Below are 110,356 nucleotides of genomic sequence, written 5' to 3'. Positions count from 1 at the left end.
CTGTCCACCCATTATTTTCCCCACAGTTGAGATTTGAATGTTTGTGTGCCCGAATCAACGTGAAGACTGTTATGTTTTATTTTGAAAACGATTTTTTTTTTGTCTAGAGGGAGTGTTAAGGGATAGTTGAGGTTAGATATCTCACTAAAACAACTTTGAAAGTCTATCGCTCTCACTCACCCACCCATACACACACACAAACAGACACACACACACAAACTCACACGTTTGTACACTGTGTTCCAAGACATGTCTAGCTCTTTAGAATGTTCTGTCCTGCCTCAGCACTATTTATCAACTCCCCACACTGTGTGACACACGTAACATGAAATCTTATACATCTCAGAAAGATCAGTTACATATGCTGCAGCTGCTGCAATGTACACACCAATACAAATACACAATGTATTTGCAGGTGGATAATAATAGATATAACACTAACACATGTTGGGTTTCCATGTTTTATGGGGACATTCCCCATAGACATAATGACTTTTATAGGTACTATATAATATATGTACTAACTATATATCCTATCCCCTATATAACACAACCCACAAAAAAAAAAAAAGTTTTCATTTTTACATTTTCAAAAAATAAATAAAGATAAGCTGTTTTCATCATGGGGACCAAGATGTCCCCAAAACATAGGAAATACCAGAACCACACACACACACACACGTTTGTTTCACTCTATTTGTGAGGACATTGCGCAGACTTCCATCGATTTTATATCAGGTTAATGATATTTTCGCCTAACCCAACCCCCAGACCTAACCATTACAGAAACATATGCAAACCACTACATTTAAATGAATATTGGCCATTAAAACTGTTTAACTAGTGAGAACTTAAAAGTATACTTAGGTGTTCTACATACTTTATATTGACTGATTCCGGAGAGACGATTGCTTGTCCTACCCTAAACACTGTTTATTCTGTTTGTTTTGAACTGGAATTTCATATAGGAATTTACTTCAAATCTACTAAAAATAAAGCATTATGTATATTTCAGGTATAACAATTAATTCCTAAATAGGAACATAGTAGTGTACAGTGCAAAATAATATATAAATACTAAAATATAAGTTTAGAATAAAAAAATAATAATTACAAGTACACTTGCAGTATAAAACTGCTAAATTGTTCAAAAACTACAAAATGTGCTGCAACTGCAAGAATCAGTATACCTATAAGTTCCCTTGTATTATAATTGCAGTACAAACTGAAAAGTTTACTACTACTGTTACACTTAAAGTATACTTAAAAGTATACTATTATACACTAAAAAGAGGGCCAATTTAGTCCCAAGTATAGTACACTTACAGGTATACTACAAGTACATTGATCATTACTACATCATGGCTGCATCTGAAAACGTAGGCAGCTGACTTGTTGCCTCACTGCCCTATCAGGCAATGACTTTGTAGGCAGCATTAGCGCGCGAAAGTTCCTCACGAAACTGATTTCAGACAGACTTCTGAGGCAGTGTAACGGTTTAATGACAGCAAAACAGAGCGAGCTTTGGTGAAAACTAAGTGAATATTTAATGACTACAGTAGTGATTTCTCGCTAGAAATGACATCATAAGTGGAAAACATTGATCTTTTTTTTTACATTTACAGACAAACTGACCACCAGCCGCAAATTTCAGACGGCATCTTTATTTTTCTAGCTCATCTGTCACAGAATGAAAAGCACAGGATTGTGGGATTTCAAAGGCATAAGGATATATGCTGCCTTCAAAAAATCGATCAGATGAAGGTATCTCAGGAGACAGGAAGTGAAACTAGCATTGCATTCAGACGTGATGCCTTCCGACCTTGGATTGTGTCTTCCAAAGGCAGCATTTATCAGTTTTCGGATGCAGCCAAAGTATAATAAATACTGCATATACTTGAACTTTACTTAAGTATACTTAAAATGAAGTATACTTGAAGTAGGCCTATACTTGAAGTAGGCGATACTTATTTTTTTGTATGTCTTCTATCAACCCGATCTCATGAAATGCGTCTCTGCATTGTATTTATATTGCAATTTATATGCGAAGTTGAGTTTTTACATGCATATGAAGTTGCTCATTGTGTGCGTGCAGCTTGTGAACGAGCAACACACTCTGTACTGCAGCCAGGAAAAGACAATTTATAACCATCTATCCAAAACATTATTAAAAAAAAAGCAGTATCAAAATACAGGGAAACGTTTTTGTTGGGGGATGGGGGTCTGAAAGGCTACAACAGAACTTTATTGACTCATAGTGTTTCAGTATTATTAATAAGAGTTGTTTATCTGACCATCTGAACTACCTTTCAGTTTTCTCATGAAAGTGAGCAAGATAATGTTTGGAAATTGTATATATTGTCATTTAAATAAGGCTAAAAAATGCCTGCATTTGACCATAGAGAGGCGCTATTGCAGTCCATACTCAAAGGTCTGTTGTAAAAATCCCAGCTATAGTCTTAATTAACATATAGGTTTGAAGCATTCTTTAAAAAATGAATGTTTTGAAAGTCAGATAGGTCTTACATAAGTTTGAGTTTTTGACGTGTGCTCATCGACTGATGTGGCATGCAGGATGTGTCAAGAGTTGGTCTGCACACCAGGCCAAAGGATCAGGCACAGCAAGAGCTGCTGGAGAACAAGGAAATAACAGGCGATAACCTTCTATCCTGTTCTTACGTGAATGACGTGAGAGAGCTCATGCAAAGGCACACTCATTTACTTGCCCGATAACCTCTGAGTGAGCTGTGAGGAAAAGACGGGAAATCCTCCGTGTGAACTTACCAGCTGAAGAGTTTCTGGAAAAGGAGTGTGACGTCTGTTTGTCACAGATATAACCAAATCAGACATCTAGGTAACACAATCTATAAACAAAGTTTCTGCCAAATTAGGTCTTTACTCAATCTCTGGGTACAATTTGACATTTGCCTTCAGTTAAAATACTGCATAAGCCTAATAGTTACTTTTTGGTGGATTTTTAAGAAGTGATTTTCTTGATTGTTGCTTTTCAGCAAGTGCATTGCATTTATTGTTTTTCAATTTAATATAAATAGCATTATTGTATATTGCTTGGAGAAAAATCCTAAACGTGCATACGTTGGACCTGTCATAATTTTATGGTTTAATGAATGATTTAAATAATATTAATAATAATAATCAATCCATCCAATTTATCAATCCAAACCATTTTGGGATGCTGGAGCCCATCTCAGCATCTCTGGCAGAACATAAATAAATAATAATAAACAATTATAATAATATTACTTAATAATAATAATAATTAATAATGTCACACACAAATTATGCACAATTTCTAAATACAAATAAATAAAATATTCATCATGATATTTAGCATAACAAGACAAATATATATTTCATATTATTTCCATAAGCATAATAAAAAATATACTGTGGAGGAGTATCTCAATGGTCTAAAAAAATTATAATAGCCTAGGCTATATTAAATATTCTTAGCTAGTAGCTACAGTTCATGATAAATTATGTTTGTCCTATGATAAATATAATTACTTGGCTTAGATTAAACGTCTAAAATAACAGCCAGAATTCCAACAAAGCCTGCCATAAATCCTCATTGTAAAACTTGATGGATAATATGTCACCAGCAAAAAAAAAAATTTTGTCTTGGAGACCGTAATACATTCCTGAGCTGATTATTACTTTTTTTTATGGCATCTTTTTCAGCCGTGTTGTGAAATGACTTGCAGGTGCAAGAGAAAGTGCGTTGTGTTTTACGGTCCTGTCAGAAAAACACTGATGGTGTTCTTGTGTTTCTCAGTACTCTATTCTTAAAAGCCCGGTTTAGCCAGATGGCAGGCAGGGTGGTGCAGTGTCTCCCTTTCATGAGCCAAGTCAAACACTGGCCTCGGCCGTATAGCTCTCCATTTCTGCGGGCCTTGCGCCCCGAGCACGAGAACAATGTGGGTTTGAAGCCTCCTGAGTTTTCCTCTGCCAGACACCAACAGGAATGAGAAGAATTCCAAGTTATTAGAGAGAGAAAGATCATGTTCTGTGGATTAGCAGAACGGCTAAAAATACTTTGATCTCCTAACAGACTCCACGTAGTCTTGTATCTTGGAGGAAACACAGTATGCCGCACATTTTTAAGCCCATAAACTTTAGTGGAGGTGGAAGAATTTTGGAGAGCGATCAGTCTGGAGCTGGGTGGTCATAAGCAGATAGAAATCTCTTTGTGTGTCAGCACACACTGATATGGGATTTTATGATGCAGCACAGTTAGCGTTACTCACTTACTTACGTCCAAGTCCTCCTGACTTCAAATGTCTAATTAAAGCTTGAACAAAGAGATTATATTAGGCCCTTAAAGATTAGTTTCTTGATTAAAGGCAGTGGTGCATGTTTGCATTACCTTTTGATTGTAGGCACTCCCGAATCTTTACAGCTAATCAACTTTATGCTTGAGTTTAGTGGTGGATAATCAAATGGTGCGTTCAAATCACTTTGGTCAGAGCAAGATGGAGATGTACCTTTTCTACAAAAAAAATACAGCAAATTTTTTTTTAACTCTACTTCTACAAAATTATGGATTAAGAATGCACTTGAGGTGTGCTTTTGCTTAATGTTTCTATTTAATTTATGAGACACTGTAAACTGAATTATTGTATAATTGTACAATACTATTATATTTTGTACATGCAACGTGGCTCATTTTATTGTAGATAAAAATGAATCATTTCATTAATTTCAACAAATTTACCATGAATACAGATGCATCGTCCATCATATTTTCTCATAGCCTGGCAAGCCAGACGTACATCAAGATGTTTAGTCTGGCAACTCACCATAGACACGGTCAATCTGATGGGCGGGATAAACGGCTGACTTTCAAATTCCCTCTGCACGCAATAGGACAGCGCTTCAACCAACCAGAGCGTTTTCCCAACAGCGGAGCTTAGTTGATAGATTCAACTTTTAAATCTGGCCGACAAAACTACGAACACATCTTCCTTTTTTTTAAGAATGACTTAAGTGCCGTTCTTTGTTCTTTTCTCAAAGAAAAACTTAACTCCAAGTCCTCCAGAGTTGCAGCCAAAGCCGATTCGAAAGACCACTGTTCTCCATCCGCAGCAGCCATTCTTTGTTTTCAAGTGGCAGGAACCGTCGCAACTCTGTCGTCATATGTTAAGCCCGCCCCCGCCTACTCTATACACGACGTGATTGGCCTGACCCAATTTAGGTTTTTGCAGCAAAATGGTCTATTGAGAGTTGCTAGACCCACCCTGGCTGCAAAATAATTTTGCTGCCGCTAGGGTGCGTCTAGATTTCTAGGCTAATTTTCTCACTGACATGCCTTCAATTTGGAAACTCTGGGCGAAAAGTACTAATGGTGTATTCAAGTCATGTCCGAAAGATTGTATTTTTGAGCTGAATGCACAGGAACACCGCATAATTTAAAATACACAAATTTTATGTAATTACAAGTGGAACTTTCTTTAACCCCAGAGTTTCTGAGTTGGGGGCGTGTCAGTGAGAAAATATGGCGGACGCAACAGGAGATGCAAAGTGTATTGATGGTAAATTAGATATTTTTTCATTTATAAGTCACTTATTCAAAATACGATAGTATTCTATAATTATGATATCCATAAATAACGATTAAATACAGTGATGAAATTGTAAACATAATGATGTGCATTCCTGACTCATCATTTTGAAAGAAGTAGAGTTAAAAAAAAAAATCTTGCTGAATTTTTATGTTTTTTAGAATTGGTACATCGCCATCTTGCGCCAACCAAAGTGTGTCAATTATGACTTCCCAACTCATAAATACGAACTTCCCAGAAGGACTTGAATACACCAAAAAAAGAGTTTCCCCATGTACTTATAGTGACTGTATATGGCATTCAGGTGTGATCAACTCAACGTAAATATTATCTTTCCTACATGATTTGGACACACCAAAAGTTTTTAAAAGTATTGATAGCACATTGAAATGATTGTTTGAAAAGCTTCAACTGAAATGTCATTAAATCCATAGAAGAACACTTCACCAGCACACCAATATTTGGCTTAAGGCTAGCCTTAGTAACAGCTGTTGCAAGTAATGCATAGCAACACATTGCTGTGTTTCATTCCATAAAATGTGCATGGAGCATACCTCAATGTTTTGTAGATGCTGACACATATCCCTGTGGGTCACCGATCACCCCAAATAACTTGAATAGCTCTGGTAATACACTGCCCTTTGTGGCTTACCCGTCAACGTACTTGAGAAAGAAGCAGAACAAGAGTAGAAGTAGAAATGTTTTCTTGTCAGCCCCTTGCATGGCTAATGTGTAATTTGTGTTTATAGGGGAGGTTAAGACTGTGGCTCTCCTCTGTGGTAACACTGAAAGTCACTCACTTAAGATTTTCTCTGATTCCCGTGGAGGGGAAAAAGAGAAACAGGGTCCACAAAACATCTATCCTCCATTTGTCAAAGTAACCAGTGGAATTTTTACATAACATGGCTTCCCAATGTAGGAAATGAGTGTGTTTATGTGGTTAAACTATTTTCATTGGAGATTTTCAGTGGGAAATTTCAGTTCGGAGAACCTTCAATGACTTTTTATGTTAGGGATGAGTGAAACCACATTTTATTTTCAACCCAATACCAAGGCCAATTGTTTATTTTATTGATACCTCTATTCAATCATTTTTTCCCCTGTAATATCCAAGGATAAAATGGATAAAGCCATTATTATAGCATTTAAAAGCCATTTTAACATAGGCCTAGACTCTGTGTGTGTGTGTGTGTGTGTGTGTGTGTGTGTGTGTGTGTGTGTGTGTGTGTGTGTGTGTGTGTGTGTGTGTGTGTTCCATTTATTAACCCTTTAAAGCCTGACATATGAAATGATAGTCAGAAAAGTCAATTTTTCTTTTTAAATGGAACAGTGTATTGAGCCTTTAGACCAGGGGTGTCCAATCCTGCCAATGGCACCTGTAAATGTGTGGGATATATTTTTGAATGTCATGTGTGGAAAGCAGGAAAAATGGGGAAGCAAAAAGATCTGAGTGACTTTGTCAAGGACCAAATAATGACAGCTATATGACTGGGTCAGAGCATCTTCAAAACGTTAAGTGTTGTGGGGTTGTTCCCATTATGCAGTGGTTAGTAGCCTACCGAACAAAAGTGGCTCAAGGAAGGACAACCGAACAGGCATCAGGGTCATGGATGACTCTGGATGCACATGGGGAGCGAATGCTAGAATGTCAAATCCCACAGAAGAGCTATTATAGCTCAAAGGGCTGAAAAAAGTAATGCTGCCCATGATAGAAAGGTGTGAGAACACACAGTGCTTCGTATGGGGCTGCATAGCTGAGAGTCAGATCTGGACCATGAAGCAGTGAAAGGTTTTTAGATCAGGTGCGCGTCGTTTATTAGTCAGGCCAGCAGAGGCAGTGTTATGCTCTGGGAAATCCTGGGTCCTAGAATTCATGTGGATATTACTTTGACACACACCACCTACCTAAAGATTGCTGCAGACCACATACACCCCTTCATGGCAATGATGACAGTGGCCTCTTTCAGCAGGATAATGCACCCTGCCACTCTGCAAAAATTGATCGGAATGGTTTTATGAAAATTTTAGCTCAAGGAGTTGCCTTGGCCTCTAAATTTTCAAGATCTCAATGCGATTGAGCAGCACCAACAAATTCAATCCATGGAGGCCCCACCTCGCAACTTGCAAGACTTAAAGGATCTGCTGCTAATGTCTTGGTGCTAGATACCACAGGACGCCTTCGGAGGTCTTGTGGAATCCATGCCTTGACGCATCAGAGCAGCTTTGGCACGATGGCACCATGGGGACATCCACAATAATAGGCAGGTGGTTTTAATGTTGTGGCTGATCAGTTTATACTTCAGGATTTTATGGCCCCTATAGTGAGAATATAGAACACATGCTTGAGGAAGAAAAAAAAACTATTTTTTATTCAGAGGCCATGTGCAATTGGTTATTTATATGTTCAAAAAGTAATATGAAATTCTGATAGCTTGCAATGTAAATCAGTGAGATTTATATAATAGTATAACAGACTATTTACATTAATTTACATTAAAATGTACATACAGTAAATATCAGTTGTCACTCTGTATCTCTTATTAAGATGATATTTAAATACTTAGTTTCATATTCAAAGCTCTGTATTTTATATTGTGGGGGGCAAGCATATACTGAATATACATCTATATATTATGAAGTGTATTACTGAATATAAAATTACATACATTATGATATATTAGTAAATATATTGTCACATATTTTTCAGTATATGAAAAGTGTTCGATGTTCGACGTGTTGTGCGTTCAGAGATACTCTTCTGTATGCCTCAGTTGTAATGAGTGTTATTTGAGTTACTGTTGCCTTTCTATCAGCTGGAACCAGTCTGGAGATTCTCTTCTGACCTCTAGCATCAACAAGGCATTTTCGCCCACAGGACTGTCGCTCTCTGGATATTTTCTCTTTTTCGGACCTTTCTCTGTAAACCCTAGAGATGGTTGTGTGTAAAAATCCGGCACTACACTAACAACCATGCCACATTTCTTCCCCATTATGATGCTCAGTCTGAACTTCAGCAGATTGTCTTGACCACCTACATGCCTAAATGCATTGAGTTGCTGCCATGTGATTGGATTAGATATTTGCGTTAAAGGCACACTATGCAGTTTCCATTTTTCTCAAACAGCGACCCCTAGAGTCGCTGTGGAGTACTTGTATTTAACGTTACTGTCGTAAATACCACTTACGCAGAGCCGTCTCTGCACTCTTCCGACCGCGTTTTCTTCGTTTTCTTCGTTGACTCTGCCATGATTCACGTCTGAAATGCATGCTAGTGTCTTCCATAGAGGCTGCTTCATATGTTGTTGATGTATGTGACGTCGTGCCGTAAAGCAAGTCGTAATTCTCGCGAGATTTGTTGGGGCGCCACCCCCCTCTTTGCTATCGGGATGATTCGCCCTACTACGAGTTTGTTTTCCATCGAAATGATTTAGAAGCTGTTATATTAAGGTACAAATCTTGCATAGTGTGCCTTTAAAGGGCAGTTGAACAGGTGTACTTAATAAAGGGGCCAGTGAGTGTATATTTCAAGCCACCCATCTTGACTCTGTCACTCAAGAAGATTGTAAGACTGATGTCACTGCACCCCCAGAAAACATCTTTAAATGCCTTGCCTATAAATTAGGCTTCAACAGGGCAGGCAGATGAGATGCTGTCTCCATCTGAATTGTGTAATCCCAGTGTTGAGTATCAGTCCCATAGGAGCATCTTATAACCACTTCTCCAGGAATTCCAGAGGCGTGTCCCTCCAGGTTTGGCTGAAGGCCACATTTCATGAGATGGCTGTGTAATCCAAGCAAACCCTCCCGCCCTGATCCTGTCAACACCCAGAGTCCAATGCTCCTGGAACTACTGTCTCAGTCTCCAGTGTGTGACGTGTCAGCTTCTGGAAGCGATGCACACCTCAGATGGATTGCTGTATTGTGTAGCAGATTCAGAGATAGATGGTAGATGCTTAAGATGTAACCTGATTACCAAGTGTAGATCTTGTGTGCCGTAATGGACAGAAGGTACTGGTGGTGGTGATGGGAATGTGATGGGAATTTCAGGTCAAAGAGAGGAGAATATGAGACCATATCACTTACACACTGCATGTGTTCTGTGTACAGTGTTGTGGTTCACCCACAAGATCATTGGCTGGGAAGAAGGTTGTCCTAAATAAATGTTAACAAACAGAAAATGTGGTAACATATTTCATTCCTTTATTTATGTAAGAGTCATTTATTTATGAGAATCAGACTATTCTGGTCGTGTTATGTGTTTTTTTATTTGTTAGAACTCATAAGAGTTTGAGAATCAGACTAGATTGGTTATGCTGTAAATTTAGTAGTGGTAGTGCGCCGCCACTGTGTTAAAATGCCACAGTCTTTCAGAGTATTTTAGTATGCTGAAGAATGCATGGAACTGAACATCACTGAAACATTTATGAGTAAAGGCCTGTACACACCAAGGACTATAACTATAGCTATACAGTTTTAATAATCGTTTTAATCCTTTAGGGAAGTCCACACCACTATAGCCAAATGAAAGCACACAAAGGAACAATATACACTGCGTCAATATACACTTCCCTACTATGTAGTACACCAAAAACAGTACACCAAAAAAGTAGTATGTCTGAATGCTGAATTCGGAACCGCATACTAGCATATACTCGTACTATTTCTGCCATAAAAAGATATGGTAAAAGTAGTAAGAGTAGTACGCTAGTATGTGCTTCTGAATTCAGCAGCTGTATTCGAAAAACAGTAGATGAAAAGTCCGTGGATGACCTACTACTTCCGCCGAGATTCTGGCTGCGTCCGAAACCGCATACTCACTGAGTACTAGGTACTTAATTTCATAAGTACTTACTTAACGAGCGCTAAAAGAGTAGGTACTTTATAGCCTGATCTCGTTAAGTATGAATGCGAGCCGTACATCATCCGCCATGTTGACGTTATCATGTGACCTACGACGTTATCACAAGCACAACAACTTAAAAGATATGAGCGACAGGTTTAACTCATGTAAATATCTTGTAATGCCTGTACAAAGGAGACGGGCAGCTGTGCGAAGATCTCGCCTTTGCAGAAAAGTTGATTTCATTCTGGGAAAATGTAAGCATCACTCCTTAAAAATTAAGATTACCTTAAAATGAATTCCATTGCTAGCCCACCCCAACACTTCTGCACAATAATAATGATAAATGCTGTTATCATTAGGCTACTCTTCTTCTTTTTTTTTTTTTTACTTAAAATTATATCTTTTAGTAAAACAAGCTAAATGTAATTTGTTTTGTCATATGCGTTGCCATGACTACACTAGATAATTGCAGTGAACACATCTCAATTTTCAGTGAAGCTATGAATTAATGCATTATTTAATTTAATTAATTAAATTTTATTTACAGACAACAATAGGAAAACAAGAATAAATGAGTGAAAGATTTAAAAAAGTAACCATCACAATAAATAAATAAATATATATATACAAGTCAACAGCACATGAAACAGCTTTATTCATACTTATTGTTCTAACAATCACATATTTACAGGCGGTGACACCTACATCCTACTGCCATCTCAACACAGCGGTTCTCATTTTGCGGCTTTATTCTGATTAATCAGCTGACCACCATTCCCACCTTCACCTGTCTCTGCTGTCCATCATGTCCCTCATTGCTGCAGTCATACCGGAATCTGATCATGGAAAGGGACATCGAGGCTTTGCCTGAGTGCACCATCTCCCTCATCACCTCATACAGAACCCTGTGAGACTCGTCTCCACAGCAAACACTCCCGTGAGAGGAGCATAGTAGAGCGAGCCTTTAACATGCTGAAAACAAGCTGGTGCTCTATTTTCTTCATGGCCAGGGGTGAGCCATGCCTTTGTGCCTGAGGTTGTTGCTTGCTGCACTGCATGTGCTTCACAATCTGAGGCAAAAAGGGCCGGTGGAGTGATGGAGGGTCTCATAAGGGCCGGTGGAGTGATGGAGGATCTCATCCATGGCACCATTTCCAGGATTCAACTCTGGTCTCCTCATCCTCAGTGATGACCAGTCTGCAGAAATTTCAGAATCCTACAAAAATTCACAAAACATAATACAAAACAGACATGTTAACAGCACAATGTCATTTATTTCTGTATAACAAAATGATCTTTTTTATTTTTATTTCAGGTTTTCCTTTTTTCCCCCCATAAATGCCGCCTTCAAGAATCAGAAAAGTGCTGTAATAACTCTGTGTGAAATTACAATAATTAAAATAAACTTCAAACTTTTCATTCATTTCTGTAGTATAGCCTACTCACTCAAAGCCTTCATGAGCCACTCTCCACCAGACAAACACACACGTGTTCATCTGTCCCTGTAACATCCAGACAAGATTCACCTTACCTCTGTGATTCATGAGCTCAATAAACACACATGTTCATCTGTCCCTGTAACATCCAGATAAGATTCACATTACCTCTGTGATTTATGAGCTCAATTAACATTTACATGTTGAGGTTGATGCTGATGTGTTAACTCACTTTTTATGCAACATAAATGTTCCTCAATTTATAAACAATACCAATGGACAAATAAAATAGATAACGTAGGCTATGTTTAGTTACTTTATGTGGATTTGTTTATCATGTAATATAAGCAATGTTGACAACAGTAAATTCTCCTTCACAATAGGACACATATATCACTCAGATGTCTATTTCATGTTGTGATATGCTCATCTGCGATTATCGACGATTTTCCTGTCAGATGTTTATAGACATTTAAAATAAGCGTCTTTAAGATGTGGTTTATGTAAATCCAATTAAGAGACGTAAGTGTGCTTAGTGGAGCTCCCCTGTTAGCTATACATAATAAAACGTGTTTTTACAGCAAAATCACAAGTATACTATACTGTCTAACGTCTTTACACCTTCAACAGTTCAACTGTTTACAGTAGTTCAACACATGCCGTGGCCTTCTGGGATAGAAAAGTATCGATCTACAAGCTCTTCAGAATCTGGGCTGAGGCAGTAGGCCATCCGGGAACTTCTCGCCTACTCTTTTATAAGTAGGCTACTGTAGTTTCGGACATACTACTCCTTTCACGTGTACTGTTTTCTCCTATATAGTAGGAAAGTAGGAATATTTGGAAGCTCTATTAGTATACGCACATCCGAATCTCGCGAGGATTAGTAGGCTACGTCACCCAGGTAATTCTCGCCTAGTCTTTTATGGATACTAAGGATTCGGACATACTTATTCGCTCGCCTACTGCTTTTCCCCTACTATATAGTAGGGAAGTATGCGGTTTCGGACGCAGTCTCTGAAGTGCGCATTCGATGGACATAGTGCACACATGGGAGGGGATTTATGAATGGAAGTGAAGCGATGGAACTGACACTGATAAGTCATGTGACTGTAACATCAACTTTTATTCATACTACCCATATTCATAGAGCGTACTTTTTTTAATGGTAAATTCAAATAGTAACTGTCAGTACTCGATTTTGGATGCAGGGATGATCCATGTTGCTCAACGATATGAACATTGACAGCCAATCAGAATGCATACGACTTTAAAGAGCTCAAGCATTTAAAGCAGCATGGGATGCAGTGCACGCTTAGAATAAACATAATGTTATCTTTTAGTTATATCTTTATCATATACCACTCTTGGTGTGAACCTTAAAGTCAGCATGAAATGGAAGTTGCAATATTTTCTTCCCAATTGTGACGTATATAGTGAATTGAGGTTAATTGGGACACCCCAGTCATCCCAATGTCAAAAAGTTTCCCAATTAACCTATTCGAAAACGGCTTATCTACAAAAAAAAAACTAATTTAGGGTGGGACTTGATTGTGATTGGATCCTTGTCATTTGCTATATTGTGATCTCATGTGAGTGACAGGTTGTCCCGCCCTCGTGCTGGTAAACACGTCATTAGAAAAGAGATGTCATTGCAAGAGGGAGGGGAAGCTATTTTAATTCAAAATTCTGAGGGTACATGAATTTTACAAAAATAATAATGTGCACTCATAAATGATTTTTAATAAACACAATATTCCATAAAATATAAGAATTGCCAATTTTGATTTCATGGTGACTAAGTCTAATGTAAGATGTGCTACATGTTTTTACACTGTACTGGAAGGTTGAAATTCTTCCTGATAGTAAGCTCCTTTTCTTATTTAGAAGATGTGCTATTCCTCATGATGTGCTGCTCATCCTAGCACAGATTAAACAACCAGTCATAGATAATCCTAAAGGTCTACCCCTGAATTTTAGAACAATGGGTTAAAGCAGGCGGGTTGTAACATAGGAGGCGTGTCTTGTGCTAAGAGGGGGCGGGGCTGGAAGAGTTCGTCACCCTCGTGTGTTTGAAGCAGTCAGCTGAGCACAACTTGTGCGGACGCGGCTCTCACCTCGTACAACATGCGGGATCACAAGGTTTACGTTTAACTCTGTGCACAGTTTGTCATTCCAACGTGTACAGAAAACAATCCAGTTAAACACCCTCCCTTTAATTCAACTTCTCCGTTCTTTTCCCGTGAAGATTGCCAGTTTGGAGGTGAGTATACCAGACTGTTTGGATGGATGTGTTGAGAACATATGGTTTCGTGCTCATGCTATATCTAGAGATATCATATGGGGATATAATTTAGGAACATGAATTTATAGTGTTTTGTATGGAATTTACATTAAAACATACCCGTCAACAAATGAGTAGCTTACATTTGCAATTGGGTCGACTTGACGTAAACTTGTACAGATATAGGTTTTGTGAGTGAAACGGTCTCGAATAGAGTCGGGTCTAATAAACCGGTAAACTTTGCGCAGGCGTGTTTACAAACAACTTCAAGAGTCGATGTATTTTTAGATCGTATTTATAGATTGTATTTATAGATGCACTTTTAGGTCTTGCTGTGAAGTTATCTTTTTTTTAGGGTTGGGATTTGAGACCCGGATATATTTTAAAACAAATTACTGGTACCGAATGATTGTCATGATGTGTGATTTTCATGTTTGGTTAACGGTTATCGGACGTGCATTCTTCCGCCGATGCGGATATTGACCGTTTTAACGCGCAATTTAGCACCGCTACTGCGAAAAAATCGCGAAACACAAGGGTAGTCCGTGCGAATGGCTTTCTTTGTAGTGAGATAAAAACATAGAGAGCAACCAATGTAGTCCAGCTCGCCAAATGAATGACTCCTGTGAGCTGGGTCTTTTAGTCAATCAGAAACATTCAAGCACGACTGGATAACTTCAGTCCTGGAGGGCCACTTTAGCGCCAACACTGATGAAAACTCACCTGTTGGCTAACTTTCAATCCTGAAGACATTGACTAGCTTGTTCATGTGTGTTTGATTAGAGTTGGAGCTAAACTCTGCAGGAGAGTGGCCCTCCAGGACCTTATTGCCCATCTCTCATATTCACGAACCAATGACTCTCATGAGCCTCTTTCTTTCTTTCTTTCTTTCTTTCTTTCTTTCTTTCTTTCTTTCTTTCTTTCTTTCTTTCTTTCTTTCTTTCTTTATTTCTTTCTTTCTTTCTTTCTTTCGCGAATCAGGATCATAGGGGCGCCATTGGTGTAGTCAGATTCCAGAGCGAATGACTCCTTATGACCCGGTTTTTGTACTGATTCAAAAGTGGGTATGAATCGTTTGGTTATTGAATTAATCTGAATATTACTTGCTGAACAGTTGTTACTTTCGTCGGTCTCGTAAAGAAGCGAGAAAAGTTACTGTGTTATTGCGGGGACGTGCGAGAGTGTTAATCACTGACTAGTTGTTATGACCACTTGTAGTTAAAGGTAGGCTATATAGGCCTACATTGATTTTTATTGTAGGCTAATCAGTGCTAGTTTATAATGAATGAATGTAACGTTTCCACGTTTGTTTATTTTTTGTTTAATGTATTGGGACAATTATTGGATTGCATTTATGCCATCTTTGAATCATTGCATCCCTTTTATTTTGTTTTTGATTTATGTTGAAATCTTACATGATTTTTTGGAAAGTCCTATGATTCCCATTCTAAATTTTTATGCAGAAATTGCACATTTGGTCCATTTTTTAACCTTAAAAAAAGAAAAGAAAAAAGTTTAACTTGTGTTTCTGACTTTTAGATTTGGTTTTAAGAGAACAGTTCTAATAATCTCATATGAGAGGAGTCTCAGGCTTATTTCCGCCACATAAAACATATTAAAAGATAATTGTGACTTTTTATCTCACAATTGCGAGTTTACATTTTGCAATTCGGACTTTTTTTCTCATAATTGAAAGATATAAACTAGTTCTATAAGCTATTGCATGTTTTAAAGTCAGAATTGCGAGATTTAAACTCTATTGCATGTTATAAAGTCAGAATTGCAAGATATAAACTCACAATTCAGATTTTTTTTCTCCCAATTGCGAGTTTATATCTTGCAGTTCTGACTTTTCTCCGAATTGCGACTGGAGTTATAAAATCAAATTCTGAGGATGATAAGGATTCGCAGTTGCGACTTTATATCATGCAATTCTGAGATAATCAGAATTGCAAGATTTCTCTCGCAATTACCTTTATGTTTTATTCTTTGGCGGAAACAAGCTTCCATACATGCTTGACATTGTTCTACAGTCAAAGTCCCTATAAGAAGTCTGTATATAAAAGTCTTTGCTACAGTGTGCTATTAGACCATCAACTACAACGTTATCTTACATTATGGGATTGTGCAAATGTTTGATTTGCGTGTGTCACAAATGCAAATGAGCTGTTTTTCATTTCAAACAATTGCTTAAAGATATTGTCCAGAAAAGTTATGTAATATTCTTGTGCGAGAACTCTCTCTTTCTCTCTCACACGCGCTAACACAAAGGAGGTGTATCTTTTTTCTTTTGTCAAGGAAGGAAGGGAAGTTGTTCGGTGGTTCTCTAACAATAGACTGGCCGAGTGCAGGGGTTGGATTTTTAAAAGGCATGTTCAGGCACACATATATGAGTTTGTCATTCTCTCTCTCTCCTTTCACCTCTTTCTCTCACTCACTCTCTCTCTCTCACACACACACACATACACACACACACACACACTCACCTCAACTAGAAATGTGTGGGTTTTATTTGGCAGAGATTCTGCAGAATGAAATGAAGCAAGACGACAACTCCAAATTGCTGCCTCCAGGGCCTAGAGAGTTCAATTTAATGTCATTTTAGTTCACAAATTCATATACCTAGTGCTCACTAAGGAGAATCTTGATAACATCAAGCAAGTCAACATATTCTTGTTCAGATGGCACAGATTCCCGTACTTCACTTATCCCCATATTTTTGGAAACTTGTTTTGTCTTTAAGCCAAGGTGACATGTTAGCATAGTATATAGTCATACAATTAGTTATATAGTTAGGTGTTTGAGATATACAGTATCTTAATGTGAAGGTTATTTACACTGACAGTGATTTGTGGCATCAAAACAAGACGTTTTCATCTTTATTGAAAATGTTTGTGGATGAAAGGATAGCAGTTTCCTCCTTTTTCTTCTTTATATCTCTCTTTATCCTAGTCTCTCTGATGTTGTCTCCAACCTTCCTACTTTATTTGGCTACGTTCCCTCAATCTTTAGCACCAAATGTAAGTGTTCAATTTCATCCTAAAAATAAAACAAATCAGAATGTACTCTGCAGTCCTGTGAAACAGCAGTTAGCTTGCTAAGAAAAAAACCCGATAGATGGAGAGAGAAAAAGTAGTTTATGCACTATTATTAGCATTGGCCACAAAGAGTCTTGAGGGGGAAAGAGAGAATAAGCAAAAGTGCAAAGGTTTAGAAAGGGAGAGTAGTTTTACATGTGCTCTTAATTTAACCGTTGGTGACTGATCCAGACCCATTGTGTTTGTTTTGGTCAGAGTTGCTGAAGTCTATACAAAAGTGGTTTCGGTCAATCCAAAGCCGGTTTATTTAGAGCAAGAGTGCACTAAAACTACACATGGACTGTCATCCAACCCATCAAACTCCACTGGCTCGCATGGACAGTTAGTGGGAACTCGTGTCGGTTTGCATTGCGCTTCAGTCTATCTCCAGTCTGATTTTTCTTTTTCTCGCTAGCTCTTTTGTTTGTGTGTGGTCACACGGGTGGTCCATGTTAGAAAGATTCTGACCTGATTTTGGAGTCTTGGAACACACACATACCCAGCTGCCTCCGATGGGCCGCCACTCCGTCACAGGGCAGTAGCTCTTTTGATCCCCCCACCGTACCATTTCTGGCTTCCTAAGCCTAAAGATCTTCCACGCAAGCCAATATGACACAATGCACTGCTCTAACTTTTTCCCATTTACAGCCAAAGCTTAACCTTTTTTGTTTAACTTTAATTTTTTTTATCAATTCATGTTGACCTTTAACCCAAATCACCTTATTAGGCAGGATTACTATTATAAATGTAGAAAACAATTAAATATCCAGTTTACAACAATATATATTTAGTATTGGTCAATAACAGATAAAGAAAATGCCATATATCGGCCAATAACAAACCTAGCTTGATGTGTAGGGCTGCAACAAATGATTATTAGAACGATTAATCGACTAATCATCGATTATTCGTCTTCAGAAACCTACGGGTGACGTCACGGACACTACGTCCATATTTTTTTACAGTCTATGTTTGCACTCCGTCATAATTCGCGCTGTGTTTTCTTCTACCGCAATAGCATTTGTAACGGCTGCATTACACTCTAGCGCTACAGCGCCGTAGCGGTCAAATCGCGATATTACAGGCCCTTTCATTAGGTCACGTGAGATCAAACGACTACTCGACAACAAGATATTTTGTCGACAATTTTTTGATGTCGACAATGTCGACTAATCGTTTCAGCCCTATTGATGTGTTAGAAAATGTGTCTTGTCTTCAGGCAACATTCCTTCAAGGTTTTGGGTGGAGTGAGAGACACTTCGAAGTCTTGGAAGGTTCAAGACATTTCTGTCTGTCAGACTAAACTATAAGAAGTTATATTGGTATTTTACTTGGATATGGTTTAAGGACTTCAGAGAGTGGCCGTATTCTCTAAATGAATATGTATCAAAATGAATTTCTTTACGAAACACTAAAGTGGATATTAACTTATTTAGTCAAGAAATTATAATAAACTATCTGTTAATAAATTCTTATAATTGAACTCGATATTACAAATTTTACATGGTTCTACTCTATAGCATAATTTTTGGTCACAGTGAAGTGTGTCTACACTGCTGATATGTATGTTGTACCTTATCCTCGTTTTGTAGGCTACATGAAATAGCTGCTGATATGGTCAAAATGCATCATCAGAGAAGTGCTAATTAAATACTTTTTTTTCAGTCAACATATTTGGCTCTCCAAAACTATTTCGGACAAAAATTATGTTTTTATTGCTGTTTTTGGCCAAAAATGTTCAGTTGCTGAAGTTTATTTGATCTGTTAGTAGCAACTAGTACAGTTTTATTACAATCTTGGCTAAGAATGTACGATAGATTACCCTTATGGCTGGGCGATATGACAATATATAGTGTGGCGATGATAATAAGTGTCTATCGTCATTAGAGATTTTACTATATTTAAATATATCCTTGTATCACAGTACCACTTATAGTTATTAACTCTTTGGAGTGATGAAACACATATGAAGAGCAAAATAAAGAGCAGGACATGCATGATGTTAAAAAGAGTTAATTGCAATAAGCCATGAAAAAACAACTCATATTGACTGACACACACACCCAGTGTGTTTCGTGTGTGCAGAATACAGCCTCTCTCAGACGGCATGTGATACTGAATTCAGTTCTTTTTCGCATGTAAAATAAAAAAAAATCCACATTTTTATGGAGTTTTCATGTAAACATACTGATTTCTTAAGTTAAAGTAAACCGTAAAAACCTGGTGTGTGTCAGTATATTAGATCTGTGCATTCTGTTTTAATGTGCATGGAAATAGCCTAATATACTTACTGCTGTCTGTCATCAATGTTAATTAAACAACAAAAGACAAAGAGAAAACCACTCAGTGCTCTTGACGGAATAACTTTTGTAGGCCTATGTTTAATAAGAATAACATTTACATTTAATTCATACAGTGGAATCTTATTTTGCATTTGATAATTCAGATTTTTACATTGCTTATACATTTGATAAACTTTAATTTTCAAAAGTTTGACGGTTTTAGTTGAAAACGGTGTTGTGTAAACAGACCCTTAGTTCCTATTTTTAATGACAAAAAATAACTATATTATCGTGAAATAAATGATCTTCTATTGTGAAATAAAATTTTGGTCATATCGCCCACACCTAATTTCCTTTAAAAAACAAGAATAATTTTAAACACTTTTAAATATAATATATTTAGCGAATATCCATTTTGTCTTACTACTAATATCTTTATGCTTTGAAATTCACCTCTAGCAATTAACCTGTACCTGTAGTATATTTTAGTCTTAGGGCCCTATCTTGCACCCAGCGCAATTGACTTTGTACACCGACGCATGTATCACTCCTATTTTGCACCTGCGCACAGCGGACTTTTCCCTCCACAGACGCACGTCGGTGAGTTAGGAAATGAACTTGCGCTCCCGGGGGTGGTTCAGTGTTAAGAGGAGGCGTGTTCCGGCGTAAACGTTCCCTGGTGCTATTTTGCAGGTTTAGATTACAATTCCGCCACTGACCAGGAAAATCCTAGTCTAAAGTCAGTGGCGTGTTGCGCATGTTATTCATATGCTATTTTAAGGGCGCATGCTTGGCCATAATCAATGTAGCGTGTGCACAACGCGCATACACTTTGCTAATCTTATCTTCACACAGATGCAGCAGTTCTCATTTTTATAAAACCATACAAGGAAAAATATTAACACACGAGGGGTTGTTGTGTCCATGAAGATGTGAAAAAATAGGTGTAAAAAACACATTTACCCAAATTATTATACAGTACGCCTGTTTAACCGAAGCTAATTTGGGTGGGTTTCTCCCATCCCCAATGTAACTTCTCTGTCTTTTACGGCCGTGACGAGAACGTTGGTCTCCTCGGCTGTGAACCGCTCCTGGCGCGCGCCTGGCAAATCCGCCGTTACAATAGCAATCCGCCATGGAAAAAGCGCCTGCTCTTAAAGGGAATGTGAGATGTCGCTCTGATTGGTTTATTTCACGTTACGCCCAAACCACACCTATAAATAATGAAGCTACTTCAGACCAACCCATTGTAGATTTGCGTCGGGCGCAAGAGTCATTTATCCCGCCGGTATAATAGCAACAGCGCCCAAGACCCGCCCACAAAGTTACTTGCGTTTCGCGCTTGATACTTGCGTTTCAGATCGTTAAAATAGGGCCCTTAGTGTTTTATTTTTAATTTATTTAGACATAATATTGGCCATTTATCAGTTACTGGCTAAGAGTCCAACTGGTCTATCACTCATTGGACTTTACATAACAGACAGATACACTACTATGACTAGAGCTAAAAGTCTTGCATGTTTCTTTCTGAGGCATTATCAACCACATGGATATTGAAGACACCGAATTCTACACATATGTACCATTTTTCACGCCATCCTATTGATTAGCCCAGCTGTAACCCTGTACAACTACGATGTAAGGAGAAGATGGATGATGCGTCCTGGCATTTCCCAGCATACGTTACAGCACTTGTTTGCATTTAGAATAGCCAAAGTTGCTGTAGACATGAAGCTCAAGGTATCTTTATCTTGTTTTTTTTGGATCCATTTGACCTGGTTGACATTGTGAAGGGCAATATTCATAATGCCTGTCCTTTCTCTACAGGATTTCCCAACCAATGATGGTGGTGGGTGACTCTTGATGTAAGAAAAGAAAGTAGGTTTCAGACTGACAGGTTTTCTTGTTCTCCTAATTGAGCAGTCCAGAAAGAATGGTGCAACTCTTCTCTATTATAAAGGAAAGAGGGCCACTTGACCTGTGTTTATGTGCATACTCTAGGGAGGCAGAGGACGGGATACTCTAGGCCTTGAAATTCCTCAGAAAACATGAGAGGCGATGGTGGGATACATTCACCCGGCCTCTTAATTTGCCTCTCTGATAAGACCGTGGCACATCAAGCATTTCACCCATCTCTAAACAATGAAATTCCCCCGTAACAGCTTTGTGTATATTTCTCATTATCGAGTCTGGTTGTGCTTTGCTCTAAACACAGCGGTTCTTGTTGGTTCTTGTGCAGAGCTGTACCCAAAACACTGGTGGACCATATCGGTATGTGGCAGCTTTATATAGTGTCTGATATCTTGACAATAACAGGTTGGGTTACGTAACTGAAACAATAGAGCCTCTGTCAATCAGCACTCAGAACTATGGGAGGTGAAGATAAATGAACTGGAGCCATTTGAACTTGGAAAGTCATTTTTTATTTTTTGCAATGGATTTCAACATCAAGTTTAGGCCTCTGTCTCTTTTCATTCTTCCAATCACCATGCAGATGATGCAGAGAATGAACCTTTGTGAACTTAAAAAGCACAGAGGCAGTTATGTAAAGTCAATTTGTCATGCATCTGGATTTCACACAAGCTTTAAAACCTCAACCATGGCGATTTCACAAGTTTCATCAGTATTTGCTGTTAAAAATGACTTCATTATTGTTGTGGTTTTCAGATTATGACATGTCCAGAAGTTTTAAACGCATGCAAGTCTTCTTTTCAAGTAGCAATGGTTGACAGTGTGCATTGGAAAACCTTTGTGTCTTTAAATTCATCCCCTATAATGAGGGGGGGCCACTACTACAGCCAAACACATTCAAATTATCTTTGAATTGTGTCTACCGATGTTTTTTGCATCCCACCATAAGTGTTATAATAAGATGTTTAATAGTCTGCTTTTGAACTGCGTAATTTGCCTAATAAGCCCAATTTTATGGGCTTCCTCAAGATTAGCCAACTAGTCTTTTCAGGGAAACCTACTAGTCATTTTTTATTTTTTTATTTACTTGATTTTCATGTACCTGATTGAACTTTGCTGGCCTAATAGAGACAACCTAAGAGTGTGGTCTCAATCATCAGCCAGCGTCTCTGTGTGAATGTGCGTGGTGAATGTTTGTCGCTTTTCTTCTCTGTCAGTATAATGAGCTTGGCCATTGATGCGTAGCGGGCCTGAACGGTCTTTCAATGCTGTTAATTTGAGGTTTCGGTGCCGTGATCATGCTGTTCAGCTGCTCCAGAGTTGAGCCTTGAGTACAGCTTTCAGCACCACATGTTTGGGCTTACTGCTCCTCAGTTTGGACTTTCATTCAATGCTAAAGTGCTTCTGTGCTTCCAAGCATGTTGGATCAATATATCCGGGATTGAAATCCAAACACCATTTCACTCTTTCTCTTTCTCCAGATCTTTCTTTCATTTTTTTTCCAATCCATTTTCTTCCTGCTTCACTTTAAGCTGTACTACTACAGCACAGTTCCCATCTCTCAGTCTCTCTCCAGATAAGATTGAAATGGTGAAGTGCTATTTTAAGTAGTAGATTCTGTCATGTAGTATGCTGTGTCAAACAAGCTGGCTGTCAAAGTGCTACAGCAGACAAAGTATTACAGTCTCTCACAAACTGCCCATATCCTTATCAGCAGCAGCATATTAAGTTTTACCACATACCACATGATTAGATCTATAGTAATATAAAGTGGTCAACCGTTATATCGCCATGGCCGAAATACAGCATTTTTTTAACTATCCGCATCGGCCGATACATTTTTCTGTTTGGCTGATGTGTCGGAAGGGGGTCTTTTATTTTGACAGCGCTGAGAACGCTTGCACCATTCTCTGTCTTCATTAGTTTACTGTCTTTATTTAACAGTTCTGTCTAATACTTCATTAGATAGAACTGTTAAACAAAAAAGTATTATAGCCTTTGGTTTTGTTATTAGTAACAGAATGTTTAAGTAACCTTAAAGTCGTTTGCAAATGCGTATTTATATAATTTAAACAAGTCTTTGAATATCTAATAAACAATTAATTTCGCAAACCTTTCCGGCTTTGTCGAATCCAGCTATGAGATCTTCTGAAGTGTGCATTTGTAGCCTGCATGAATGTGTGTACTCTGTGCGTAACGGTCGGTCTGTGCCAATTGAGGTGTTAGTGAGGCCAGCAGGGGTTGCTCACTCTGTGGTCTGTGTGGGTCCTAACGCCCCACTATAGTGATGGGGACACTATACTGTCAAAAAGCACCGTCCTTCGGATGAGACGTTAAACCGAGGTCTTGACATAAAAAAAAATCCCAGGATGTTCTTTAAAAAGAGTAAGGGTTTAACCCCAGCATCCTGGCCAAATTTGCCCATCGGCTTCTATCCATCATCGTGGCCTCCTAATCATCCCCTTTGTTCTGATTGGCTTCATCACACTGTCTCCTCTCCACGGTGCGCGTTCTGGCGCAATGTGGCTGCCGTCGCATCATCCATGCGGATGCTGCACATTAATGGTGGTTGAGGAGATTCAATTCACATTTATGTATAGCTCTGCTCTTTTCACAACACACATCATTTCAAAGCAGCTTTACAGAAAATGCATGTGTCTACATTACAATTTAGTGTGATCTGTTTTCAGTGGTGGTGACTGTGTCCAAGTAATGTATTTCAGCAATGCACATATACAAATCACGCAGTTAGCCAACAATGTATAATTTAAGGCAGAAAAAAATGAGCTCATTAAAGTAATTACTATGAGTTGTCAACATAATGATTACAATATATAGAAATCTAGCATTGGAACATGTTGATTCAGAGTTTGTGTCATGTGAAGTCCTTGCAGGAGTTGGAAACATCTCTTTACAGGTGTTGGGTCATCTGAAGTCTTCGTAAGAGTCTGGATCCAAATCGTAACTGACATACTGTAGTTATCTCGGGAAGGGCAATTTGAAAATAATTAGCGTAGCTGCTGTTCATAACATTAGGCAAAGATAATAATGTGCATTTGATCTGATATAACTGGAGTACAAGCTTATGAGATGCATTAAATGCTTGGCTAAAGAGATGCGTCTTTAATTTAAACTGGGAGAGTGAGTCTGAGCCCCGAACATTATTAGGAAGGCTATTCCAGACTATAGTGGATTCTTTAGTGGACTTCGATATCCTAGGTACTGCCAGACGCCCAGAGTTTTGTGATCTTAAAGAGCATGATGGATTATAGGGTTATAGAAGGTCCAGTACTTTGTAATCGATATGGAACGTAATAGGTAACCAGTGTAGAGATGATAACATTGGTGTTATATGGTTGTATTTACTTGACCTGGTAAGAACTCTAGGAGCTGCATTTTGGACTAATAGTAGCATGCTCATTGAGGATGCAGGACAACCAGCTAGTAATGCATTACAGTAATCCAGTCTAGAGGTCATGAATGCATGAACTAACTTTTTTGCATCCGAGACCAATTCCCCCCTTCCATATGTAAAGTGCTTTGAGTACCCAGAAAAGCGCTATATAAATGTAACAAATTATTGAATACGGACAGGATAGTACAGCTGTCACAGATGCATGATTGACAAACTTTAAACCCTTGATTTCAAACTATGCTGTGCTATATCCATTTGGCCACTGTCATATTCATGTCATTTTCATTGTGTGCTGTATGTAAAATTAGTATTACCTTGTATTTATAAAAAAAAAAGTGCAGGCGCTAATGGAACCTAGGCTGCATCTCGTAAATTACCCCACTAATAATGCCCGGAATGGTACCAAACTTCTACAGAAGTACAAATAGGTTCTGTACTCATAAAACGAGGCATTGGAAAGTTTGTAAGTACATCAGGAGTTTATTTAAATAACACTTGCCTGATGGCCAATGCTACCACTAACCCGCACATCGAGGTCACTTCAGTGATTTGGGAAAAGTCCTGGCAGAAAGCGATGCATAACGATGTAGTGTAACGACGCCCAGTTCCAGGAATGCACTAATATTTTGTTGGTAGTACCAGTTTGCAACAATTATTAGTTAACACTAATTTGTCAACACTTCGGAAAAAAATTTATAAAAAATGTTGGATATACTGGCTTTCTGCCAGGACTTTTACGTGCTTTTCCCTAATCACTGAAGTGACCTCGACGTACGGGTTAGCAGTAGCAAAGGGGGGTGCAAAGGACCCTAGGTTGATTTTACTCCGAACCATCCCTTTAATTAATTTCTTTTAATTATTTATTTGTAATTTAGTGAATATTAAAGGTGCTCTAAGCAATGTTGGGTGACGTCACTTCTTGGTGACGTTCGAAGTATTGTCAAACAAAACGGAGGCTAGCTCGACCCTCCCTCCTCCTCATCCCGTCCCCTCCCCCTCCCTTCCGTGCTTCCTGAAACAGCCATGAACCATTTAGAAAAAACAAACTGGATTTACCCACCTGTCCAGCAAAAACAGAGCCACCTGAATGTCGGATTGGTCGGAATGTCGGAATTCAAGAGAATACAATTTTAACGTCGTTGTCTACGACATCTCTCCTCTAGCTAACTTCTCTCTTTATGCTTCTCTCTCCTCCACTCCCCACACACCCCCCTTCATGTGCACGCGCACTAACCCCCCAAATCATTCTTGTCGGTTATTGGCTGGAACACTGTTTGTTATGTTTCGTGGTCCAGGCTGGGCCAGTTTGTTTTTCTTGCCGTTTGTGGAGCCTGGGCTGTCTACAGAGACTAGCGGATGGTGAGGAGATGTTTGCTGTATGTGACAAAAACATTTTTGGCCTAAAAAACCGCGTGACATCACTTAGAGCACCTTTAAGTAAAATAAATATGAACTTAATTTCATCAGTTGTAATGCATGTGTTTTTAAATCTTTCAATTTGTGATTTAGATGCATATATTGGCCACCCTTCTCTCTAAGGTATCGGTATTGGCCATAAAAAAAAAACAATATTGGTCGACCACTACTATTAGGTGCCTTGCGGGAGCATAGGAACGAGTTGAAAAGCAAATTTTGTGCAGTTTTATTGCTTCCATTAGAGCACAAAAAATATCTTTGGATCATGCTGAATAACATGATCATCTGGTTTTACAGAAACTTGTGGAGATCTGTTTGAGATTTGCTATCATTAACATTAAAGAAGACATACCAAATACTAAGAATTAATGAGGTTTATATAATTTTACTCATGTATATTTATTGAAAGAGGAATATTTGCCTTTATGCAATTTTTGGTCTAAGACTATAAAGCTTATTTTATTGGAATGTCCTGCTTTAAATTATATTAGGCAACATTCTTATTCAGAAAGTACACTAACAGACATTTTTATGAAGGTTTCTCCTGACATCAAATCATTCACTCAACTGAGTTGTTCATTAATGGCTCACTGATTCAGTTTCCAGTAAAGTACATTTTTCTTTACAACTTGAATGTTCTTAACTTGTGCTAAAAAAACACTGATTTGTGAATGAACACAACACCATTTTTAACATAAATGTTGCAAAGTGGTTGTCACTGTTTTTATTTTTAGTGCTGATCCCAACTGAGATTCAAGATATTTTCGATATGAACCAATTCTCTCTCTGTCTTTCTCTCAGGCTGTTGCGCAGGGATTTGAGGTGCATGTGACGGCTCACATCACTTGCGGCGATTGTGATCATGGCCTTAGCTGGATGCCCAGACTACTTCCTCCACCATCCAAACTACCAGGTATACTCTAGTGTAGTTGTAGTGCTCTGGAGTCTACAGAGCTTTCAAGTTCAGCAGGGCACTGTGTCAGTGTTTCTTGACCGTGCTGTAATATCTCTTCAAGCAGAATATGCATGTGAAACCCGAATGCTCACACGCACATGCACAAATCCTCCTGAACCAGCATAGAGGGACTCATCTATTCAGCGCAGCGGTTCCCAAGGGTTCTGTGGCATGTCCGCATGCCTTTCGTCGCCATGGCGTTGCCATGGTGCCACACAGCTGACATGCTGACATGCAAAGTGTTGCTATTTATACCAGGGCTGCACAGTCAGGCCTCTCTCTATATTTGACTCTCCTTATCTTCTCTCTCTTTCTAATATCATTCTTTTCGTTTTACCTTATAAACTACCCATCCCTTCCACAAACTATTTCTTTCTCAGACCCTCCCCCCTTTTTCCTGCCCCACCCCCACCCAGGTCTCCTATAAAGTGGCTGGTGTTTGTGAACCTGGCAGAGCATCAGTGTATACAGTGAAGGCAGGGGTGCGGGCTGCCCTCACTGCAGGGGGTTTCTCAGAGCCACAGGCACCTGGGCCGAATCTTCCCTAGCACGGGGACAACACATCCCAAATATTCACTTTAAGCAAACACAACCCAGGCACCCTGGCTTGCACTGTGCTCCTGCTTTTTGACTTTTAAATGAAAGCATTAAAGCATTCTGCTTTAGCTTTTATTTCCACTCACTCAGTCACTCTATCCCTATGACTTTTTCTTTTCTTCCTTCCCTGTCTTTCTCAATATTTATTCTTATCTGAAGTGTACCTCTTAGTTTTACTCTTTAATCTTGAGTATTTTTGCTGCAAATTGTGTTCAGTAAGTATGTCTCATCTGTTATGTCTGTGTCATCTGTTATTCCTCTTCTTTAGTTAAGGTTAGGGAAGTTATGTGGAGAGTTGCAAGTCTTAAGTTGCTTGTAGTTAATGAGGATGAAGATTAGGGTCAGAGGTCATAGGTCAAATGGAGACTTGGTATTGTGTTTCAGGTTTATAGCAGGGTGTCTGCTCACCAAGAGCCAAATGGGAAAGTTGAGTAGTTGTTTATGTTTGTCAATGCGTTTGTATATCACAGCAGCGCCTAGAATGGCCAAGTTGTAGCTTTCGAGGTCAGAGGTCAACTCCTAAATGCTTTGGGTTTCTAACCACTCTTTGTTAATAGCCTAGGCTCTGCAAGGGTCACATGACCTGCCTTTCTAGGAAATTCACTGCCTTTGTTGCCCTGTGGAATCAGCTGGGGGGTTAAGGTTTACATAACGGACACAAGGCCTGGAGCCTGTCCAAGTACAACACACACATATACACACACACCCTCTTGCATTCCTCTGTCATCCCCTGCTACAGATCCTGGTACGTTCCACTTTTGTGCGTCCTTGAAGAGAGTAAAAAGTATTTAAAAAGCTTTAAAGTTTGAATTTGAAGTAATATGGCCAAGATTAAACCCCACTTAAATGAGAGGATATAAACTGGACACTTTCTGTTGGTGTCGGTGAGCAGCATTTAATGACTTTTTTTGGTCTTTTAACACTGTGCAAGATTAACAGTATGCTGGCTAAAGCATTAGAGAAGCTTTCTCAGAGCAGTAAATTTCCTTTCCTGTTTTTATAGATGTTTTTCTCTTTTCTGAGAGCTGGCTGGCTTGGTGCAGCGTGAAGAGAGAGCAGAAGAGAGAAATAGAAAGAAGGCAGGGAGAGAAGAGAGCATGGGGACCTCTGGCAGAGGCTAGTTCCTGGAAACTCGGCTTCCATGTTCTTAGGTTTCCTAGAAAACTGGAAATTGAAAATGTGGCTTTATTTTTTTTTTCTTGGACTACTGCTTCTAGCTTTGTGCATTATGCTTTGAATTATATGGTGTGAGATTGTGTGTGGTTTGAGAGCACTAGAGCCATTGCTGTGTGCATAGTTTGCCTTTTTTGCTCTTAGTTTTATGTTGATGCATTGGGAATGATGATTGGGACTCCACACACACACACACACATATGTGCATGTAATTACTACTGCCAAAGACATATGTATATTTTTTCCCACATTGTTTCTGTTTTGGCATTCAGTACCCATCTCCACATGCAGTATAAGATATACTGTATTTGTCCATTGGCATCAGTTTGTTTAAGGTTATACACATATACATTAACATGTTATTTGACTTTTTCCAAAAAATAACCTATTTGATGTATTATTTCAGATCAGGTTTACATTGCAGTATTTGACTTATTTCCAAGTTATAACTGGGATGTAAACCAGAACATTAAAGGAATAGATCACCCAATAGTCCATCCATCCGTCCGTCCGTAAAACTATGCACTTTCTGTAAAGCTGCCTTGAAACAATACTTATTATGAAAAGCTCTATACTAATAAACATGAATTGAATTGAAAATGTAAAATAAACAGATTTCATAAATCACAGTATTCAGGTATGAAATACTATAGTGTATAAATTAAATATAGATGAATTATATTAAAGCTAAAGATGTTATTTAGTCAAGAGCAGATTTCAGCAGTTTTATTTATTGTTTTGTACTTTTAGTTAACATGAATGACACAAGATAGGTACAGCATATTAAAGGATTAGTTCACCCAAAAATGGAAATGATCCCATAATTTACTCGCCCTCAAGCCATCCTAGGTGTATATGACTTTCTTCTTTCAGCCAAACACAGAGTTGTATTAAATAATATCCTGGCTCTTCCCAGCATTGAAATGGCATTGAATTGAGAATTGAGGCATTGAGTTTTTGAAGCTCCAAAAAGAGCATCCATCCATCATAAAAGTAATCTATAACTCCAGTGGTTTAATAAATGCCTTCTGAGGAGAAGCGACGGGTTTTTGTAAGAAAAATATCCATATTTAAAACTTTATATACTATAATCACTGCCTCCGGCAATGGCCGTACACACGTTCACGAGAGAGTCGAGTTCCCGCAGAAGGGTGACCTCTGATCCCGATGTGTGTAGGACGTAACTCTCTCGTGTACACGCTTATGACCGTTGAACTATCTGACCTCCTCCTCCCTTTCTTTTTCTTCAGGACAATGTTGACCGGACCCCGTCTCACAGACCGTCCAATCTCATTGGTTCAAGCTTCCAGCAGTCCTCCAATCGGAACTCTCCTAATCACCCAGGTCGGTTATTAAAGGGTCCTTCGGTACAGAAAAGTTTTTTCTGTACATTAATTTACTTTTAATATGAATTTTAATATTATGAATGACAACATGTAATTGCAATGCACAAGCAGCATTGTCCTCAGTGGCATTGTGCAGGTCACAGGGTTCTGTAAGGTCACAGAGGTTACTGGCGACCCCTCCTGTAGCTGCAGCGATTCTGTGCACTTAAGGTTGTATATCCTCCACAAGCTGTGCAAGCCAGGGCCTTCCCCAAATCTCTAACCGTTTTATAGCTGTGAGCAAAGCTGTTGGCCACAGATCTAGTTGTGTACCTGAGTGTGTGTGTGTCCTGCTCTGCTCTACAGATGCTGCCTTGCTTTAACATGTCACTACCCTGAAGCATATAGATTTTTCCAGAAAGCCACAGTAGGCTTTTGTGTGTAGACATGTATACATTGTGGTCTGGGCACATTGGTAAGGGTTGTAAGAAATACTGACATCCACAGACCCCCAAAAGAGAGAAAAAATGCTGGGGAAAAAATGTTAGATGTAGGGCGTACTCACACTAGGCACGGTTGCCTTTTACTCAGTCCGAGCGCGATTGTCCGAGTTTGCGATTCCAAATGAGAGTCTTCCCAAATTCAGATCAAAAGGAGGGTTAGTCATATTTAACTAACTTCTGGGGATGGATTTGTATAGCTCAGTAAACACTGTCAGGATGGGGACTTTTCATTAACTTTTACTGTTTATATTCTGTTATATAACTGATAATGATGTTTTCTTTCCTCTACTCTTAATCCTCACACAAACTTTTCTGCATTTTTAGATGTTTAATAAGACATTATTTAGTCTGTTTATTAAGCCGTTTTCCTCGTGGGGACCGTAGAGGCAATATCCCATATATATATACATAGACACACACTTGAGAATACATACACACACACACACACACACACACACACACACACACACACACACACACACACACACACAGCATGAAAGCCCATAAATCTTTTTTTTTTTTTTTGGTCATCTGTGTCCAGCCATTGGGTGTGTGTGCGCATATGCGTGCATGCTTGCACTTACATGCCTGTTTGCACTCTATAAGTTGAGGCTAGAGTTATATGAGGTGACCTATATTCAGTACACACAAAGAGAGAGAGAGAGAGAGTGATGGAAAGAGTTGGGCACATGAGGTTGGACCATCTTCTGACACAGAGTTCCACAGTGAGGAAAGAGAGCTGAAAGAAAAACAACAGGAAAGAGACAGTGTGTCTGTATTACGCTCTGAAGAGATCTCTGTATCCTCTTTATAAATTCACTGCTGGCTGGGAATCTTCCATATAGATTTCTGATGAATATTTGACATTTTGTTCTTTAACTAACTGGCCATTTTTTTTTTAACTGTATTGTTGGTTGTTTGGCCAGGTCTGAAGTTCATCATCAAGGTATTATGTCCCTCATGCAATACCAACATAAACCTGACTGATTTTGGAACGTTTGTCAGACTTAGCCACTGAATTAGACACACTCCTCCTTTCCTAGTGTGTGATTTGGAAGAGGATTTTTTTCCACAATACTATGTACAAAAACATGGTACTAGTTCTAAAACGCCTGGCATCAACATGAAAGCATGTCCAAAAACCTCAGTGTCACCATTGTGCCATGTCAAATTTTTTACCATGGTAGTAGCATATACTATAACACATTATTTTACATGTAGCATGGTAATGCCACTGTTTTTGAAGTAAACATATTAAAAAAAATGGATTTACTTTTAAACCGTTTTCTAAAAAAAGGTAGTACCTTGGTGCCATCTTTAAAAACCATGGTAAAAACATGGTACTTAATGGTAATGTTGGTGTTTGTTAGTATTGTGGCTTTGTCAAGTCACCTTCATTTATATAGCGCTTTTAACAATGTAGATTGTTTCAAAGCAGCTTTACAGTGATAATAGGAAATTAAAGTAACAGAGATTGTTTTGGCTTTACAGCAGCTCAAGAATAAAGTTATTGTCCAGCTAAAGTTAGTTATGATTGATTCACTTCCGTTGCAAAGATCATTAGTTATTAACTTAGGGGCCGCTTGCACAACATCATTCTAACAGAAAACCCTTAATGTGCTCCGGCCCGCTCATTCGCACAACAACAGTGCCTGGTGGCTTGAGAACGTAGACCTTGAAACAGGTTCCAAGATGCAAACGTTGAAAAATGTTATCTCTGCTTAAATTTCAAAAACGCGAATCTGTGAAAACGGTGACGGCATGCACATGCGTATTACGTGTTTGGTATGCACGTTTGAATATATATGTGCGCAGGCGTGTAGTCTTTCTTTACAAATTGACCTTAATTGACCTCGCCTGGCCTTAAAAATTCTTAATACTGAATTTTTTGTCGCTTCCGCATATCTATGTGAACCAGAATTAGGGAAGGGAATGAGGCCTTCACAGGGGAGAGACTAGTTGACACTTCAGGACTGCTTTGTCGTCGTGACTCGTGTCCAGGCGCAGGTCCTTCATCAGTACGGGATACGGCTTGGATCCGGCGGACTGTGGTAAACCTCGGGATAAACAGAGAGACTAATATTAGCGTGGACGACATTCTTCTTATGATGTAACGAGTACATCAGGATTTAGGGGAAGTGTTCCCGGTTCTGGCTGACCTAATCTATGCAGCCTAACATTGAATTATAGAAGTGTGTCTGCTTCCCGGACAATGTTAGGAAGACTGTTCCAAAGTTTAGGTACTAAATAGGAAAAGGATCTTCCGCCAGCAGTCAATTTTGATATTCTAGGTATCAACTGGCTGGAATTTTGAGATCGCAATAGACATGAAGGACTAAAATGCGTTAAGAGCTCGCTCAAGTACTGGGGAGCTAAACCATGTAGTTTAAAGAGATGTGAAATGAATGAGAGGACAGGAAGGGAGTGTTTGGAAAGGCATATTTGGACCACATAGCGCTGAGAGCAGTAAATGGAAATGCTCTTTGACACTCACTTGCACTGGTTGTACCTCTTAAAGATCTTGTACTTATTGTACTTCATTGTTTTAACAGTCCTATTCATCGTATGTTATTGTTTGTGTGTTTGCTTTTAAAAAGACATCTCTTATACATAGGACACTTGCCGAGCTCTCTTGTTACATACACAAACTTGCGCTCGGACACATGCGGAAGTGTGTGGGTCTGGGGTATGTACGGAATGCACAGTTTGGACGCTGCTGGTATTCTAGTGGAAGTCTGAAGCAGGTCTTTTAGACCTGAGTTAGCCTTGTAAATATTAGTTAAAGTTAAAGTCGGCATGAAATGAGAATTTTCCAAATGCAAGTTATAGATTTTAATCTTATTGTAAACAATTTATCCATGGATATGTGTCATTTAAAAAAAACAATTAAAATTCTTAAAAACTTAAGCAGGACTCCTATCATTTAGTCCACTTAAGGCCGTGAGACACCAAGCCGAGATAAAATAACTAGCGGCGACGGACTACAGGTGACTGTCATCTAGCATGTGCATTCTGTGTAAGGAAATAACTGTCTACATCAGCAGGTATTAATAGTCTATATTTGTCATTCAAAAACAGAAACTAGGACTGCAGATATACAAACCCTAATCAAAGCAGCGCTTGCTTACCATTTTGAATATCAATCGTGCAGATCTCATGTAACGCACAAAGTTCTGTTTATTACAAGCACGTGCTGCGGTCATGTCGTCTGATGTTTTAAATGCTCGAACTCTTAAGTTGGGTGGATACTGATTAGCTGTTAACGTTTTTATCGTTCATCAGCTGGAAAAAATCGTTTTGAAAGTGATTCTGATTATATTGTTCCTGTGCCATTATCAGTGTGGACTTTCCTATTCTCATAGAATGATTATTAAAACTTTAAATTTATAGTTATCGTCATAGTTGCCATCCTTGGTGTGAACGAGCCTTAAGTCAATATATGAAAAATTGCTCCTGTTATAAAGTGAGTTAGCTTAGCTAAGTGTCCTTTTTTGGATGGTCTACTGATAGCATGGTCATCTCGCTGCCTTCTTTACTAGCCTGGATCGATACAGATGTCACATTTCATCAATGATAACTGTTTGACCTGATGAGGGAAAAGCACTTTGGTGGCCCACATTGCACTAGCATTACATTTTAGCATGATTTGCTAACCTTTTAAACGCACCAGTTGTTAGAAGAAATCACTCTAGGGCCTTAAAAGCTTGGTTTTTATGGGTCTTCATTGCACAGAGTGCTTCTCAACTGACGGGTCATGACCCAAAAATGTGTCTCAGGGCTGTTTTAATAAGGTTGCGGATGGGAAGATGAAAAACAATGCTAAATGCTAATTATAAAACCCAGTACTGTGGTTTTTCTTCGGGACCTCAAGTGGTGACCCTCAGTTGAATCAATAGGTAAAGCATTCCAGTCATCAAGTTAGTGAAAATACACATGCCAACTATTTGAACCTGTCTTTCTTGCTTCATTTAACAGGCATGTAGCGTCACATGCGGCCGTTATTACAGAGTAATCCCACAAACCACCTGCTGTTCCTCCCACAGCACAGAATACATTCATGGTGACCTGTTTTCTCTGTGAGAAAGATTAGTGGAATATTTGGTTTTGGAAATGTCAGTGTAGTGTTGAGGGGTCATATCTCGATGAGTCTGTGTGAGTGTGACTTGAGGGATACGATCAGGTCAGGGAACACTGGGAAATGTGACCAAAGGGCTGACCATTTTTGAGTGTTTATTCATTTAACTTGATACTGCCATCTTGTGGCAATTTATTGGTAGTTGCACGATATATTGCGTTGTTTTCATGATTAATGCTAATACTGTTCAAATCAGACTATTAAAATCTTTTGATTACTGTCCCAGATCTTTAACCACTACGCCACAGCATCTCAATATGCAAACGTATTTATGTAAACAATCCATACTCAAAATAAAATTACTTGAAACACAAGGGACTAACATTTTTGATATCCCCTTTTGCTGAGGACTTTTCTGAAATTCTGGGACACCACTGAACCATAATGCATATAGAGAACAAGTGGACATGGTAGTGCATGTTCTGTGGCCAATCTGTCAAAGTGTGTCCAAAGGATCAGCCTAAAATCATTCAGGAAGCCACAGAGGATCTTAAAAAACTCTTCCAAAGAAATGTGGGCTGAGAGAGGAGCAATGTGGAAACCAATGCTAACCAAAAACATAAACTCTCATCTCTCATCTGCCAAAAGAGCACCTGGCTGATCCCCAAGACTTTTGAAAGAATGTTCTACGAGTCAAAAATGGAACATTTTGGATGACATGTGACCCATTATGTCTGGCATGAAGTGAAAACGGCATTCCAGAATCTAAGAGCATCTTACCAACAGTCAAACATGGTGGTGCCAGTGTGAGGATGCCTTGTTGCTTCAGAACTCACCATGATTGAATTGATACTTAAATGAAGTTGTGCTTTATCAAAAACTAATAAATATAAACCCCCTAATATAATAGTTATGTGGTGATGTGTAACATTGTGTGACATGTGTTCAGTGTAACATGACTTTATCAACATTTTATTTTAGAATTTATGATTTTTTAAAAATTTTATTCACAGTCACACACACAAATAAATAAAGAAATACACACGCACTAAAATTCAGAAGTTTGGGGTTGGTAAGGTTTTTTTTGTTTTTGAAAGTAGTCTCTAATAGTATTGTGTAATATTACTTTTTAAAATGACTTTCTATTGTAATATATTTTAAAGTGTAATTTATTCCTGTCATGGCAGAGCTGAATTTCCAGTTTTCAATGTTACACGATCCTTCAGAAATCATTCTAATATGAATTTTTTTTTTTTTTTGCATTTATTGGAAATAGAAAATGTTTTGTAACATTATTAATGTTTTTACTGTCACTCAGTTTAATATATACTTGCTGAATAAAAGTAGTATTTTTGTCATCATTTTTAAATATCTTTTTTTTTTGCCTATTTTTATTTTTAATTTTAATAAATTGCTTCTGCAGCATGACAATTCAAAAACAGTACAGATATTACACAGTCTCTTAAGTAATATGCATAATAATAAATTATTAATTACAGTGTCCTATGTGAATTGAATGAATTTGTTAGGCTGCTCTTAGTATCAGGGCTGCTGCTGATTTTGTTGCTTGTGAATGATGTAAGTCTCTCTCTCTCTCTCTCTCTCTCTCTCCCTCCCTCCCTCCCTCCCTCCCTCCCTCCCTCCCTCCATCTCCATGCATGCTTTATTTTGCTGCAGAGGATGATGTAGATCTGGAGGCCCTGGTGAATGACATGGCCTCTCTTTCATCCTATGAGAGCATCTATGCAACCTGTGGGACCCAGCATTCGGACTCCGCCCCCCTCTTGCACCGCACCGATGGCAGTGGGCTCCATGGCAACAGAGCGGCCCCACAGCTACGGGCCCCTAGTAATAAAGTCACCGCCTCCCACTCTCCGGCCCAAAAGCTCCGGCGATCTCAGCCAATGCACATACAGGCTGTCAGGTAATGTACATACACAGTGCACACAAATAAAATGGGAAGTTATGATTTCCAGTTCTGGAAAATCATGCAAAATTTGAAATTGAAAGTCATTTTTTCTACACTTGAGAAAATACAGTGAAAACAGTAATATTGAATAATTACAAAAACATTATCACAATTCAAATAAAATGTATTCCTGTGATGGCAAAGCTAAATTTTCAGCAGCCATTACTCCAGTCTTCAGTGTTCATTACATGATCCTTCAGAAATCATTCTAATGTGCTGATTTGGTGATCAGTGTTGAAAACAATTGTGCTGCTAAACAGTGTTCTTTGATTAATAGAAAGTTCAAAAGAACATCATTTATTTGAAATGATTTTTTTTGTTCATGTAAAAATCTTTTCTGCCATTTGTGATAAATTTAAAGCAATTGGATCCTTGCTGAATAAAAACTCTTGAACGATAGTGTAATTGTGCTTCATTATGCTTTAATATTTCATCATTTTGAACTTGATTTTTGTCAGTGCAGTTTTCATAAATAAAATTTTATGTAAATTTTTTTGGTCTATAGCTGTTGGAACCCTGCAGAAATCCCTGTCCAGACATTTATTATGACTAGTTCTGTGAATGTAATTTTGTGCGATTTTAATAATAAAAAATATTTATTATTACTAAAATATTACCACAGTTGATTAAAAAGGTATTTTTACATGTGTGTGTGTGGATTTAACACACATGTATACACATATACATGTACACAACACACACACACATATATATATCATGTGTATATATATATCATGTATATGTATGTATATGTGCGTGTGTATATCTATTTTAGTTATGTATGTATGCACGTGTGTGTGTGTCAATTTCTTTTTACATATTAATCATTGGGTTAATTAGCACTTTGTTGTTTTGGATCTAAAAAAAACAGTATTCATACCCTCCCGTAAGTCGCTACTGATTGCATGTTATGTATGCGTGTTACTTTTCAAGTCATCTTCTCAAAGTCATAATCTTTTCTCTTTCCGAAATCCTCTCCGAGTGCTTGTTCTAATCAGCTCTTTTACACCTCACCTTTCTGCAGGGCTTCTGTGTCGTTCGCTGTCTTTCATCCGCTCTTCTCTGATCTCCGTGGCAGCGGGGTGTAGTTTCACACACACATACACACATCGAGATGGGTTCACTCAGAGGTTTCCGTCTCTACACACTCACACAGACACACGGTCTTCTTTTCGTTCTGACTCGGCCATGAACCCTGAACGTCCCACCCCCTGCTACGGTTCGGATTTTAAAAATTCCCTCAGTTATTATGGTCGCTCAAACTGCGCTGAGGCAGTCATGTATTATTCTCGGCCTTATTGATGTAGATCAAAGACCCGAAGATGAGTTTTAAAATCTGCAGTCTATGTGTCTGTCTGCTGAACTCTGCCGCACACTATGAGAGTTCATGAACCGATTCTCGGTTGGCTAAGTGGGTTTCAAATCTCTCGCTTTCATTCATATATTCTGTAGTAGAATAGTAATGCAGTGGTGAGAATGTCATGTGGATTCTTCTGATTTATTTTTCATTAGCCTATCACTTTACAGCACTGAAGTTTTCAGGGAACTTCAGGGCTTTAATTCCCTGCTCTATTTCATATTGATTAAAGTACACATATCGGGAATACTGCATGGTTAATGAAGCAATGAGACCTTAATGAGATGAGATGAAAATAACAAGGTTCGGTTAGATGTTTTAGCCCTGGGCATTTTAGCCTCAGGAACGGGCTAAAGAGGAGTTCAGTACAAAAGTACAACTTTTTTTTTTTTCTTCTCTTTTTCACCCCTTGTAGGCGACTTCAAGAAGAAGAGTTCCAAGTTCGTCCTGCGTCTTTGCCAGCTATTCCGAACCCTTTCCCTGAGCTCTGCAGCCCCTCGGGATCTCCTGTGCTGAGTCCTGGATCTCTGCCACAGCCATCAGAATCACATGTAAGAGTTGAAAACAGACACTGCGGCTCTTAGCCTTGTAGCTATTATCTATCTGATAAACATGAGATGTTACATGAGTGATTTATTGCAGGTATGAGACTTGAACCTCACTTCCTGGTACAAAAAAAACCTGATGGGGGTACAGTGAGTTTAAGAGAAACTCGCATGAATAGAGGTTAATGAGGTCTCGGCAGGTTTTGTTGTATTTCCTGGAAAACTAGTTCTGCCCAACCTTGCATCATAGAAATGCCACATTGGTTGTTTTAGAAATTAGTGATCTGCCTATGTATGCAGTATTTTAGCCATCAGAGGTGCATAAGCAAAGACTGTACTCTTATAATTGGTAGCAAAGTTATGGTGTATATATATATATATATATATATATAAATATATATACTCATATATATACTCACCTAAAAGGATTATTAGGAACACCATACTAATACTGTTTGACCCCCTTTCGCCTTCAGAACTGCCTTAATTCTACGTGGCATTGATTCAACAAGGTGCTGAAAGCATTCTTTAGAAATGTTGGCCCATATTGATAGGATAGCATCTTGCAGTTGATGGAGATTTGTGGGATGCACATCCAGGGCACGAAGCTCCCGTTCCACCACATCCCAAAGATGCTCTATTGGGTTGAGATCTGGTGACTGTGGGGGTCATTTTAGTACAGTGAACTCATTGTCATGTTCAAGAAACCAATTTGAAATGATTCGAGCTTTGTGACATGGTGCATTATCCTGCTGGAAGTAGCTATCAGAGGATGGGTACATGGTGGTCATAAAGGGATGGACATGGTCAGAAACAATGCTCAGGTAGGCCGTGGCATTTAAACGATGCCCAATTGGCACTAAGGGGCCTAAAGTGTGCCAAGAAAACATCCCCCACACCATTACACCACCACCACCAGCCTGCACAGTGGTAACAAGGCATGATGGATCCATGTTCTCATTCTGTTTACGCCAAATTCTGACTCTACCATCTGAATGTCTCAACAGAAATCGAGTCTCATCAGACCAGGCAACATTTTTCCAGTCTTCAACTGTCCAATTTTGGTGAGCTCGTGCAAATTGTAGCCTCTTTTTCCTATTTGTAGTGGAGATGAGTGGTACCCGGTGGGGTCTTCTGCTGTTGTATCCCATCCGCCTCAAGGTTGTGCGTGTTGTGGCTTCACAAATGCTTTGCTGCGTACCTCGGTTGTAACGAGTGGTTATTTCAGTCAAAGTTGCTCTTCTATCAGCTTGAATCAGTCAGCCCATTCTCCTCTGACCTCTAGCATCAACAAGGCATTTTCGCCCACAGGACTGCCGCATACTGGATGTTTTTCCCTTTTCACACCATTCTTTGTAAACCCTAGAAATGGTTGTGCGTGAAAATCCCAGTAACTGAGCAGATTGTGAAATACTCAGACCGGCCCGTCTGGCACCAACAACCATGCCACGCTCAAAATTGCTTAAATCACCTTTCTTTCCCATTCTGACATTCAGTTTGGAGTTCAGGAGATTGTCTTGACCAGGACCACACCCCTAAATGCATTGAAGCAACTGCCATGTGATTGGTTGATTAGATAATTGCATTAATGAGAAATTGAACAGGTGTTCCTAATAATCCTTTAGGTGAGTGTATATAGATATAGATATAGATATAGATATTTTGTTTCCTCAAGTCATGAAGATGAGGGAAAATCAATTCCCGATTTGAATTCGGAATTCGAATTCGGATATACATCACAATAGGGAAGAAAAGACTATCACAACTTCCATTTCATGTCCCATTATTTCACTCAGTATTTCTGTGAGCTCTATGTATTTTTTCACTCAGAGATGCTAACGTCAGCCTCTGAGTGAGTTACGCAAACACTTAAAGTGCATCACCTGATTTTCAACCTGCTTTGTATTGTTATAATGTCGGTAGTATATGTAAATGAACAGCAGTGATTATTCATTCTCCATGTTACCTGGACAAAGAAATTCACGTTTATGTGTCAGCAAAAGTCTGCCGGATGACGTTTTTTACATTTTACGTTTGACAGCTCCAGGGCTTTCGTGACTACTACAGATTATGCTTCTGCTTTTTTGTGTCCCTGCCCATCGGCAGAAGGTTATATTAACAAAACAGTTATTGTAAGTAGGTTTACCACTGGAAATGTTATCATAGGTTGTCTACTCTTTAAACAGCATTATGGTAAAAAGGGAACACTATGGCAACAGATTTCTTACCTGTACGCGACGGTGTTTTAGTTTGGGTAGTTGGGCGGAACTGACATAACGGTTGTTCTTTTTAGTTTTTGGCCTAAAACACTGTCTCTCCATATTTAAGATTCTTTGCAGTCTTTACCTGCTGCCTACAACGTGCTTGGATCCTGGACCGACAATGAAAGTAACTCACTCATGCTAAACGTTTAGGCCTACTCTTTAAATCCTTGCACCTGGGAACAATACAAGTCGACACCATTGTGACAAAAAAGTTGCAAAGAAGTATTTACTACTAAAGCAAGGTGGTATTTGACTCTGGATAAGCATATCCACAGCAGACTGGGAGTGGCCTTGGATGGCAACATGCATTATGGGTGTTGAAGTTTTCCTATTTTGCAAAAGGGAAAATTTTCTCTAGTCAGGTAGTACGGATAAAAAAAAAAAAAGTCACTTCTCTACTGCATAGTTTTATTGAAAGCCCTTTTTGCCGGTGGTGAATAAGCCTTTAAGCTCAAAGTATACATCAGTTTTGACATGAATGCTTAAGGCAAGACACGGCAGGCAAAAACATTGATTTTTCATGCAGTGGTCAGTTTTGATTGTGATTGTGGGCTAGTTTACTCCTTCAATATGTGTTCTTTCAAGCTGCTATAAAGAAACCGTTGAAAATATACATTAAGATGTTTATTTTATAAAATTTTGTTTACTCGCGGCAGTAAGTTTCTCCCGAATTTACCAAGAAGTTAGCGTTCCAACGCGACATGCTGAGTTCCGTCTGTTTACTGAAGTCTGTCATGACTGGTATTGTTGTAAAGCTCTGAGTCTCCTGCACAATGCTATGTAACCCAAATATAACAGGCATTTTCTTTCTATCAGTAACCAAGGGGGATTTAAAGCTAATGACAATCTCATTTAGAGCTATTTAAATCTTTAAATGCCATTTTCTCAAAATGAGTTTTGTCATTCTCCAGTACAAACATCTCAGCCTATGTAGCACTTATGTACACCAAACTTTCCAGTTATACACTTAGCAGTATTCAGAAAATATTTTCAGAGGAATTTGTTAATAAATCATTCCTGGCCTGATTTATGTGACATTTTAATAAATAAAAAAAGTCGTAAATCAGTTTTTTAAAGGGATAGTTCACCCAAAAAAGAAAATTCTGTCAGTAATTTCTCACCCTCATGTTGTTCCAACCCCGTAAGACCTTCGTTCATCTTCGGAACACAAATTAAGATATTTTTGATTAAATCTGAGTGCTGGATCACTCCTCCATAGGCTTCTAAGACACTATAACTTGCTGGCCCAGAAAATGTATTAAAGACATCGTTAATATAGTCCAAGTGACTCCAGTGGCTCAATCTTAAGTTTATAAAGCGACGAGAATACTTTTTGTGCGCAAAAAAACTAAAATAACGACTTTATTCCACTTTTCATTTCCTTCTCTCTGGGCCTCGAGTCTTTTCACGTAGCGTTTACGCGTAGCGTGTCTGTGTTGCACGTCACCACGTAGGCTCACTATTGGGCGACGCTGGTCATGTGTGTGATACGTGGTGACGTGCAACACAGACGCGCTACGCTTAAACACTACGCTTAACACTCAAAAATTTCCGCAAAACTTTTGCAATATCTTAAAGATCTTTAATCTTTGTGCAATGTCTGTGCTATATCTCTAAATAAGTTGTGCTTGATAAAAATGTCTTTGTGATAGAGTCGCAAGTATCTCTGAACCCCCTCTCACAGAAGTGCTCGTCACCGTGGCCGTCTATTGTTGTTGCAGTCTCCAGCGGTTTCTTGTTCCGTCTCTTTTCTGTGAAACAACAGCTTTGGGTCAGTGTTGCCACTCTGTGGACCAACTAATTGGTGCAAAAAGAGTCAAGACGTATTCACGATTAGAAAAATCAGTCTGCTAGTGTGCATTATGCAAGTACTATGCTGATGATAAAATTTACGTTGCACGCATGACTGAAAACTGAAACCCCCTCCCCTGAGACAACATTGTGAATGCAGTTATGAATTGCGGTCTGAAAGATGCAGGGCCCTAACCACCATATGAGGGCAATCCCACAATAATTGGATATGGCCAAAAATGTCAGTGTTTTGAATTGAAAATAATTTACGTGATTTGAGTAATGTAATTCGTAATTTAAAGTGAGAGATAATTAACTTTAATAGAGCTATTTTAGGCATACGATTAAGAGTGAATGTGCTTATTTGGAAATACAATTATTATGTGCAAATAATTCGAATGCACTTTTTCTTTTTTTTCGTCCCCCTCCCCAATGTTCAAGACATGATTACGGCCTTGCTAAGATGTTCTGTAATGCTACCATCTAAAAGTCTATCTTATGTAGCTAGAATTGTTTGGTTTAGGCTTTAGTATGTGCTAATTGAGGAGCACTATTTTTAAATCAGTCACTAATGAGGTTACAATTCAACTTGGATGCTGCCTTAGAAGGTAACAGCCAACTTGCTGAGTTTTAGTACAGAACTAATGACTCAAAGCTTATCAGGTTGCCGTTGCACGGGACGTTTCCTCTTTAATCTCCTGTACACTCTTTGGACTTCACCGGGTCAGTCTGAGGGATTGTTCGTAAAGCTTTTACTTTCCAAGTACGCACTATTGTTGTATAACAAGTGCCCTACGAGATAATATGTGCATTCGTCAAGCATTGTCACAAGTGTGAGATCCTGAAGGGAAAAATGTCAGTCTCCTTTTTTGGCCTTCAACTCCCATTATATCTTTCCTTAGCATCTTCTGAGCGGAGGCTTTTTTTTCTTGGAGATGAGAGTTGCTTTCCTTTCACACGCCGCTTGCGTTTCCACTTGCGAGTGTGCATGGATGTTTGTCCAGATCTGTGCCAGCAGTCAAAGCCCTTCCTTCCTCCTTCCTATCCTCTCTGTCCTTTCCCACAATGCCCTTAAGCTCCCCTTTAAAAGGAAAAGGATTTTTTTTTTATTTTTTTATTTATATACATTGGCATGCACACGCACATTAGAGAGCTCATGTTTTGTACGTGAAGGCTTTGAGAAGTTAAGTGTCATTATGGGATGTCCCTGTGTTTCCAGTGACCTCACCAGGGAGGGGGGCGGCATCTTGTGATGTCCTGTATGTGCTGCCTGACTCTATTTCTGTCTTTTCAAGTGAATATGATCATTTTGTTCTCGTCAACACCCTGAGGACAGTCTATCCATCACTCCTTTGTCCCGTTTCTCTCTATTCTGTCTTTTGAGTCCAATCACCTACAGCCCCATCTACTGTTATAGACTACATTTCCCTACTACATTTCTACTTTAATTTTGTTCTGTCTTCCTTTTCTTTGTGCTTTAGTTCATTCGTTTTGTCATGCGCTCTCTCCTTCTTTTGCTTCGTTTCTTTTTTTAGTTTCTTTCTTTCTTTCTTTCTTTCTTTCTTTCTTTCTTTCTTTCTTTCTTTCTTTCTTTCTTTCTTTCTTTCTTTCTTTCTTTCTTTCTTTCTTTCTTTCTTTCTTTCTTTCTTTCTTTCTTTCTTTCTTTCTTACATGTTTTTCCTTTCTTTGATTTATTTTTGTTTGTTCTTTCTTTGATTTGTTTGTTCTTTCATTTAGTTCTTTTGTTGTTTTTGTTAATTCTTTCTTTTGTACGTTCTTTCTTCCTTTCATTCTTTCATTCTTTTTGTTCTTTCTTTTTTTGTTCTTTTATTCCTTTTTTCATTCTTACGTGCGTTCTTTTTCATTCTGTCTTTGATTTGTTTGCTTTTTGCTTTGCTCGTTCTTTTTCTTTTGTTCTTTCATTATGTTCATACTTTTTTGTTATTTCTTTCTTTGTTCTTTCTTTTGTTTGTTCTTCGCTATGGCAGAAGAAGCTGAATTTTGAAAGATAAAGCTGAACGTTTAGTTCTTTTGAACAATACAGCTGGAAGAGATTCATTCTTCATCTAGACTAGGGGTCAGAAGATTGTTTTAAATGTCTAAACATGGTCTTCCGCTCCTTTTGTGCTTTTGCCCTTGAGTGAGTCTAGAACAACCGAAGAAATCTGAAAACAGGATGTGACTGTAGCTTTGAGGTTGAACCAAAGGCAGTCTGCTGAGGTATGAGTTCCATGGTCAAGACGTATGGGGCATCCTGAGTGCTCATGTTGATTTTGGTTCCACAAATAAGTGATTCCAATAAGTGAACAAGATGTCAGTTGTTGAGTGTTCTTGGTTTTGGTTCAGATATTGTTAATGTGAATATGATACTATATACTAACATTTCAAATACATTAAATAGTAATATTGTGAAATATAACAATATGCAACTTTCTTTTTAAAATATATAATTTAAAATGTATTTTTTTCCTATATTGGTAAACATGAATTTTCAGCATTATTACTCAAATCTTCAGTGTTACATGATCCTTCAGAAATCATTCTAATATGCTGATTTGGTATAAAAAAATAATTTTAATTTAATTTTAATTTTAATAAAATTATAATAAATAATTTTCAGTGTTCAAATGTTATTTTTTTGTGGAAATTAATTTAAAAAAAGTCACGACTGTTTGCTGAATAGAAAGTTCAAAAGAACAGTATTTATATGAAATATAAATCTTTTGTAACATTATAAATGCTTACACTGTCACTTTTGATTAGTTTAGTGCATCTTTGCTGAAAGTAGTCTTTTTTTTATTTATTACTTTTTTACTGATACGGACTCCAAACTTTTGAATGGTAGTGTTTATGGGTGTATATATAATACAAATAACTGGCTGATTTTTGTCATTATAATACATCCTTCTCATAATGATTAATACATTTGTAGTAATATGATAGCATGTATACCACAAAATAGTTATTTTTTTTCCAGTGAATATTATGTGATTTCTCTCTTTTATTTGGAACTTCAGGGACACAGACCAAAAGATAAGACCATTCATAAACGAATAAGTCTGGCATCGGTGCACAAATACTTCAAATTACCTGAGTGAATAAAAACAGTAAATCTAATATTATGAACAGTGTCCATACTCTAAATCCTGATTGGATGAGACATATTGCAAGTTAAACAGCCAATGTACGTCAGATGAATTCTACATTAATGTGACAAGTTGCAACATGGTTTTTCCTCATCTTGACTTTTTTTTTTTTTTCTGACACATTCTGCTCTGTATTTTCAAATTACTCCATTGCTGCATCCCAATTCACCTATTTAAACTATGCCCTAAATGTACTGTTTTTGTGAAGAAAAGGTACATGCATTTGAGTGTGTAGCAGAAGAGTAGGCAAGCTTTGCTGATCTCCTTTTCTCTACAATTTGAGTGCTTTTTCTGAGCGAGTCGAAGTGAACTGTGGCACTAATAGAGTCTCACAAACACGCGTCATGCTGCCGTGCAGATGAGACCAGTGACAAAAATGTCATTAAATACATTAAAGTTCAACTTATTTTTCACCAAACCCTATCTCGTACCCCCAGAACACTTGGAATATACAGTATTTGTGTGTGATCATTCTGTGATACTTTTTTTTTATTTATTTTATTTTTTTTTATAAAGCTTGATGCTGATCGCTATTTACTGCCATTATATGGATGAGCGCAAGCGGGACATTTTTTTTATTCTCCTTTTGTGATCCATAAAAGAAAGAAGGGCATACAGCATTAGAACAACACCAGGGTGAGTAAATGATGACTTAATTTTCATTTTAGGGTGAACTATCCCTTTAAACATTGGTCTCGCATATCCGCCATGTTTGCAGTTTTTAACACATTTTATTAGTGTTTGTAGTTCTGATCGATTCCTCGTCCAACACGTAATGGGCTGTGAGCAATATTAGCCATTAGAGTGTGCAAGGATCTGCACTTCAAATTCTAACCAGAAATAGTATACCAACCGGGTATCTGGAATTAGGGATGTCCCGATCCGATCCACGGCATCGGTATCGTGCCGATACTGGCCCAAAATGCTAGATCGGATATCGGAGGGGAGAAAAAAAAAAATCCGATACCGATCCGATACCCATTAGGGGTGGAACGGTACGTATTCGTACTGAACGTACGTTCGGTGCATGGATTTACACAGAGAATACACGGTATAAAAATAAATAAATCTCGCGTGCACATTAATTAATGTAATACGGAACTAACGTTACTGTTAGATACGCGCATATGCGGGGTCTTTAGGGACACCTAATCTGTAGCCCGCCTTAGCTCTGAACGCGCGTCTATATCGCTTCAAACATTCACTTTATCATTATACGCGCTCGGCGCGTCCTATTCGCTTTGGACGCGCGAATGGATTCAAACTGTTCAAGCATCGAACTAGACGCGATAGACGCAAATTTGACGCTAAATGAACAGGCTGCGACGTCAAGATTGCAATGCTGGAGTGTGTGTGTGTGTGTGTGTGTGTGTCACAGAGAGAGAGGCACGGGCGTGATCGAACAGTGGAAACATAAAAACATACTCTGTCATTTTCATATGGACATCATTAAAACTGCAAAAAGTGTTTAGCCTACTTATATTTGTGTAAAACACAACATTGTGCTTTTGTCAAACTGTAAACTCTTGTCAAACTGACTGTCACCCAACCAAAATCACACACACACACACACACACACACACACACACACACACACACACACACACACACACACACACACACACACACACACACACACACACACACACACACACACACACACTGTTTAAAAGCAAAAATGATCTCATCTTTTGGACATTCATCATTGCATTGGTTTTCATTTCTTGTCCTAAAACAGAGCACTAATCTGTTTATTTTTAAGTTACACATTCTACATTGAATAAAAAAGAAAATCAAACGTGTTTTTAAAAGTAGTATTATTTTATACAGAAATAAATTATTTATAATTCAGATGAGAATAAAGTTAAAGTTAATTAAAATTTTAAGGAAACAAATATATTGATATGAAATATAGCAAATTAATTTTAAATTCATTCAGGTTACCAAACATATCTCAAGGCTGGCAGTCTTTCATTATCAGCTGTTGTTGTGGACTATATACTGGAGAAGTATAAGAATTTGAGTGAGATGTTTTTATGTGGCTAATTGAGCAAAGTGCTTCCATTTATATTTTATTATTATTAGTATTAGTTCAAGAATAAAATAAAAATATCGGATTGATATCGGTATCGGCAAATAGCCAAAGCTGCGGCATCGGTATCGGTATCGGAAGTGAAAAAGTGGTATCGGGACATCCCTATCTGGAATAGGCCTATGTCACACTTCCTGCTTCCGGAACGCGGAGTAGGGATTCAGAACTTCCGGTCAACAGTATTTCTCGATAAGGATTTAGATTATCAGCCATAATGTCTAAACCATCCGAGGTAGACTGACCACGAGCTATGAGGTTGTGAAACGAAGGTTTTTGCTCCTGTAGAAGCTTTAAGTTCGTATGAAATCAACCTTGTTTTAAGAAAAACATGTTTTATCCGCGATCTTATGAAAAAAAACTACACTACCCACAATCCTAAGCGTAGCAGCAACGTCTGCTGATTGGTCCAACTCGCTGTTACCATAGAAACGTTTACCTTACTGGCGAACGGCCCGCCGCTGTTGTTGTAGTGCACTGGGTTGCTCTGTGTCAGGACATAGACAGCCATACCTCAGCTTCACGCTTTTCCACTTGAGAATTTTCGTTTACCATCCGAACCACATCGTCATGTGTGACTTCAGGCAGGTTGTGGAGAGATTTGGTCCAGCGGTATCTATCGGACTCCGCCATTGTAAAAAGCTAACCGGAAGAGCCGTATCCCTACTAAAAGACGTACTTCCGGTCTTCAATTTTTTCGGGACATAGGCCTATACTAGTTTTAACTATGGTTTAGGACACACTAATTCTAATGTTGAATACTATTTAGGGTGGATGATATGCGAATTGGAATGCAGCATGTTTCTTCATCACTATAGCAACAGGGCGCTAGAGGGCGCTACATTTCAAACAACAACGGCGTAGCTTGATGACGATGTGAAGGAGCGTGGAATGATGGGAACTGTCGTTTTAAACTCCACCGTGGATGTAAATCAGTCAGACGGGAATCGAAAAATCATGTTCATGGATGAGGCTAAGTTCTTTTTTTATAATGACATGCTTTTTGTGGCGAGGGGGGCGTGGTTCAGCGCGGTCTGTAATGGGAGAGAGAGAAGAGACGAGCAAGTAGGTCAAGTGCAAATGACGAACACCTGTGTCTTATTGCAGTGATCGGCGTGGAGAGACCGCTTATAAGCCGCACGCTGGAACGAGAGAGAGAGAGACTGAAGAGAAAATTTGACGCAGAGAAAGAAAACCGGTGGATCCGAGCTCTCATTTTTGAACTGTTTTGTGCCGTCGCGGTTGCCACGGTGAATGCGCGTTGTGCGCGACTTTTGTTTGTTTTGCTTTATTTTAATAAAGTACGAGTCCCAGTCACGCCGACCCGTCTTCTTCCTTCCTGACTCTTGAACCTCATTACACTTTTATTTCATTAAAATGAATTAACGGCAAGAAAAGTAAGGTTTAATACTAAATTGGTTATCATAGATGTTACTGTATGTCGAATTCATTGTTGTGATAACGCGGCGCAGTTTTACGTGTTCTAAACAATTGTTGTAAAAGTACATTCGAACATACCCACATCATTTGCCAAAATACTGATTAATCTTTATGTATAACACATGCTATATTTATTTACATGGCCATAAACACCAGACGTGATAAACAATGTCAATAAACTAAACACAAATCTAAAGCAATAATACTTCCCTTACATAAACATAACTATTACCGAATGCTACATTTGGAAAATATCAAATTAAGCATGCTTTGTCGACAGAACCAGCTGCAATCGGTAAAGAATAATTGTGTTCCATAACGACTGCAAGAAACAAGCTAACGTTTGTTGCTTGATAGACGCTACAACTACAACTTCCGCATTTGTCCAGGTCTCCACGCAGTACGAGCGGAAACCGAGGGTAACGCGGATGTGACGCAATTGACTAGCGACTCCCAGCTCCCCCCTGCTCTAACGCCCCGTTTCCTTGGTTAAAATCGCAATTTTCAACTTAACAAAATATATAACACTGGCCTTGAGATTATGGGATATTTTAATGCAAAATTCTTGCATATTGTACCTTTAACTTCTGCCACATTTCTTTGAACTGACACGATAACTATATAAAAATTGTTTTTAATATCATGATTATCGTTAATACGGTAAATCGTGACACCCCTAGTTTCTGACCTTCGTTCATACCAAGTGTGCCGCACACGTCCTGAAAAATAAAGCATTTGGATCGCCCCCTGATGGCTGGATGCAGTATAGGTTATAAACCCTGCTCTCTATTGTAATCGTATGGAATGTGGCGTAATCGGCATTGACCATTTCTAGGATCTTTTTTGGCTTAATTTTTCTACAGCAGTGGAGATGTCTCATGCATCTTTCTTTTTTTACAGTCTATGGTTAATAATTTGTTTCTAGTAGTTCTGAATAAATTCATGTCAGTTATGTTGTTTTTTACGGAGCCCCTAAAAGGATATGTTTGTGGGGGGGGGGGAATTAGAAGGGAGGAAAAATATATTTCAAAACTTTTGTGTTGCCCTGAGAAACTTTGCTTTCCCCAGAGAAACTTTGCATTCGCTTGCAAAGAACACAAAAGTTTTGCGAGAAAACTGCAAGTTTCTCGGGGGAACACAAACATTTCCCGTTTCCATCACCAAGACCCTTTAGGAGCTCTGTAGTTTTTAAGAGTTTTTGAAGGTTACACTTCCAGTAAGCATGGCTGCAGATGCTTGGCAATACTGATTGGGTATTATTTTGAACATGATATTACTACTGAAGAATGCAGCAGATGGGTTATGCACACATATGGTTTCTTAATGATCTCATGAGGATTGTCTGACCCTAGTGACCGGCGGGCATCAGACAGAACTGGCCAGGCATTGGCAGGCATGGCGTAGGCACATTATGCATTGCTCAATGTAGTTAGTAGTCTCTTGCTGAGCGTGGGAATGGAATAAATGCTGCTGCTGTGTTTGTGATACTGACAGTGCGTTAGTGTGATTATAATCAGGTGCTTGAGATCTCTGTCAATATGCGTCACAAAGATGGAATCTTTTGTAATTTCTTGTGCATGCTCCACAGAGGTCTTTCTGTATGTGTGTTTATCTGAGCGTCTTTGTATTTATACTGGCACTGCCCTCAGACTAGACAAGATAACAGACTGCCTGCATCTGCAACTGAAATCATACACTCCGTCTTGCACAAATACATGAATAACAGATTGAATCTGAGTTTTTTGACTATACTATGATGTATGGATTTACAACTCTGCTGTGATCTTAAAAAGTATTTAGACACGGAAGCCACTCTTGTGTGTAACAAAATATCAAACCAGTATATTTTGAGAATTTTTACTTTCACTTCTGAAATGAACTTGCTTGAAAAGCTATAAAACTGAACTTGAGATCAGATCACATTGAGATCAGCAAGAAATAGAGGAGTTAGGGTCATATGTTTGAAAATGTCACTTGATTTGCTGTTTTGTCCTTTAATGCAATGACCATTTGTCTAAAGTGTCCAAATACTTTTTATATTGCCAGAGCTGTGGGGAGAAACCTTTTATGCCTTGACATGTTGTCTCTTTCCCAGTCCCAACTTTTGGAGGATTCTAAGATTCCTCTTCTGGACTGATGGTCCACATTTCACATAAGTTCACATAACTTAATTTTTTCAACTATGCATAAAGTTTATTACTTAATAATTTTAAGACAATGCGTTTCCTCACATTTTTAAGTAATAAACTTGATGCGTAGTTGAAAAAAATTAAGTTATGTGAACTTGACAATTCCACATAACTTATTTTTTTCAATTAAGCATGGGTTTCCTAACTTTTTTTTTTTTTTTTTTTAAGGTAAGTCAACTGATCATTTTTTACAGTGTTGGCATATTTTGAAATAATTTCTCAGGTCCATTTGGTAAAAGCACATTTATTTAAAATGAAAAAGGTTACAAATATCAGACCCGACCAGTGTCCAAGGCACCAATGTGGTTTCAGGGCAGATCTCAGGTTTTTTGGATCGAAGTGAACCTTTGAACACCTCAAATTTGAATGCCCTGTAGATTACTTTGGATAGAAGCATCTCCCAAATTCATAAATGTAAATATTTTTCAGAATGACGTGCACTGATGCATCGCCCACAGTTAGACCATAAGGAAATAAATGGGGTCAATTCTGATTGCATGTCGACTTTTCCGAGTGGTGTGTGTGCTTGTTTAAAACTGCACGAGCGCACAGGTCCGCCGCAGTGGGATTAATTAGGATTCGCTAGATTTTCTTATTTACTTTCTTCTTTATTTATGTGTCAGCTTTCCCATCATGCACATACAAAAATACGTAATTTCTGTGCATGAGTGATCCATCTCTGATGTAGTAACTCGAGTTTCAAGCACTGAACCTGCCGTGAACTCCGCTGGATTCTGCGAGCGAGTGATTAATGGCGGTGAGCCAGAGCTTGGAGCCGCAGGGGGTGCGTGTCTGCGAGTTTGTGTACAGTGCGAATAGACACCAGGCCCTGAAGATGCTCGTAAAAGTCAGACCAAAAAGTGACAAGTGATTGAGTGCCAGCAACACACAAAGTTAGTGTGTGAGCGACAGTGACACCTAATGTGTTTGTTGAACTAGTCATCTTTGTTTTCAGTCTGTCTGGATTTTTGGAACATACACATAGCAATAAATCAAAACAATGAACATGGCAAAACATGCCATACATCAGCTATTATATTTAAATGTAGGTATACATGCTCATGCAGAGAGGGAACCGAATGTTTAGGCTGTTGGCTTGGGTTCTGATTTGAGAATGATTGTCACACTAGCCTATCTTTTTTTCTGAACGACATCATCAATATTGACTTACAAGGATGGAGAAATTTGCAGGCTTTGTGAAATATTTATATACCATTTATATACTATTATAGTTTTAATAAATATTATGAATTAGTTTTTGTTTTTATATTTTTCATTTTATGTTATTTTATATAAAAAAAAGTCTTTCTTTATTTCAGTTTTAGTTTATCTTAGTGCATAGTTAAACTAAACGAAAATGAAGGAATGTTGTAAAATAACGTTTTATTTTTTTACTTTTTTTTTTTTTTTTATACAAGATTTCATTTCAAGTAACAAAAATATGTTTATGGTTTTAGTTAACTATAATATTAATCTAGTTAACCTAGTTTTAGTTTAGTTGTGAAACATTTGGGCTGGTTATCAGGTTCAAACCCTTTAAGGTGTTGTAACAATGCAAAAACTTTTATTTTATTTTTTACTTTTAATTATAATTTAGCTTGCAAAACTTGTTGTTTTCTGAGAATTTTCACAAACATCTCTCTCTCTTTCTCTCTCTCTCTCTCTCTCTCTCTCTCTCTCTCTCTCTCTCTCTCTCTCTCTCTCTCTCTCTCTCTCTCTCTCTCTCTCTCTCTCTCTCTCTCTCTCTCTCTCTCTCTAAATAACAATAGCATACATTAGATCATATCTGTGATATTACATTGAGTTTTGTTCTTTGCCTTTTTGCTTCTGAAGGCGGCCACATCTAAGTTGTAAAAGAAACCTTTGTCTACCATGTCCTCACTTATAGTCTTTAAACAGCAGTTCTCAAACTAGCTTTGCTTTGATGATAGGGTGACATTTGTTAACTTATAACTGAGCTCAACTGCTTCGAGCAGCATGGGACAACTTTTTTTAGTCTATCTTGTCCTCGGGATGTTGCAGTCAGCTGATAAGACTTTGCACGCATGCTTTGCATGATTGGAAAAAATCAAATTTCTCTGTCATCTTTCTTGCTCTTCGAATGTCTCTCTTCATTGTGTGTAAAGAGAGTGTAAGATAATGTACAATCCGTAAGCTATCTCCGTCATATTAACTAACATGCACAGTGTGCACATACAATTGGATGATTGTTTCGGTTGTATTTTAGGTTTCCTCGCGTGTTTACCCAAAACATTTGTCTTGCGATCGGCTTGTTTGCGCTGTTCCGTTTCACATCCATCCAACACTCACACGAGATGGGAAGGATTTCTAAGAAGCTTGTTACGAATTCACATTGTAAATTTCACATGTGAATATATATGGGTGTTGTAGTTTCTATATTTTTCTTTACCTGATGTGAAACACATGCAGTCGTTTTTACAGTATTTGAGGCTTGGTCAGTCACGCTTATGTGTTTAAGGTAAGGCTGCAAGTGGCAAAGGTCACGCAGTTCAATTCACATGTATTTATGTAGCATTTTTAACAATAGTGAATGTCGCAAATTGGCTTTTCTGGGTGTGTTGCCTAAAATCCTTGTGAGTCAGCACAAAGTAATTGGCACAGAAACATTTGTGAAATTGACGGTTTATGAATGTGGTATTGTCTGGCCATGAGAAGTTACATTTAAATCCTTACTTTTATTTCAGTAGGCAGATAAATGTTTATATAGTTAAGTACACAGTATGTATCTTGTATATGTATGTATATACATATATTCAATATATATGCATATTGAATGTTAAATTATAATTATACTAATGCATTTTTTACATTTATGGTTGTAAATAATTATTCATGCATCATGGACAAAGATGAATAAACAATAGTATTGTTTATCATTAACAATAAAGAGTAGTATTTGTACACTTTAGGAAAAATTCAATTTATTAATATTAGTTACTGCTTTTAGAATGTTCAACTTCAGTGTTATTAGCATATATAGAAATTATATTGGTATTGCCAAGCAATCTTGCCAAAATATTGCGTTTAAACACTTTAAAAAAAAATTTTTATTCAATCTAAAAACGATTATAAGGTCGATTTTGATCCGCTATTTGTAATAAGATAAAATATACAGGGAAATTTGACTGTGGTCTTGGTTTTTATTGTGGAATAAATGTAAGAAAGCTTTAAAAGTTAACTAACTAACTTGAGAAATGTACTTCAGATTAATTTGTTAATGTAACAATACAAAGTATAACTGTATTGGTGGTGGTTGTTGTTTTCCTGAAATTGTAAGTAATATTTATTTAACCTGAAAACTGTCAATATTAAGTGGAACTGGAACATGAATTTATTTAAAACTTTTAAAAAACAGTGATGACTCCTTTTTAAGAATGCCACTGGTAAAAAATATTATTTGTTATACCTTACTAACCTACCATCTGAGTCATATTGATAAGTCTGATTTTACAAGAAAGACTTTGAATCTGTGTAGTAAAAAACATAGAGAAGGGCATTACGTTCCCTGTCTTGTTTCATGTAGTTGGTTTGAGTAGAGTGATGCACATGCTGAATTTAAACACAGTGGTGTGATGGGTCCAAACAGACAATCCACATTTGTTTACCTGTCTCCTGAGTCACGCTGGTTGTGAGAACCACTTAGTATTCTTAGTTCACACAGTCAAACTAACTAAAATGTGCCATTTAGCAGAAGCTTTGCCAAAAATCTCCTCCCAGGTGACCCAGTAAATGTTCGTGCTGTGAAATGAGACACCGTGACAGTGGAGTTTAATACGTCTCTGCGTGTGGATCCTGTCTCCACCCTAGTGTACACTCAACACCAGTTTGCTTCGATTTGTGTGCCAGAGCCTTAGGACACACTGCGAAACACGCACACACACAGTCAGCTGACTGCAACACCAACCCTCGAGAGATGACATGACCCAACATTACTAAAAACATCAGCATGAGAAAACAATCCTCTCCTCAGACTACCCTTGTCCCTCTTGAGTCTTTATTCTTCTTGACTGCTATCTTTATGTCTGGTGTTTTGTTGTCAGTTAATTGGAAAATTACATTTTAGGAGAATCAATGTACCAACTCATGATGTTTGCTGGAGTGATGTGGACACTGAGTCCTTGTGCCAGACACGCATATATAATATATCAGGGCCGGAATTTCGTTTTGAAAAATGTCTTTATTCTACAATAGAATAAAGATACAAATGAAATAAAGAGAAACTTTGTTGGGGTGGGTCTAACACTAGTATTCAGGTACAGAAATACTACAGAAATTGAATAAAGTAATCAAATGTAAAATGACACTGGATAGTCTTTTAGTACTGTATAAATGAAATACATAAGCTATTAATCCCAATTCCTCACAATTAGAGCCATCTTTTGTGTTTTTTGTTGTTTTATCAACATTAATAAGACACATAAAAGGCTGCTGTCACTTTAAGAGCTAGTGCACGGATCCATTATACTGTTACACATGGTTTTCTTTCTCAATTGTTTGTTTAAAGCATAACCGACTGTGTTTACAAGGATACTCGCCAAGATCTTAATGTTGGCCTAATTGTGTGTTTTTGACCGTTTAAGCGCAATAATTGTACTTTATTTCCATCCGTATATATTTACATTTATATTTATATTCATTTAGCTGACGCTTTTATCCAAAGCGACTTACAATTGCTATATATGTCAGAGGTCGCACGCCTCTGGAGCAACTAGGGGTTAAGTGTCTTGCTCAGGGACACATTGGTGTCTCACAGTGGATTCGAACCCGGGTCTGTCACACCAAAGGCATGTGTCTTATCCATTGCGCCACACCACCCAGTATATAATGTCTTTTGAGCATTTGGGTCATGACAAACAAATAAGTATTTGAAAACATGCATTGCATTATCTGTAGCCTTTTGTTAAATATGCTTCAAAATTACAAATTGGCTAGAAAATGCAAATGTGGGTTAAAACTCAGTAATAGATCATTTGGGATACTGTTATATTATATACAGCATTATAATGTGCAAATTCCAAAGTCTGAAACCATAATAAGCTTAATCTATCTAACATTATATCTGGCTAACTAACTTAATATCATTTTTGCTGATAATATAATTTGTGATAAAAATGTGAAATTAGAAACTAATTACTTTACTAACTAACTAAATTTATAATTATCTGTCTAACTAAATAACCAAATACTTGTCTTTCTAACTAATGTTACTGTATATAAATCTAGAATTCTATTTATTAAGATTACATTTTTAGGATTTCTTTCTTTAAGTTCTTAGCTTCTCCAAAATTGTCACGTTGATAGTAATAAAAATCTTTGTATTACATTAGAAACTAATGTAAAACATGTTTTCACTAATGATCTCAGATTTTTTAAATCCCCTTACATCAGTAGTTGAGAAATACATGAGAAATACTGTATAATCATTCATTCTATATATATATACAGTGAGGAAAATAAGTATTTGAACACCCTGCTATTTTGCAAGTTCTCCCACTTAGAAATCATGGAGGGGTCTGAAATTGTCATCGTAGGTGCATGTCCACTGTGAGAGACATAATCTAAAAATAAAAATCCAGAAATCACAATATATGATTTTTTAACTATTTATTTGTATGATACAGCTGCAAATAAGTATTGGAACACCTGTCTATCAGCTAGAATTCTGACCCTCAAAGACCTGTTAGTCTGCCTTTAAAATGTCCACCTCCACTCCATTTATTATCCTAAATTAGATGCACCTGTTTGAGGTCGTTAGCTGCATAAAGACACCTGTCCACCCCATACAATCAGTAAGAATCCAACTACTAACATGGCCAAGACCAAAGAGCTGTCCAAAGACACTAGAGACAAAATTGTACACCTCCACAAGGCTGGAAAGGGCTACGGGGAAATTGCCAAGCAGCTTGGTGAAAAAAGGTCCACTGTTGGAGCAATCATTAGAAAATGGAAGAAGCTAAACATGACTGTCAATCTCCCTCGGACTGGGGCTCCATGCAAGATCTCACCTCGTGGGGTCTCAATGATCCTAAGAAAGGTGAGAAATCAGCCCAGAACTACACGGGAGGAGCAGGTCAATGACCTGAAAAGAGCTGGGACCACTGTTTCCAAGGTTACGGTTGGTAATACACGAAGATGTCATGCATGGCACGGAAGGTTCCCCTGCTTAAACCAGCACATGTCAAGGCCCGTCTTAAGTTTGCCAATGACCATTTGGATGATCCAGAGGAGTCATGGGAGAAAGTCATGTGGTCAGATGAGACCAAAATAGAACTTTTTGGTCATAATTCCACTAAACGTGTTTGGAGGAAGAAGAATGATGAGTACCATCCCAAGAACACCATCCCTACTGTGAAGCATGGGGGTGGTAGCATCATGCTTTGGGGGTGTTTTTCTGCACATGGGACAGGGCGACTGCACTGTATTAAGGAGAGGATGACTGGGGCCATGTATTGCAAGATTTTGGGGAACAACCTCCTTCCCTCAGTTAGAGCATTGAAGATGGGTCGAGGCTGGGTCTTCCAACATGACAATGACCCGAAGCACACAGCCAGGATAACCAAGGAGTGGCTCTGTAAGAAGCATATCAAGGTTCTGGCGTGGCCTAGCCAGTCTCCAGACCTAAACCCAATAGAGAATCTTTGGAGGGAGCTCAAACTCCGTGTTTCTCAGCGACAGCCCAGAAACCTGACTGATCTAGAGAAGATCTGTGTGGAGGAGTGGGCCAAAATCCCTCCTGCAGTGTGTGCAAACCTGGTGAAAAACTACAGGAAACGTTTGACCTCTGTAATTGCAAACAAAGGCTACTGTACCAAATATTAACATTGTTTTTCTCAGGTGTTCAAATACTTATTTGCAGCTGTATCATACAAATAAATAGTTAAAAAATCATACATTGTGATTTCTGGATTTTTTTTTTTAGATTATGTCTCTCACAGTGGACATGCACCTACGATGACAATTTCAGACCCCTCCATGATTTCTAAGTGGGAGAACTTGCAAAATAGCAGGGTGTTCAAATACTTATTTTCCTCACTATTTATTTATTTATTTATTTATTTATTGAATAAATGATTATATAGTATTTCTCATATATGGGTCTATATATGCTCCATGAGTCCTAGTGTTTGTATTTGGTTATAAAAATGTGGTAAATATTCACCTCTCCAGTTGAAGATGGTTTCACTCTACTGTTTGATATGCAAATGTTGAACAGAAAATGCATCTTGCGGCAAAAGTATCCTGTTTATCTGTTTTTATTCTTTATTCATTCGGTTTCCACTTGCTGATAAACTGTCAAACACATCAGGTTGCTCAAACATCTCTCTCTCTCTCTCTCTCTCTCTCTCTCTCTCTCTCGCTCTCTCACTCTCTCGCTCTCTCGCACACTGACTGGCACCTCTCCTCTCCATGAAACCTGAAACTTCCAAAACTGTCACTAAAGTTTATCCCCTGAGATCTCTAAACAAAGGTGTGTGTGTGTGTATGAATGTCAGGGCAGGTTATATTTTTTTGCTTGTGCGAATGTGGATTTTTACAGTACGTTTGTGATGTCATCGAAAGGCAGGTTCACATAGAGTTCAGTTATCTGCGGGTTGTAATAATGCATGTGTTTGAGTGTACACGTGTGTGTCAGACCTGTGTGGGGTTGAAATTGAATTTGCTGTCTAGTTAGGTAATAAGAGTGAGGTGACTGATCGCAGCACACAGGTCTGTTCAGAAATAAACACATTTGGCCTGTTTTACTTGGCAGCCGCAGGTCTCTCGCACTTTTTAGGGCCAGAGCACCGATGGTGTGAGGACCCTCTTGGAATTGCTCTGTTTATTATTATTATTATTATTATTTTTTGTTTTTTACTTTAGCTTAGACGGTGAATTGTACAATTAATAGAACATTATTTCATTTAGGATATTTCAGTTGGCTGGGAATAAAGCATAATTTTCAAATGCCTTCTTACCTAAGCAAAGTATATATATCATAATGCAGGGGTTCCCAAACTTTTTAGAGTGTCGTACCCCCTGCGGCATTTTAACCCCCTCTCTTCCACTTAGACTGCAGTCTCACCTTTTCCATTAAGGGACAATATTTTCCCCTTAAATTGATTTTACCCTGTTAAATGCATGTGTCATGTCTTATGTCAAATTCTTAATTCCATTAATATAATTATTAATATAATAAATAAAGCAATAATTTACTAATTTCAATCAAATGAAATAATTATCAACAAAAGCCACCTTTGCACTGCAGTGAAGCTGCATTTAGATGTATTTTCACACAGTTTAATCCTTCTCAGAGATGGCATGAATTCAATTACACTAGAACCAATCATATTTTAAATAAATGTTCTATAGAGTGTATATGATATGAATAGAATGCATCATGAAATTATGGTAAAACAATAGCCTGGGTTTCTCCATGCTGCCTATGAGACGAGGTCTGACGTTAGCCAGGCTAGTAAAACAAAGTGATGGTTTTAAATATTAAACTAAAAGCACCAGTAGGTGGCAGCACGTCACTACTGTCTTAATAAACGAGTCATCAATTAATTAATTAATTTAGCAAGCAAGTGGCTGTATTTAATGGGTCATTGAATCATTGACTCTTCCCATTCGTTCACTAACGAAACACCACTGTGTGTTGCACAACTGTTCTGCTGTGGCTTTTGTTAGAACTATTATTTCGTTACAATATTGACAATACTATTTCAAATTTAGGCTACATCACTTAATATGTACTTAATATGTCGTGTGGATATTCTGGAAAAATTGCATTCTTGCTCGAATAATATATTGTCAACATAAAAAAAAAGGAACTCACACAGAGTGTTTTTTTTAATCAAAGAGTGTAACTCTTTCCCCACCATTCGTGGAATTTTCCGTCATTTATGAGACAACGCTCCCCTGCCAGTGACGGAATTCTCCGGCTTTCCGTGTTTCCGGTCGGGAGCGCTATTACACAAAGAGTACAGAATCTCTGGATCAAAACACAGGCGAAAAAGAAGCAGAAACAAGCGATAGCATATGCAAGCATGTAAAATAACGCGATCATCAACATTAAACAGCATATAAATCAAAACTGCCTAATGTTACTGAATGAAATGCCAACCCAGGACGAGGTGTAGGACTGTACAAGCTTTGGGGGTGTTGATGGACTCAGTCTACTCCATCTGTGTTTTGGTCATCATTCTGAATCCCATCTAGATGTAGTCTTTGACAAAAACGCTATTTTCTCAGCTTTTTGCTCAAAATGTTGCTTTTTTATGAAACTTTCCCACATTCAGGTGTTGATAAAAGAATAATGCATGAAGCTAGTATAAAAGTTTTTTTTCAGGGTCTGTTCTTTCATTTGATTGCATGTTCAGATATTCACACAACAAAATATTCTGGGGGCCAGGCAACTTTTGTGAAAATGATCAAAAATGTCTGGAAACTTTTTAAAAACGCTGGCTGGGAAGAGTTAAATCGATGTCTATGCACAGTCTGTGTCTATTTTTTCTTCATGCTAGCAAGTGCTAAACCCCCACTTTTACTCGAGTACAAATGTACATTGTCGAGAACGGCAGTAATGTAGCGCAATTTGCTAAAGCAACATACTCTGCACGCAAATTATCAGATGCACGCTTTTTGTGTGGATGCCGTCAGTTTTCACCGCAATGGGTAATTTGTTTGGATGTCATGTATTTGACCCTTTACGGAATGACCATTTTCCTGTTTTTACACTAGAGGTGGCATTCTGCCTGTTATTTAGGTACACGTGCTCGTTTTAATGTTATTTTAAGGTGGGGTAGAATTAAATGAACGGCAAAACTCAGCATTTTGTTTGCGTACTCCAGTTTGGGGACCACTGTTAGAATGGAAACGGGTACGTATATCATAATGAAAACAGGTGACTGGTTAAGTTAGGTAGACCATTTCCGGTAACCAGTCTCTTATTCAGTTCTGATAGCTCACATTTCTTGTTTCTGATGTCTTTGGTCTTCCACTGTGAAGGTCAGTCTTGCTACAGTGTTAGTGTGCTGTGGCCAGTCAATTTAATTGTTGTCTTATCCATGTGTTCATGCATGCGTGTGTGCATCTGTGTGCTTGTGAGCATAGCCAGCGCTTAGTTTGCTTTTCTAGTGTTGTATCCATACAAATACAATTTGTTCCTCTCTCTTTCATTTCGGCATGTTTGAAAGCTGTTTATGGAAGAGCTTCTATGCTCCAATTGCTCATTGTCACAGATGTGACGGAGCCCGTCATGGAAGACCAAATATTACATGGAAAAATATTAAATATGCTACTTTCTCTCGTGACCTTGTGAATCTATCTATTGATCTGTCTGTCTGTCTATCACTGTCTGTATAGCTGTGTATATTTTATATATATATATTTTTTTTTTATTATATATTATATTATATATCACAGAACATATATACAGAACTTGTGTGTGTGTGTGTGTGTGTGTGTGTATATATATGTATATTATATATAATATATATAATATATCACAGAACCTAATGTATCATAAGTATTGGCCATTTACTGTGACCTCCATTCTATTCTTGGATTATCTCTTCCCCCTTATACAAACTGTGAACAATGCTTGGACAACCCTCTATTAACTCCCAACAAACACTTTGTTGCCATGTGACCCTCAGAATGTTTGCAAAACCTTTATTTAACATTTAAAGATCCTCCCATGTGACCGGCAGAGGCGGGACAGAGCAGTGCAGAGCAAACGTTTGCTCGGAGCCACATGACTATAAGGATGCGTTTAAACAACATTGGGTAAACGCTCTTAAAATCGTAAAGCTTGTAGAAAATAGCATTTACGGCAGTAGAATGGTGCATGTATAACTCAGCATGAGCAATGAAACAATGCTCTGCAAACAGTTCCCACTGCTATAATGGTCTTGCCAATAACTCAACCCCCTACATCCTTTTCTTCATGGTGTCGAGTCAGATTACATGATACAGTTGTCTTCCGCCTGAGACGACAGAATGGTGTGTTTTAGAATTTGTTTTTATTCTTTAACACACTTAAAGTGAACGTACATATTTCAAATAGTGAGAAAATGTAAGGTATTGAGTTTGTTCCGTATGAGAAAGAGAATCACTCATTTTAGTGAAGTGTTGTGGGAGGAGGGATTTTGCTGGGATTTGGCCTCTGTTGTGTGTGTTTAAGAAACACTCTCCAGTTGAGATATGCTGAGTTTTGAGAAAAAGAGAGGGAAAGGTTTTCTTTGGCTGTGGAGTTCAAAGACAAACTTCAGGGGGGAAATGGGAGTGAAAAAAAAAGAATGAGAACAAAATCTCACTCTGTGTGTGTGTGTCGTGAGAGCTGGATGTGGAGCTCTGTCTCAAGGCTTTCTGAGAATTTGAAACTTTGACAGAAGCCAAGGCAAAGTTTGATGTGGGGGAGAAAGAGAGAGTTAGGTTGAGGGAAAAGAGAGAAGGAGAGACAAAGGAAGGGATGATGGAAGGTAAGGGGAAGAGGGAGATCAAAATGGAAGGAAAGAAAGAATTGTGGTTGTTGGATGTGGCTGATGCTTTAGTACATATGTAGTATAATGACAAATGAAATGATCATAAATTATTCACTATTTATTTTGCTTTCTTGTACCGTATTATTCCAAAAAATGTACGTATTTTTATTACATTTATAATAAATTAAAATAAATAATAACTTTTTTAAATGCTTAATAATATATATTAAGCAAATATCAGTTGATTAAACACTTAATTATCAATATCAGTTGATTAATCAGTAATCTTGCCTAGGTTTTAATTATTTTTTCCAAATTTAAGTAAACTTGAAAGTTAAATACCAGTAATCAAATTATTTTATTACTTTATCTATTCTATATTTATATTCTTTTTACTTTATTATTGATATTTGTTATAATATATCTTGATATTTGATATTGTAAAGCAGTTTTTAGAAAGCATGTTTCATGTCTAAATAAACGAAATAATATTATCAGTCACATGATCCATGTTGTATATTTAAATGAGATAGCCTCAGTCCCCATTCCTTTTTTCTTGTTGAGGTTGCGCTTTCCCATAATATATATTTTTATTCCATGGTAGAATAAAAGTTATACATGTTTGGAAAAACTAAATGATGTAAGCGAAGAAACAATTTTCATTATTGGGTGAATGATCTATTTAATATAGAGAAACACAGTGTATCAGTTTTATTAACAAATTGAAGCACTAGTCATCTCTCTCCGTTTCTCTCTCACCTATACTTTCTTTCTCGCAGCTTAATCCACTGGAGTATTGTAAGGCACAAGCTGCTTGTCAGCTGAGTGTCTCTCCCTTCTTTTCTTTTCTCTCTCTCTCTCTCTCTCTCTCTCTCTCTCTCTCTCTCCCGCTCTTGTTTCAGCAACTCTCTTGGTCTCATCTCAACCCTGTGCCCATTCTCAACTCCTCTCATCCTCTCGCTTTCCTTCCCTCCTCCCCTTCTTTCCTCCCTTGCCCTCCCTCTTTCTCTTTCTTTTTCTCTCACTCACTCTCTCACTCACTCTCTCTCGCTGCGTGAGTGAGCAGAGGTTGTCTCAGAGAGAAAATGCCATCGTGTTCGCCGGACTGTTGCTTGTATCAGGCAGTAGAGGTAAGACTGACAGTAACTACTTTCTCAGAAGGGAAGCGTCCTGCAGATGCCAGTCTACAATAAAATATCAAATTTAGTCATGCAGATTATTTTTGTGCATAAATCGCACGCTACTCTGTGGGCTTCTTCCGTGATTTTTAGATGGTTAAGGTGTTTGTTGAACTGTTTGCTTTTGTGGATGCATGTGTATGTTTAGGTGTGCATTTACATACATTTAAGTTACTAGTCATTTCTGTGTTGTGTGCACGGTCATTGGAAGAATTGAAAGCATTTCTCTTTCTTTTCCCTTTATCTGGGCCGTTGGCTTTGGCATTCATGTGAATTCAGCCTCTTAATGGAGTATATCCTCTTGTGCGTGCGTGCATGTTCAAGTCAGTCACGCTTAACCTAAACACTAAGAGTCCATGCGGATTGAGCTAAGTGCCACATAAACATTGAGATATGCATGGTATGCAAGTACAAATAAACTTCTTTTTTTTTTTTTTTCATCAAGCATAATTTTTACTCTTAGGTAACCGAAAAGTTTGTATTTGAACATGTTTGTTACTTTGGACGGGGTCACGCAGTACGAGCACAAGGCTAAGTTGTCAAAACCCAAGCTATTGTAATTATCCCATCTGGAGCATTGTGCAAAAGTGTGTCTGTAATCGTTTGACAAATTAGACTCATTAAGAACATCGCCGTGAGGTCATATTAAGCAATGTGCGCATCTGTAATGGGCATTCTGTGTATGTGTGTTGAACAGATCATCAAAGTTTTCAGCGAGGATGGTGTGGGAAAAGTTGTGGAGGTCCCTGCCGACATGACGGCCAGAGATGTGTGTCAGTTCCTGGTCTACAAGACCCACTGCCTGGATGACAACTGCTGGTCGCTAGTGGAGCATCATTCCCTGCTTGGTCTGGGTAAGCCAAGCCATCATATGTGTATGGTCTTTTTCTGCATCTGTATGATTTATTCGTGCGGCACACACCCAGTCTAGGAGGACGCGCTGTTCTGTCCAGGGACACTGGGTTCCCAGTGCACTGCACTGTGTAACAGGAAATCACCTTTCAGCAAGCCCAGACTCAGAGTCTTATATACACATACTTGTTCCCCTATTAACACTTAAGCTCTTAAATACGACATTATACATCACGCACGGCTGCGCATTTTGCATGCTCATTCAAAAGCGCTGAAAAGCGTTCACAATGCAGATGCTTTTGAGAAAATGAGAGTAGAGAAGGCGAGGTCATGAAGAACCAGTGCTTAATCTCGCCGGCAATTAATAAGGCCACGTGTGGCTGTGTTTCTCAGGCAGATTACAGATTAACCCTTGCCCAAATCATACTAAACAGATTTAACTCTGCCTGACCTTTAGAGATGCAGTCACTGCTCTTATAGGGTGTTGAAAATCCTTTTGAGATTCTGAAATAATTCGGACTGACACAATCAGCTCTATATTCTTTTATGTGCGTCTACTTTAAAGCCATCAAGGAAAGTTTTTACTCATGCTTAGGCGCTGATTGTGCAGGTCACATGGTATGATGTCAAAATGTGACAGGGTGTGGTCTGTTTTGGTCAGCTGACATCTCTAGAGAGGCTGAGCATTATGTGGTGTAGTTGGATGCGTTTCCCTCATCGCTCCTGGAGACATCAGCGTGCCAACGTTACGGAAACCTTCTAGAAACGTTGCTCTTACGTAAGCCATTAGCAGAGAGACTGTGCTGACTTTGCTGCCATCAACCCTCAGTGCAATCAAGCTAAATACATGACCTCATCCCTCTGCAATGCCTCTCGCTTTCCCTCGCTTTCTCTTTCATACACAGTCATGCTCTCTCTCCTTCTCTTGTGCTCTTCTCGGAGGAGTGAATTAGCGGATGAGGGATCAGATACACAACAGATACATTAGATGGGGTTTGAGCCAGTGCTTTATTGTCTTTGACATATGAGTGATGCTATACTTAAAAAGCATAGACATTACAATATATAGTTATTCTGGATCGTTTTCTCATTACAGGGCATCACATAGTGCTGGATACTGAAATATTTGTAACGTTTTGTTTGTTTGTTGTTTAACTGGTAGAGCAATGCCAAGGTCATGGGTTTGATTTCCAGGGAACAAGTCGTATACTAAAAAACATTATAGCTTGACTTCACTATAAGGCACTTTAGATAAAAGCTTCTGCCAAATGCAAGAATTTAAATGTAACAGGAAATTACTGTATACTTCTAAAATATTTGAATTATTAAATACAAGTATTTTAGAGCATGAATATATAAATCTTATATTAAATGCACTTTAATATTTGTATATGTACTATATATTTTATGTGAATAATTTATTTTGTCTTTTTTTTAATAACTACACACACACACACACACACACACACACACACACACACACACACACACATATATATATTAGACATTTTTCAACAAATTATAATTCTCACCTGAACATTTGATCATGCAGTGCAGTTTTGTTTTTACAATGGTGCAATTTTGTTGCATAATAGCACTCACGCTGTTTGTGAAATTACGTCTCACAGACGTTTTCAAATTACTTTGTAATCTATTTAATAAAGAAATTTGAATTGCATCTCACCTCCAGCATTATAATTATTTACATGCCAGAAAGATATTGAGACACAGCCGCTGCATGTCATGCCATATACTTCTCACAGCAGGCGTGCTTCTTTATGCGTCGTCAAATTGTCGATCCAGTTATTAGAAGCGATTATCAGCCGATAGCGATCGGTAGCCGATCAATTGGATAACCCCTATATTTAAACTCGCTGCTTTTTTCAGTGCCTTGTCAGTTATTGCCTTGTGTAACGTGTATTTCTCCTGTTTTCATGAATAAAGTCCGTTTTGAATATATTCCTATTTCCATTACAATATATACATGTATAATTCCCCCCCCCCCCCTCTTGGAGCTGTGGCTTAGTGGTTAGCAGAAGAAGAAGAAAAAAGACAAAGAAAAAACTTCCCCCTGACAGACATTTTAATATTCCCACGCTTCAGAGGTCATAACTCATTCCATATGCTCTGATTCAAAGTGTTGAGCGATTTTAAAGTGATCATGTGAAAATCCATTACAGCATTAACGACCACCGTACCAGTAACTAACATAGTTTTGATGTCATCTGTGTTTGTTTGAATACAGAGAGGTGCCTGGAAGATCATGAACTGGTGGTTGCAGTGCAGGCCTGCATGTCTCCAGAGAGCAAGTTTCTCTTCAGGAAGAACTACGCCAAGTACGAGTTCTTCAGAAACCCACTGGTAAGTTGTTGCCTAGAACAACCGCTCCCGTTCAGCCCACCCATGTGTTTCCTTACCTCTCAAGACCACCACTTCAAGCTTAAATCCCTTGAAATTAAAGTCAGATTATCTTCAAAAATCGCACTAAGAGTACTTGAAACATGATCTGCAAGCTATAAATCCCTTAAATATGTAAATATGTCAAACAAACCAACAAGTTTCCACATTCTTGTTTTTCATATGCGGGGAAAAACGTCCTTGTTAATCAATTTCCAGCCATTCAAGCACAGCTTGTACATGTTCCACCTCACTAAGCAAGTAACCTGCTTTTTTAATTTTATAAGCCTGTACTCGACACCTTTTAACTGATGGCATTCGACAAGTACATTTGAACATGTGTCGTATAAGCACCTTACGGTGTGAACACTGTGAACCATTTTATCATTCTTTATAAGCCATGGACTTTTTGTACGCTTGAAAAAATATGTTCACGCAAAGGCTTAATCTTATTTGAGCCTGTGCTTTAGTATGGTATGTACAGTATGTGTCAGTGCTTGAGGCGTCTTTGGGCCGGTTAGTCCGAGTCTATTTGACAGAGCACTTAACCTGCTCTTGGTAATCCCTGGCTTTGGCAAATGCTTAGTGCAACTCACCCAAATTAGCTTTAGATGAGTTTCAGCTTGTGCGTATGTGAATTTGTGCTTCATACCATGTTCAATTGGTAAAGGGGTAAAGGTCACGCCTGGATTTACTGATTATTCAGATATTTAGTTGTTGATTTAGTGTGATCTACAATTTGTCTATTTTGCACTCTTGATATTTTGATCTTCTTTGTTGTGCACTTTTTTGCTGCATCGTGGCTGATTTGTAGATTGTACACACACAAAAATTATCTGTATTTTTGTCTATTTCCCATTCATTTCCTATTGTTTTTTTATGACCATTTAGCTTTTTTGAATCAAGTTTTTTTTGTGTGGTCACATTGCAACATAGCAAAAGTCACAGAGTTTCGTACAATTCCGAAGACGTAGCGATTATTTTATTTTTATTTTTTTATTCTTTTTACATTTATAAAAAAAATATTTCGGTCTAAATTGGCCGAACAACACCAGAGGGCTTAATATAATCATATATATGAATCTATGTAAGGAGAGAAGAAGATTCAGTTAAAACCTTGAGACATTCAATCCTCAAAGTTTGTCCCATTCTTTTGCACTATAGCAAGAATCATCTTATGTAATTGCCCACTAAGAAAGGCATTTGATCTGAGTCAGGTGAACCTAAAAACAGCTTAATTAAATATGGGATATGGCTTCCAATTACTAATCATTCACACTAAAAGGTATTTTTAAATACTTTCTTCTGAGTTGCTGTCATATGTTCAGTGCAGACGGTCTTTTCTTACCTCTCTTCCTTTATCTTCCTCTCAAAGAACTTCTTTCCGGAGCAGATGGTTGCATGGTGTCAGGAATCTAATGGCTCTATCCCACAGTCCCAGCTCTTACAGGTGAGGAAGGCACGCAAATGGATCTGATACGCAGCACAATCTGGATTAGCCTACATTATGAACATGTGCGTCACACTTACATGCCAGTGCAGCCGAATGAGCATTTTGGTGGATTCAAACAGCTTTTGAACTGCATACTCACGTCTTGTGATAGCAGAAAGGCCGTGTTATTAAAGCATGGAAGGCATCCAGGTTTGAAGAACTCATTTTCCAGATGGTCCTCTGCTTTTTTTTCCCCTCCTGCACAGAATTTCTTGAATTCCAGCAGCTGTCCAGAGATCCAGGGCTTCCTTTATTTGAAAGAGACGGGCCGAAAGTCCTGGAAAAAGCACTACATGTTCTTGCGGCGTTCTGGGTTGTACTGCTCTACTAAAGGAATGTCTAAGGCAAGCTTCTTTTTAAACTTTTTTTAGTGTTATATTATTAATTCAAGTCTCTAAATATCACGTTTATGAGCATATCAATGTTTTTACTACTTTTGTTGTTATACATCTATTATTCGTACATTTTTCTGCAAATAAATACAGTGAGCTACAATAGTCCACACTGAAAGTCTGGGATTCATAATCTAACTTGTAACTGAAAATAACTGTTTTATTCAGAGATGATTAAAATATGTTTTTACCCAAAAATAGTTTTTAGAAATTAGAATTTCTAATAAATATTTAATGAATATTTAATATAGTTGTTATTGTAATGTTGTAAGGAGCTTAATTGTTCCTGATTATTATTGTTGTTGTTATTATTTATCATGAATAAATAAAAATAGATTATAAATAAAATAATTTGTTAATCTGTTAATAAATAAATGTATGCTTATAATGCAAATTGTAACAAAGTGCATAAAAGTAGTTTAGAATAATCCTAATGGAAAAGAAGAATTTTTACTAGAGGTGAAATGCTAAATACTAGACATCTCAGATTTTTGGACCATATTTTATTTTAATAAATGATTTCAGGATAACTGTTTCACTGTTCATATACCAATTGTTATGTAGGACTGTCTTTGGGAGTTGTAACATGCTGAAGTTTTAACTGGGTTGTTTAGGAGCCAAGGCACCTGCAGTTACTGTCAGACTTGGAGGAGAGCAATATTTTCACTGTGACGACGGGCAGAAAGATGCACAATGCACCCACAGACTTCCAATTCTGCATTAAGGTGAGTAGGACGACGGTCAGTGTTGTCACGCCTAAAATGAATGGAATCGGTGGCATTGAGAATAGAGGAAGTATGGATGGCACAATTTCAAAATCAGTGATTTTCCCCTTTAAATAACTACCCATGCCTCACCTGGTACAGTGCATGCTTGTCCTTTTTAACTTGAGTGCCTTGATTTGACAGTAGATATCTTGCTTGATTGACAGCCCAGTAAGGGCAGGACTGAACTGAAGGAGTTGAAGATGCTGTGTGCCGAGGACGAGCAGAGCCGAACGTGCTGGATGACTGCTTTCAGACTGCTCAAGGTATACACGCAAATCACTGCTACACTCTATACACACTCTTAAAACCCGTGTACATTTAAAAGTGTGAACTGTTATTAAAATACACGACTGTTTAAAAGTTTGGGATGGGTGAGATTTTTTTTTTTTTTTTTTTTTTTGGAAAGTAGTCTCAAAATTAAAGTAAAAACAATAAAATTATGGAATATTATTACAATTTAAAATAACTGTTTTCTGTTTTTTAATACATTTTAAATTGTAATTTATTCCTGTGATGGTAAAGCTGAATTTTAGGCAGCCATTACTTCAGTCTTCAGTGTCACATGATCCTTCAAAAATCATTCTGATATGCTGATTTGGTGCTCTAGAAACATTTATCAGTGTTGGAAAAAAATAATTTTAATGGAAAACATGATACTTTTCAGGATTCTCTGATGAGCAGAAGTTCCAAAAAACAGCATTTTACATTATAAATGTCACTTGTAATATATTTAATGTGTCCTGGCTGAAAAAAAATATTAATTTACTTTTAAAAAATCTGTGTGCTACTGTATAAGTCAGCTATTTGTTGGCTTATTTTTTTTTTAAGAATCGTATTATATAAAAAAAAGAAAAGTAGTAGTAATAATAATAATAGACTACTATAAGTGAGCCATTTGTTGTAACATGCATAATATTTCATTTTTATTTTACTTTTTTTGTTGTAAAATTGTATTTTTGTATAATGCTCATAATAATAACAACAACAGTAATAGGAAACTATTTGGGAACATTTTACATATTGTTTAGTCACAACAGACTTGGTGTGAACAAGCTTTTACTCCGATATCCCCTCTACACTCTTGTCCATTCTTGTTAACTCGTTCAAACGCACTCTTTTCTTTCTAGTTTGGAATTCTGCTATATCAGAACTACAAGACCCCACACCAGAGAAAGACTGCCATATCAAACTTCACCACACCTGTGGTAAGAAACATGTAAATATGTTACTTAGTGCTGACTCTCTCTAGTGCAGTTGATGGGTTAAATGTGCTGCTTTCACGCTTCTGTGAGTTCACCTGGTATTAAATGCACCCCGTGTCCTCATGAGGAACGCTCTTGCTGAGAGTTCACTTAATCTGCTCATAACAGTATGAACAGCGTGCTAATGAAGCGTGCGGCTATAGATTCCTTTACGCCGATTTGCGTTGGGAACTTTCATGCAGGGGAAACGTACGAAACAGTGCTTGCTGTAAGGATTCATTTAGAAGGTATTTAATAAGGCTTTAGTGGTTTAATCAGAAGGGTATAATGCCGATCACAATAGGTTGTTTTTGAGAACAACCTGTAGGTGTTGGTCATAGACTTTAGCTGCTTTTCCACTGTCGGGCCGAACGGTTCTAAGAACGGTAAGAAACGGTTCCAGTTATATTTCCACTTGAGCCTGGCTCTATTTCAAACCGTTCTCGGCCCGATATTCTCAGCATGGTTGGCTAAGTAATAGACAACTGATCAAGTGTAATACTGTTTTTACTATAGCGGAGTGTGTCAGAGAATTCGCTGGTCGCCATGGATTTCTCAGGAAGGACGGGTCGTGTGATTGACAACCCTGTGGAGGCTCAAAGCGCTGCCATGGAAGAGGGACACACTTGGAGAGTGAGTAGTTAGATACAAGTTTACTCAAGTTAAATCCTCTGTCAGTTTGTCAGTAATGAATTAGGGCAGGGGTGTCCAATCCTGCTCCTAGAGAGCCATTGTCCTGTCGAGTTCAGCTCCAACCTCAATTAAACACACCTGAACCAGTTAATCAAGGTCTTACTAGGCATACAATGAAACTTCCAGGCAGGTGTGTTGAGCCAAGTTAGAGCTAAACTCTGCAGAACAGTGGCCATCCAGGACTGAGTTTGGACACCCCCGAATTAGGGTTTTTAGGTCATTTTATAATAATTTTTTTAATCTCTGTACAGAAGCGAAGTCAGAGAATGAATGTTTTGGGAAGCCCCAGTCCTCTACATCCCTCGCCGTTAAGTTCAGGTGAGCACTTCAGTATTTACTTCAATGTTTAGCGACTACAATATCAGTTGATTTAAAGAGGATCTATTATGCCCTTTTAGAATGTCTTGGTCTTTTGTTTTTGGGGCCTATTAGAATAGGTTTTCACGCTCGAATGTTGAAAAAACACATATTTTACTTTGTAGCAGCACCTCTCCAGTCTGTCAGTAACGCTGTGGGGTTTTGTTAGCCAACTATAGGTGCAAGTTCAGATGAACTTGCAACCATAGTTGGCTTTGGGAAACCAGCCCTGTTTAGTTCCTCTCTCAATTAAGCCCTTTCTTCCGAAAAGCACAATGTGCTCTGATTGGTCGGCTGGACCAGTGTGTTGTGATTGGTCAACCGATTTGAGCGCATTTCAGAAATGCCACGCCCCTTTACCATAACCGCATGTTTCAACACACTGCTTACTGCTGGGAATTTTGTGACGTACGTTCCTGGAAGGAAACTGCAATTGAGGTGTTTCAGGGAATTCAGAAACCGTGCTTATTGATATAGAGAATAACTCCCTTTAGAGTAAACTTTGTGCTTTGTTTAGCTTTGCAGACCTTTTTCATGCTCAAACAGCAACATTACACACTTAAAAGTTGAAAAGGTAGTAAAGCGTAATAGATCCTCTTTACATGGTACTTTAATCGATATAACAATATAAATGTGCGCTTTGCGTTCATGTCCCCAGTGATTCACAGGACGCAGTTATGGTTCCACGGCCGCATTATGAGAGAGGAATCCCACAGGATGATTATGCAGCAGGGCCAAGTTGATGGGTATGACATTTTCCATATTGATATGATAGGCAATATTAACTGCTGTTTTGAAAGAGGGCAGGCAAATTAATCATAGTCTTTTGCCTTGCAGGTTATTCCTATTGAGAGACAGCCAGAGCAATCCAAAAGCATTCGTTCTCACTTTGTGCCATCATCAGAAGATTAAACACTTCCAGATTTTACCTGTGAGTCCCTAATAAACATTGAATACATATTTCCTTTTGCATGTATATTAATATTATGTATAATTTGCAAACTGCAAATTCTTTCTTATACTGTTTTTTTTTGTGTGTGTGTGTGTGTGTGTTACACTGCACACACAAATAGCTCTGTTATATTCAATGATTTTCACATTCACAAGTGCAAGTACAAAAAGTAGGAAAATAAATCCTACTATATCCTGGTCTAATATTATATTTTGTGCATGTCAGTGAATTCCCACTGTTTAAAAACCATTTTTGTAGCTGAAAATAAGCCATGATTTATGAAAGGAAACACTATTAAACTTTTATCAATTGTCAAATATTGGTTATATTAATTATAAATTAATGAGAATTTTTATTTATTTATGATTGTTTATATTTAATTCTTAAATAATGAATTATACATTTTTATTTTATTTAGTGTAATTTTTTTATATTAGTATTTAGTAATGGGCATATTTTACCCCAATCTCCTTTATATTATGGAATAGCATTCCGTTTTTTATTGAGAGATTGGCTCATTTTAGGCTTTTGTTATCTTGACAGGAGATTTTAATAATTAAAAAATGTATTCACTGATTTCTCTTCTCTTCTCTCCACCTCTTTTTCACCATTTCTTTTCACTCTCTGGCAGTTTGAGGAGGATGGCCAGGTCTTTTTTAGCCTTGATGACGGCTCTACCAAGTTCACAGACCTGATCCACCTGGTAGAGTTCTACCAGCTCAACAGAGGCGTCCTGCCCTGCAAACTCAAACACCCCTGCACCATGGTGGCCTTATGACCCCCCCTCCTGAACCTTACAAACAACACACACAAATGTAACGGAGAAACTGGATTTTTTTTTTTTTTTTATATAATTTCCATTCATTTTCACAATAAGTTGACGCAACCCACGGGCATGAAAATGATCTCCATTTTTCTCACTGCTCTGGGATTAGCATAAAACGTTTGGGAATAATTATGGGACAAAATCAACTTTCCAGACACCCTGTCCTTTGGTTTTGACAAGGGTGCCTGAATGTTTTTATTTTTATTTTATTACAGTCTCTGTGGTGAACTTTCACTGAATTCAAGATTTTTTTTTTTTCTTCATTCAGGACATGACAGCAGACACACCCCCCATTAACTGATTGGATCGGGACGGTCGTTTCGTTTGGTGTGTCTGCGGGGACTTGCATTGCAAAAAGTTACTTGATGACAATTGATATGTATTATGTTATTTCCTACCTGAACGTTTTGCACTCTCAAGCTGAAAACAGGTGATCCACTTCATCCTGAGCTTACCGCAACAACTGTTACCCATTTGCCTTCCTCCTACCGTTCGCCCTTTCTGTTGTTTGTCCTCTTCTAAACTCTTCCTGGGGATTCCCTGTGTAATGATGGGATAAGTGCAAAGGCAATGACAGTACTGACCATTTGAGGTGTGACATCCTCAGTGACAGCCAAATAACATAACCCGGTCTTCATACATCGCTATGTCTATGTCTGTTAGGAGGGACTAGCCTCAAGGGGTGGCAGACTTGCACTTCAATAAATGATACTTGATTGCTATGCTTTACCAGCATAAGAATTAGTTAAGTTTGGAGTTCTAATCAAGATTTGCCTTAAAGGAATGTTCTGGGTTAAATATAACTTAAGCTCCATCGACACTATCTGTCACAGGCTGTTGATTACAACAGAAAATGTACTTTGAAAAACAAAAAGCGCGTCGGCAGTCAACGCTACTGGGTAACAAACTTTTTTTCCTCAATATTTGTTTTTCAATTCCAAACTGTCAAACAGGTATTTGTCATAATTGGCATTATGCCACAGATGCGCACCATAGCTTAAAGGGACAGTTCACCCAAAAAATGAAAATTGTAATGTCAAAATTGTCATCATGTCATTCCAAACATGTCTGACAGTCTTTCTTTAGTGGAACACAAAAGAAGATATTTTGAAGAATGTTTTTGTTCTTAGAATAAAAGTCAGTGGGGTCCAAAACAAATTTTTTGACGCTACTGAATTTTTTTTAATTATTATTAATTTATACATTATAAATGTATTATATTAATATTTGAATATTTCTAATATTTTCTTTTGTGTTTCAGTGAAGAAAAAATTCTTTAGAACTACTTGAAGATGAGAGAATTATAGATTTTCTTTATTTGAGGAAACTGATTTAACTCAGAACGTAGGAATAGTGTTTCAAGAAGTGTTCATTAATATCTTTTAAGAATTATCCACATCATGTTTAGGAAGATACATGGCCTGTTTGAGGCTCCTGGCATTGAAATGCCGAATCAATTGTTCGTAAATCATATTTGGAGCCATCAAAAACTTGACTCGGGCCTAGAGTGCCACTGAAACTTGACCCAGGCCTCGTATCCCACCCTGAGCACAATTCAAGAGGGTAATTATTAGTTCCCGACACTGACTCCAGGTCGTCTTACTTCGTGAACGTACCTAGCTGTTAGTATAGCCTGAAGCTTAACAACTGCCTTTTCAAATCACTGTGCTGTTCTTGAGCCAATGTTAAACCCCTAAAAGTGACAGGCCAGGCCCGGACTGAGCGCCTGCAGGGATCGGACTTTGCGATCACGTCTCACAGGCGTGTCTGTAATCCTCCGGGGCTGTGTGACATAATGCGGTGAGGAGATTATCTCACGTGCCAGCTTTGCTACAAGGAGGTTAACAGCAAAAGCTGGTGTACGGTTACCTGAGGCGCTTAGCTACTTCAGCAGTCTCCTGTCTTTCCCCGACGCCCGCCTTGTTACCCTTCCAACACTGGCCCAGCAAGACTAAGCTATGTTTTTTTTTTTTTATATATGCTAACTCTGACAGCTGACTGTTACTGCTGAGCTACAACCACACGCGCCTAGGACGAGAGTGTGTAGCCAGACAGCAATATAGTGTCGGCCCAGATCTAGTTGAACCCACCTGTACCAGATGTGGGCCGGATCTGGGCCGTCACTGTTGCTGTCTGGTATGATGCACACTGCGATTGTGAAACACTTTATGATACCACACACAAGCACCTTTTTAATTTTCACATACCATTCACGCTGTTTAACGTGAAATGCTTTAAGGACGTTTATTTGTCTCAGATGTTCAGCTACAACTCTGATCTGCCTTATGTTATCGCTTCCTTGCCGCTTCATACGTAAATCGAATTTGTAAGTTGTTACGAAAAGTGGAAAGTACAAGCATTACGCTTTTGGTGTCTGGGATTGTGGTTGGCTATCATCACGTTGTTTAAATATAGTAATTTAGTCACAATTCCAGCCTGCACGAGCTGGACGCCTGAAAACATATTCTAACTGGAATACGCAAGTGTGAACGTTGATTCGTTTTGTCCAACTCGAGCTCAAAGTGTTTGGATGATGCATATTTTCGTTAGACCTGTGCTGTTGTGTGGCTCTCAATTATGAAATGCCAAACATGCATGTGAAATATTAACTTCCCCTACCTTGATTATGCCGTTTTGGTATTGATTTGTTGAACACAGGTGACTGAGCTTGTTTCACCTGTATGTATGGCTCATATGCAGCAGTCACACTCTTTTAAGTATGTGAAGCCTATGGAGAGGTAGTAGATCTAACACTGTATTAAAACACCATCTATTACTATATAAATGTGGTGCGCTCCAAAACAGAATGAAGATGTTGTGCATAAAGTGCAAATTATGCATATTCCCTCTCGACATGTACCAGTGTGAAATATTTTTAGCTTGTATCGTGTTTTCATTTTTGTCACAAATGTCTTTTTATAAAGAGTATATATTACAGTATTAAATTAAGATTGTCTTCTGTTGTCATTTTCCACTACTGAGAATGTCCAAAATTTCCCACACTGCACAAATAGCTCTAGATTACATTCAATGATTCGCACATGCAACAATTCAAGTAGGCTATAGCTACATCATTTGATGGATATGTATGATAGAAACATAACAGTTTTAAAAGTTTGAACACACATAAAAGTATATTATTGTTGATTATTTTATAACAGTAAGTTAAAGAGAAACCCGTTTTAGGCCTACTTTAACACTAGCCAATGTGGATAATAGAAGGGCAGTAAAATAAATCTATGCAAAAATGGGCTCGTCCGGGATTTGAACCCGGGACCTCTCGCACCCTAAGCGAGAATCATACCCCTAGACCAACGAGCCATAAAATGTTTAGGTAGTATGGTGTGCCACGTTGCATAGGGAGAAGCTCCAGGATCATAGGACATTCGATGGAGTGAGTTTAGGATGTTTCTTTTGGTTTTGACGAATGGCGCCATCTGGTGGCATCAACATGCAGTTACAGAGGTCGTTCAGTGCCCAGTTACATAGCCAAGCATTACATGCGACACCGAGGCTGGATTAATTTAGCACTGCTTGACTTAATAATAATAATAAATAATTTGTTACATTTTATATAGCGCTTTTCTAGGCACTCAAAGCGCTTTACAAGGAAGGGGGAATCTCCTCAACCACCACCAATGTGCAGCATCCACCTGGATGATGCGACGGCAGCCATATTGCGCCAGAACGCCCACCACACACCAGCTTACTGGTGGAGAGGAGACAGTGATGAAGCCAATCAGTATATGGGGATGATTAGGAGGCCATGATGGACAGAGGCCAAGGGGCAAATTTGGCCAGGATGCCGGGGTTACACCCCTACTCTTTTTCGAAGGACATCCTGGGATTTTTAATGACCACAGAGAGTCAGGACCTCGGTTTAACGTCTCATCCGAAGGACGGTGCTCTTTTTGACAGTATAGTGTCCTGATCACTACACTGGGGCGTTAGGTCCCACACAGACCACAGGGTGAGCACCCCCTGCTGGCCTCACTAACACCTCTTCCAGCAGCAACCTGGTTTTTCCCAGGAGGTCTCCCATCCAGGTACTGACCAGGCTCAGCCCTGCTTAGCTTCAGTGGGCAACCAGTCTTGGGCTACAGGGTGATATGGCTGCTGGCTAAACTAAACATGTTGCTGAAGAAAATATGATTTTCATAGTTGTACCAACATGGTAGTGGCCTACTTTGTGTTTGTTTGGCTAGGTGTGATTTGAAAATCCCTCAATAAAACTTCTCAGCGGGGATCAGCTGTAGCCTATAGAACACCGACTACCTTAAAGCTACACTGTGTAGGATTTTCTCCCATCTAGCGGTGAAATTGTTTATGACTAGGCTACCAACTGAATATTACTTTCTAGCCCCTCCCATTCCGAGGGCGTTTTAACTCATATGGTGGCCGTATTATTTCAAATCTGCCGGCAGTCGCGAGTAATCTCCCCCTCGCATTCGTCACGGTGTCACTGAGTATAAACCAGGTATGTCCCTCTTTGACACATGTATTTTCAATATGGAGGCGCAACATGGCTGCCGCCATTCGAGCGGCTCGCTCGTATGTATTATAAATGGCAGATTCTACGCTTACGAGAATACTTGATTAGTTGGTAGAAGTAATTACACATTAATGAGCACATATCATTTTGGAAGAACAAAGTGTTTTTTGCTAAGAATCAACGTAAAAAAATTACACAGTGTAGCTTTAAAAAGTGAGGACATTAATCATATGACTTTATCCTGACTTTATTTGCTTTCTTCTCCTTTTTTTTTTTTTTTTTTTTTTGGCTACTGGCTTTGGTCTAGGCTGGGGTATGATTTTCGCTTTAGGAGAAAACAGTCAGAATAAAGATTGGCCTTAAAACATCGAAGATTCGAGCATTCGACTTACTGTCTCCGTTGCAGTAATTTAAAGCCACATCTAATAGTCAACAGACAAAATTACATTTTGATTGTCTCTAGATTTTCGAGTTTGAAGGGTGGCCAATGTATGCAAGGCAAAAAGTAATTTATAAAAATCAGTTGGACACTTAAATAAGTGTTGAAGCTATTGAAATAAAATTAAAAACAAAAATTCGGCATGAAACTGAAGTTGCGATTATTCTTTTCTTCCCTGTTGTGACATAATATATCCGAGTGAAATGACTTCTCGAACAAGAAAAAATGTGGGGCAGTGTTAAATATAATGATGTTAAATACTTCAATTTTCCATAATTTTTTTATTTTATTTTTTTATTTCATGTTGACTTTAAGAGAGGTTCATGTCCTCAAAAAAAAAAAAAATAATAATTATATATATATATATATATATATTATCATTATTGTAAGAGGGGCTTGTGCAAAATTTAGAATTTCAGAATTGGTCTCCATTCAATTCATGAATTGGAATTTGAATTGAATTTACTCCGCCCCACAGGACGTTGAATTGAATTGGAATTGGAATGACAGGAAGTGGAATTAAATTCATGGCAATTCAAAGAAATTCCACACAGTCACACAACAGAAAGAATGTGTTGAGTCTCGCATGCATTCAGTGTTAGGAAGGTTACTTTGGAAATGTTATTGCTTACTGTTATTAGTTACCCATTATAAATGTGGTTTGGATTACTTTATTTGGATAACTTTATCAATGCAAAGCAATTTCGTTTTAAGTTGATTAGTAACTAACTGAATTAAACATTTTACCTCAGTAATACAACTAAATACAATTTTGTAATTTAATAACACAAATTTCATTTCACGTAACTATTTACTCCTCAACCCTGCATACATTTTGTTCTAAAATAGATATTGATCAAATTCTTGAAATAAATTACCCCCTCAATGTTGTTTAATTAGTTTTGTTCCAATGTAATTTTCATTTCAAAGTAATCACACAAACACAAAGTTGTTGTAAATGCAGTTATCATTTATTCCAATGCAAAAAGTTACTGAGCAACACTGTTGCATCTAATTCTCAATAGCTCCTCAAATGTTTTTCATTGAGTCTGCACCGTTCTGGTCTGAATATCTTTCCTGCAACACTAAAGATTCTCTCAACAGGTGCAGAGTGAAGTTGTAAGGGACTTCTGAAACTTAAAAAGTCAAGTGTTGCCCATCAAATTGTGCTTTCAAACAAAGGTCCACCTCAAATTGTTTAGCAACCATTTTAAATACTTACTTGGCTAAAGTAAAGCATTCTGGGAAATGGAGTCATGTTCCATCATGTTCCACAAAATGACAATTACAGTAAATCAAACTTAATTATTTGTTCTGTGACTAGAGCTTTTAACATTCATTACTGATGGAAAACATATCATTTTAATGTAATCTGTACAAGTAGTTCAAACTAATATCATTTATAATGCAATCATATCTGACATATACTGTAAAGCTTCATTGTTAAACACTTCACTTAAAATATGTATATGAATTTCTTTGAATTTTTATTGAATTGCAATTCTGCTTCCTTTAATTCAATTTCGAATTGTAATTCTAGATCCTGTTTTTGACATCAATTCAAATTCAATTCAAATTCAAGAATTGAATTGGAATTAAGGAGTCATTCTCAATTCAATTCTGAATTGTGCACAAGCCTGTTGTAAGATAATTGTGAGAATTATTTAGCTGTTGGAAAACACTGGACCTATTGTACAGCATGTAGAACTCAGTAGACAACCTTTGCATATAAATAGTTAATGTAAAGTTTTGTTAGTTCCAAGATTCTAAAGCCTTTAAAAAGATTGGGCTCGTCCGGGATTTGAACCCGGGACCTCTCGCACCCTAAGCGAGAATCATACCCCTAGACCAACGAGCCTTGAAAATGTGGAAGTATGACACGTATCACACAGGAGATCCAGGCCCATTTTTGCCAACGTGGATGTGGGATGCTTGTTCTGTTGGATTTCTGGTGACATCAAGTGTCTAATGGCGACATCTAGTGGTGGACAAGCAGATGTAAAGCTCTTCAGTGGACGTGTCTTTTATTCAAAATAGATGCTGTAGTCATATTAAATTTTTTCATTTTGATTCGTTTTTAAAAGAGGCTGTTCGGTATAGAAGTAAAAAGTACCTTTAGTGCCTACAACACAACTGAATAAAAATAATTGTACTTAATTTTAATTGAGTGTTGGATAGATCAATATAGGCCAATAGGCAACTGTGTGGATTTGACATTTTTTCTTATAGGAGGTGTTTCACCCCACAGTCCGGGTCAGTTGTAACATACCCTGGGGCAGAGCCGTCGCATAGGCTGTGCGAACTGTGCAACCGCACAGGGCCTCGCGCCACTAGGGGGCCTCGCAGTCCTGCAGATTTTTTTATTTTTTTGGAAAAAAATTTGTTTTGTTTTTTTGTCCCCACCACTTTTTAAAACATCTCGCGGCACGAATGTACCAATTCTACAAATAAATAAAACATCTCCAGTTAACTGGCAGAGTATTCATTTCGTTCGTTTTTTAAATAAGAGACGATCTAGCGCTGAAATGTGTTTTTTTTTAAATCAAGGGATCAAAGTGGTCGTTGCCGCTCGCGCACACTGTCTTCACTAGGACGCGCGCTTCAATCAGTTCCGGATACTCAAAACATAATGCACACAAACGTATTCATGCTTGATATACAACCACTAATGAACATAATCGGTTTTGATGAAAAAAAAAAAACTATATGAGTGCGGATCCGAACCTAAAATCTCTGGCACGCTAGACGAAAGTTCTACCTCTGGACCATTCAGATACACATCAATAATATAGCCGAATGTATGTATTCACACGAAAATTCTCGAGCTGACTTGCTGTAAAGCCACTCGTTGCACAGTTGATTTTTTTCCCTCTGAAATAAATAGCAAAAAGTCATAGCTGAGACTATGCATAATTATGCTGTATTATTCTACTTGATAAAAACGTATTGCAGCGAGATTATGCGTGCAATAGAACTAACGTTAAAACAGCTACGTCCGTTTGACTGTTATTCATGCGCAATTGAGCATCCACATCAATGAGCAGGGCCTCGCATTTCAAGTTCGCACAGGGCCTCGCACCCCACCTGCGACGGCACTGCCCTGGGGTGAGATAAAATGATGATATCCACCAGGGTGTGATGTAAAATCAGGTGTCAAATTGATTAACATTGACATCCTTGAAAAGTACCCCTTATCGCACAACGTTGCCCTGAGGCAACAAAAAGAAAAACTGAATTTGTGAACATGCAAAATAAAAAAAAACCTGCCAAAAGGCTTCTCTACACCTTCACACACACACACACACACACACACACACACATTTTTTTTATGTACAGTTCATGTCATTTTAAATAAGATTACTAAAGCAAATAATCTTGCTTTCATCTCACACCATGTGCTCCTGTGACCATGTGTCAGAAAAGGACGTCCCGCCTTCAAATGGTGCTTGATAGTGACTCCCAAACCTTATTGGACTGTTCTTTGATACTTTTTCAAACATTCTAATTGGTTGCAATCATTTAAAGAAAAATGTAGCCTACTAAACATAGGGCTTAAGAAAACTTGCTATGCAGTAGAGGGTTAATGAGAAACATGCTTCATTAATGTTACAAGTTACAACTAACCCAGATTCTTGATGTTACAACTAACTAACCCGGAGTTATTTTTTTTTAAGTTATTTATTTATTTTTTGGTCCATAAACCTCATTTTATTTCATTTTGATAATATTAATGAGAATCACTTAGCGTGAAACTTTGCGCGTTACGTTCATATTCTGGTCTATCTGAAATAGTCTACATCCCCAATAAGATGGGAGTGTGGTCTTTTATATCACTGTATTTTGTCCATTGCGTTACTTTGAGTGTCCTGAGACCGCAGGGGAATCCTGGAGAGTGACATATTGAGGGAATCCCCAGTTCTGCAGCACAGCACTGCAATATAAAGTTAAGAAAACTAAACAGCCGAGAGAAATATATGTCTACTACCTCAGATTTAACGTTTGACCTGTACATCAGCATCGGGCACTGCATGAAAAGAGGTGTATCCGGACCAGTATACTCCTGTATACACTGCTGGAATTCGGAAGAATCCGGGAGTATACTGGCCGGATAGCTCAAATTCCATGGGTCTGTATATATCCGTATACATCCGAAATGATACCAAATCGGATGTATGTTGTGGACGTATACTCCCGTGCTACAGCCATTTGTTGCCATGGCAAGTAATCCCTCAAAGGTTTTTTCAAGAGAACATTTTCACACCTTTGTGCACCTTTTGGCCTTCCCCCCTATTGGTCCTTTTCTTTTAAAACCACTCCCATTACCCAGACCACTATTGGAGGACAGGATACATTGAAAACCCAGGAAAGTGATTTGATTGGTTACTTTTAGAACATAACCCACCCTAGGCCTTTTCGCACAGTGATTTGATTGGTTATAGGCCAGCTATGCAGATATTGCTCAGTATACACTAAACCCCCCTTACCCCAATTTTAATACATTCAAATATAATTTTAAAAACACACACAAAGAACAATGAGAAAGTCTGACATTTTTATTAAGGTAAATAAAACATTACAAAGAGCATTATAAACAAGCATTAAAAAGGAATGGGGGAACACAAATATTTGAGGGGATGAAAATTTAAAGGAACAAAAACAAATATAACATGAACATTATAAACATACATTAAAATGAATGGGGAAAAAGAAATGTTAACAAAGGTGTAAATGAATAAAATACAAAACGTGGAGATCAGCAACATGCACATCAAAAAGGAACAAATATACAAAGTATACAATATAAAACAATTTAAAATCAATAAATAAATATAGAAATTAAAGTGTATATATGTAAATATTAATTTTTTCAAACTGCCATGATGCACTGGTGGTGTGACGTAGCGTGGGTCAGCCTCTAGTCTGGTTTGTAGTACCTGGCAGAGAGCAGATAACTCAGTGGTTCTGTTTGGTGGAGACCTCAGCATCCACACTGGCCTTCCATCAACAATAGCATCTTCATCAGGCACCAGTTCTATTGTTGCAGTCTTCCACAGTTCCCTTTCTGTGTTGGTTTGTACAACACTGGACATGGTCTCCAGCAACTGCAAAACATGACAGTAATTTAACCACTAAAACACAGAGAGGAGGACAGTTACATTCTGAAGAAGAAAAAAACAACAACTGCTTAACCAGTTTCTTAACTTACCCGTCTCTTTCTTTGACGGTTCTTTGCAGTGTTCTTCATAGTGTTTCTTTTCTTGGCCTTTTCAGGCTGAGCCAAAGAATACTTCCTCCGCAAAGTCTCAAAATACGTCTTGCAACCTGTTAAATAAATCATAAATAAATGTAATGCCAATAAAACTAAGTAAAACAGAGGACATTAAAATGATTACAACATCTTTAAGATTACCTTTTGCACATTCAGGGTCAACGTCTGTAAAAGTTGTCCTTAATTCTTTGAAGAGATAAGTGGTCATAGCCAGGTTATGTGATGAATTTATTCTGGGGGAAAAAGTTGCAGGCATCATTAATGAAATTCAGTTTTAGTATTTCAAATCCATATAGTGGTAGATTAAACTAACATTTACAGTATACAATACGCAGTCTTACCCGGTTTGTGGATCGTATTTGTGTGGGTTGTTCTCTGATTTATGGAGGCGCTTTACGGGTTCCTGTAAAGTTTGAAATTAAAAAGCGTTTAAATGGATTCACAATCTGCAAGAACCTCAAAAGTGAATTTTCAGTTTGAATAAGTTGGCCATCACAGTAAACATAAGAGACAAAACATATCAGTTCATAAGTCTTTAAGATGTCACTCAGCGCCTCTGATATCTTACCGGTTCGTGCCGCCTTCTGCCTATACAAGGCCACCAGTGCAGGTGCGTGTTGGTCAAGCACAGCATAGAACTGGTTCCGTATGTTGACGTTTGTGATGCGTTGGAACTCAGCACAAAGCTACAAAAACAAACAAAAATAATTATATAAAAAGACTAATACTCGATTTGCAACAGAAAACACATTTGTGATGCAACATGTTCCGTTAAAATACATTGTTGAGCAACATGGTCACATGCAAAGTGATAGTTCTTACACACAGTGAATAGTGGCATTTGCTGTTCCATTTGAATGTGATACATATTAAAAATTTGGCAGTGAAATATGTGTGAAGAGTGGCAGAAAAGAGAAGTGAGTCTGTTTTACCTGTGATTCAATCCGAAGAGCCGGCCATTTCCCCAAGAAGTCCTTCACCTGCACAGATAAAACAATCAATATGAAACCAGTCAAATTATGCAATCAACCTCTTTAATGACAAATTAATGATACAGAATTTCAAGTGAATGTAACTTACCGATAAAGTTGCTCTCTGGTGACAATGTAGGTCTGCACATGCACACAAAAACAGACAGCAAGAGATTTAATTTTTAAGAGACGTTTGATTGATGCTAATGAATTAGGCTCCAAATAAAAGAAATGGTGAAAAATAGTTACAGACTAAATTAACATTTGAGTCACCTTGATTTTGGGGATGCTCACTGCACTCCTTCCACTTAAACCTATAATGAAAAGACGTTTGTAAAGGGTTTAATAAAAACTTGCATAGTTCATTCGGTAACTATTATGTCCATAACCTTAACTTTGTTTGAGTAAAAGTTAACGTAACTGCTAACGTTAGCCACTAGCTCATTTGGGTGCATCAGCATGTAGATAACATCACATTGAACTTGCCAGAGCAGGGCGCTGTTTTGCACAAACAGCAGCAACACACTCAAAAACAGAAGGACTATCGCTTGCTGAAAAGAGTTTTTGACTAACGTTAACATTATTGCCCTGCCACGACATTAACAGTACACAGGATATTATCTGTAACTAGCAGGCGGACTGACGGCAATCGCGCCCGCGGCACCGCGCTTGCAACTTAAAAATAGCCTCGTCTAAGTCAAATATCACGTGTAATATATTACAACAAGCAAAGTAGTTTTGAAGTGTTTTGGTTTACTTACAAGTTGTTTCATTCTTGATACACGTCGCTCAAGAGGGTAGCCATCTTGGACAGATTTTTCAGGTAACGTCAGCTGCACGTCATGACGTCATATCACGTGATCGACAGTACACTTTAAAATAGTGAGTAAACAAGCGGTGTTCACTCAGAAACGCTGAGGCACACAAACATAAAAATACATAGGCTATTTGTTCATAGACATTAATAGTTTAAAGGTGGATTAAATCAGCAAGAGATTTTAACTGTAGTGACCTCGGTCTTCAATTCAGTGGAGTAGAAAAGCTCAGGTTCCTTCTACCTTTTTAATAAATATCAAGTCACCTTTATTTATACAGTGCTTTTTACAATACAGATTGTTTCAAAGTAGCTTTACAGAGATAACAGGAAAGTAATGCAAGACAGTTTGTTTCCAGAAGAAAATAGCTTCACAGTCCAGCTTAAGTCAGTTCAGTGGTGATTCATTTTGTTGTATAAATAAATAAATACATTTAAATGTGGATATATATAGCCACTTTGGAGAAAACCGTGATGTCATCGTCCAGCTCAGCTCAGATCTCATATAATAGTGTCAACGCAGGCAGATCAATAATATTGTTGAATATTAAATTAAATTTCCCCAACTAAGCAAGCTAAAAGCCAATTGTAAAAAAGGTGACAATTGTTGTTGTCTGCAATTTGTAAAACTTCACAATAAAATTTTAGATATTCTGAAATGTTTGGTTCATTTTTCTTTATTTGTTCCATTAAATTTATTGCTGGAAAAAAAATTAATCGCGATTAATCGCATCCAAAATAAAAGTTTGTGTTTGCATAATATATGTGCGTGTACTGTATATAATTATTTTGTATATATAAATACACACATATGCATGTAAATATTTAAGATTTTTATTTTTTTTTATTTTATTAAATTATTTATATTTATATATAATATAAATTGTGTATAAATGTATATACAGTATATACATGCAGATATTTCTTAAATAAATACATGCATATGTGTGTATTTACAGAATAATTATACACAGTACACACACATATATTATGCAAACACAAACTTTTATTTTGGATGCGATTAATTTTTTCCCAACACTAATTAAATTCCTTTGTTTATTTCATTAAATATTCAGATGTTTTTGTGAACGTATATGTTCAGACTGGGTGTTTATTTTGTCCTGTTTTTATAAAAAATATTTGATTAAGAGACTTTTTTTCATGCAGTGGTTTTAAGGCCCTGACACAGGCGACGTGAGCCAACCCTAGAGTCGGCTTTAGTCATTGCTAGTTCTTTGACGTCGGTTTTGTGTTTCAGGTCCTTAAGAATTTATTTATTTTTCTGTACAAAAAGCTTGTTTGCTTTAGCCTATAGTAATCCAGAGATAATTCTCAACCCTGAAGTCCTCCCTGGCCACCCCTCCCTCTGAGAACAGCCAGCACCTTTAGTGTCAGTCATTAACATATGAAAGGTCTTCACACCTAACAGTTGTCAGTCCTCTCACACCCAGCAGTGTTTCAGCTGTATATGTCCGTGAAAATATGTGAGGTTTCCGGGTTTATCTGGAAATATACTGTTCCATGTTACTCTGATCCGCTTTTTCCCGCATACATCCGGCAAACATCAAATTACACAGGAGTTTACCATGCCCGTATTTTGCCGGATTTGAGTCTTTTCATGCAGTGGGGGAATAACATAATCTCGGTCACGACAGAGAAAGCTGTGCAAAACTTACATGTACAAAAGTAACAGTGAAGACTTCAATGTAAACACAGCTTTTGTGTCTTTATCAGCTTTTCCATATGATAATCATCACAATTCATCACCCTGATAATAATCACAAATAGCCTATTGCTTGCTCCATTTCTGTAATTCAACGAATGAATCATAGACAGTATAAGAAAGGAATGAATGAGTCTTTCACCCGTTGCTCTATAGTTTTCTCCGTCAACAGCCGCTTGCACCTCCTGCTGGTGAGACCGACTAACAGCTATGGAGATCATTAATCGGCAATCTACTGATATTCCTGCCGTTCCCGGATGTCAAATGTTGAATTTTCTGTCGAAATTTGAACCACTGAATTTGTGGAAGCAAATTTGTAAAGCGAAATAAGATGGACAGAAAATTGCCGGTCGAATATTATAGGTTGTATTTTTAAACCGAATGAACATTTTGGAAGTGAAATCTGAAATCGGAAAGGTGAATATGGGTCATTCCTGGGATTCGGTAATATTTCAGTCCCCTAGATTTTTGAAAGTGGTGGTTCACCAAAATGAAATGTTAAAAGCTTTTCACAATACTTTGGTATGTCCTTTATAATGAATACAAATAATTATTGCATTTAAATAATTTTTATCATAAAAAAAATCTTATTTCTGTCTTACAGCAAGCATTTTGTCATGTCCCTGAGGTTCTTCGCTGACTTTGTACTTGGAAAATAATTAATAAAATGTGCACAGTGTCTATAATTTTCGCCAATAATGCAAGTATTTATTTGTGTTCTTTGCGTTTAAAAAAAAAACAAAAGAAAGAAAAAAGAAAGATATTTGATAAAAAACAACTTATAAAGTTATGTACCTCAGTCTGAACTCAACCCTGTCACGCCAACCATTCTCCGCCCATAATAATTTAGACTCCACCCATATGTGACATTATTCACAGGAAGTTGCATCATTCAGCTCTCTACAACAGCATGGTGCAGAAGAAGATGAGTGATATCACACTTTTTATTAATTTTTTGAGGTGTATTATAGTCAGGGAGGGTACTGTCAAGCTTAACAACTCAACCCCATCACATACAATTAAGATGGAAAATTATGACTTTTCAAAATTTTTAATTAAAATATACTTATTTCATTGGATGCCATGTGGCCCACTCTTCTACACCACATTAAGAGCAGTGGCCATTTTGAGCAAAAAAACTCAACCCCATCACACTCAACCCCGTCACATATGTCATTAACAGAAGAGAGGCAAAGGCAGTTTTGTGCACGCAGAGATGCTGAGAAAAAAGGGCACAGTACCTTGAGAGAGAGAGGCAGAGATGGAGAAGGAATGTTGAGGCAGGAAAGAAAAAAAACAATTAGTGACCTAAGTGAGAGAGCACAGCGTCAGAGGCATAAAGAGTGGAGAGCAGCATACACAAGAAGCAAGGAAAGAAGAGAAGCATTAAGAAACATAAGCACTCCACCACAAAGTTCTGAACATATGCCAGAGCTGCCATGACAGCCACTGTCAAGGTGAAGTGCAACAGGCAGAAGAATCATAAGTTGAGAGTAGAAAATTAGTTTAGAACATGTACCATACCATACCATCTTCTTCCGTTTATCCGGGGCCGGTTTGCGGGGGTAGCAGTCTAAGCAGAGATGCCCAGACTTCCCTCTCCCTAGACACTCAGCTGGACACTGAGGCGTTCCCAGGCCAGTCGGGAGACATAGTCTTCCCGGGAAGGCGTCCAGGAGGCATCTGGAACAGATGCCTGAGCCACCTCAGCTGACCCCTCTCGATGTGGAGGAGCACTTTGAGCTCCTCCCGAGTGACCGAGCTTCTCACCCTATCTCTAAGGGATCACCCAGCCACCCTGTGGAGAAAGCTCATTTCGGTCGCCTGTATCCGGGATCTTGTCCTGTCGGTCATGACCCAAAGCTCATGACCATAGGTGAGAGTAGGAACGTAGATTGACCGGTAAATCGAGAGCTTCGCCTTGCGGCTCAGCTCTTTCTTCACCACGACAGACCGGTACATCGACCATATTACTGCAGAAGCTGCACCGATCCGTCTGTCAATCTCCCGTTCCATCCTTCCCTCACTCGTGAACAAGACCCCAAGATACTTAAACTCCTTCACTTGAGGCAGGAACTCTCCACCAACCTGAAGTGGGCAAGCCACCCTTTTTCCGACTGAGGACCATGGCCTCGGATTTGGAGGTGCTGATTCTCATCCCAGCCACTTCACACTCGGCTGCAAACCGTCCCAGTGCATGCTGAAGGTCCTGGTCTGAAGGGGCCAACACGACAGCATCATCCGCAAAGAGCAGAAACGAAATTGTGTTGTCCCCAAACCTGACATCCTCCGGCCCCTGGCTGCGCCTAGAAATTCTGTCCATAAAAATTTGAACAGAACCGGCGACAAAGGGCAGCCCTGCCGGAGTTCAACATGCACCGGGAAGAAATCTGACTTACTGCCGGCAATGCGAACCAAGCTCCTGCTTTGGTCGTACAGGGACTGGACAGCCCTTAGCAAAGGACCCCGGACCCCATACTCCCGGGGCACCCTCCACAGGACGCCGCGAGGGACACAGTCAAATGCCTTCTCCAAATCCACAAAGCACATGTGGACTGGTTGGGCAAACTCCCATGAATCCTCCAGCACCCTGTAGAGGGTATAGAGCTGGTCCACGGCCTGGACGAAAACCGCACTGTTCCTCCAGAATCCGAGGTTCTACTATCGACCGTATTCTCCTCTCCAGTACCCTGGCATAGACTTTCCCAGGGAGGCTGAGAAGTGTGATCCCCTGTAGTTGGAACACACTCTCCGGTCCCCCTTCTTAAAAAGAGGGACCACCACCCCGGTCTGCCATCCCAGAGGCACTGTCCCCGACCGCCACGCAATGCTGCAGAGGCGTGTCAGCCAAGACAGCCCCACAACATCCAGAGACTTGAGGTACTCAGGGCGGATCTTATCCACACCTGGTGCCTTGCCACCGAGGAGTTTCTTGACTACCTCTGTGACTTCAGCTTGGGTGATGGACGAGTCCACCTCTGAGCCCTCAGCCTCTGCTTCCTCAATGGAAGACGTGACGGCGGGATTGAGCAGATCCTCGAAGTATTCCTTCCACCGTCCAACAACATCCCCAGTTGAGGTCAACAGCTGAAGTCCCCCAGTAGAACAACGGAGTCCCCAGTCGGAGCACTTTCCAGCACCCCTCCCAGAGACCCCAAGAAGGCCTTAATTTTTAATAATGAAAACGTGTGTGAAATGTTTTGAATAGAAATATTCACAGCTTAAATATGCACCCATGTTGAATTTCAGCCCATAAAAATGCAAGCCCTGAAAATACAATGCATTAAAATGCAAGCAGGGTTAATGAAATTCTCTGCGCTACAACTACCAGGGTCGATGGGTGGCCTGGACTTGCCCAATATTAAGCTTTATCAGTGGTCTGCTCATCTAAGATATATGTCTGATTGGGTTGCGTGTGAAAACTCTTCTACGTGGTTAGATCTTGAACAATCTTTATCTAACCTTCCCCTTGCGGATTTGTTGTTTCTCAAAAAATTTAAAGTTGTATTTGAGAATTGTAATAACCCTCTAACGATAAATTCACTTAGGGCATGGAGAGCTGTTTGCCGTTATGAGGGAAGAACCTCTGCACTCACCCCAATTGTGAACAATCTGGACTTTCCTCCAGGTAGATTTGATGGGAGGTTTAAATTTTGGGCGAACCAAGGTATTAATCGGCTTATAGACCTGTTTGATGAAGAAGGTTTGATGTCTTTTGAGGAGTTGAGTCAACGGTATCAATTATTAAAGCAGGACTTTTTCCGTTTTCTACAGATTAGAAATTATATCCTAAAAGATACCTCATTGTGTCATACCAGAAGTCCTTCTCCTATAGAAAAAGTGTTATTTCAGACACCTGGGGAAAAGTCGGTGAGTCAGTTATACAAGACTCTCAAGGTGACTTCTGAGGGAAATGTAGTTCTAAATACTAGACTTGTTTGGGAGAGGGAACTTTTTGGCTCTATAAGTGAAGAAGAATGGGGTAATATTTGGAAATATGCTAAATCTATTTCGGTATGTAATCGTGCTAAAGCTATTCAGTTCAAAATTGTACATAGGATGCATATTTCACCAAACCGTAGACATGCATTCAACAATTCCCTCTCACCTCTTTGCCTTAAGTGCAAAACACAAATTGGTACACTCACTCACTATATATATATATATTGGGCCAAGATAATTTCGGAAATGAGTAATATCTTTAATAAGGAGTTGGCATTGGATCCTTTATTTTTGATCCTTGGTCTGCCTGATAAAGCTTTGATTTTCTCAAAAGAAAAGAGGTTGTATAATCTTCTTACTTTTGCTGCTAGGAAAAACATATTACTGAGGTGGATAAGTGACAAGACTCCAACTATATCGGGTTGGCACAAGATTTTGATGGAACTTATTCCGCTGGAATACTTAACTTGTTTAGTTAATGATCAGCCAGACCAGTTTTATAGTGTCTGGAAACCCTATATCAATAATTTAGGGGCTGATTTGTCAACTATTCTGCAGAAAGGTTTTCACACTCAAATGCCTTGAGTGAGTACATACATGTTTTTGAAATTGTAATGTACCTTTATTTTTATTTATTCTTTATGCTTTTGGTGGCAAGGTTAAATGTTGTTTTTTTTTTTTTGTGGTTGGAATCTGTGTTGTGTTTTGTAAAAGTGGAAAATGTTCAATAAATATATATATAAAAAAATAAATAAAAAAAAAAGCAAGCAGGGTTAATGCAATGCATATTTTTTCGAGTAGTGCAATTCAACAAGCTTTTTTGTTTCAAAAACATTTGTCATTATTTTACTTCCATACATAACCCTTTGAATTCAGCTCAAAATATCTTACATTGGGTGTCTTTGCCGACCTCTTGAATTATATAACATGATATTTCCTAACTCTTGCCACTAGATGGCCTTATAGCTCTATATATGAACAGTAAATGAGCTGTTTTGCTGGATCCTAAAGTCAGTTTCTCTTCAGGGTGCATTATACACATGTAGACATTATAAAATAATCTTTGGTTAAGTTTTAACATTTTTAGTTAGAATTATGTGCATTTTTAGGTTTTTCTATGTGTAGTGAAGCATTCCATTAATACCTAAGGGGGTCAAATTGACCCGCGAGGGAAAGATTTGTTACTTTTTTAAATTTCAACCACAAAACTCCTGGAATCCATAAAAAAAATGTTTGTGTGTGTGTGTGTCTCTGTGTGTGTGTGTGTGTGTAGGCTATTCGTGGTTCAAGTGCGACTAAAGTCCTAAGGTCTTAGACCCCTCTGAGGAACACTCAGTTTTTCACTTCTCTTTAATAACTTTTATGGGCCGGCAAGTTTCGATCCCTTAGAAGCCTATGGAGGAGTGATCCAGCTCTCAGATTTCATCAAAAATATCTTAATTTGTGTTCCGAAGATGAACGAAAGCCTTACGGGGTTGGAACAACATGAGGGTGAGTAATTACTGACAGAATTTTCATTTTTGGGTGAACTATCCCTTTAACATATCATTTTTACTGTAATCGAAGAAATACAGTAAGAAAGTCAACACCATATTTGAGTCAAAATGCTTTTATTTGGCAGCAATAAAACAACAAAGCATTGCTGTTACAACAGCTGAGAATATTTGAACATTATACTAACAGAACGAAAGAGTAATTGTTGAGCATTGACTGATTTAGGACAGTCGTTTGAGAGTGTGTGAATGAATGCATGCCGTGTGTTTCACTGGTCAGCATCACACTGCTGTGTGTTCAGGCTCTCGGTCACTGCTTTCTGGGATGTGTGTGTGGCGTCACAGCTGATGGTTGTTGCTCTGCTCCACTCACTCTCAGTGAGACTCAGGCTGCTGCTCCAGCTGTACAGTCCATCCTTCTGCAGAACACTGGGACTCAGATTCACAGCAGAGCTCCTGCTACTGCAATCCACCTTCCAGCTCAGCTTCCAGTCAGAGGGGTATCCCTTACTGCCCAAACACAGCACTGTAGCCTTACCCTGCTGCAGCTCGCCTCTGGAGGGGAGCAGGACCGTGAGGGTGGGAGGAGTGGGAGCTAGAGAGAGAGAGAGAGAGGGGGAGAGAGAGAGAGAGAGAGAGAGAGAAAGAGAGAGGGAGAGAGAGAGAGAGAGAGAGGGAGGGAGAGAGGGAGGGAGAGAGGGAGGGAGGGAGGGAGAGAGAGAGAGAGAGAGAGAGAGAGAGAGAGAGAGAGAGAGAGAGAGAGAGAGTTTCATTCTTCTTAAAAAACAGCTCTATCAGTCTTTCACTTCCCTTTAAGAGATTCAGAGTTAATCAAGCAGATCTGAAGAGCAACAGCCCGTAAAAACACATTTTACTGAATCATATTATTCTGATTTTATTCTAATCTGGAGTAATAACACTATTATATTCAGTACAGTAATATAAGTATAATAATTCAGTACAGTAAAATAAGTATAATTTGTGAAAAACACCAATATGATAATGTATTTAAAATACATTTATTTCATACTAAGAAAACTACAAAGCCATTAACATATATACTGACTTATTGCATGAGACTTATTGATATAAATATTATAATTAAACTTTATTTGGAGCACTTCTCTATTGCACAATGCACATTTCTTAATATTAAGCCTAAAATGTGTTTCACAGTTATTAAGGATGATCTCTGTATGATTATTTAAATGCAAGATATTTAAAGTATACCTATAGTATATTTGCAATAGTTCCACTTTAGCACAATCAAAATAATATATGGATAAATAAAGTGCATTAAGTACAAAACTAGTTGTTCTGATTTAGCAGACGTTAAGTATACCAATTAAGTATAGTACAAGTACAATTGCAGGATATTTATATTATAAATATAAATGTATTTGAAGTATAATTATAATGTTTATTTATATATTATTTTAAATACATTTTATTATATTTATTTTTCACTAGGGAATACACATTCAGAATTATAATCAAGTCTAAAATATAACAATGTGCTATATATTTATATTTTTTAAGTGTCCAGTTATACAGCATATATTTACCGTGCAGTAATAATTAACACCTGAAACAGAAGTTAAATATATTTCTGTATTATCTTAAACATAAATATAGTCAAGAATATTTATTAACAATTATAATGTATTTTTATAAATATATACATATTTATTTTTTGAAACAGAAAGAGATTTACTTACTTCCAACTGAGAGTCGTGTTCCTCCACCGAACGTGTACCACAGTGATACAAACCCAATGAGCGGCTGTACAAAAACCTCCTGCACTAAAACTGACACTGACAGAGTTACACTAACATCAACACTAACACTGACACTGACACTAAAACTGTATCTTAGTTTAGTTTCGCTCAGTCAGCTGAAAAAAGAAAAAAAAATTAATGAATAAAATCTTGCAAAATGTATTTTGATTGTTTTTTGAGGTTTATTCGATGATGCATCTGAAAGTGTTTTGCATATTAACTGAACACTGCGCTTAAAACTCCACTGATGATTATTACACAGCAAAATCCCCAGTGTTAAATTAACACTCCTCAGTGTACATATGTGTCCACACTACAGAGTGTTAAAATTAACACAGAAGCAGTGTTGAAGATAATGAGATAATTAAGTGATTAAGTGATGATTGAGCATTATTGAAGATGCCTGATGTAGAATCATTGAAGGAAATAGAAGCAAGAAGAACAGAAAAAAGAGAAATACAAGAACTACTAACTTCGAGCCATTACACATTATTGCACTTATTATTTTACCAGTTTGACTTTATTTCTGTCATACATCTACACACGTTCTTATTTAGATTTAACAGAAGTTTAGATGGTAATGTTTTATGGAATGTTTCGTTTCAGGTCACCATTATGGTGGCCAGTGTTTGCTTTAGTTGGGGTCTTGACCCTTTCTTTTTTAATATTAGTTTTTCTCTGGTTGCTCCAACTCTGTGTTTATAAAGCACATTTGTTGTGGCAAGAGAAACTATGACCTGGACTGTGTTTCCTGGAAGTTTCATAAGCCTAATTTGATATATGATCAAGTCAGGCTTTAGATGCTTTTGGGAAATGCAGCCCTGGTTATGTTTTGATGATGAAATTACTAGTGACCTGATTCACTGATCTCACCTAGCATTATAAACTGATTATACAAATATTTTATAAAAATTTCAGCAATGCTTTAATAATATTAAGGTTTTAAAAATCACACACAGACATCAATAATCTATTATTGTGCACAAAGTATTTCAAATTTCTGTGCACAAAGTATTTTCAAAATTGTTCATATTGCTGTTGGATCTCAAACTGTAGAATCTCAGGACTACAAAATGAGACATCACGCATATAGTAAAAGATTTAGACTCTGACATCAGTGAATCAGGTCACTACATGCTGATAATGTCATCATCAAAACATATTGAGAGCAAGTCATGTTTTCTCTTGCAGTAACAAATGTGCTTTATAAACACCTGAGGCAGGAGCGTGACGGGGGGAAAAGCATAGAGCGGGCAGCGGGGCCAGACGTGGGCCAGCGCATCCCTGCTCTTGGAGAAAAACTCCGGACAGTGAGCGTTTTCCTGAGACGCAAACAGGTCCTTCGCTCTGCCGAATGTCTTCCACAGCAGTTGGACTGTCTGCGGGTGTAGAGACCATTCTCCTGCCGGAACATTGTTTCTGGACAGTCTGTCTGGTCCCATATTCAGGTGGCCTGGCACATGCGCTGCTCTCAACGAGCGCAGATTGTGCTGGGCCCAGACCAGGAGGCGCTCTGTTAGCCTGTAAAGATTTCGGGACCTGATATCTCCTTGGCGATTTATATAGGCCACCACCGACATGTTGTCCGAACGGACCAAGACGTGGTGTCCTTTTATCTGGGGACAAAAGCACCTCAGCGCGTTGTCGACTGCCATCATCTCCAGGCAGTTGATGTGTAGAAGCTTTTCCCGTTCTGACCACTGGCCGCAGAACGGTCTGCCCTCGAGCAGCGCTCCCCATCCCGAGGTGGAGGCGTCCGTAGACACCACCTTCACACTCGAGGAAGTTCCCAGGCTTACACCTGACCGGTACCAGTTGGTCGCACTCCAAGATTTCAGAGCTGAGACGCATTTCTGATCGACCTTGAGGCGGAAAAGACCGGAGGTCCACGCTCGACGCGGTACTCGCGCTTTTAGCCAGAACTGCAGTGGGCATATGCGAAGCAGACCCAACTGGAGTACTGATGATGCTGAGGCCATGAGACCCAGCATATTCTGAAACTTTCTGAGCGGGACTATAGTGCCGCAGCGGAAGGATTTCGTCATGCGCTGAATATTCAGTCTGCGCTGTGGCGATAGTTGTGCTGTCATAGACAGCGAGTCCAGTTCTGTGCCCAGAAAAGATATTCTCTGACTGGGAGACAGTGAACTCTTCGCCCAATTGACTTTGAGACCTAGATTCTCGAGGTGTTCGAGTAATATGGTCCTGTGTTCTATGAGCTCTGAGTGTGATCGAGCTAGAATCAGCCAATCGTCCAAGTAATTCAAAACTCGCATGCCCCGAAGTTTCAGGGGTGCAAGCGCCGCGTCCATGCACATTGTAAATGTACGGGGTGCTAGGGACAGGCCAAACGGCAGGACTGTGTATTGATATGCCTGGCCCTCGAAGGCGAATCTCAAAAATCGCCTGTGACGTGACGCTATTTGTATTTGGAAATACGCGTCCTTCAGATCTATTGACATAAACCAGTCCCCTTGGCGAATTTGCGTGAGGATTTTCCTGGTTGTGAGCATTCTGAACCGGCGTTTCGACAGCACTCTGTTCAGCTGTCTTAGATCTAGAATGGGTCTGAGACCCCCGTCTTTTTTCGGCACCAGAAAATATCTGCTGTATAGACCCCCTTTGCTCTGAGCTTGAGATAAAGGCTCTATGGCCCCTTTGCTCAACAGTTTCGCTATTTCGGCTCAAAGTAGATGTGCTACTTCCTTTTCTACCGTAGTTTCGATTCGCGCCGCGTAACGGCGGGGACGTCGAGTAAACTGTAGCGAATAGCCTCTTTTTATAATGTTCAGCACCCATTCTGATACCCCGGGAAGTTTTGCCCATGCACTTGCATGAATGAGATCTGGGCTCTGGCCGCGACATGGTGGCGCGCTGATCACAACGGGCAGCCTGCCCGCGCTCGACTCTCCTATGGCGGCTTGCTGAGAGAGAGCGAGCGGGGCAAGGTATGCAGTGTGTAGTGTTTGTGGGCACTGGGTTGTGGGCACATTCACTACATTTAATGCACAATCGACATGAGTCGATTTTATGTGTGCGAGCCCTGTAATGTGGCGGGCTGTGCTTGTGTGTAGGAATGAGCACTGGGCCGTGGGCATTTTTACTACACTCATAACACCATCGGTCATGGCCGGAATACAAGAAAATACACTCTTTATGAGATTTATCTGGGTCGCCGTAAAAACGGCGTTTGTGTGCAGGCAAACGGGCTGTGGTACCGGCTTGTTTTCTGCAAAATACACTGGAACAGTCGCATTTTCTGGAACTGAACGAGCGAGAAGTTTTGGTGGAAGTCTGGCCGCAGCGGGACTTGAACACTGTCGTTTTCCTAGGCGGGCTTGGAAGACTTTGAGGCCTCGGGCTTTATCTCAATCTTAGGCCGGGGCCCACGCGGGGCGGCAGCCAACAGAGCGAGAGCATGGTCTTGGGTCTCGGGTCCCGGGCCTGTCGACGCTGCGAAGTGGCGGCGGGCTGCGGCTGCGGCTGGGAGCTTCGAGCAGACAGCTGTTTTGAGCGGCCTGCTGCAGAGCTGGAGCGCTTAGGCAGAAAATGTTTCATGGCCTGTGACGTTTTCTGCACCTCAGCGAATCTATCCGCAAAATCCTTGACGGACGATCCAAAGAGGCCGGCAGAAGAGATGGGGGAGTCGAGGAACGCGGTGCGCTCTGAGTCCGACATCTCAGAGAGCGTCAGCCTTAGTGGCGCAAAGAGCTAGGTCCGTGGCGCTCCTTAAGTCCGGCACGCTGATAGCTCCCGGTCCTTCCTCATCCAGCTTATGGAGAAGGTCGGCCTGGAAAATCTGCAGGATGGCCATTGAGTGCAACGCAGATGCAGCCTGTCCAGCGGCGGTGTAAGCGCGACTGTGCATGGCTGAAGTCGTGCGGCAAGCTTTTGACGGTAGCGCTATCTTGGCACGCTGTCCAGCGGAGGGCGGGCAAAGATGGGCCGCTACAGCTTCTTCCACAGGAGGAAGAGAATGGTATCCCTTGTCTTTAGCACCGTCCACCACGAAGAATGCTGCTGAGACAGAGGTACGCATTCTGGCTGAGAAGGGGGCGTTCCAAGACTTCGCGACTTCTTCGTGAAGCTCAGGAAGAAAAGGCAGGGTCTTGAAGATGGCGAAACGCGTTCCCTTTGCAGGAAAAATCCATCCAGCCGGTTGTGCACAGGCTCCACGGGTGCCGACCACTCAAGGCTGAGGCTCGCTACGGCCTGCGTGAGCAGACGCATCAGCTCTGCTTTAATGCTGGCCCTTTCCCCAGAAGGCTCGCGAGCAGAGGGGGCGAGATCCACAGAGCTCGACCAGTCCTCACTGCCCGATGCCAGAGCAGCTGTCATCCTCCACAAACGCGGCTTCTTCGTCGTCATCTTTGACGGAAGCGGCGGCAGACGGCGGCCGCTGTCCGGGAGTGAGAGACTCGGGCGAAGCGGGCGGGCGAAGCGGGCGGGCGAAGCTGGCGGGCGAACCGGCGAGCTTTTGCGGGTTGGAGAAGGTTCCAGGACCCGCTGAGCACGGCGCTTTTTACGGCGCGGCACCGCAGCGGGCGGAGGTGCAGTCTCGGTGAAATATGCCAGGCGAGTCCTTAGAGTCACCATGGGCATCAGCTCGCAGTGAGGGCAGCCGCCGTCAGCGAGCGCGAGAGCTGCATGTTCCTCACCCAGGCAGGAAGCGCAGATGACATGGCGGTCCCCGTCACTATATGGGGCTCGACACGAGCCACAGAAGGTGCGAGGCATCTTAAAAAAGACGCTTGGCTCTTTCAGAATGAGAGTGTGAGTCGTAGCGGCGAACACACACTAGCAGAGAAAGGATATAATACGCCGGACAGCGTAGCAGGAACGGCGACTGAAGGCGGCGAGTTGTTGGCCAGCGGCTTCAGATGCAAAGGCTCGTCCCGCAGAAGGCTTTCTCTAACGGCGCGGCTTCTTCCTCTCAGAATCCAGCGATGCGAGAGCTTCGCTGAAGAGATGAAAAATCAGATTCTATCAGCCTGTCGAGCTGTATTTATAGGCCCAAGCCACGCCTGTTTCAGCAGGATGTGGCGCAGTAGGCGCGGAGCGCCCCCATTGGATCTGACGTCACGAGGGGCCTCTCTCGATAGGCCGCTGCAGTTGCCGCAGGGCAGCCAATAGGCGCGCAAGCCATCTTGCCTATGTCTGCATGCTGCCGCAACGTGTTTTACATTATTTCAAAATTAAGGATAATTTTTGGCTTCAATATCTCACGGAAAAGAGATTTTCCCCTAGCGTAAGATATTACGCAGTACGAGAGACCTCTCGTAAGAGAACTAACATATCTCAGGGTTAACCCAATAACTCCCAATAACCTGTCGATATATTTGTATATTTGAAAAATATATATATATATTTTTTTTCTGATTAAATTATTCAATTTAAAACAGAATATATCTAATGGGAATTTTAATTGTGTTTAAAATTAAATGTGAAATGTATAGAAAGTAAAGGAAAATATTTGTCTTCAAAATGGAGCTGACACACCATCAGTTGACTCTTTGTCTCCTATCTAATAATGAACATTTATGTAAGATACAGCAGCAAAAATTCCCAAATGTCCATCCTACTAAAAATTAGTTTTGCATTGTGTATATTCCAAATACTAAATATAAAATATAAAAATATAAGCAATACAATATTACTAATGATATTGATAAATTCATGTACATCATTCAGTTCCTGTAGATTTATGTTTGAATGCATCTCCATCAATTAGTTTTCTTTAACCTCCTCAGTCCCCGTGTCCACATACGTGGACACCACATTTTTGGCTGTGTGCAGCTTAATACTTAATTCTGTGTAACTGGAACTGGTTTTTCACAAACATGGACACTTATACTGCCATCTGGTGGTGTCAGGAGAAAAAAAAATGTAACATAAATAATTTCAAGATGGCGGAGAACAGAGGCGAAATGTCACGCAGCCACATCAGACCAAAACGCCCACAAGGTAAAAAATGTAATAACATTTCATCGTTGATTCTTGTTAAGTTATGCATAATAGTGTTGTATGATTAAAATGGCATGCACATTTGACAAACTTTTGTAACAGGAAAGATTTACTAGGCTGCTAAACTTGATGTCCACATATGTGGACATTGGGACTTAACTTCGATGAAACTGTATAAGAATTTTAGCAAAAAAAATGACAATTTGTAGTTGCACAACTTGCGAGCTTCGTGGCGCGCGTGCACACACACACACACACACACACACACACACACACACACACACACACACACACACTCTCTCTCTTGATCACTCGCGATCGCACACACAGACACTCTCTCTTGCCCATTCACGATCGCGTGCGCGAACATACAAACACTCTCTTGATCACTCGCGATCGCACACACAAACACTCTCTCTTGCCCATTCACGATCGCGTGCGCGCGCACACACACACACACTCTCTTGATCACTCGCGATCGCACACACAGACACTCTCTCTTGCCCATTCACGGTCGCGTGCGCGCGCACACACACACACACACACACACTCTCTTGATCACTCGCGATCGCACACACAGACACTCTCTCTTGCTCATTCACGATCGCGTGCGCACACACACACACACACACACACATTCTTGCTCACTGCGATCGAGCGTGCACACACACACAAATAAAAATAACATTCCTAGTTTGGAGAAGTTGAAGTTTTGGAGTGTTACAAAAAAGAAAGCAAATTTTCAAAAAAAAAATTTTGGGATATGTTTTTTATTTGGATATAAATTTTGTTTTTCCATATCAATGTTCAGAAGTGGTGATCAGTTGACAGCTCCGCCCCTCTCTTCACCGAGTGTCCAAGATATACAGCCAGAGGCCAGATGAAACGTCCACAAAGTCACAAAGTCGATCATCGACCTCCGGCCTAGGGTGTCCTGGTGCCACGTGCACTGATGGACACCCTTATGCTTGAACATGGTGTTCCTTATGGACAAACTGTGACTAGCCCGCTCGGGTTCAGATCAGGGGGGCCATTCCTCCCAATCACGCCCCTCCAGGTGTCACTGTCGCTGCCCACGTGGGCGTTGAAGTCCCCAAGTAGAACGATGGAGTCCCCAGTCAGAGCGCTATCCAGCACCCCTCCAGGGTCCAGGGATCAGGTCGTCGAAGCCCCCGCCTTCGACTGCCGCCCGATCCTCTAAGCACCGGCCCCTTACAGTCCCACCTACGGGTGGTGAGCCCACGGGAGGGCAGCCCCACGTCGCTTCTTCGGGCTGAGCCCGGCTGGACACCATGGGGGAGGCCTGGCCACCAGGCGCTCTCATACGAGCCCCACCCCGGGCCTGGCTCCAGGGTGGGGCCCCGGATAAATTTTCCAACTCACCTGGGCTGAGCTGTGGGTCATGACCGAAAAGACAAGATCCCGGATACAAGTGGCCGAAATGAGCTTTCTCTGCAGGGTGGCTGGGCGATCCCATAGAGATAGGGTGAGAAGCTCGGTCACTCCGGAGGAGCTCAGAGTAGAGCCGCTGCTCCTCCACATCGAGAGGGGCCAGCTGAGGTGGCTCGGGCATCTGTTCCGGATGCCTCCTGGACGCCTTCCTGGGGAGGTGTTCCGGGCACGTCCCACCGGGAGGAGACTCCGGGGAAGACCTAGGACACGCTGGAGAGACTATGTCTCCCGGCTGGCCTGTGAACGCCTCGGTGTCCCCCTGGAAGAGCCGGACGAAATGTCTAGAGAGAGGGAAGTCTGGGCATCTCTGCTTAGACTGCTGCCCCCGCGACCCGGCCCCAGATAAGCGGAAGATGTATGTATGTATGTTCAGAAGTTATACAAGAGTAACAACGAAAAATGTTCAGGCACAGGCTGTAAATAAAAGAGATTTGCACTTTGTTACACAATGGTGTATTGATTTTTTTCTGTGAATTCAGACCCAGTGTCCACATATGTGGACATCATTTTTTTCAAAAAGTGCTTCATGTTCAAAGATAAATTCTGGTTATTATATATATTGGTCCCCTCCTAACCCCAAAAAGCTAGAAGAAATCTAAAATGCACGCCAAACCAAAGCTCGGGTCTGAGGAGGTTAATGAAATATTAAGGTTATTTTATCATTTACAGTTTTTTACAGGACATAATGAAAAGATTATTTTCTAAAAAATCTTCTTTTCAGGTTGACATTTATAATTTGATTAACTGAGTGTAATATTTAATTTCTTATTTCATTCTGCACTTACTTCCAGCACTCAGTTTAGTTCCTCCACTGAAAGTCCACAGTGATTCTCATTCATTCAATGTACAAAAACCTCCAGAATATTTAAAGAGCAATAGAAGTCAGAAATAGAATCCTGCAAAAATGCATGTTTGATTGTTTTATCACATTATGTAAATCCAGGAGGAAACTGAATGTGTGTTTGACAGGAGTCTGTTGAGTGGAGAGTGTTTTGCATGTTTACACTTACAAAACTCCTCATGATTAGTGTGTGTTCAGTCCCGCCAGAGTCACTCACACACCAAACAATAATGGCTCTTCTAATTCTGGCTACACTGACTCTGCTTGCTCACTGACACTGACGAAGGCAAAGAGCCGAAACTTATGTCAACTTTATCTCCTGTCTTTAATAAAAGATTTTTAGAGTGCAGACCTTTCTTGCATTTTTGATTTGATACATAGCTCAGCACCTACATTATAAACAGTTTATTACATTAATAATGTCCTACCATAATACATTATGCTTTTTTATTACATTATGCTTTGTTATTACATTATGAGTTGTTGTCTTTTATTCAGAAAAGATGTGGTCAGAGCCGGATTTACGTCAAATTGTGAATTTGTGACAGGCAAAATACATTTTTGACTACACTCAAAAATACATAAAACATAAGCATTTATATAGTGTTTTAGTAAAGAAAACACTGCTGTACTTTATTTACTCCAGTTCTTTATTTACCCTTGAAAACAAGCAGAGACGGACCAAAATCATTGAGGTTTAGGCACAAACTCTTGACAATACTTTTCATTTGTTAAATATTTGCAAAGCACATGCAGACAACCGTAAAGGGTGACAAATAATGATGTATGAATAAAATGACAAATGACGAAATATGGAGCTTCTGCCCGACAGCAACAATATTATACATTGTATAATAAGTTAATTAGCATTAAAGTGAAATAATAATGAAAAATCGAATTATTGCTCCTTATTGTAATTTAAACCATTTAAATAGTTTAACTCAACTGCACAATAACTCTACACTGCTTAAGCCCGCAGTGTAACAGCAGAACAAGAGTGAAATCAGTTAAATTGATTATTACTTTTATTTATCAGCAACTGAGATCATTAGACTTTTTAAGATGTTCAAGAAAAAAAAAAAGATCTGTCTCTGTTTACCACCTGAAATATGTTTCTTGGCAGTAAGAGCTTCTTGTTCTCAGAAAGGACATTTACATTGAAGACACTTTGCATATGAGCTGCACGCTTCAGTGCACTGGAGGTCTTTATAGATATGTGAGTTTATGGTTTTATGACTGACAGCTCTTCTTCATGATAACAGATCCAAAAGGAAACATGACTTTAATAGCCGTCATTATTTGGACACTCACAACCTGCATATGGAGTAAGTATGTAGAAATTAATATAATTAGATTCAGACCTAAAGCCAGAAATGAAGAAATCAACAAGTCCACAGATGCTCAGATCAAGATTTAGACTTTATTTTATGCATTTTATTCTCTCTCTTCAGGTTCTGTGGGACAAACTCTGACTCAATCTGAAGCTCAAACAGTGGAGCCTGATCAGACTGTCTCTATTCTCTGTAATCATAAACCAGCAGTATATTGTGTTAAACCAAACACCACCCTGTATTGTATGTCCTGGTACCATCAGATTCCTGGAGAAGTTCCTAAACTCCTGATCTATTACACATCAGAGAGAGCTTCAGGTGTTTCTTCTAGATTCAGTGGCAGTGAAAGTGGAAACCACATGGATTTTACTCTGACTATCAGTGGAGTCCAGCCTGAAGATTCAGGAGTTTATTACTGTCAGAGTGGACATGGTATAAAAGGAGACTCGGATAAGCTAGACTGGGTGTTCACACAGTGTAAAAGCATCGTACAAAAACCTCCTTGGCTGAGACTTCTGCAGATGTTGAAGATCATTATTCACCTCACTGACTTTACACACAAACACTCAGAGACACAGACAGTTGATGAACTGTTGATGTTCATAGTCACACACTCATCAACACATTCTATTTTATATATATATAAAAAAAACATCAGAATGTCTCAAACATGAATTACACATGAATTACAAATCATAATAACAATAAAATACACCCAAAATTAATATGAAAGAAAGCTCACCGTGATCAATGCTTATGTAATGAAAATGAAGATTTCACATCAGTCCCTCATGAAATACCATATATTTCACTATAATAACATTATTAGTGGATTGACTGGGAAATTGTTCATATATCATTAATGTATTATATATTCCAGCCTCTTAGTTAAAACTCATATTTTCATAATCATTTTATAGACCTGTTTAGAGGATCAGTGATCTTTTGCACCTTAAATAAATAAATAAATAAATAAATAAATAAATAAATAAATAAATAAATAAATAAATAAATAAATAAATAAATAAATAAATAAATAACAAGCTGTGTGCAGTTCAACTGAATCTTTATTTGCTTTATTCCATAAAAGAAAACCATGTATTCATCCTGACATGCTATAGCTCTAAGACGAGTCCACTTTAGTCTGAATTAGATCCTGAATCCTTTTTTGTCCATTTCTTCCTCTGTTAACAATCACAGTGAGTTTTCCTGTATGATTATTAAGATCAAATATTGAAAAAGTTTATTTTCATGGCATTGCAGTTTAACATTCATGCGAATAATAACATGTAAACTAAAAGAATCAATAGAACTTCATCTATTTGTGTCTATAGATTATACATATCTATAAAGGCCAAATATATTTTTTCTCATGCTGAGCCAGAGGAACTTCACTTCAGTAAAGCACACACTTTGCAGATTTATTCCCTATATTACAGAGGGGTTTGTTCACATATGCCTGATTATATGGGCTACGTCATTTTATTCCTAAAAATATGGTGATTTTTTTTTCCCTGGCTGTTGATATTTTCAGATTTTTGAAATGATAAAAAATGATTTCCAAAATCCCCTCCATACAAACTCTTGACTCTAATATGTCAACAAAATCTGACACACAAACTTTTGAAGCTGCTTTATCCAGTGTTCAGATTTCTGTTCTGGAAATAAATGCAAATTAGTGCATATTTAATTGCCTTGTTTGTATATTTAAACATAACATTTCAGAAACCTAGATAAAAAATGTGTGTGATTCTTCATGTAATCAGTCAACTGGGGAAGTATGATGAAATCTATTAGTTCTTTATTATTTTTTTACCCTATTCATCTCTTGTGCCTTGCCTTAATTTTTTCATTCACCCTGTTTAAATGCATAAATCTTGAGAGTCAGAATTCAGACCCTTTTTCCTACATTTCATGTAAGATTAGTATAAAAGATTTCTTAAATACCTTTTTTTAGAGTTGTTTTAATATATACATTTTTATAAATTAAATGTAGCTAAAATGTTTTATTTCATTAAATATATTATTAAGATGCCATGCTAACATACATATCTTTTTTTACTGTAATCAATATTTTCAATATTAAAATATGATTTTAATATTCATGCTGTTCATCACAATAATCGCAATGGACACAAGTCCCAAAAAAATCAATAAAAAGTGGGATTTCATATTGTAGGTTGTTTTATAATACAGCAAGAAAGTCAACACCATATTTGAGTCAAAATGCTTTTATTTGGCAGCAATAAAACAACAAAGCATTGCTGTTACAACAGCTGAGAATATCTGAACATTATACTAACAGAACGAAAGATTCATTGTTGAGCATTGACTGATTTAGGACAGTCCTATGTGTAAGTTTGTGAATGAATGATTATGTATGCTATCTCTTTGTGTGATGTGTGTGTGTTTCACTGGTCAGCATCACACTGCTGTGTGTTCAGGCTCTCGGTCACTGCTTTCTGGGATGTGTGTGTGGCGTCACAGCTGATGGTTGTTGCTCTGCTCCACTCACTCTCAGTGAGACTCAGGCTGCTGCTCCAGCTGTACAGTCCATCCTTCTGCAGAACACTGGGACTCAGATTCACAGCAGAGCTCCTGCTAATGCCATCCACCTCCCAGCTCAGCTTCCAGTCAGAGGGGAATCCCTTACTGCCCAAACACAGCACTGTAGCCTTACCCTGCTGCAGCTCGCCTCTGGAGGGGGGCAGGACCGTGAGGGTGGGACGAGTGGCGGCTAGAGCGAGAGAGAGAGAGAGAGAGAGAGAGAGAGAGAGAGAGAGAGAGAGGGAGGGAGGGAGAGAGAGAGAGGGAGGGAGAGAGAGAGAGGGAGGGAGGGAGGGAGGGAGAGAGTGAGAGAGAGAGAGAGAGAGAGAGAGAGAGAGAGAGAGAGAGAAAGAAAGAGAGAGAGAGTTTCATTCTTCTTAAAAACAGCTCTATCAGTCTTTCACTTCCCTTTAAGAGATTCAGAGTTAATCAAGCAGATCTGAAGAGCAACAGCCCGTAAAAAACACATTTTACTGAATCATATTATTCTGATTTTAGTCTAAACTGGAGTAAAAACAATTTTTTTGTAAATACCAAGAATACTACAAACCATTAACATATATACTGACAAATTGCATGAGACTTATTATGCAGAACTATTATAATTAAACTTTATTTGGAACACTTCTCTATTGCACAATGCACATTTCTTAAGCCTAAAATGTGTTTCACTAGTATTAAGGATAGTATGATCTCTGTATAATATGATTATTTAAATGCAAGATGTTTAAAGTGTACCTAAAGTATACTTGCAATAGTTCCACTTTAGCACAATCAAATATACTTAAGTAGCTTTAGCTGGAACTCAGCACTGGATAACTAAAGTGTATTATGTATTATCTTAAACTGAAATATAGTCACAAATATTTATTAACCACTATAATATATATATATATATATATATATATATATATATATATATATATATATATATATATATATAAAACAGAAAGAGATTTACTTACTTCCAACTGAGAGTCGTGTTCCTCCACCGAACGTCCACCACAGTGATACAAACCCAATGAGCGGCTGTACAAAAACCTCCTGCACTAAAACTGACACTGACAATAATCAGTTTTCTCTTTTATAAAATAGCAAAATAAATAAATAAAAATTAAATAAAACAAACAGATAAAGCTGCTAAATTAATTTGGATAATTTTCCAAATTTACTAAGAAAAATAATCTTTATTAATACTAATACAAACAGTATCTCTTAAGCATTTAGTTCACTTAAAAATATATATATATTTCAAATTTGTATACAGATTTTTGTATGGCTTTCATTCTATTTTACAATCCAAAGCAGTATCAATGCAGTATGTAATAAAACAACAATAGTAATATCTAAATATGCTACCTGTTCAGATCCACATTTCATTGGTGTATACATCTTTTTATTTTATTCTGCACTTACTTTCAACATTCAGTTTGTTTCCTCCAACAAAAATCCTCTACAATAGTTTATTCTCATTCACTGGAAAAACCTCCAGAATATTGAGTTTTAATTTAACCATGATGTTAAACTCCATAATTAAATATATTACAATGCCTATAGTCATATGAGAGAGAAGATGTTTCAGTTCAGAAAAGGGTTTTTCCACTGTAATGTAATTTTGCATTGGCAGCTCATGCTTCAGTGCTCTGAAGGGTTTACAGTCCTGTGAACGATTTTAACATACAAGATTCTCTTCATCTGGGCATTTCACTTCACACACACATATACATATACATATACATATACATATACATATACTGTATATTATTATTTATTTATTTTTCTCATGCATTATGTGATTTGAATTTGAGTTTTCTTTGTCTCACAGGCTCTTCGGGACAGGTCGTTGTGACTCAACCTGAGTTTAACTCAGTTCAGCTTGCTCAAACAGTCTCTATTGATTGTAAGGTCAACACTGTCATTTATAGACATCCAACTGGATCAATATTCAAAGATTACAACATCTTGTATACATTCAGAAGCCAAAGGAACCCCCTAAACTCATTACACAACGAAATCCTCAAGTGCTCCATCTAGACGAGCGGTGGAGGCAGTTTTCACTCTGGAGGAAACGTCTTGATTTCACTCTGACCATCAGTGATGCCCAGCTTGAAGATGCTGGTAAGTATCTGTAAGATAAGTGACGAATGGGTGTTCATGCTCATGTGTAATATACACGTCTGTATTCACCTGAAGTGACTCTGATTAACTCCAAATAAATCTCAGCTGTTCTTGTAAGATTTTTCTGACATCATCTTAGTTTCACACTAAGAGCCATGAGCCACAAAGAGCTCATGAAGCATCAACAGGAGCTTATTTTTGAAAGGTGCTGGATTGCCAGGCTCTCTGACTCTGCAAGAATTAGCCAATCATCTATATAATGAAGAATGCGAATCCCCTGAAGTCTCAATGGAGCAAGGGCTGCATCCATACATTTCGTGAACGTGCGAGGAGATAAGGCTAGGCCGAAAGGAAGAACCCTATATTGATAAGCTTTTCCCCCAAAAGCAAATCTAAGGAATTTCCTATGATAAGGAATGACGGAAATATGAAAATAAGCATCCTTAAGATCTATCGTCACAAACCAGTCCTCGGATCTAATTTGTTGAATGATATTAGGTATAGTAAGCATCTTGAACTTAAATCTCCTCAGAGATCTGTTCAAAACCCTAAGATCTATTATAGGACGAAGTCCACCATCCTTTTTAGGAACAATGAAGTACCGGCTATAAAAACCGAATTCCCTCTCCCGAACGGGGACAACCTCTATCGCCTCCTTTGCTAAAAGGGAATTAACTTCATCTTCCATCACCTGGCTTTGATCAGCAGGAACCAAAGTGTGCAACACCCCCTGAAAATGAGGTGGTTGAATTTTAAATTGGATCCTATAACCCTTCTTAACTATATCCAGAACCCATTTCGATATATTCGGAAGGCCTTTCCAGGCGTCTAAATAATCTGAAAGCGGGATGAGTCTTTCTGGGCTAGTCTCAGGTGATAAAGCAGATTT

At 38.7% G+C, this 110,356-nt stretch overlaps 1 protein-coding gene, 3 long non-coding RNA genes and 1 gene segment (V, D, J or C); 1 reads left to right on the top strand and 4 right to left on the bottom strand.

The window, feature by feature from the left end:
- Window positions 1-13,925: 13,925 nt before the first annotated feature.
- On the top strand, window positions 13,926-75,309 carry grb10a (growth factor receptor-bound protein 10a). Of its 2 annotated transcripts, XM_084422652.1 has the most exons (17): window positions 13,926-14,120; window positions 27,044-27,155; window positions 30,218-30,311; window positions 36,548-36,794; window positions 38,612-38,747; window positions 65,022-65,178; window positions 67,422-67,537; window positions 68,949-69,023; window positions 69,272-69,409; window positions 70,072-70,182; window positions 70,389-70,487; window positions 71,352-71,429; window positions 71,982-72,098; window positions 72,410-72,476; window positions 73,174-73,261; window positions 73,353-73,446; window positions 74,099-75,309. In XM_084422652.1, the coding sequence occupies exons 2-17, from the start codon at window positions 27,105-27,107 to the stop codon at window positions 74,243-74,245; spliced, it is 1,815 nt and encodes a 604-aa protein (XP_084278778.1). In that variant the 5' UTR covers window positions 13,926-14,120; window positions 27,044-27,104; the 3' UTR covers window positions 74,246-75,309. The 2 variants fall into 2 exon arrangements, with proteins under 2 accessions (XP_084278778.1, XP_084278779.1); XM_084422653.1 differs by lacking the exon at window positions 27,044-27,155 and having other exon boundaries at window positions 13,951-14,120.
- An 8,551-nt stretch (window positions 75,310-83,860) lies between these two features.
- Window positions 83,861-84,830, bottom strand: LOC311300192. Its single transcript, XR_014629235.1, has 3 exons — window positions 84,635-84,830; window positions 84,431-84,546; window positions 83,861-84,326 (listed from the first exon to the last, which is right to left on the bottom strand). It is a non-coding gene; the product is annotated as an uncharacterized lncRNA (long non-coding RNA).
- A 277-nt stretch (window positions 84,831-85,107) lies between these two features.
- LOC311299997 lies at window positions 85,108-86,313 on the bottom strand. The gene is made up of 5 exons (XR_014629218.1): window positions 86,226-86,313; window positions 85,738-85,778; window positions 85,574-85,605; window positions 85,426-85,473; window positions 85,108-85,179 (listed from the first exon to the last, which is right to left on the bottom strand). It is a non-coding gene; the product is annotated as an uncharacterized lncRNA (long non-coding RNA).
- A 7,223-nt stretch (window positions 86,314-93,536) lies between these two features.
- LOC311299411 lies at window positions 93,537-95,486 on the bottom strand. The gene is made up of 2 exons (XR_014629121.1): window positions 95,155-95,486; window positions 93,537-94,031 (listed from the first exon to the last, which is right to left on the bottom strand). It is a non-coding gene; the product is annotated as an uncharacterized lncRNA (long non-coding RNA).
- Window positions 95,487-107,017: 11,531 nt separating this feature from the next.
- On the bottom strand, window positions 107,018-108,912 carry LOC311300200 (Ig kappa-b4 chain C region-like). The segment is given in 3 exons: window positions 108,766-108,912; window positions 108,315-108,410; window positions 107,018-107,539 (listed from the first exon to the last, which is right to left on the bottom strand).
- Between the last annotated feature and the right edge of the window lie 1,444 nt (window positions 108,913-110,356).

Source organism: Rutilus rutilus (genome assembly GCF_951802725.1).
Source record: "Rutilus rutilus genome assembly, chromosome: 11".
NCBI lineage: Eukaryota > Metazoa > Chordata > Actinopteri > Cypriniformes > Leuciscidae > Rutilus > Rutilus rutilus.
This window is presented reverse-complemented; position numbering and strand designations above follow the sequence as displayed.

Bases quoted from the DNA above. Each gene is read 5' to 3' on its own strand.
- grb10a (XM_084422652.1), top strand. From the start codon at position 27,105: ATGGCCTTAGCTGGATGCCCAGACTACTTCCTCCACCATCCAAACTAC. The intron at 30,312-36,547 runs GTCGGTTATTAA...ATTTTGCTGCAG, and splicing joins GAACTCTCCTAATCACCCAG to AGGATGATGTAGATCTGGAG. The intron at 38,748-65,021 runs GTAAGAGTTGAA...TGTGTTGAACAG, and splicing joins CACAGCCATCAGAATCACAT to ATCATCAAAGTTTTCAGCGA.